This window comes from Anticarsia gemmatalis, chromosome Z (genome assembly GCF_050436995.1).
Source record: "Anticarsia gemmatalis isolate Benzon Research Colony breed Stoneville strain chromosome Z, ilAntGemm2 primary, whole genome shotgun sequence".
In the NCBI taxonomy this organism is placed as follows: Eukaryota; Metazoa; Arthropoda; class Insecta; order Lepidoptera; family Erebidae; genus Anticarsia; species Anticarsia gemmatalis.
This window is the reverse complement of record NC_134776.1, coordinates 19,212,066-19,356,244: the sequence shown is the minus strand read 5'-3', so window position 1 is coordinate 19,356,244 and position 144,179 is coordinate 19,212,066. Positions and strand designations below refer to the sequence as shown.

Below are 144,179 nucleotides of genomic sequence, written 5' to 3'. Positions count from 1 at the left end.
TGTTTGAATTTTGCAAAAGATGTTAGATGTGGGTCCATTTTTCTCTCATTGTAGTAGGAAACATTATACTTACAAATATTACATTGAGAAATATAATAGGCCACTCATTTCTTTCTTGATAAAACTGTTTTTTAAACAATAACTCAATAATTAGATATTTTCTACATAAAATGTACCAAGCAACCCTATAATATGAGAAGTTAGTCTTAACAATTTCTCTACGAATTCCTTGAAGTTATTGTTCCATATTTTAATATCTGATTAAAATTTGTCTTTCATTTACAAAATAGTTGAACCAGATTTAGACTAGAATGACGGGAGAACTGATCACGGGGAAGAATATAATCTAAATAAATATAAAAAAGACACGAAAAGAGTTGCAGTAAAAGTAATATTAAAAAAAGCGTATCAAAGAGAAAATAAAATTAAAAATGAATGTATGTCGAAGTTTATGTTAAACCGTTTAAAAAGTAATGTAACATTTTATTTGTGACCGTTTCCCGTACATTTTACTAACATTTATTATAAAGTTACACTAAATGGTTTATTGTTAAATCCATTGCTATTCACACGTTGTTTGATTTAGTTTAATTCGTTGAATTTGTTATTCCAATTTTATGTTTAGAATATCAAGTGCCATACAAGGTTTTTAGTAATAGTGTACTTGCAAAAAAGTTTTTATGTCACTATTAATTTAGATTCAATAAAGATTTTTGGACAAATATATTATATTCTCCCTTTTTTATTTAATTTATATTCATCAAAATTTATACTCATAAAAAGATTCAATTTAATAATAGATTAAAGTAGAAATAAATGACTGATAAAAGAGGCTGTTTAAGTAAAACTTGCAAACACTGGTAGAAAGATGTCGAAAAAATGATTAGCAGCCATTATCTATTAAAAAATATAAAATAAAAAACAAATATTTAATGGCGATTCTTCAATTTTTTTGACAACTAATGGCCAGTATTTTCATTTTTTTGTTATTGAACCTCATAAAAGAAGAAATATAAGATTTCTTTAGTTATTATTATTTGAATCAATTGTAGCTAGCCGGCATTCGGTGATGGGAGTATTACGCAAAACTTAAAACTAACTGTTTAATAAATCATTTATTAAATAGTTAGTTTTAAGTTTAAAAATAAAGCTATAGACAGATTACATTACATTTGAACAGTTTATTATATGAGCATTATTTATCCTAAAATTTAATATTTTTATCCAGTCTCTATGGTAATTTTATTTTAAAAATTACAACGATAATAATATGCTAAGATATAATTTTGTTTTTTTCCTATTGTAATTTTTCTGCCAATCCTATTTTAAGAGCATGTGTTAGAAAATATTTTATTTATCTGTGTGACATATTTTATTTTAGTCTATGATTTGTTGACCGAATAGAAACACGCACGGAGGGGTCCAGTCGTAAAAATCCCGTAAAACTTAGGGTCGATGATGATTTTAAATATAGAATAATTCATACAGATTCTCGAGCCAGCCGCATATTAGCGTATCTACATATTTTTTATGTACAAATTTATGAGTTATCATTTTTACGAGTCTCCGACCTCCCGGTGAAGGCCGAAGAAGGGTTTTTGACCAATTTCTTTACATAATTCCATGGGATTTTATGTTCCAATATGATTTTGCCTTTTCGATGTTATTACGTCAGTGTGAAATATGAAGCGGTGTTTTATTTTTTAGTTGCTTTTTTAAAAAGTTTGCGGACGGAATGTAGTTAGGTTATATGAAGTTGTTCTGCATGTGTATTACTATAGTACAGAATTGTTCAGTTTTTTATTAATATGGGTGGTAATAAACAAATTAAGAACTTAATAATTAATTTTAAAAGCATCTAAATCGAAGTTTTCTTAACATTTGCTTCCTATGTAATTAATATAAGTTTTCACGATGAAACTTAATGAAAAAATTTCACACGCTTGATTGTTTTTTAAAACAGTTTTTGATAGGATGCAAAGTCTCTGTCCCATACTTAATTACAAGTTAAAATCCTGTGTTATTTTGAGTTATGTTCGGGATAGGAGTCATTTCTCCAGAAGTGGGACAGAAATGGCTTAAAATCCTGACTTTTTATCCATTTCATATCGATTAACATCGAATGCATTAAAAATGGAAGCGTAAAAGCTGTCTTTTCAAAAAAACCTGTTTTAATATCCTTGTTGAAATATAGCATAGACAATGTATAAAAATCGTGACAATTATTAGATCTGTGCAAACGATTGTCGATGAAAATATGTCATGTTGATATTTAATTAATAGTTAGCACCTAGTTGGAGCACTGACGTCAAACAAATCACTTTGGGAAATTAAATGACTGTGACTGTAGTTTCATGGTTAATAAACAATTTTATTATTGCCCGTTTGGTTTATTTATATGTTATTTACAATGCATTCAAAGATAAAAGTAACGCCATTCATGTTCATATGTTTTAAATTATTAATTATTTAAAGAGTAGTCATAGCCGAGTGGTATAGGGTACCTCCCACGCAAGTGTTTGACGTTGAAAATAAAAAGTAACAATTTCCGACTAGATACTCTAACCTTAGGAATTAGAATAGATATCGTCAAACTTACTTAAGGCTAATTTTAATAAATACGGAGCGTGTTTATACTCTTCTACAACAATAACTTGAGGTCTTAATTTTAATTAACACGGGGCAAATTTAGGCTCTTTGCCCCACAATAAGTTTGCTTAAGAAAATTTAACGCCATCTTATTTCTAACCTGTCAAAAATATTGCACAATATAAACACTAAAGGCCAATTATATTGTGCAAACCTCATATTACCTTAGTGCAATCTGCGCCTGAGAAAAATATTCATTATTGGTTTTATTTACCCTTTAATAAACAAAATGGAAATAGAATATTTTCGTAATGCACCATACTGGTATGATAACACAAGCGTCGCCTGTTGAGGTAAATTATAGGAGCGCTGATTACACTGGTTTGGTTACATGGGGCCATACTGCGGGTCCCACGGTCGGTCACGCACGGACACTATTACTGTACAGACAGACACACAAGTCGTATATATTCAATCTTTCGAAAATATCCTGCAGCATATATTTATATTACTTAGGTGCATAAAGAATCATGCCTTCTTCACATAGGGGTGGAGAGAAAACTGTAAATACTGCTTGCATTGCACATACGTACCCCTCGGGACTAGTAAATACCAAGTTATAAGATTTTATTCAATGACTATGTATTATTCAAAACATGAATTTCAATATGTTTTCCATAAAAACATGCTTTTTCCTAGGTAGGTAGAGACCAGAAAACGCCGCTTGGTACGATTACAAACTTCCCTTGCTTCATTCACATCCATACATCTTGTCATACAGGACCGCCGGTTACGACTACTACGCACCTGACTTTTTCACAAGACACCACCAATATGATCTGTGCATGTCTTTTTAGTGCGTTCCTTCCAGCGTTACCATTTACGTCCGTATAGTCAATTTTATTCATCATTCTACATTCATTCACGCTGCTTATATTCACGTTCAAAAAAATTGACATTCTTTGAAATGTTTAATTCAAACCACCCAATTTCACCTGAAATTGATCGAAATACTTACTTACTTAGCGTAATACACAGGTATTGAAAATAAAAAGATGTTAAACGAGTTTTGTATCCGACTGTATTTCTACAAAACGTAAAGGGTTCCTCCATGGGGTCATCTTTTGTAGGTTACTGGGCAGGGTTTAGGTTTTTGGTAGTTGGTTAGATATGGTGTTAGTAGCTTGGTTTAAATAGAGGGCTAACTTTGTATGATAATTTAGAAATCTGGAACGATATTGACTTAAAATGTTGTGTCAAAATTATTTTCCTTTTCTTACTAGTTGTCCTTTAACGGTTTGTCAGACTCATTTCACGTTGTCACTTCGTCCAACAGACTCGATGCAAAACCCAGAAAAAAATATCGCAGTTTTCTTTAAGAACACTCCATATACATTAATTTTCGAAAAGCTTCATACACTGGCCTAAAATTTCGCAAATTTTTCTTCGACCACTGTAAATCTCTACAACAATTATACCAAGATACGTTTCCTACAAATTAATACACGAACGCTTCGCCTTCGCCACGCCTCCGCTTCGTCCACGTGGCTTTAAGCCTCCAATAGGTCACAGTTCAAATTAATAGTCTTGTTGATAAGACTGCTTTATACCACGTGTTACCGATTAGAAAACAACTTATAATACAACTCATTGACAATCCAAAATCAACTTTATTCTTATAACCGTAAGGTTCCTATTCCAACGTTGAGTTGATGGTTAGTTATGCTTTATGTATTTAACGATTTACTGGTCATTGCTTCTTGTGGCATTTGAGAATGCGAAGTGAAAATTAATTGAAATAAAAGGCTTTGATTTTAGGCGATCAATTTTAAAGTTATTATTTGGTTATTAAATATGTATGGCAAATGGGTTTTAATGATAACGTCACGTGGAAAATTGAGAACGTTTTGAAATGGCAGTTATTTGAAGATTTTTTTTTCACTCTTTACTGTTCCACTGCTGGGCAAGGGCCTGCTGAGTAAGAGGTTCTTGAGTATACCACGCTGGCCAAGAGCGGGCTGGGAACTTTGCATGCTCTTAATAAATATTTGATTCATGTATTGAGGGAATGCAAATTGCATCCAAAAAAGAAAGAAAAAAAATAAAGTACATATTTTTGTAACATCGTGTTCCTTACACTCAAAGTATAGGCAGAGGTGTATGGTGTAGATAGCCACACGTAACAACCTTAGTCCTATAGTCAGGCACAAGGCACTTAACCAAAGTATTATACATAACCAAGATTATACAGCCCAATAACACTTTGAACAACCCGGGAATCAAAACAAAACCCTCGTGTTCAGTAACCGCTAACCGTTAGTTTACCGAGTGTTACTAATAAACTTCCATATTTATAATATCTGAGTAAAACTTAATCCTGAGTGCTCACTCTATTTTGCAGCTGTTAATGTGCGCTGTCGTTTTTAAAGCTTATGTTTTAAGCTTAGCGCTCGATCGAGCATTTTAAATAAGTTTTCCGTTTATTAAAACTAAATGGATAATTAATTAAGCTTTCCATAGTAATGTGGTTACAAAATTAAGGACCATTTTTTAGCTTTAAAATAAGTGACAGATAATTTATCTGCTAGTTAAAGTAACAGCTCGTGGCTAAGTAACAATAGCCGCAAGGATCGATCTCTGAGGCTTTGTTTGCCGAGGCTGTTTTGTATGTGGGTGACCAATGACCATCTTGTACACATATCGGGTTCCGCTGTGTTCTCAAAACAATTCTCGCATTAAGAATTGCTCTAGTGTCGCGGGGACTTTAACAACCGTACAAACAACGGACTCTGCCAGACCCGAGACAACTATTTTTGGATCGCTAAAATAACTGCTCCGTATGGGAATCGAACCTACGAACTCCCAACGTGTGGAAGCGGCGTTGCGATCTTAACCACTGCACCACGAATAATGTTTGCCCAGCTTTATACTTACTTGAAATCAGGTTGAAAATATAAAGTTAAACTCCAACCTCGCTCAATTACCTTTAAATCAAAACTATTCAACTTAAACTGCGATAGAATGTCTTCAATCGTTGCCATTACACTGTCGGTCCAACTACTGAACGATTTGAATCGTTTATTGGACGTTTATCTATGAGTCAAGGGCGGAATCATCATGCCTTCTAAAAGTTGCAGTAAATGCTCGTGAAGTAGCTACTTTGACTCTTCAATGTCTACTGTGACATAAACAATAGAACGAATATTGAAGGAATAAAAAGAGAAAATTAAAGCGGGCAAAACAGTAGCACGATATATACTCTGTCACTATCGACAAATATTGTAGACCAAGAGAAAATTTAAGCAAACAAAATAGTAACTCGAGCACTACTATCAACTACCGACAATCGGCTAGTTATCGAGAAATCTTGTAAAACTCTGATCCAGCGCTTGTAGCGGGTATCGTAGGAACTATTTTGGTAGTACATTTTAAATGTCAAACTTTCAATACTCGACAGGACGGACTGTAGAGAATCGCAGTACAGTTCTAAGACAATGTTCGATGATTTTTGGTTTAAGAAATAAATAATATCTGCCAACAACAATGTAAATAGTCAACATCCCAGACTGTCTTTTACACTGATGGCTAAGAGAGTTATCAGTGAGGTAGATAAATAGCCGTTTTATAGTACAGAAGTTGAATAACTGTCGTCTAAAAATACATCATATAATATTAAAAGTTTGAAAAGACAGTTACAAAAGAGATAGAATAAAAGTCTCCACGCAGCAAGTTTCAGTAAAATATCGGCACAATCGAACACTAAACAGAGGACAAAAAAAGATATCGTTATTAATCCAAGCTTACAGCATTCCCTTAATTCTAGCTTCAGGGTTGGAAAATACCGGCTGCATTTGTCCGAAATATCAGTTCGTAACAGCAATATTCCAAGATTAGACACATACGAATAATCCTCAATAATCTGTCAAAATATCGCCAAAAACTGAACTGAAATCTGTCCATTGTTTTCAGAGAATATCGCTCACAGAAAGACAAACGATGACATATCGGTGGCAGCCGGCTTCCTTTCTTTTTTTATTGTTGCGTACTTTTTAAACTGTAATCCAAAAGCGAGCGGCTTTTGACGAAAATAAAATGTTTTTGATGCTTCTGGCAATATCGGTTTGAATGGCTATTGATTCTTTGCTAAGCCGTTTTTAAATTAACTTTTTTAGTCTTTAAAAACCGGCTTACCAATTATTCACATACAATAAAAAAATACGGGAATTAACACGAACACACATTTTATCTTAGAATGCTTGACGTTTCGGCGCAGGTTGGACTCGTAGTATCGCAGACTAATCTTTGAAGAATACAACCTAAACTTAAAATTCGAAACTCATGTTGCCAACTTTCCTATCACAAACATTTCACGTAAATTACATTCTACACTAAGCAGTACAAAACCGCTGCACTAAAATTGTAAATGAACTCGCAAGCTATCAATACACAAGGAAACTTGGGAAGCTTTAGCCACACAACACAAGTTGCTGCCACCTGAACGACCACTGCTAACTGGCATTTGGCGTAAACCATCTCCACTTGATTGGACAAACTTTTATTGGCCACACTTTCCAACTTCCTTGCCGGCCGCCTACTCTATCACACCATTACTCTAAAACCAACTTTTTTACATAGTTCTAAGGTTCATTTTCCAATGGCTGATAGTTTTGTTTTATTGCGCTGGGAGTCGATACGCTTAGATTTCGCTTGAGATTGTAATGACATGGATTTGTGAGGATTAGCGGCTTTAGTGCTGAGCCCGGCTATGTATTAATGCAGGCTTATGTCTCAACTGTTAGATAAAGATATAGTTATTAAGGCGTCTTAGAAGGTACGTCTTAGAAATATAATTATTTTTCTTTGGAAAATATACGCTATATATCATAAGTTTTGTGTGTATTAGAAACAATTATGATCTGTTCTAACGATGAAAGAAAGCATCGTAATGTATACCTGAGAGCTGTTTAACAAGTCTTTGATGGTATGCAAAATCTCAAACAAGCATTGGCCAGCGTGGACTAAAGATCTGACCCCTCCCTTATTATTTTAAATTATTATTATCTTTCTTGCAGTAAATCTAGCAAAGGTCATTCAAACTGTCTGATGATCTTAATTGGCTTCCATCTTGAAATAGGCTGCGGAAAGATAGCTTGATTGGTAATTTATTTATGAGCAGATATATTTTGGAGCTTCTTAAGGCCATCTTAATGCATTCCTTACCAAGGTCATCTATACTTCAAACGTCATACATTTGTAGCGAAGTATTTCCTCTATTTATGGAAGAAATCATTCACATTCATATAGACCTATTAGTTTTTGTCCACGCCTTGGTCCACGTGGTTTAGTGACTTAGGAAAGAATTAATCTATCTACCCCTTTTGTCGCGATGAAATGTATGTCTCGTAAAATCAGCTCTATCTCTGTACCAAATTTGATTCAAATCGGTTCAATATTTAAGACGAGAAAGCGTAACCGACAGACAAATAGACAGACGGGCAGACAGATTTACTATCACATTTATAATATATAGTTGGGATGTAGGGATATGTTTTACTTCACATTTTGTAACCTCGTACTTGATCGAGAGTCTCCGTCGTCCTTACTCGCGGCCTCTGTGTCGTTAGCTTATAAATAGCTGACTGTTTGCGTCTGTATCGATACTACTTACCTCCTGCATTACGTCCACACTGTTTGTTCTTTCACACGAACGACAAAATCACCCCCCCTTTTCTTTGTTTTAGTCCACAGCATTACTTTATTTTATTGTATTGTTATAGAAAACTACAGCTAAACATTGAACATAAAACATAGCCAAAATAAGGCCAACTACAAGTTTTCACAGTTGAAATACTGTATGTAGTTACTTGTTAAACCAGTGCCCAGTTTACCCAAGCTATCAAAGCTATTAAAATAGGTTACGACAGTTATCTTAATTTTGAATTGCATAAATATACTTTGTGAGGCACAGAATCAATCAACTAAAATGTCCCTAAACGGTTACCCATGTATGAAATACTCGCACCAAATGCTCAACCCACTCATAGAATATCAACCATTAAAAGCAACTGGTTACCATAAACTTATAACCCCAAACTTCTGCTCCACAAGTATCTAAATCTGTCATAAATAAAATCAAGAACTAACCAAACCTCAAACAGGTATATTTCTAAATTGGCTCACTCTAATCAAATATGAAAGCTACTTCTATTCGGCGAGATAATAATTAATATTTTGCCACTCCGACATTTGCCAATATACGTGTGGAGTCGACCTGAAACAAATTGGGCGGCCTAATTTTAAGGCTAAAAGCAGAGGTGGACTAATTTGGGCGGATTCGGACAAAGTGGTTTCAATAAGACGATATTTTGGTTGGTTTTTGATGACACTATTAACAGTTATAGTTGAATGCTTGTTTTAAAATTAATATTTGATATTTAAGATAAAGATTTGTTGTAATATGATGTACATATATAATAGAGTTAGCGGTTTTTTAAACATAGCTTATTTATTATTATCGGCTATCACAATAAAGAAAATTAAAAAAAATCTTACCCTCGAATTCTCAGTACATTTAGCGGTAGTTTATCTATTCAATAGTGTTTTTTTGTATGAATTTTATGCTATTGAATAGATAAACTACCGCTAAATGTACCTCAGAAACCAGGGGTTAGTATAAAATTAAATTTTACAATTGATTGCCAGTTCTTCTCATTGGTTCTACAACCTATGTGGTTTATTACCCATGACTTTGACATAGTCAGTACTCAACCTATATGAATAAATGATTTGAAAGTGACCTTTACTGTTGCACTCGGTTACAATGTAATTTGAAACAAACCTAGTACCTTTACACGCTATGCTTATTTCAATCATTCAATTTATGAATTACCGGTGCAGGTAGCAGTTTTTGAGAAATATACTGCTAAATTATGACCTATAACAAAAATTACTTAATGCCAAATTATTGAGTCATAATAAGACAATAAAAAAAATGGTTGCCAAAGTTCAAGTTTATTAGGACCATACCAATTGATATTCATTAGTCTATGCCTATAGGAAAAAGGCGTGATTTAAATACTATTGCCAAAGTAGAAGTTTTTTGGTTTTTTGTTAGTTTAATTGGTGTTTTTTAGTCTCAGTCTATCCCTAAATGAAAATAGCGTGATTTTATGTGATTATGTACGATAGTGATACCACCAATTACCCATCAACGTCTTTACAAACACGATAAGCTTATATGATTATGTCAAGCATCAACCACGAGCAAAAGAGTTCTAAATCAGTTTCTTCTTTTTAAATATTAAACCTACAAATGGCAATCAAGTAGGCAGTTACAGCGATAATAATGTTCTGTACATTTCTGCGGCCAGTGTCTTCTATTTAAACGCTACTAGAAATAGTGCAGTAGAAATACACCGGCCGTCGTGTTGACAGTCACTAGTACTCAGGTGTCCGCTGCTCCTGTTATATTTTAAGTTTACTAGTACTTTAATATGTTTTACGAGATTTTGATCGCGAAATATTTGTGGAAGGTTATTAAAATAGATGTCATTATGAGAGGTTTTTGTTCTCAATGTTTAATGAGAATTATCACAGTAGTAAATAAATAAAATATAAGTATGATTGGAAAACTCACACACGGTCATTTGATTCCAAACTGAGCAGAGCTTGTAGTATGGTAACCAAATAACTGATAAACATACTTATATATTTCTAAATACATACTTATATAGATAAATTGACATCCATGCTCAGAAGTAAGTAAGTAAGTTACTAACTACATGACAATGTTGCAAAAGGAATTGAAATTTTACCGTCTTGCTTTTACGATTAGTGAAGGAAAGACGGACAGACGAATCCTTGTAATAGTGCTTCAATTCTCCTCTTCGCATATAAAACTCTAAAAACAATAATCATGCAATGGAATTGCATATACACAAAAAACTCGTAACTTAAACTATATTATGTGTGCGGAAAAGCATCTAGTAATTGAATTTCATGATAAAATATTATAACAATAAATCGATTTATTCAAATCGCTTCTAGAAATAGAATCTTGTGCAATAAGTCTGAATATCACACACATCGTTTAATCACCTAAAACTTATTTCTCCACTACACTTCAAACAAAATCCACTACACCTTCAAAATATCCACACGTCCCTCTAAAACAACATGCATAACATATTGTGAAACGACCGCGACGTCCTCGAGGGACGGCTCGCGATTAAAAATCGTACGATAATTAGTCGCACGTGTGCGCCCGCCGCGAGGGGAATACTTCCGGTGGTAGACACGCGACTCTACCACTGATGAGTAGCCTTCCTTCCTACTCTCGACTTTTTGATTGTTGTTTAATATTTTTATTGAGCTCGTGGCTTGGTTTACCACAGCCGTACGGATCGATCTCTGAGGTTAAGCTACGCTTGCCGAGGTTGTTCCGTGGATGGGTGTCCATCTTATACATATCGAGTTCCTCCGTGTTTCGGAAGGCACGTTAAATTGTGGATCCCGGCTGTCATTTTCGAAGATCTTTGACAGTCGTTAACAGCTAGTAGTCAGAAGCTTGTAAGTCTGACAACCAGTCTTACCGAAGGGTATCGTGTTAATACCCAAGTAACTGGGTTGTGGAGGTCAGATAGGCAGTCGCTCCATGTAAAACACTGGTATCCAGCTGCATCCGGTGAGACTGGAAGCCGACTCCAACATAGTTTGGAACAAAGGCTAAGCTGATATATATATATATTAATATTTTTATTGATATATTTCAAGAGTGATTTATATCGATACATCTTGTCATAAAGGACCGTCGTAAAGGAAGTGTAAGCCTGGTACTAGGTCGCGTCTCTGCCTACCGCTATGTATATATGTATGTGAGTATACATATATACATAAGTGACAGTGGTCGGTAGGTCTGTAGTTTGATTCCATGTTTAAAGTTGATTTGTAAGCATGATTTTGATACCTCTCTTCAAAGTTAAGTGTTAATCAATGTTAAGCTTTTTTTCCATCCATTTCAATCCATTTGGTCAATCGTTCAGATCTAGAAACTTAATGAAAAAAGGATATTTAGAACTGAATTAATCAACTTGCATGGAGAAGGATATTCTAACCTGAATTACAGCAGACACTAAATATACATTTTTACGCGAGTAGACAGTCGGTCAACGCCCTCCTTCATAAATTTTGATATTGTTCAATTGTTTATAATTTTCGGAATAAGTCTAACTCATTACAAAAATTTAAAAGCTTTAGTCATGTAAAATATTCGCAATAACGAGAGATGTCGTTGATGTCTTTTATACTGAATTTTGTAAAAACCTCCACAGGGAATAATTTACAATTTATTTTTACGTATCTGGATATTCCAAACATTTTCAAGCTATTTAAATTGGATGTTGGTGTAATCAGACAATGTTTAGAATATATTCTGGACACGGAACCTCCTAAACAGCCTTCCAGAAACGAAAACGTACTCAAGCCTTATTTTATTTCTTTTTTTAATACTATTAAAATTAAATACAAAAGTTTGAATGGATAGATGTACACTTGTTATTCTTTCATCAAAAAAATATGAATTTAATTTTGATTTAAGCACTCCTTACGTAGCCCAGCGTATAGCTTGGTTACCCATAAGTTTATCTTCATCTCGGAAATGATTTTTCTATTTAATTTCAGATGAGGACTAATCTTTACATAATTTTAATACTACAAAAAAATAGGAAAGTTTGGATGTCTGTATAAATATTTGCCACTCAATTTCTTCAAAACGACTGAACAGATTTTTATGAAAATGTCAGTGTCATAATGTATTTACCAGACTAACACATAGACTACGATAATGAGGCCTATGCAAACAAAGTCATGGGTCAAAGCTACCAATAATTCCATAATTAATTTCTTTACATTCGTCAATAACCACAAATATCGTAGTCTGCTAGAATATTAGCGCGAAACCACTGTGACGTCACTACCGGCCGGCACCGGATCTCGCGTATCGACATATTAATTAGCTGGTCACATTGAACATTCAGTTACATTAACTACTGTTTATGTAAAACTATGTATTGTATATAATGCTCCGATAATGTCCACTTGGGAATTATACAACTGTTTCCTGTGTTTCTATACTAGTAATACTCCTTGGTTGTCTGTTCTCGTTTAACTAAAATTAAATGGCTGTCTCATATAGTGTTAGTTAGGACACCAGACTTTTGACACGTGGCCGGAACAGTGACAGTTTTCATAAGGATTCTTTATTTTATTTAACTAATATTAAGTGTAAAAGGTTTTTTTAAAGATACTTTATTTTCAAGACCATCGTTTGATTAGTTTAAGGTTTTCAAGTATTCATAGATTTAAATAGGTAGTGAGCAATTCAGCCTTTAAAGGTTTCTTATATCATCATGATATGAGTTTTGATTTTTAATTGTACCATTTTAGTGTTCTTTTTCCTTTTATCCATTGTGTTATTCAACAAAGACGATTAAAAAAAACATTTAAAAGACAAGTTCTAGAGCGTTTACGAACTATTTTAAAATTAAAGATTATTTAAAGTTACAAACAGTCACTAAAAAACTTATCAAACAATTTCTTTACAAATCATCTGAGCTATTAAAAAGTAAAGCCAATTCACAATAACACTTAACTTGGTCGACGGGACGTCAATAATACCAATAAACTTGTCGAAACTTTCTTAAGTAACTGTTCAACGAATTTTATCGATTTAATGCCTTTCCCACCCCATACGTCAGAGGGTTGATATTGATAGTCGTCGACAGAAACACCGTTGACATCCCCTACGACACAAGACACAAATAACCCTCACACAAGACAGAGAACATTCAACCTTAACTGTAAAGGAATAAGGTTCATAATAACTGTAAATATAACTTTGTTTTGTATCTAAGAAAATATTTTTCCTCGCAAGTGTTCTGAGGTTTCCCGTAGGTCGGGCTTAGGGTGACTTTTTTTTCTAACTCTCGCCTTTTCATAACTGTCGGGATCGAACCGGTCGCGGGATTCCCTCCAAATCCTTTCTCATCCCATTCTTGGGTTATAACTTTGTTTTAAGTTCGTTTTGCTAAGGGTCTTTGGGTGTCCGTTCCTTTTAGATAAACAATGGATGATTTGCAGCGGCTTCCACTGCGATTTATAAGATCAATTTGGCGGGAACTTTTTAGAAGAAAAGTTTTTCTAGCTTGTTACGATGTCCCACTGCTGGGCAACGGCTTCCCTCGTTTCACCAAATCGCCCTTTTCGTTAGTAAAACAGGTAACGCTACTTGATTTACTTCAATATTCATCACAATCGAAACGTCCCAACAAACACGCAACAAAGCACACATTCCAAACAAATTCAAAAACGGAATCAATAAACGATTGTCCACTTGCAACCGGTGCGCCCGCACCGGAAGTGCGTAGTTAAACAAGATGGCCGCCGGCCGGTACGGTCACGTGACCGCTGGCCGGATTCACCCCGGCTTCCGGCACTCGCAACACTGTCAAGTGCACAGGTAGTTTCGATAATGATCATGAGCCCCAATATTTTACACGCATATGTTATGATTTTAGTGGTTTTTTCTTTACGGTGTACCATCAGGTGTTTTTATTAATTAATGGAGGGTATTTGTGGCTAATTTTGTGAAGAGTGTTGGTTTAGGGTGGCCACGTGCGTGGTGTGATCGTATCTCACCGTATGACAACACGAGTGCTGTTTATTAGTACTAGTGCTTATTGCATTAGAATTGCACTTGAATTGCGTTTTAGTATGATTGGTGTTTGATTGGTTGCTGTATTAATTTTATACTATGTATTATAATTATTTACGTTTTAAAGGGTATAGCAGTTTAGTATACCTAAATTTCGAGTTAAGGGATGAGTTTTTTTTAAGTTAGCGCCAATCGAAATTCCATTAAATCCTAATATCATTTGATCGACATGAAAACCAATTAGAAAAAAAAAATCAAAAAATTTTTGAAAGTGTTCACGACTTTGAAAATAACACTTCCTTATTTCTTAATAATTATTTTAAAGTAGAGACCTTAAATCTCTGTAGTACACACACTTAATGAAGTCATCATTTTAATTCAGCATATAAAAGTACTGATTTAAATTTGCACGTCCTAATAGCGTAAATAACTTCACGTGAAAGAATCATAAATAAGTAATACGCTCAAGCTCTAATATAAATATAAGACAGACACATGACTGACTGACTGACTGACTAAACGACTGACTGACGCCTTGAATATTTGTATAAGGAAACTTGAATACGACTTAAAGGTTAACTAGAATAAAATGAGGAAAACAGATCAAAGAATTATCATTATTCTTTAATATTATTCATGCGGAAATTTAGATAAATAAATAAATAAATAAATATTGTTGGACAACTCACACACGGTCATTTGATTCCAAACTAAGCAGAGCTTGTACTATGGTAACCAAATAACTGATAAACATACTTATATACTTCTAAATACATACTTAAATAGATACATATTATCCAGGCTCAGAACAAATATTCGTGCTCATCACAGAAAGATTTGTCCCGGGTGGGATTCGACCCCACCACTAAGTCAAAACTAACGATCAAATTTTAATGAAATTTGGTACACAGATAGTTTATAACCAGAATAAATCCATAATACTTTTTACCCCGGGAAATGCTATCGCGCGTATGAAGATGCATGCAAAATGTAGTACACATAGAAGTTTATTTCTCTGTCAGGCTGATCAGATTTATCCTGTTATCCGCATTCATCAACTCCTTACTCATGAACATGGACATAATAATATACAAAATTTCCATAAATACGTATATTTTCTAAAAATGTTTCTTTAAAGGAAAGAACGATGAAAAAGTTAAAGAAAGTAAAAGACAAAACCCCTATTTACTAGTTTTAATGAATAAAGGTGAAATCATAAAATTGAAGTTAAAGCTCAAACAAACCGAGAATATTAGATTTTCCGGTAAAACGGTAACATGCAGGTTACGACGAAGCAATTATATTGAATACAGGCTAAATTCCGTAATCATTTTAATTACAGCGATGTCATTTTACGTTGGACGTCGATATTATGCATGGCAGGACTATAAGGCGGCGTTAAAATATAATATTTAGAACATATGTATCTGTCTGAATTAAAATAACTTGATTTATTCTCAAAAAAGAATCCTGACTCTTCAAAAAGTAGGTCTCTATTTTCCTTTGTTTATGGTTAGCAGTTTCTTCACTTGTCTATGGTCACAATCATTCCCGCCAATTTAGTAAAAAGTTTATGTCTTGTCTGTGATTGCGAAAAATAAAATGGAGAATTATTTATATTATCTTTCAAACCAATATATTATGAATTAAATTTTTAATTACATATATATTCCACTAAACAACTAAAAATAGAAATAGCAAACTAAACATAAATTTATCGAAAGCTTACCGCATTTAGACCACAGATAACACACAACTATAACGAAATTAAATATCTATAAATTAGCGAATACAGTGTTACATGAAAAGCTATACATTTGGTATTTAATTCCAATTATTTCACGTTTCAAATATAACAAGAACTGACGTTGGCTTCGCTCGTAATCGTTCGTTATAAGTAACTTTTAATAAATCCGCTCGAATATTTCTAATTATAGTGAATCGGAACAACGTTCGTAGAGTAAGTACGTTCCGATGTTAAAAGTGGTTATATGTGTTTTAGGTTTCCAAAATTAGAATAATACAATTTAAAATGGTAGCTGTTTTATTTATACTAAGTATTCATACAAATAATCACTAATGGGGAAGTGTTTTTGTTTGTTTCTTCTTTCAAGTTTAACCAGACGAATTGATTTGGATATAATTTGGCGGGATCATAGATAATAGTAATAGTTTTGTTTTTGAGTAATTTGTCAGGAAGTCATTTCTGTACAAGTGCATTGTAAGGTAGGATTAATAAAAATGATATATGTCAAACATACTGACACTTTGAACAAACTTGATAAAGAACTATGTGTTCTTGTAACAAAGTTTGATATTGACTTTGTGGAAGAATAGTCATAGATACGTACATAATATCACGTCTGTTATGCCCGAAGGTGGATGAAATACACCCGCGTTACGCCGTTACCAATGTTAGTCCCATGTTATGAGTTATTATCATATACCGGCAACTAACCAAACTACGGAAATATTATCATAAAAATTGTATAGACCAATTCGCCCGACCCGGGTATCGAGCCCAGGACTCGGTACCTAGCTGTCGGATACACTATCAACTGCGCCACAGAGGCACACTAAATAGTCGCTGGGCACGGAACTTCTTCCGCCATGAGAGGAAGAGGTTTTGAGTCCACCACGCTGAATGAGTGCGGGTTGGGGATTCAGCATTTCTTCAGGAACTTTGAAAATAATTCTCAGGTAGTCAAGAAATTGTCATAGTTGTTGAAATAAAATCAGACAGTTAATTAAGGACTCTGAGAAATTAACGGTGTCTTCAGAACAGTTTCAAAAAGATCAGGAATGTCATTGTGCTTATTTTTGAATTATACTCTCTAAATGTTCCATTACATTTACTGTTTAGTGTATGTAACTATACGATATCAATTATTGACACCAACTAAAAATAATAAGTAACGTAGTTTCCACGTGAAATATAAAAACAAGCTGAAAATAATATAAAGCGGCCATGGCAACACTGCGTGCCACTACTATGTATATATGTTTATATACTGGTCGTACTACGGCCTATAAGTTGCGTGGGACGGCTGACAGCTGCCGCCAACTTGTTTTATTTCTTTCTACAAGTTTAAGGTTGTCATTAAGGATTAAATTATCGCGAGACGGGAACGTTTCCACTCAATTTGTTTCGACAAATACCTTCCTATGTTATTTAAGCATTTACATCTATATTTTACCTCGACTTACGCTAAAAAAGGATTGTCTTTTCATAGGTTTTTATTTTTGGCATCCAGTTTAACAACATGACCTTTTAGTCCAAAATAAAAAAATATATTCTCAGAAAAACTTTTCATTATTGAAACATCGAATTGGAAATTCTAAAATTGAAAATGGAATTCCGTGAATCGGCTCGGTGTTGGAATAGCACGCGCCTGTCTAGGCATTAACCCTAAAAAGTGTGCGTGGAATTAAATCCAGTTGCCTCCCCAGCAATAAAAAGGCGAACGCTGCGTCTGCTTGTCAGTTCGTTTCTGTCAATCAATTATAGCTGGTGGCGCAGATCACGCAGCGTCCCCGGCCACGCCCACTATCGATCGTGCCCGCCCAAATGCGCTGAAATGCTTCGTGCGCCAAACTTACTCTTGTTTCTATCCGCTCCGTTTGGGAGACGTGATTTTTACGCTTTTTTTTAGTCGACGCAGTCGGTGTAGTCGGTTTTTAACCGACGATAACGACTTCAATGGCTTTGAATATTTAATTTGTTTAATCAATTTTGTCTGTCAAAATTTTTCGGCAGCCTAAAAATAAGGTTGATATCAAAGTGAAATAAAGTAATAGGTACGAGACTATTGTAGAAGAGTATTTTAACTATGACAATGTATAGAATAAAATGTATGAAATTCTGGGTATCAATATAGTACTGGTTACGTGTGTAAATAGTAGTACTATGAGAACGTGAACGTGAGGGCGACGTAACTACGTTTGGAAAACAGTGGCGTCGCGCGCGTACCTCGCCGCTCCACACAACGTAAATACACGGAGATCGTTCAATGGATTATAGCATCACTGTATATTATAAAACGTACGTCTGTCGGACGATATCGACGAGTGTGATACTGATATTGATGGAGGCATTACACTCGTACTGTTCGCTCACTAAGTAGACTAAATACATAGGTTACTTTGTTAGAGCATTGTGCTGTATACTTAGCGTGTATAACTGTCGCAGTATAGAAGTATGTACACAACACTGTGGCGTACAGTTTCTGCCTATCCCCGCGGGGAAACTAGTCATGTTAGAATGTATTTATGAGTTCAGAGCACGCTATAAACCTCTTTTATCCTCACAATTTCCTGGTCTTACTTTTAATAATACACCTGTTTCGTAGCATACGTTTAGAAGTTATATTTTTCCCATAGTTTGAACAGTTTTTCCGCTTATAACAGGCGTTAGAGACACTAAGAACATGCATTGAATTGCTGTGCCGTTTTAACCCGCGAGCACACGCGCTATGAGCATTTCCCTCACGGTGAATTTAAAATTTTCGCAATTTATTGATTTATTTGTCTACGGGTGTCATTTGCCCAATAGCTGAGTTTTATACTTCCCCTGTCCCGTGCATAACGGTTTTTTTATGTTAGTGTGCATCCATCGCTCAGGGGAGGTGGTTTGTTTCGGCGAGTCTCGTCGCGCGGCATTTTGCTCATCGCGCGACTAACAGCGTAAGTATTATTTTTTATTGCTATTTTTTTTTCTTACAGTATTATACCTTATTTAAAGTCTTTATATTTATTTTATTGTTGAATACTGGTGCAATATGAGTTTATTAAGCAGTTTACATACAAATATAATAGTTTTTTTTACAGATGGATAGACAAAAACAACAAATTTATTGAAAGTGATGGAGAGAGTGAGCAGAGCGACCACAACACTTATACTGAGCAGTTATCTTTCTCATCCTCTTCAACAAATTATCAAAAGATTCACAAATGAACCTGGTTTTTCAGAGGATGTGAAACCTGGCGGTGTGCGATCTGCGCGATCTGTCCAAGGCGTAAAAATAGCAAGACAAAAAAGACATGTATTACATGTAAAAAAAAAATATTCACTGAACATGCTTTTACTTTGTGTGTAAAGCTCGTGCATTTGATGAAAATTAATGATTTGTTTTTAACACCTTAATTTTTTTGATAAAAGTTTATTTTTTTTAGTTTATACCAAAAGTGCATTTAAGAAATGCCAATTTAGTTCCTGTTCTTGTAATTCAAATATTATAGTATAACGAATGTTAAATATTAAAAATAAATATTTGATTTGATTTATCACTTTCTTTTTATTATAATTAAGCAGTAAAATATACAAAAATACTATAAATTGTGTAATTTTTGGTTATTTGTAAAACGTGAGCAAAATGCTCTATACGCGAGTGGTCGTGTAAGTTTTAAAGGCGCGTGTGCTCCCGGGTTAATAATGCGGTGTGGTGTGAATAATGATAGATCGCGAGTTGTACGTCCCCGTGTTCGTGTAAAATGTACCGGCGACTGTATTTTTAAATACTTTATTGTTGTAAACGATATACGATATGTATATTTTATGCGATGTTTTATTCGATTATTATAATTCTCGGTAGCTTGTTTGTTTTTATATCAGCAACGTTTATTCCAATTGTATTTATTTTTAATCTGACGGTTGTTTGTTTCAAGGTCCGTTTTATAAAAGCTTTACGTTCTCATAGATACAAATCCGTAAATATATTTTACAAACAGTAGTCTAGGTGTCGGGCTTTATCAATATTAAATGACATTGAAATAAAATATAGCCAATTTTAAAATCATAACGCGGATGGCGGGCGGACTTAGAAATATGTTTTATAAAAATGTCCGCCATATTGACAAAATATTTTTTTTATAATCAAAGAAAGAGGGACTGTCACATGAGCTATTAACTAAAGGTTTTTAAAACAGTCATATTAAATGGTATTCTTTTTCATTGCTGCAATTATATCCAACCAGTAATTAAAGGGTTAAAATAATAGTTTTTTTTTGTCATGTGCAGGCTATTAGCTTATTATTTTTCAAATATGGAATCATATTTAATAATAGTTTTGGTTTAAAATACAGTTTCCGGGTATCGTAATATATTTTTGTAATGAGTTGTTACGAGTAATTATTTGAAGTAAAAATGTAATACTAAAAAGTCGGACACGTGTTTGGAATTGAAATGTCAAAAATAATTCGTTTGTGGTAACTGAATTCAATTAATTTTGGAAAGTGTATGTACCGGTTTCATCAGCTTTTGGGCTATTATTACATACAAGTGGACGATATTATTTTTTTCCGATCTAAATATCGGTGAATTATTTTAGAAATTTTATTCTATACCTAAATACAATTATTATATTCTGTTAGGCAGAGAGTAAAGAATGAAACCAGCTGCCGTTCTTTTATTATTTAATAATACATACATAACATCACGCCTTTTTACCTTAGAGGTAAGCAGAGACTTGCGAACGCCACTTGATACGATCCTTACAAACTTCCCTCGACTCTTCACATACATACATCTTCACGTCATGTAATTGATATTAAATTATACAATATTATTATAATTCTCTATATTAAAGAAAGAATGAATACATTATAAGCACTTTCAAACCGTCTTAACACATTTTCTAATCCCTGTAATTATAGGTACTTATGTAAAGTCGCCTATATACAAAAGTTCCCCTAATGTATATAGAGTCTGAGGCAAAGGCAAGCACTCAGTGAGCAATAGCAATAACAATTACTATAACATTAATGGTTACTGCTAACCGCTAATGTAACGTTATTTTGTAACGCAAGGCGGGACATTCAATGGACGATTACGAGAACTGTCTTGCGATTTTTATTGCTTAATGCCGTTGTATTGTGTGCTGCTTTATTATGGGATAAAATTGAGGTTAGGTTTAGTTTAAGACTAGCTTTTGTTCGTGACTTCGATTAAAAAGATATTTAAGGGTAAAATGTGTTATAGGTTATAAGCTATCAGTGAATCAAATATTATAAAAAATCGTTCTGTAGTTTTTTTGTGAAAGAGTAACAAACATGCATCCATACTTACGAACTTTCGGATTTATAATATTAGTACGATTACATAGGTACATAATAACGTCTCTTACCAAAAGAGACCAGGATACACACACACGTATCTAAAATCACGCCCTTTTCTCATATGGGGAGGCAAAGAACACCACTTGGTACCTGGAAATGAGCAAAAGTTAAAAAAGCTTCTTTATTCTGATTCAATAAACAATAATTAAAAAGGAAATATCACGTCGACATTCAAACGACCTCACAAGCCTGAAATACATACGTAAAACACATTTCACCTTATGTAATTAACTATTAAAACCTTGCATGGTGTCCGTCAAGAATTGTGACGTCACTGTACAGTTGCCAGCAAAAATATGTACACACTGACACATTTTCAACCCAATGTATCATCTATGATAATTTAAACTTTCGTTTTTGTTCAGCTAAATATATTTGTATATGTAAAGGGGTAAGATTCTTGCAACGCAAACATGATAACGAAGAGGTTTTAAAATAATATTGAATCACAAATTTGGTTTATTTTTCTTCCCTTGGACGACTCACACATCGTCATCTTCATCCAAAAATAGCAGCACTTTTGCTGCGGAAACCAGACAACTGATGATAACAGTTTGAATAATTGGAAGTTTTTTTACTTATTTGCGCTAAAAGTGAAACCAATGTTTAATATAAATATTTTTTGACTAAACCTTGTAAATAAATAGTTTTAAAACTAGTACCTATACTTTCCACTCTGGCAAAGCCTTTCACGCGGACGAAGTCGCAAGCGGAACCTGTACTTACACTTATTAGAATCATATAGAATAAAAATTTCATTGTTGTCAATGAGTTTAAAAATACGACAATGTGCAGATCCTCATGCTCGTGACTTCACAGTACTGGCGAAGGTTCCTAGTATTATCTAGGTTATATGTAAGTAGTAAGTAGTAATCAATAGCGGTTATTATGTACTCAACTGCAGGTCTCTGTCAAGGAGCGAACAATCAACACGTCACACTGAATGTGTGTTTTAAATACGTTTGATACAAATTACTATTGTTTCAAGGTTTGTTTTGTTGTATTTTGTTCAGGAAACTTAAAACTTTAGCTTCGTGAAAGACTGAAAAGTTAACGTTATAAAATGCATTTGAAGATACCAAATACCCCATGGTTGCACTATACTAGACCTATATATTTAGGATGGAAAAGAGACATACAATGAGAACACAATCCAAATAAAACAGCGCAACTGTAATACACCGAAGAGTTTTATGATAATAATGTCCTCCTAGCCGATATACGGCTACGGCGGTCAGTTTCATTGAAACTGGCCATCTGTGCAGGACTTTGTTTATAGTGTCCAAGTGTGTGCACAATACACAGGTACACTCTCTATTCCATCACTCTCATAGTTTGGTGGGACGGATAACCGACACGACCAGTGAGAGGTCAGGCGCAGGACCGACGGCTTTACGTGCTCTCCGAGGCACGGAGGTCTTCGACCTCAACTTCCTAACTCCGGGCAATCTCTAAGAAATTCTTAACAGAAAATCTCAGAAAAGACTTTTTGGCCCGACCCAGGATTCGAACCCGCGACCTCTCGCACCGCAGTCGCATATACTACCGACCGAGCCACAGAGGCAGTAAATGTTGTTTTATGATAAAAAACGTACTAAAATGTGTAGATCTGATATCTTTCTCCGCTTCATATGAAACTATCTACTGCAGGCCGACTATATATTCAAGCCATAGGACTTCATATAGGACATATGAAATAGAATTAGACAAAATTTAACACAACTGTTTATGCCTTCCTTCAATCTGTACAAATTTTTTTGTACATTACAATTTACCTACTTAAAACCGTAATGATTATGTTCAAAATCCCGCTCAAAGTACGAAACCATCTCTCCATTACACAACACGACCAGCAGAGTACGCCGGTAGTGTAGTCGCAGCGAGAATGCTCCTTAATGAGAGGCATTACCCGTTATTGTTATGGCATCCCTACTGATTACCCGTTCGCATTAACTGGGGTAAACCTGTGTGCATTCGATTCCGGTAAACTGGGTAAATGTTGGTAAATGTTGGTAAATGTCGGTAAATGCTTGGTAAATACAGGCTTATGTGTTTACTTTATGTATTATAGGGATGCTGAAATTATACGCTATTGGAGATTAGGTTGCATTTCCAGTGCATTCCACTGAATAGTATTGTTCTTAGATTACTATAAATGGGTATTGTAACGAATTATCATAATTTTGCTGTTGTATAGTCATTTTAAGTACAACATAATGCAAAAACATAAGCATCAAGTTAATCTAAAAAAAGTCTTCAATTTCATGTCAAGTCAGTTTTAAAAATCCTTACCATATTACCCAAGTTAGTTTAATGACATATGTTCCAAGATTTTCCTGTACTCTTGCCGATCAGTTTGATATATCATTAATATCATATTGGCATTTTAAAGTAGACATAAATAAGTGCAAAATCTCCAACACGCAATTCGCCAGCGTGGTGGACTCAATACCTAACCCTTCTACATTACGCGAGGAGACACTTGCCCAGCAGTGGCACATGATAAGTTAAATGTATTTTGTATTAAACAAGGTAAGAAAAGTAAATCTCCGTTTATCAAAATGTATTTACATCAAATATCGTAGTTATAATTCAATATGACGACATCTTAAGATCACGCGTTCTGACCTAACTGGCGGCAGACGACAAACTCCCTGCATAGTTAATAGGTATCAACGAGAAATACAAGATTCATATTCCACTGCAACATGTTTGAACATTTCTGATGATCTATGCAACAGGTACTCACGGCGGATTTACGCGTCACTTTTATTCCTATTTCAATTGAAATATATCGATATCTTTAAACCGTTAAGCTGGAAGGTGGAAATTCAGCGAAAACGGCATCCGCCTAGCTTTTGTTGTTTGTTTTTTGATCTTGTTTTCATTTCTGAGTCACTAAGTAATTGGTGTTTGTATGATGGATTAATACGACATTTTAAAGGATAAAACAGTGCTTTTATGTTGGTTTTAAGTTCTAAAAACATAGGTATTTAACCCAGTTTACATATCAACACATATCTCTTCTCGTTTACATACACTCGTCACCAAAAAGCACATACTGTTACACAGAGAGAATCGGGAAGCGTCAACCCTACGTAAAAGCCTAACTTAGTTGTCACTCGGCACTTCAATACGAAAATCCCTAAAAACCGAAACGATAGAGTGCACCCAATTATCAATTCAGATCCCTCTTGGTCCCCTCCCGACAACTCCGCTCCGAAACATTAAATACATATCTTCAAATTGCTTGTAAGCACTGCCACCCTTAACAGGCATTTTTATCATTATCATAATCTTATAGTCGTCTCGCTCTAACCTACTGCAACCGACCGGCTTAAATACCCCCGTCTCGCTCTCTCTTAAGTCCGACGAATTTAAGGCTCATTCTCTTACGTCAGATTGAATTCTCGAAGACTATTATGCTTCGGTAATTGTCGGATGAGATCGTTTTTTCGTTCGTGTGAAAAATTGCACGTGTTAATAGACGGTACGAATTAGGTACGGTTTTATTATGTCATTTAAATATTTATGTACTTGGTATTTAGAATTTTATACCGACATTTTGTTGCTCGTTTTCACGCTACGTTCTCCAGAAATATTTTGTCTAGATATTTCTAACTTTGGAGCTAAATGTGTGAGAAGTTGACATTGACAGACGCATAGTAGAAAAGAGTGACATGTGTGACAAATAGAAATTAGGTACACTCCTCCAAATGATACACGTCAGTAGTGTGCTGAAAATTCTTATATTTAGCTGAAACTTCAAGTAAATAACTGTGTAGATAAATATATCTTGGCTGTGCTGTAGTAATATTCGCGAAGTTGTCCGACAAGTCAAAACTGTGAAGTTTGTTAATGCACAAGGCGGTGTTTCGCGTCTACCTATTTAGCTGCACTCAACGATTATCCGTTAATCTTCAACGCAGTACATTTTCTCCTTTTTAGCATAATATTAAGCCTGAACTACGTAACGTCTTTTCCCGTAATTAAATTACGGTTGCGGGCACTATTTTCTTAAATATTGACTGCCTTTCGTGTAAGCTCTGGTTAATAATATAGTGTTTTGTCACTTAAAATCACTGTAAAACTAATCGGGGCTCACACAAAATTTAATAGTTAGGCAGCGAGTCTCCTTTTTTTAGGAATTTATTTGAGTTTTTCATTAGTTCTTAAAGCCTAATTAGCTTCCTAGCTAAAAGGTACTTCTATGTACAAATAAATAGCCTACATAGATAAATAATATGCCTCCCTATACTATCTAGAGGAAGCCTTTGCTAAAAAGCACACTGACTTACATGATATACTGTAAAACTACACCAACACTCATTGTAAAATTCAGAATAAAAGGCATTATTATACTTCATTATACACTCAACACAAAAACAAACTGAACAATCAAAAAACCGCATTTCACTCAGCAAGCACGAAACCCGGAAACGGATTACCGAAAAATTTAGTCAAAAATCATTAACTCAGACCTGCACTCTTTGAACAAACGTTTGGTATTAAAAGTTTTGGAAGGGGGGTGTGGGGCCTCCCCCCTTATTTAGTCACGCCATTAAGCAGCCGGCCCAAAGGGCTGGGTGTAAATAATTAATGAGTTTTGTTCGAGGAAGATGTCACTTAGAGCGCCCTCATATTTGTAGCTGTGTTGCTCGCGATGCTACAGTTTGGATCTCTTAAAGGGTAATACCTACTGGTTTTTAATTAGGTGTATAATTATTTTGGAATAGAAAATTATTATTTAGACGACTTAAAAATGTTAAGTCACTATAATTGCGATGGTATAGAGTGGCGGTCATTAAAACAAATAGGTGATTTAACAAAATGTCTGTTTTTAAACGAATAAAATCTATAAAATTGAGTTTAAAAATGAAACGATGTCAAAACAATCTATTTTAGAAGATAAGCGACAGATAGAGAGTAATCTTTTAATTACCTATAAGGTTGTCATATTTTGAGTAGTAGTCGTGTCCTGTCTTTACGTTTGATAAATATTTAAGCAAATTCTTGTTATCAATTTAGTAGGAATTCCTGGAGAAACCTGTTAAATTAATAAAATATTATGTGTTAATTTGAAAGCAATTATTATTCAGTTTACTTGGAATCGTTGACTTAGGTACTTCTTTTTCGCCTCTTTCTAATCTACTAGTACTGCGGTAATAAAATATCATATTTCCAAATCGATGACACATACCAAGCACTTTTGTGCCACCAAATATGATCATGAAGGAATCTAAAAATGTTGCTTTTTAATTGTGGATCGCACAAATATTTATTCTGTGTAGAAATCGAACCCACAACCTCTCGACGCTATGGCAGTGAACCAAACACTAACTTAAAAATATTAAAACTTAAAAACAGTAATTTAATAAGTCTAAGTTTAATATTTATTTTAGTTTTTTTTTAATAGCTTAGCTTGGTATAATACTTTTTTAATGTTAAAATGATGTAAAAAGCTTTAAATGAAAAAAAAAACTGTACAAAACAATGTATTTACAAATAAAAGCACAAGTATTTTACAAACGGTCAGTCTAGGTGAAGGGGGAGGTAAGACGATGTTTAATGTAATTGGTTTGTTTGTCGACTTGCCTTTGACGACCACAATCAATCATTGAACACTATTACATATTTATCGTTACAAATTTCTTACAAACGAATCATTATGTCGCGTAAAAACTTTCAAATAAGCATTTTCAGGAAAACGCTAAAGAGCTTACATTAATCTTTTACTATCGAGTACTTTTTCTAAGAATTTATACTCAATTAGTACCACTTTTTACGTTTCACTGAATAATTGTACAAATATCTGTAAAAGGAACACAAATAAATTGACATTACATTTACTTATACAACAAATAAGGACGTAACACTGTATTTAAAACACTTATAACGACTTACTTGCACAATACACAACATGAAACTAAAACTCAATACCTACATCTAAAGCACTAATAAGAATGCAAAGAAAATGCCTTACGAAACGAACTTACGAATGCATAAACAACGACCATTACCTTGTCGCAACTAATAATCGAACCCATTTCAAGTACGGCCTCAAGACGGGGCGTTTCGTCTTCCATCAACGCGGCACGTGGCCATCTACAAACTCTTTAAAAAACACTCAGTATCATTAACACAGTGAAACACTACAAAATAATTGGCGGGCACCAATAAGCAAATACAATCAACCAGCAAAACAAACATTAGAACGGCTAGGTACTATTAAATGAGCATCGAATGCAACCACGCCTCTTGTACATGAAATTTTAAACAGTACTTAGTGGTCAATTACCGTTCTGTCTTATTTTTTATTCGTATGCAACACAGCCCTGAACATAGGGAGGTATTTTACTGTACACATATTTAAGAGGTTGCTGCGATCAATTCTATGCACTTTGCGTTCAGTTGCTTTCATCGTCGGACCGATAACGACCCGTGACTAACTTACATATAAGTTTACAATACTAACTTTATAATAACAACTAACATTAACTTTAAACCTGTGGCACCCGTATTTCGGGTTAAAATAACAATTAACCAAGAACAAACAAAATACCTTCAAATATGTTTCGTTTCTTTTTAAACGTAAATAAATATTTTTTGTATGCAAAACTTTATCAAAATTATTTGTACTACTACTACTTTTTCTGGTTTTATTGGTATTTAGAATTAAACTGTGCATGCAAGAAACGTGTGAAGGTAAAAAACGGAGGTTTCTCTTTCCAGAGTCGAATACTGGAAGACGCATCGTTGATGTGCAACTCATGGTCACCAAGACACAACGTAAGTCAACATTATAATATCTTTTGAAATTAGACATTTTAGATTTTTCCTTATTTCACATTTTGATGGTAACATAGCCTCGCGAATGCGCTTGCGTTCATCTTTGGCCAAAGATGTTCTTTTTTATTTTTACTAATTTTATATTTTTAGCAATGCGATAAACTTTTACAGAGATTTGTTTCTTTTGTAGGACATTTTCTATTTGCCTTTTAGAGTATAGTTTTGGTAGAGATAGAAAAATTTAATTACTTATTTTTATTGATAGTTTGTAGACATTGGCGTCATTTGGGTGTGACGCGTTTTATTTATTAGGTAAGTTTATGAACGGGCTTGAGTCGTGCTGAATATGAAACAAAAGCATGATTTAAAATTTGTAATATGTTTGATATAACAATATTTTTGTTTAACCGTTCATGTTATCAATATAAAGGTTTTTGAGAGATTGAAATTTTATAGAGTAGGTATTTTACAGTGGCAGCAATAGTATATCTCTTGGATTTCTTAGCCGTCTTAGGACATTTTTGCGATCATTCTAGGGGTCTCCTAATACAGGCATAATAATATGTTTGCTGAGGATAAACACTTTTGATTTTTTGAATTAGGTATTCCTCATGTTAATTATCTTAATTTTGTATTTATCGTCTTCACACTAATTGTTAGTTAGTTCTTTTGGTTTTTCAGAGTAAGTTCAGTTATTTTTCTAGTGGTGTAATTATTTTTCACTCTAATTAAGTTTGTTATATTATTGTAATAATTGTTACTTCAGTATTTTGCCTATAGCATTTAAGTAAAACATTAAATTAATCTCATTATAATAAGTTCATTCAATAACAAAAACAAAATGTATCAAAACAAACATTCTTTTAAAGTCGTATTTCAAAGTTTACTCGTGACATGATCGATTATTCATGTGGCTGAACTTCGCTTGATATCAAACTGACGCGGTCAATGAAATAAGTGGGTGGTACTAACAACCCATTTATTTAAAACAAATGTACATTTTTACCTAAGGTTTGTAGCTTGTAGTCTTTCAGGCTTGACTAAATGACTAACTGTAGGTCGAATAGTAAAAAAAAGCTTAGATCTATCAATAATATTGTGCAATACGTTTGCACAGTAAAAAAGCAGTTAAGTTTGCACAATAAAATGAATTCAATGACAGTTTAATACTGTCAAAAATATCTCAGAAAAAAATCCGTCTATAATGTTGAAGACAATAAATTATAAAATTTCTTAATTTCAAGATAAAATATTTATAATAATATAAATATTTTCGAATGAATAAAGTTATCAAAATCTTCTTCGAATTGTATCACAAGAACTAGGTACTTTTTTAATGCAAGCAATACTTTATTGGAGACTAAAACTTTTAATTAATAAGATAATTGCACATGAACCTTGTACAGTAAAGCGAAGACAATCGAGCTTGTAATTAGTTTAACCATTAGACATCTAACCCTGTAACTTTATAACTATTAACTATCACGCATTATAATTAACTCGTATTTCAAATCGATTTTCCGATTATTTCTCAAGAAAACTCGTCTTTGTTCTAGTTGTACTAAGATAACGTTCAAATAAAAAAAAATATTTTATCGTTCCAAAAATTTGGAATTAAATAGATATCTTTTTCAATTCACACACGGTTATTTAATTCCAAACTAATTTACTGCCAAACACTTACATCCAAACCAAGTTAAAAAAATATTTTTCTTTGCTTACTCTTCTCAATAGTAGTTCGCAGTTTGATAAGTTTAAATTTCTAACGTAATACGTATACCAATATATTTAGACGAACAACCATGTCATGGTAGTCTAACTAGATTTGACCTCCAAATGACCGAGAGCACGTGTAAATACGATATAATATAAAAATAAATTCTGACATTTTCCTCTGTGATTGAGTTTTCGTCGAAATACTGAAAATTAATTACCGATACTGAATTTCGTGATATGTCAGGTCATGGGCCATGGTTGCATGAAACCATTTTTATTCGATAATCTTAGTGATGTATCCGAATCGATTATATTCGTGTAACATGATACAGGTGCGTATCCGAACGTGTAGAACATTTTTTACGTTTAAAAAATGACGGGAGTTTTGCGTTCGAAGTTTAAATCTCGCGCTTTTTCTTATTTGTTTGGCGTCTGTGGTTTATTGTTAGTTAGTTAGTACAATTAAATTTGAACTAAACCTTTGATTTGAACAAGTGAAAGTTTAGTTAATAAATAGGTTTAAAATATATTTTAAAGTTAAAGCCCACTTTTTTGATCTTTAACAAGAAAAGTACGGTTATGTATTATAATCCAGAAACAATCTTTTCTCGAATCCAAAGACGATACAAGAGGTTATACGGATGTTCAGAAACCGTGAGTTATTTTCTTATCTTTTTATCGTAAAGTTAGTGGTCAACCTAGTGTTAAAGTTGTTCAAGCCGCCCGAAGGTCTTTGACATGGCGTGAGTCTTTTTAATCAAAATAAATAAATTAATTTAACCCGTTACTGTCCTACTGCTGGGCAAGGATAATGAAGAAAGGGTTAGACCTTGAGTCTACCAATTGTGGGTCTTCGCATACCTTCAAGAACTGTTCTAAAGAACTCTCAGGCATGCAAGGTGGCATCACGATGTTTTCCTTCACCGTTGGAACAAGTGATAATTATTTCTAATACACACGTAACTTCGAAAAGTCATTGCCTCGGGTTTGAACATGGAAGGTACCAACTTATACCACTCGGCTATCACTGCTCTCATCAAAATATTATATTTAAAAATCCATAATAATTATTTCTAGTACACACGTAACTTCGAAAAGTCACTAGAGTGTTGCCTCGGGTTCGAACCTGTGAGGTACAAACTTATACCACTCGGCTATCACTGCTCTCATCACATTATCCAAATATGAATAAATATTATTGTACAACTCACACACGGTCATTTGATTCCAAACTAAGCGGAGCTTGTACTATGGTACCAAATAACTGTTAAACATACTTATATACTTCTTAATATATACTTATATAGATATATATCACACTTAAAAATCCATAGTAATTAAATTACCATCTGTAATGTACAAACAGTCCCTCAAAGTACACAAGTCGAGTACGAGGCATGAATAATTCGTAATTATCAAAATAATTTGTATATTTTGGCTCAGGACGAGAGATAACCCTCGTCGGTCCCCCACGTAATCGCTGATACTAAGTGCACAGCGCATAATCCGGCGCGCAATGAGCCGTACACTCGAACACACAAGTGTTAAGATCGTGATCATATTATGTGTTAGATATTTTATTTATTGAGAGTTGATTGACAACATTTTTGTTAAGTTTGTGTTACAGTAATTACATGCATGCATTATGATATTTTTTGAGTTGATCCACATTTTATTAAGTTAAAATTTTATAAAAAAGTAGATGTTAATATTATATTAGTGGTATAAAGTTCATAACTATAAATATTACTTCATAACTTTGTTACGTAATGGCCACGTAAAAATCTAAATTGTACAAAAAAAATCCAACTTAAATCGCGGTTTTACGGTAGATTTCTTGAAATGCTTGTAAGTTTGTTTATCATCAAGAATGCCGCAAAAATACAAATTATTTATTTTATTACACAAATAACTTAAACATTTACCTAAATTTAATATACAATACTACGAACTAACAATAACACTAAAAAAAATAACAACTAGCAATTACTTAATCCGTTTACAAAACACTAACTAAACACAATTTAACAATATTTTTACAAAAAAAAAATACACCAACATTTTTACTGACGCAAATCTAAATATGTACGATTAACCGAAAATTAACCTTGTTTATGCAAAAAGGAACCACACAGCAAATACATTACTTTTGAGATATCAAAGGTTTTACAAAAACATATATCTACTATTTATTAGTTGCAGTTGGTTCTGCTTTTTGTAAACCCTATTTCTGAGGGAAAAACCGTGTCTTTTTTCTATAAGGTAGACCACTTTTATTCCGTTAAACGTAAAACAAAAAAAACGTGTGGTTCAATTTTGCATAAATACGGAAAATTTGAAGCTAACCTAACTATTAACCCTGTAACGCTCGTGTGTTCGTCTGTACATCAGAGGCAGCGGTCTAATCGACCCTATCCGTAGTGACATTTGATACACTAGTCGGGATCATGGCGTGCTTTAACCCTACAACGCGAGCTTGATGAGTAATAATAGACTTGGATTAGCGCAGAGACTAATGCTCAAAGCTTTTACTAATAAGTTTTAGACAATGTTTGATGAGGGAGAGAGATGGCACTATATATTTCTCTCCCTCAATACGGGAGACTGTTGCCCAGCAGTGGGACAATAATGGGTTAAAAAAGTCTTCTGTCTCTTTGTTTGCAATAAACTTGAAATCTAGTGAATGGGTTTTCGTACGGATTTTAATTGTTGTTAATAGAATTGTTGTATATTTAAAGTACTTAGCGACAATATTAAGTAAAATCATAAAGAACATAATAAACATTTTTCAAAAAAACTATTTTGTGTCGTCAAAAATTTTCATACAGAAAGGATTTTTAGCATTCTGCCAGTAGCTTAATTGACAAATAACCAAATAAAATATTTTCAAAACATCATCTTCAAGGCAAAAAAAGGATCTGTTATCTAATAGTCTAATATCTATTTGATGACAGTTCAAAACGTCAAGATAAATAATAGTACGACAGAAGCAATAACAAGAAGCCTGTAAGTTATCAGAAACAATAAATATTTTCCTTAGAAAACGTTGATCGGTGATCATTTCAAGTGTTTCAAAGAATAACTTCGACGCATATCATTTCCATGGAATATGATAAGAATAAGGCTTTTCTAGTGACAAACCAGTAGAAGGATACATTTTATCTTAAGTAGTTTTATCTAAATTAATAACTAGCTTCTGATAAGATTATATCTGAAAAGTTTTCTCGGGATGAAAAGGTTCTTATTAGTGTATTTAGTGTAGAGTTTCAAATTTGAATAAAATTCTTGCATTGGTGTTTTCGTGATAGAGTAACAAACATATGTACATACACTACCATCCACACTTACAAACTTTTGCATTAATTATATTAGTGGGATTATATTTTATACTACGCAATTAATCAAATCCAAGCACAATGTCATATTTTTTAAATTTAAAACAACTTACTTACTTTTAAATATAGTACAAATAAGGTTTTATAATTCGTGGTAACACACCCTTCGGTAAGACTGGTTGTCAGACTTTCAAGTTTCTAACTAATGGCAACGACTGTCAAAGATCATTTTTGAAAATAACGTGCCTTCCGAAACACGAAAGAACTCGATACGTTTAATATGGTCACCCATCTTCAGAACAACCTCGGCTAACCTAACCACAAGCTCGTCACTTAAAATATAAAACAAAATAATACTTTATCCCACTGATCTACTCCATACCATTAAACTTATAACACGATATGAAAAAGAGTAGTAACAATATCATTTGCTACATGACATTGCAAATTGTAACTCTGACAATAATTGCTTGACAGGGGACGTGACGTCACAATTAAATTAGTACCCCAAGTGGGGACCAACCAGAGGGAATGTTATATTAAATTGATTAACTTATGCTAGTTTGTTTTCATGGTGATTTTAATGAGAATGTTATTGTAAGGGGCTAATCGAATGTCGATTGTGTTGAGCCTTGAGGCATGAGACCGGTCTTATTGTTTGAAGGGGGTTTTATTTCATATTTCGTGTTCTTTCTGTGTGAATTTTACGTCTTTTGATCCCAGCTACAATAGTTTACATGTTTGTTTGTTACAAAAGTTAATTGAATTGATAACTATATTGATATAATGAATGTTAAGTTAGGTTTCCAATTGTCCAATACATACTTACGTACTAATGCAGAAAACGTAATAAAATTTAAAGAAAAAAAATATTTTATTTATTCTGAGTCTTGAGGTATGGAGCTGGTCTTAATCCTTCAGTGTGTGATCATGAGTGTATTTTACGCATTGTGAATAATGACGTTACGTATGTATATGTTATTTTTCCTTTGTTTGATAAGTAGTTAGAAACGCACTTTACGTTAGTCTATCTGTAGGTACCATTATAATTATTAGTGGTATAGTCAAAATCCATGAGTCGAATGGTTACTCAGTTTGGGCCTCATCGTATGAATTAAAAACGTAATTAACACGTTTTAAGGACATTTTTTGTTATTTGCCTCCTTCATGAATTATACAAATAAAAATAATTTTACATATTAACAAAATAACATATAATCACTGATAACAAACGAGCCCTTAAGAATATTATATTACACAAGTTCATATAAAAAAAAAATTTTGCATGTTTTTTTTTAGTAACAGTTTTTTTATACACTCGTTCCTGTTGATGCTGTTCAGTTATCTTTGATGGATGCGCTCTCAGCTATTAGTTGTACATTAAATATAACTCATCTCTGCTCACCCCTCGCGGAACATCTGTCGCGTAGATTCCTATCGGCGATAACTTAATAGAAAACATATCAATGAGTTTATCATACACTGTATATTAGGACCAGTTATCGTAAAAAAGAATCTTTTGAAATCTGGGACTTTGATATATGCAAGTATCATAGTTTTTTTTAAATGATTATATTATCCACGATTCATGGCAATATTTCTAGCAATATCCCAATTGTTCACAGACTTAAGTTGCATTTGTAAATATCTATTAAAGATAAAATAGTTTACCTTGCAAAAAAAACAAACTATACCTTTGTACTATGCCTACAATACAGATGTCGAAAAAAAGAGTTACAAAACTAAAACAATTTAACCTCATTAATCCGTGAACAAATAACAAAGCCCCTCACATACCCTTAGAGCAAACAGCCCTAATCCTCGACAATGACAATAACAATATTCGGCCCATAAAAATTACTCGCATCACTAAATAGAATTTTGACAAGTAACCCTCAAACGCGCGCGGCTGGCAAACGTAGCGAATTAGTCGGCGCGAGCGGACACTTGTTAACAATTACAAGAGGGTTAGTGAGGACTCCGAGGGCAAGAACTCATTCCCACGATCTAACAGGGTTAAGTGGACACTTGATATTTTATTGTTTGTTATATTTGTATCATGATCAGACATCAAAAATGCTCTCTTAATCATATTTTTAAGAAAAAATATACATAAATTTCATGAGAATGAATGTTATCGACAATCATTTATTTAATTGGAAATTGAAAAATACAGTGTTCCGATTCTGCTTTATAATAGCATTAATTAAAATCAAATTACCTAGTGATCTTCTCAAAATTATAGTTTAACATTTCAAATGACGTAGAAAAACACACATTCCGTATTATTTTGGAAAGATTTGAGCATTAAAAACATACACAAAAAATGCACACATTGTTCAAAGTTTACCCAAAACAACTTAAAAGTTGGTATAACACAAATCCATCCCCCTTACACCCAAACATCCCTTTACAAGTTAACCAAAACTAGGTTTCCATCAGCCCTTCCCAACAAAAACCAAGAATCGATTTAAACAGAATTCGAATGCAAACAGATACGCCGGGGGCCTGGCAAATAAAACTGGCAAACGTGCCAACCGCTGCCAAACGTGCCAGTGGCAAGCTAGTGGCATTTTAAAAGTGGTTCGTTGCCATAAAACTACCTGCTTAGAAGTCGGCTCGCGCAGAGACATACGGACGCTTTTACACTCCACCCGGCTATTTAATTTACTAGTGGATGGATGAATTAATTGTTTTAACAGTTTAGGGTTAAAAGATTGTTGTTCTGCGGATTTTTGTGGGTTTAGATTTGTATGGCGTTTAGTTAGATATTGATTTTCGTGTTATATGGGTAGGAGTTCGCATGCATTTGTAGAAGAATGACTTGATCGTTTTGTATTGGTTTTGAAATGATGAAATCTAAAATTTATTTTATTTGACTATATTTTACGTTTCGGAGCATCTTTCAATCTACAATGTGCAACACTGTTTTTTCAGAACCCAATTTATATTTCGCCAAATAGATTTTCTTCACTTACATTATACCAGAACCCTAACTTCACAAATCTTGCAATTTTAATCACATATTTCATTTCAACACTACACAATCGCATAAATCATGATAATAACATTCACCCATTCAAATGGCACACCCAACAAATTTCGTCGGCCAATTGACTATCTGTCCAGTGTGAACCACCCTTAATACAGAGTAACTCACGGGTCAGATGCTCTCATAAATAATTGAATATAATTCGTGAAAAACCCCTGTCCACGTTTATATTTTATTTATTTTAACGTACAGCCCCAAATTAGTGGATGTCTCCATCGTCGGTCAGGTTAATTTTTATCCAGTGATGCTGAGATCATTTTGGTCGCTAATTTCATTAGAAGGTGTGTTTGTTGCTTTATGTTAAATATAAACGTGCAGTTCTCGCTTCGTCGTTGTGGTTAAGTGAAGGTTGTATAGGTTTGTATTCGGATGGGTAGCCGTGTTGATGTAAATTTTAGATTATCCTTTTGTATAATTGTCCTTAGATGTGAGTATGTCTTTTGGTTGGATTATTTCTCTCAGGTGTTGTTATATAATAGGAAATATTTTCTTGCAAGGTATTTTATTTGAAAGAAAATGGTTTCCCAGTTTCTACGGGTGCAGTTTGTCGACAGTAAATAAAGTTGTTTATGTAAATATGTATCACCATGCATGTTTAGCTGCAGTTAATATTAAAATGTAGATTCTGTACATAAGGGAATGTATTTTTGTTGAAAGTTTCTATTAATCAAAGTAAAATGTACTTTAGCGGTCACTGAGTTAACTAATGATTTTTGAGTGTTTAATCTTAATGGTATAACTACTACGAACTTAAATTTTGGAGTGTTTTATTATATTCTTAAGTCAGTGATTGCTTCCTAATGTAAGACTCTATTAAATATATTTTAATAAACATATTTCTATACGTTTTGGTTTTATTCTAATATTATAATCCTTAGTAATTATCTAGCTTAAGTGCATGCCATTGCATAATAAATTATCAGCATGCGTTAAAACTAATGTAAGAATGCTGGAGTGGCTTTCAATTATCATTACCCATCTAATATTATTTACTTTAACAAAACAAATACAACATTAAATTTACTTTCTTAACGAAATGGCTAGAAATCTTAAAACACACTGAGAGATGATCTCGCATGGTATCTAAATATCGACAGCGTATTTAAAAATGTTGTGTGAATCTGATCAGCATCTTTAGCCTAATTCAACATTTTTTGGTCATTTTACATGTCAATCGCTCACTAGTCGAAAATCACGTTTCTGAAGACCTTCTGTACTGGACATACCCTACATAATACTTCCCCTATGTCGACGTAACAGAAACCTTAGCCACAGTAGTGCACATCGACGAACAAAAGCCATCTACGGTTGTTCATAGGCTTAATTCATGCAATTCTACAACGCCCGGGCATTGGACAACCGATCTAACAAATTCTAGCAACCCTTACCAAATGCAGTCCACCGTTCTAAAAGTGTTTGTTTGTTGCACAGGGTGACCAAGGCCTCTAGCAACCCTTACCAAACCCAGTCTACCGTTGTAGAAACTGTTAAACTGGTGGTAACTTTACCAGTTGTTTACCGTTGCTTACGTCGTTGTTTGTTGCACAGGGTGACCTGTTCAGCGGGTTGAACGATGGGTTGCTGAGCCGGGCGGAGGCGCTGGCGGCGGTGGACATCAGCAAGCACCAGTCGGGCCCGCAACCTGGCCCGCCGCTGCCTCAGCTCAAACACGACATGGTGTACCACCACGGCGTGGGGGGACCATCGCCGCATAATGCCAGACCACATCAGGTAACGTTTCTTTGTATGATCCATTATGTGTACGTAACTTGATGATTGGTAAAACTTCGCAATTTTTAATAGTTTCGAAAATTATTAATAACTAGCGGACCCGCGCAACTTCGCTTGCGTCCAATAAGAGAGAATGGGTGAAATTTTTCCCCGTTTTTGTAACATTAATTACTGGTACTCTGCTCCTTACGGTCGTAGCGTGATGACATATAGCCTATGTCCTTTCTCGGGTATCAAAATATCTCCATACCAAACACAACATATATTTCATGCAAATTGGTTCAGTAGTTTAGGCGTGATTGAGTAGCAGACAGACAGACAGACAGAGTTACTTTCGCATTTATAATATTAGTATGGATAATGGCTACATCAGTTTCATTGATACTGGCCAACGTTGCAGGACTTTGTTTATAGTGTCCAAGTGTGTGCACAATACATCACAGATTTACAGTAAATATGATCACGTAAGATCTCCATAACTTGTTGAAATATGAACTTTTAACGTTGCTCAGTTGAAGAAATAAATAAACCAAGATGTTCGATAGTCGTAACTCCATTCAACCTTAATATATCACAAAATTATCACCTAAGCGTACCAGAGTCTATAGAAAAACTCAGTCAAGCCTCTCTATCTATTTATCTATTAAAACAATGTATACAAGACACTTTCATAGAAACAACAGGCGTGTTTAAAGGTCTAAGTTTGTCCTCACTAGTTCTAAAGAGTAAGGTCTAAGTCTAGACCTACAGTTAGTTCCACGTGCATACACTTCTAGGAATAATACGTAGTGACAAGTTAATTAACTATCTACCGTTCCGAGGAACAAACAGAACGTCGATAGTTTGACAGCCCGTTCAAGACACCTTCGTCTGTGTAATGTATTCCAAGTTGCTTGTTAGAATTACTAGGTTGAACGTTTTCTTGATTTATTTTTAAATGAGTGTTGTTTGATTTTGATAGCTTTTATTATTTACGATTTTACGACGACTTGTACACGTAATATTATTTATTATAATGCAACGGGTCTTAAGTGTGATTTAAAATTGAATGTTACAATCTATTATTGGTTTACCGGACGTTTCGATTGAGTAACACTTATATTAGTCAGGGGCTGACTGATATAGCTGCTAATTACAGTGACGAATAAATAATTACTTTTAGATGACTACAGTCCTAAACATCACTGTAAAATAGTTGAACTTTTATGTTTAGTAGTGAGTCTTATTTCTAAATTACATTAAACATAAGTCACCCGCAACTTTAACGCTACGTTTTAGCTTTTGTATAACCACAAAAGTGTATCACAACTATTACTATATTGTATCAAATATTACGTTTCATACTTTATCACCCTGCCTATTCCCAAGTACTTGAAACTTCATCATCAAATGAACCATCTAATGTATTCAAATATGATTTTTACGACAGCCAATAGCCGACTCACCCTTCAGTATTTCATACTTCGAAACATACAAACACCCTACAGTTATTATTAAAACGCGAGATCCCGCCCCATACATCCAATCCATGGGAATCATAGAAAATCGAATTTTCCATCAATAAAACTAAGGTTGTATCGTAAAAATTTTTGCAAATTCGACCGCTCTGCGCCTGGATACCCCTCGTAAAGTAACCCCGCGATATGGCTGAGTGTTCGCTGATTTTTTGAATATGACTTACATATGTAGTGCGAGGGGCCTACGGATCAATGTTTGTATGATAGAGTACAAGAGTGGAGTATGTTATGAGTATTGCTTGTTTAGTGGTGTTCCGTATTGTTTTTGAATGTAAAGTATGCTACAATATATACGATGGGATACTTTCATGTGTACTTCCATTGAAACATAGATCATTGAAAAATTTTATATAGCTTTTAGTACAGTTTGTGTTTGTTGGTTTTTAATAGTTGGTGATTTAATTCAGAATGTAACATATGCAAGCCTTTTCAAAAATAATGCAGAAATTCTTTGAAAATCAGTATCAGTAACTTTCAAAGAGATGATGGTAAAGCATCGATAATTTGATTGAATATTAAAATATCTTTCGCAAAATGATCAGTATTTATACAAATATGACGGAATACTGCAACGACAGAGATACGGACAGACAGAATAAATAATTATAATTAAGGAACAGGCGAAGTAGAAATGTGAAAATACAGTTGAAAGTACAAAGGTTAATTCTGCAAATCCGTTTTCTGCAATCGCCATAGTTTTTCTTTGAGATAATTTCTTAGGAGTGCACTGAATGTCGTCTTCTTTTATTGTTAGTTATAAAATTATTTTTACTGACTGCCTCTATGGCGTGGCTGATAGGATATCCGACTGTTGATTATGCGGTCTCGGGTTAAATTCTCGATTTAAGCAAATAATGCATATTAGAATATTTTCATTAGTAACTCGGGGTTTTCAGGCTTGATCTCTTTTACATATGACTAACATTGTTAACAGCAAAATGTTAGTGTTTTTCATACACCTCTGCTTAAACCTTTGGGTATAACAGGCGTAATACAATGTATGAAATTATTTAATTAACAAATATAGTTTAGGCCAAAATAGACAATAAGGGAAACAACACGATCCCATCGCCATACTAATTAATAACTGTACCAATAACCCAACCACAGGAGCATTGTACTCACATTTACGGTACTAGATACAAGTACATAAATAATAATAAGGGATGCATCTATAGCTTGACTGGGGAGCGGCCCTTAGGGACCGGCCCATAAGATATATGCCGCCGGAGGTATAAAAATGACTCAGAAATATGCACTGCGAAGAGTATTCTATTGTTGGGCTCTATGAGTGAAATATCTTAGAGAAGAAACAAGAAATGGTGTTCGTTTTCTATAGCTAATAAACCATTGAGAGGCCTCTCTACAGGGCCAAGGCATGGCTTACTTTTGCCAAGCTTAGAGTGCAGTTTTCCTAGGCGCGGGTTAGAGACTTTCAAAAACTATTTTGAAAATCTGTCAGTCATGTAAACACTCCTCACATGGTTATTGTTTATCCCCACAGTTAAATACATTTCATTTTCCGCCTCGATGTTTTTCTTAATCGTTTAAGCAGCAAATGAAAATTATTTCAAATACTCACAGCTGTTCACCGTTTATTTACGTAGGAGGTGAATACTAAAATAGCTCGTTTATCAATGCTCCAACCTTAAATATTTTCTAAAAAAATGTTTTTATTATTGAAAATGTACACTCGTTGTCTAAAAATAGTCATCATTTTTTAAACTTCATTTTTAACACATCGTATGACAATATAGCCTGAAATGTTTTATCTATACTTAAATGTATGAATTGACTTATCTATAGCGTTCAAAAAACATGCTCATAATCTAAAAAAATCTGTAGCACGATTCTGTACAATCGGAACCATCGAGATTCGAGAGCTTGACATTTTTAATGTACTGCCAAAATAGTTTCTATGACGTCCGCTAGAGGCGCTGATCAGATTTTCATACAAATTTTTTCGATGGCTAGCCGGTTGCCGATACTCGATAGTAGTAGAGAATTGTGCTACGGATATCTACACATAAAATACAAGCAAATTTAAACCCTGAGGTGGCATTTTAAGATCGTGAATATTGGAAATATGTAACGTAGAATCTAGATTACTAGACTATTGACCCAGTCTGGTTGGCAGTCGCCAGTTCGCCTGTCCGTCTGCATGTCAATCGTACTCTTGCACACAATACTAGTGTACGTCGCAAGCGTGTAGCCTACGATTATCTAAGCTTACTATTACACTACTACTAATCCTACTAATATTATAAATACGAAAGAATATGAAGATGCAAAGAATCTACTGAATCGATTTCGATAATAAATTTAATAGTTTAGGACTAAGATAATTTTACCCCGAGAGGTTTTTCTACGCAAATGACATCGTGGGAAGAAGCTAGTATAGATACGAAGGATTATGGGGATATTTGTTAATATTTAACTTAAAAACAGCTCGATTGATTTTTTTTATGTTTATATTATTTCGTTAATAAATCTTAGAAAATATTTTTGCGCGAACGGTACCTATCGCTTGCAGCAGATTCAGTTTTACGTTAAGACATAGATAAGTTTTGCAGCTTTATAAATATCCTGTGAAAACATCAATTTCATTTCAAGTGCACTGATTTTCTCTGCCACACTACTTTAACAGACAGTAAATTAAACCCACAAAATAATTATCTCAAAATTATACCTACGAAACAGCAAAATCCATCCAAATCGGTCAAGCAGTTCCCCCTAAAACTACAATACAAGGAAAACTATAAATAATACCTTTAACATGATAAACTCAGAGTCGAAATGTGCCGGCAATTTTTTAACTCACCCCTTAGCTGTTCTGAGGGTACCCGCGTAATGCTTTCTTTATTACCCTTGGAACCCAAGCTAGCAGTTTGGGGGTCGAACCCACGTACCCCCAACCTGTTAGGGGTCTATATGTCTGTAATCTGTAAATGTAGTTGGTAGTATTGTGTTGTAGTCACATTTAGAATTGCTCGTTTGTTGGGCTCAATGAGTTTTGGTTACGGAAGCGGGGGTGATAAAATTATTGTATTGCTTCCCCGGTTGGTGGGATAGTTCGTGGCTGTAATAGTGTGTTCGTCTTTTTATTGTGTATTTGTTGACTGGAGATGATAAAATAAAATAAAAAATACGTTCAATTATGTTTTTTTAAGCATTTTACTGATAGAGTCTTAACTTTAGTGTCCTATAGTATCAATAAAAGAAAAAAAAAATATTAAGGCGTATACACATGTTAATAAATAGATTGCTCAAAAATGACTGGTCGTATCTTACCGCCGATGGGGTGATTTGGAAGAAAAGGGGGAGGTCTTTGCCCAGCAGAGGCACAATCAATTGGGCTTAAGTAAAAAAATATACATAATAATATAATATTAATTAGAAATGTTTTTTTTTTTTATTTATTAAAGTTTTAATAGGTACAAGAGGTTTTAGAAACTGTACAGAACTTATATTATTATTAGAAATGTTAATACATAATATCATTAATGTATGTGCACTCTAAATTACGAACTAAACTATTCTCCGCCGTACTTATATGAGACTACCCACAAAACTGCAAAATTCAAAGTTTCTAAGCTTTGTACAACACAAAAGCGAAGTTAGTTAATACAGACTGCTAGTGAAATGTTCTGAAACTCGTATAATACCTTGCTCTTACACTTGCCAACTTTACAGCGTTTCATATTACATACTAGTTTCTAAAATATTATATATTAAATTACATGACTTATACTTTTGAAAGACTTCAACGCTGACTTGAAACGAAACTGTGTTAAGTTTTGCAGTCACTATAGTTTCGTATTCCGCTTGTAATTATACAACATACATAGAGAATATCATGCTTGTTTTACCCAAAGGTAAAAAGGTAAGGTAGGTACAGAGGTGTATGAAAATACACTCATGTTTCGTCATGAACAATGTTAGTCCAATGCAATAGGAGGTGAGTCTATTGCTATTTACCAGGCATATTACCAAACACAGGGCTATTGGAATGTATGCAAACGGCTGATAAAGTATGTACTCTATTCTGAATGAAAAAGATGACTTAAAACAGTGCCAACTAGTTGTAGGCTCTATCTATTTAGGTAAAAGAAAGTTAAAATACCCTAGTACTTCGAGATATTGCACAAAAATAATATTCCATAATATGCAATTTTAAGATTCTAACATAATTTTGAAACTTTCACTTTATACGAGAATTAACGCGATGAACCATATTTTATCCACATGTTATATTAGTTTTAGAGTTCTTGAAACTTGCTAATACAGTTTTAATCTTATTCAAAATATTAAATATATTACATACATAGCATCACGCCTGTTTTACTTGAAGGTGTAATAAGTGTATGAAATCACCCACGTTTCGCCACTAACAATAGTCCCATGTAATAGACTATTAATTGCCACATAATAATATGATACTAAACTCCAGACAACTGTTAAAAATAATGTAAATGAGTAAATATTTTTTTTGTAACGAACTATAATATATGAATATTATTTAATAATACCCATATTTTCGTATTCAAACTCAACACAAAAATATTTTTTCAATTGCCAACTCAACATTTTCATTTACATTTTATTTGACAATTGCGTTTCACCCTTTAAGATTATTTCAAGATAACCCTACACCCGTGTGACAAACGTTGGAACTTAAACAAAAAAGTGTACAAAGGGTAAATATGGCCCTTGGGGGGTTGCCAGTATTTTTAGTGCCCAATTGTCGGGGTACCCTCAAGGGAACGCCGTGACAGTTTTTGTGTAGCGCTGTTTAAAATTGACTGGTGTAGCATGACGCTCGTGTGTTATGTACTATGCTTTTTAATTTTGATAATATATTGTTTTACTTGCATTGTAAGTAAAGTACAGGGTTTTTATGCTGCAATAAGTATATATCTTATCTAAGTCTATGTATTCTGCAATGTAGAGATGGTTGTAGGTTTGTTTTGCAGGTATCTTTATACGTTTATGCGGAGGTGATAATTTTAGGTTTATATTTTTGTAAAGCTCATCAAGAAATAAAGAAAGGTTTTGGCGAAATTAATTTATCCTTATGATTTATATCAACGATTATATTCCAAGGTTCAATTCGTTTTAGTAGTTTCATCGAACACTTAAACATGATAATTGCTGATATTACAAATTGGACCAAATTTACTGCAATATTAATTAACTTTTAACTATATCAATACAATTTATACCATTCAAAATTATTTAATCAATTTAGAATAATAAAGGTTTATCCCATTAATAGATATCGAGTCTTATTTTTAAATATGATTAATTGTTCGAATTTCAATTTTCTTTGTCAACCTGTATTAAAAAACAGGTATAACATCCCTGATCGAAACCTTCATGGACAAGTACCTCGCCCTCCAGAGCCACAAATAGAAACTACAACCAAACAACCATAGAGGAACAGTCAAAACAATTCACTACTAATCATAGCGAATCCACTTACACACATGACACGAGAATATCAACCTTATTACTATAAACATACGAGCTATAAAGAGCACAGATTGACATTGGTGCTAAGACAATATGAGCTTTATTACAACGGCGTAAGGACCTTGTGCGTAACGTATGGAAGTATGGCAGTGTTGAAATTGATGGGAGGGCACAGGTCTTGGCGTGGCTATGAAATCAGCGGGTTTATTATATATATTATAGGATTCAACTGCGATTGCGCCAGTGTGGCATCTATACTGAAATAAATCTTCAAAAACATTTGTTATATTTTTGATTTTATTTTGCATTTAATGCGTTGAATTAGCTGTCAGATATGATCGTTTTTGCATTTTTATTCTAAAAATAATAAGCACGATGGTTTACATACAATGTATCTTGTCGGAAAACATTCATATTGGTAGGAAACCAACTCTTGTTTTCGTGCAGAAAATATCAATGGTTAGCAAAGCTACATTTAGGAACTAGGAGAGTTACTCTACATGTATAGAGAATGTTTAAATCCACGAATTGATTGAAAGTTTATGATTATGGACAATCTGTGGTTGTGGTTGTGCATTTTCTTGCCATTGCCATCTCTATCACACGTTACCAAAATTACTAAAATTCTCCCAGATGCTAACACACCTAGCGCTTCCTTCAATACCATAGTTCTCCACAAAACTACTTCGTCAAACCTCTCTACCTGATAGAGTTCAAAACCGTATGTTCGATACACACCACAAACAACCACTTGGCCGTCCGGCCGTCAGTTACACCCTGCCATAGACTTGTAGAACTTCCAATTGTGACGTAAGAAATAGCTGTAGATGTAAATGTTGTGTATGCATCGGCTACAGGTAATTACAAGCGGCTCAGTTAGCGTCGCGTTACCGGCACGTCCAAACGTGCACCTTACAAATGACTGACTTATATTCTTGCACACGGGAATTTACGTATGTTGACGTCTCACAACTACTACTAGACAATGACGTCACTGATATTGATGTACGTATCAATCAGCCTTGCTTTTCTTCCAAAATATGTTGGAGTCAGCTTCCAGTCTTGCCGGATGCAGCTGGATATCAGTATTTTATATGGAGCGACTATTTATCTGACTTCAACAACCCAGTTACCTAGGTACACGACATCCTTCGGTAAGACTGGTTGTCAGACTTTCAAGCTTCTGACTACTGTTATCAACTGTCAAAGATCTTTGAAAATGTCAGCCGGGACCTACAATTTAACGTGCCTTTCGAAACACGGAGGAACTGGATACGTATAAGATGGTCACCCATCCACAGAACAACCCCCCAAACGTAACTTAACCTCAAAGATCTATCCTCGAGGCTATTATTAACTAAGCCACGAGCTCTTTATTCATATTTCCGCTCGTTTCATGGCCACCCCAAACAACAAATTCGGCCACTTGTCCGAATCATAATGTAGCGACACAAATCACTATTATAGGAATATAATTTATTTAATATCCACTTGCAATTGTAACCGAGGGAGGGGACGCTGTCGATAAAATATAATTAAATTATTATCTAGTCGATAATTTGTAATTGAAATAGGGCGTTGTGAGAGATTGATATCGATTATAATTAGTGGTGCATGTTTATATTGTATTTATTTCATATTATATTCGAAGTGTTTATTTATAAATGTATTTGTATTCTACGAATTCTGTTTTGAATAAAATTATAGAGAACCGATCGAATCAAACTACGTCTTACAGTGATATTGATTTCCACGTGTCGTGTTCAAATTGGTAGCTATTGTGTCCTCTAAACTGTCTCACGCCACTGATTTACAAAAACTTTTGTTTATTTTAAACTCACAGGTAACTTTTAGTATCGGTGCAAGATTTAGCTACGTTTGCAAATGTATGTATCTACTAATCTAAGTTTATCAATCAAAGATAATGGAGGAGTACTTAAAACTTTTAAAAAATATAAGTGATAAAAATAGGACAGTCCAGATGCACTTTCGTCGTATTTTGGATGTGTTGTAAAAGTGACAAAAATGTACGAATCTTCAGATTCGAACACCTCCAATTTCAATAGCTTAAACACTTACTAATCTTAAATATTGTCTCATTTATGGCTATCTCCACTCTCCAGTAGTCACCTACCTTTTAATCTTCTATACCTACTGTTATTCACGACAGTACAAAAATAGATTTAAATACTTGATACTTAGTTACAGAAATTGTTTACAAAACTTCTGATTAAAGAAACATAATAGACTTTACTGATTCCTTTGACTCCACTATCAACCTGTCTTACTTCAGAAATTCTAAAATAGCATTTCCTGGCGCCTTTTTAAAATATTTACCGCGACTCCTTTAATCTATCGATACTAATAAACTATTCTAATTGCACCTCTTATGTAAGCCGGGTCAACGGCCGAATGGAAGCCGAACGCCTTGTAATTGGCATAGAAACAGTCTTGTACAGGTTTAAATTTTAAACTTAACGACCACGATCGGCTTACGGCTTAGACTCGAAGTTCTAGGCAATGCAACAGTGTCACCTAACGTAATTGATGTATCAAACGATCGGTACATATTTTATGAAGATGGCGAACGACTTTTGACATGAACTGTTGTTTTTTCATGATATCGTATGCGTTTGAGTTTTATGCTCGTGTGATACGCTTGTATTGTTTAATTCTATTATGATAATTATGCAGACTTTTTCGGACGTGATAATTGTAGGTTTGTCTAAAAATAACATTATAGAAGGGTTGACATTGATAAAAGATTTTTGGACTTTAAAATTCTCATTGTGACCCGTTTAGTCCCGTTAAGACCCCTTTAGTATTAAAAAAAATAGGAGCTTAGGAGCAAAAATTACTAAAACTAATCAATTAATTTGTAAACAAATACATTCGAAATATTTTAAATTGTAATCATCGAGAAACTTGATCAGACTTATAAAACGAGACTTACTAGACAAGCAATTTACTGGACATCAATAAACATAAAAAAACAACCAGGTCATCGAATTCATACCCCAACTCAATGCACGTCACCAATTTGATCTCAATAAATAATTCATTATATCGACAAGTATAAAAGTAAAGCCGTGTCGCATCACTAGCCGATGACACGGTCCCCTCGCGATGCACCGCGTGTATTGCGCGTATTGTTCGTGCATTCGTCCTGAGTCGCGTACTCGTAGCGCATTGTTAATACACTGCACCTGCGATGCGGTTATACACCTAATTACGTCAATAAAATTACTTTTTGGTAAAAAAATAACTTTTACAACGTGATTGGGGCAACCCTTTGATTTATTGTTACCAAAAAATATGTTAGTATATATTTTATGCGTTTTCGTTTTCGTAATATTCTCAAGAAATTTATCAAAGTAGTAAGATTTAATAAACTCAATTTTTATTGAACGCATCTATCGGTCATGCGGCAAGGCATTATAATAAAAAGAAACGAAATCTTAGTAAACTTACCTTAATCATTGAATATAATATTTTTGTAATGACGTCACCGTAGTTTACTTTTAATATAGAAAGAAAAGCTCTATACAATACCAGTAACAATATTTATTTCTACCAAAATTGGTAACGGAAACCCAACTACTATATCTTCAACGACACAAGCCCACCTTCCAAAAATGTAGTCAGGTTATGTTAGGTCGAGTAACGAAATATATCGTAGTTGTACATTGCAGGGGTACGTGCGGATCCCTAATTGTGACGTAGAGCACCCCCGGGACGCCGGACACGAACCCAGGACTGCATGTAATAGATAGTGCACTTTTTTATTTTTTTCCAACCTACTATTTTATTCAACGTGGTTCTCGAGGAAGAAATATATTGTCGTAATGATCTGTGGCGGAAATTCAAAGGAATTTAACTTGCATTTCTGATTGTGTTACGCTGTTGAATTATTCTGATGATAGAGGAGTTGACGATTAGGTTTCTTTTTCGTGTTTGGGTTTAGATGTTAATTGTTTTTTCAACTGATAGAAATTATAGTTTCTACTATTTTGAGTGGTCCATTATTTATTCACATTAGTAGCAAGTAATCTTCAAATTAAAATAATTGCTTCTATAATGAGCTGAACTGTTAACGTATTTAACAAATAAAACATCATTAATTAGTCAAGATCAGACATGTGTACGCCAGGTCGGAGCTCGTTACAAGCGGCGTAGATCAATGACATTTAATGACATTTCCCAGAGGAAGGTCGAACATAAAATTTATTTTAAATCAAAGCTCTCTCTCGGTCGGGATGCAGCGCAATATTTATGGCAGCGCATATGCGCCTCGCCTCAACAACAAACATTCATTTTCGCAACAATGCCGGTCAACAACTTAAGCATATTGGCGGAACACTCGCTCCCAATCAACGTGACAACACCGCCCCCCGCGCCCCCCAGCGCCCCCGTGGCCCCCGTCACCCCTCTATGAAAAAACACAAGTGTTTGCTCTCATAGAGAATGAGTGCAAATCTGCACAATGATTGTTTATGTTTCCATATCGAGCCGAGTGCCATTGTCGTCGCGAGCACCCTCGCTTTATTTACAATAAAACGTACGATTTAACATGAATGCAAAAGTTAATACGACGGACGAGTATAATGGCGACGGCGCCCCTCATAATCCTCTTAATAACTGGAATATCGACAGGGAACTCAAGTGTTTGTCTGTCCGCAGATGGGGCACCACGGCATGGAGGGGCTCGACATGCTGGACCCGCTCACCTCCTCCTCCATGACGACGCTGGCGCCGATGGGCGAGGCGGCGCCGCCGCACCACCAGCTGCACGGCTACGGCGCCATGAACCACGTCATGAACCACCACCACCACGCCGGCGGACTCGCGCACGCTCCCCCCGCACATCTCGGACACCCCGGCGCCGCCTTGCACCCCGACACTGACACGGACCCTCGCGAACTCGAAGCCTTCGCCGAACGATTCAAACAACGAAGAATCAAACTCGGTGTGACTCAAGCGGACGTCGGGAAAGCCCTCGCTAATCTCAAACTGCCCGGAGTGGGCGCCCTCTCCCAGAGTACCATCTGTCGCTTCGAGAGTCTCACGCTAAGTCACAACAACATGATAGCGCTCAAGCCCATACTGCAGGCGTGGCTCGAGGAGGCGGAGGCGCAGGCGAAGAACAAGCGACGAGACCCCGACGCACCCAGTGTACTACCGGCCGGGGAAAAGAAGCGCAAGAGAACGTCAATCGCGGCGCCGGAGAAGCGAAGCCTCGAAGCATACTTCGCTGTACAGCCGCGCCCCTCCGGGGAGAAGATCACAGCCATCGCTGAGAAGCTAGATCTCAAGAAGAACGTGGTGCGAGTGTGGTTCTGCAATCAGCGACAGAAACAGAAGCGTATGAAGTTCGCGGCGCAGCACTGACCGGCGGGCGGCGGCGCGGCGCTGCTGTACCCGGGCGCCGGGTACGGCTACTGAGCCGCGCCCGCCCCCGCCGCACCACACCTCGCGCCATGCACACACACACAACACACACACATACATACACACACACACCCGCCACACATATAAAACAAGATCTCATCCCGATCTCATTTCTTCACTCCCTCGAGTCGAGCAACTTAGTCGTTAGTGTAGATATTGTATATCCGTTTTTATGTTTGTTTATCGGACTCTTTATATATGTTTCGAGACACAGGGTATATAATAATCGATTATATACATATCATGACAGTGAGTAGTGGTCGCTTCATACATCGTTCAGTTCGTGCGCGCCGTCTTTCAATGTTTTCGGAGCATCGAATATGTACATGATAAAAATTGAAATTCAGGATTTTTAAGAGAATGTGCCTTGCAAATAATCAATATTCTGTGTTTTAATGTTAGTAACTTGATTGCTGCGAGTGGCAGGCGTCGTACGGACACTCGTGCACGCGGTGCGAGCTGCGAGCGCGGTCACACGGCCCCCGAGCCACCGACGAGAGGACTCACTCTCATCCTACAACACGTACAATACGTACATGTTGTACAACATGACTATCATCACATTATCATTCTGTCGACTTTGCTCACTACTTGGATGTGGCCGGCAGGCTCGCGGGGAGGCCGTGTGACTCGCGCGCTCTGTAATGTTTAAATTATATTTAATAAAACATTTGTTAGGCGTTTTGTTCTCATTATATAGATACTGTACAAAATAATTGTAAGATTTTATAGTTTCATGTTTAAGTTGTAGATAGTATTCAGTAGGTTCGTACTATAATTTGTTTTATTTAAGTTACTTCGTTTATTTCAATGATTATTAACATTTCACGAAATGGCACAATTTCTAGTCTAAGAGGTTATTAGTGACATTTAGCCAAAATAGTATTAAAATACATTTGTACATATTCACATTTCGATTAACAAGTAGGCATTAGTTTAAATACACATAGTTACTAAAACGAAAGAAATTAGTACAACGCGGTTGGATTCATGCACTTCTTATAACTAGGACGTCATGTTACTGTTTGTTTGTTTGTACAAATGTTTAGATGAATTATAATTAGGAGCGACAAAGTATGATCGAAGGATGCCAAAACTTTTGTTTGATATCAAAATTCTAAATTCGTGTGCGGCCAAAGTATTGAATGAAAGTAAAATATAATAAATAAAAACGCTTTAGTTACTTACTGCATGAATCCAAAATGGTGAGAGCACCACGGCTTACGTAATAGAAAACAGAAAAAAAAAACATAAAAAATTTGCGAATTATAAATAATATTTTTAAAAGATATTTTGTAAATATAGATTTAAAAAAAAGACTTAAGTAATGAGACGTGCAATCTAGACCTCGGTAATTATAAAAATAACTGCTAGGAATTTATGGGATCTACCACAGACAATGAAAATTACACGTTATTCTTTATAAATGATCTAGTCTTTAGATTAATTTAACATCGATTTAAATTATTATTTATTTTTTAATTTACGAAAAAAAGTTGTTTTTAGTTTTTACAAAATTGAGTATGATATGTAATTTGTCAATTAATTAGAAGAATGGCCAGTGATGCATTTGTTTTTATTTATTTGTTATTAAAGTTTGTGTGATTGTGTGATAGTTGTGGTCGCCACTAATATGTACAAGTTGCATTTAATTATATAAGATAACTACATATAATTTAAACGCGGGAAAATGTCATTACCTTCTGTGTAGGTGATTAAGATTAATATTAAGCGACTGAATTAACGAAGTGTAAGGATTTTGGTGAGAATATATTTCCTACGTCAGTTTCACATGAAATGTATAACAATGATCTCAATAATAATAAAAATAAGCTTAAATATAAGACGTATTATTATAATAATTTAATTTAGTATAATTTAAAACGCGACCTTAACTATTGCACAGTAAAATTTATCTATCATTTTAATTTGTAAATAATAATTGAAAATAATTAATAATAGACCGAATGTAACTATTATTACTATTAGTTCTGAAACTAAGTGAGTAATAATTTTAAGTAGACATTAGAAAACGTTTCTCTTGCAATTATTAATTCTTAATTAATTATTATTATTAATAATAAAAACGAGACAATCTTATTTCGAAAACCAATAAACAATAAATTGAAAATAGAAATATTAGTAAAATGTGGTGTTTTATTACAAACTTATCCTAACACACAGTTCAAACTATGAATGTATACTTATTTCCCAAAAATATAATCATTTTTTATCGACTAGATTATAATACTACAGAAAGTAATATAAACTCATAAACCTCTAAGTAAGATAATAAATTTATTTTTGGGATAACTAACACACGGTCATCTGATTCCAAACTGAGGAGGGCTTATACTACGGTAACCAGATTACCGATAAACATACTTATTTACTTCTAAATACATACTTACATAGATTAATTTACAACGAGCTCAGAACAAATACTGGTGCTCATCTGACAAATATTTGTCCCGGGTGGGATTCGAACCACACGCGGCGCTACGGTTATAGCGGCGAGTTGACCACGTTAACCACTTTTCTCACAACACCTTTCTCGATTATTTTTATTTACTTTTCTATAAACACATACAAACATTTCAAATACATCTCACCAATCGTAAGAAAACCATAGCCGAGACAGAGAAAGCCTCGGGCATAGACTAGAGAGATATAAAAGTCAGTTTTACGATCAGAACGAATGCACTGAGTAATAAAATAGTTGTAGTTTTAAAAGTTATGGCGCGTTATCTAGACTTTTCTAAAGCACTAGACTACCAATCTAGTGCTATGATTGGTTTATACACTTCAAATAAGATTAAAAAGGTTTAAGTGTAAGTACCTATAATTTTTTTTTTCGAAATATCTGTACTATAATATTATAAAGCTGAAGAGTTTGTTTGTTTGTTTGATTGTTTGTTTGTTTGAACGCGCCAATCTCAGGAACTACTGGTCCGATTTTAAATTCTTTCAGTGTTAGATAGCCTATTTATCAAGAAAGGCTATAATAGGCTATATATTATCACGCTACGACCAATAGGAGCAGAGTAACAGTAAAAAAAGTAACAAAAACGGAGAAAATTATGACGCATTCTCTCTTATGTGACACAAGCGAAGTTGCGCGGGTCAGCTAGTAATTTATATAGATCGTGTAGGACAAGATTCCTAATTTTATGCTAAAGGGTGGTATCTTATTTAAAAAAATAATTCAGAGATGAAATTTCTTTTTGCAATCATAACAATCTACAGCCAAGTTACAAATGCGAAAATTTGCCAAGTTGAATGCTAACGCCAAAATGACCGGACATCATTGGATGGAATGAAGCCTACAGATAGTTTACAACTGGGACTAAGACAAAGAGTATTTATTACGATCGAAGTCACAGGCACAAGCCAGTTAGAAATAGAAGTTAAATGGCAGTACAGTAGCGCGATTCTCTACAGTCGGTACTGTCGAGTATCGAAAGCTTGACATTTAAAATGTACTGCCAAAATAATCGCTACGACGCATACAAAATTTTCAACAGCTAGCCGGTTGCCGAAAGTCGATAGTGGTAGAGAATCGAGCAACTGTAACATAGAAACACAGTACCTCGACTCTCTACCACTATCGACTACCGACAACCGGCTAGCTACCGACATTTGACATTTAGAATGTACTGCCAAAATGTTTCCCACGACACCCGTCAGAGGCGCTGATCAGATTTTCATACAAAATTTCTCGATGACAGTTCGGTTGTCGGTAGTCGATAGTAGTAGAGAATCGAGGCACAGAACACTAGTCTTCATTCTAACAATCCATACTAATATTATAAATGCGAAAGTAACTCTGTCTGTCTGTCTGTCTGTCTGTCTGTCTGTCTGTCTGCTACTCAATCACGCCCAAACTACCGAACCAATTTGCATGAAATTTGCTATGGAGATAGTTTGATACCCGAGAAAGGACATAGGCTACTTTTTACTCCGGGAAAATGACGCATTTCCCGGGAAAATTCAGGTTTCGCCACCGAAGTCGCGAATTATCAATATTATAATGACATTGAATTAACAAAATTCCGTTGTCATGGCAACAGTTTTAATGGCGGATATGCTTTAGCGCGAGTTATATGAGATATAAATAATTTTGAGAATATTTTTCGTGAAAAAAAGCATATTTCGTTGTTAAGAAATAATTAAGCTTTGTATTAGTAAAAAAAAAATCATTCACGCGAGCGGAGCTGCACGGGTCAGCATAGTACCAGTAATTAATGTCACAAAATTCTCTCACATTCTCTCATTGGACGCAAGCGAAGTTGCGCGGGTCAGCTAGTATAGTATAAAATGTAGTTCTGACATTAACGGTGGCACTGACAGGTCTTTACAGCAAAGGTCAGAACAGATGGACAGCGTGATGTGAACTACGTCGCAGGCTTGAAGAACGATCGTTCAGAGATCACGGACTATTGTGCAGGCACTCATAACGTAAGGATACGGTCTACAGAGTATTATATAGAATTTTACTTGTAATTTTACTAAAAAAATATTTACAATATAATATTAGGTCGGGGAAAAAGTCTTTTCGCATTATAGTATGTATGAACTTAATATTATAATAAAATCTCTTTGGATTCAAGACTCAAAAATGAGTACACGGTCCATTAGATTTCTATCAGTGAGCTCGTGAGGTACCCAAATATCGGGCTTTTTTGCATAGAGAAAAGATTTTGTTACAAATTCATACATACTATAATGTGAAAAGACTTTTTCCCCGACCTTATATTATTTACAACATTTCTTAAAGTATGTTAAAACTAATATAGATACAAATAAAAAAAACAGTGGTTAATGTAGTCCGTACATTCAAAATTGCCTAGCGAAAAAACTTATTATCGATATGACTGCCTCCGTGGCGCAGTGGTTAAGGTCGCCACGCCGATACCATTGCGTCGGGATGTCGAAGGTTTGATTCCCACACGCAAGAATTTATAAGTCTCCAAGTAGCTAAGATCCACAAATAGTTGTTTCGGGTCTGCATGTACTTTGTGTTCGTTGTTAGTATGTTTGTAAAAGTCCCCGTGACAGAAGAGCAATTCATAAAGCGGGAATTGACTTCAAAAATACGGTTCCAACAAAATATCTAGCGGTCTCTTTAATGTATACCTTGTTAGCCAATAGTATTTATTTATTTACTAAAAGTAGGTACTGCTTTGATACTATTTTATGCTACATTTCACTAATATATACTTATGAAAAGCAAATTGTTTTGTCCCACTTTTTATTTTAACTGAAATACTGGCGAAATGACTCGTAATAACTACTGCAGAAATAGACTAACTAAATAATATAGCTAGCTATAACATCAGTGTCTTTTACAAACACCCGTATTTACCTTAAATAGATGTTTGAAACATCGCATTTTTCTTCAAGGCCGACAATGTTATTTGTATCATAATTTTATTTATACCATTGTATAGACGAAGGTCTATAATATAACTTAATTGGAGAGAACATTTTTAAAGACTGAAGATTTGTCCAGAAGTAGAATAAATCGAATAAACCAGAATATTTTGACGTTGACCAAATCAGAACCATGGACAAATACTTATGTAAATAAATTACCCACTGCTATTGGTCAAATACTAATTAATATTTTTAACACTTCTGTAGCTCGATTCTCTACTATCGACTACCGACAACCAGCTAGCTATCGAGAAATTTTACACCTAAATCTTTTCCACGCCTCTACCGGGCTCCGCAAAAACTATTTTGGCACTACATATTAAATGTCTAACTCTCCATACTCGACAGTACAGATTATATAGAATTGTGGTACAGCTACGAATTTCTATAGATCGCGGTTTTACTATCAACAAACAAGAAACGGGGTCCATATTCTCGTGTTAAGAAAACAAAAATGTATATTTCGTTATTTCGTACAAATTTTACAATAAATCTTACATAGAGACCTCCTTTCAAGTGAAAAATACCTGTGCTAGGAAGAACACCTGACGCAATAAGGCTCATAGCACAAAGTGAACTAACAACACTTTTGTTCTTTGTACATATAAATATCAAGATATTACTAAAGAAAATGAGTAAAACAGGATGATTACTCGTTCTTCTCAAAGGCTACGTTTCTACAAAGACGCTTGAGGAGCTACGGGCTACGACGTAGAAGAGCTACGAAGCTTGTAGCATATAACAGCATAAAAAAAATGATTTATATATTGTAGTACGTAATTGTTTTATAATTTTACGAGTATTCCTTCCGTTCCTTGATTCAGCATAAAATGTAACATTAAATTTCAGAAATAGCAATGAAAATACTTCAATTACTTTAATATAGCGGCTCCTAGACCAAGTTCTGTGTAGCATGGCTGAAATGTAAGAAATTAAAACAGGTATTGTAACATTTTGGTTATAATAATTGATACCTGTAGTAGCAGTAAGTACATTAATTTGTTACCCTCTTATTCATAAAAATATATGAAGTTATGGAAGGCTTATAAAGAGTTTTGTTTCTTTCACTCCTTAACGAAATGAAAAAGAGATAGCATATTTTAGTAGTTTTTTTAACTAGAATAGGTTTATAGTGTGTTTATGAATGAGAGGGTTAATATTTACAAGTTATTTAAAATCTTTAGATTTCTATCCTATTTTTAAGTTGAACATTTGTGCAACTCCTTTGAGATTGTAACATAAAATGTAACAATTATGATTTAACTAATTTCTTCAACGAATTCTATCAACAACTAAATAATCTAATTTCAAATAAATTCGAACAAAGCCACGGGAAAGAATTAAATAACATTTGTAATCCAAAACGTCAAGAAGGAGTAGGTAAAAGAAATCACTTGTTACGTGCCCCCGAGGGACGGACAGACAGACAGATACATCGTATTATTTCATATAACTCCGAGTAAATTGTGTTCATTGTTTTAAGTGTGCTGTCAGCCGATCTGTGGCCGAGTGGCGCCCTCTAGCGGTGAACATTTGGATTAACTTAGTTATATTTGTGCGTATAGATGCTGCCAAACAGCAGTTATATAACATTATACAACATTGATAACACGATAACAAAACAATTTTAGTAAAATTATAAAAACAAATGTTATAAATCAGTTTCTAAGGTTATATAACTGCTGTGTGGGAGCACTGAAAATGTTTGAAAAACTGTCATGTCTACCTGATAAGCTAACGAAAAGCTAATACTTATTTAAAGTTGGCAGAGCCTAGACTTAACAACGTAAAAATATAGTTCTATTGATAGATTTACTATACTTCTACTTTTATATACTTCTAAATACATACCTACTTATGTAGATACATTTAAAGATGCTCGTACTCATCACACAATAATATTTGTGCTGATTGGGATTCGAACCCACCACACGCGGCGCTATGGGTAAATGCATTAACCACTGCGATGAAAATAATTAATTATAATATATTATCAATCACTACCTTGAAACCCTGACATTGATGACATGATATTATATAATGATATGTCATAACCCTACTTCCTACTAATATTATAAATGCGTAAGTTTGTAAGTATGGATGGATGTTTGTTTGTTACTCTTTCAAGAAAAAACTACTGCACAAATTTCAATGAAATTTGGTGAGGCGCCCATAGCCAGTTGTGCTCACCGGTCGGTAAACGATCTGTGGGTTTTGCAACTTTTAGCGCGGTCATTTCGAGATGGGTAACTGCATAGTGGTATTTGAACTAGGCGTCTCCGTGCTTCGGAGGGCACGTAAAAAGTCGGTCCAATTAAGGTAACAGTCGTTGAGCCACGTCAAAGGCCTTCAAGCGGCTTGAACAACTTTGACACTAGGTTGAATACTAACCATACGATAAGAAGAATAATTATTATTGTGGTACACTGATAGTTTATTACCTGGATTAATACTTACGATAGGACTTTTACTACAAGAAATCTATTTACGTGGACGAAGTCGCAGGCAGAAGTTAGTGTTACTAGTATTTATATATTTTTGCTTAGCAATAAGGTCTTTGTTTTAGCACGTGAATGATATAACCTTCCCATGAGAATTTCTTATGAGAAAGCTGTGCCTTATTGCAATTTCACATTAATTACTTATAATTAAATAACTATTCCTTTGTTTGTGTTGTTTTTTAATATTAATATATTATTATTCATTCTTGATTATTTATAACTAGCTGACCCGCGCAACTTCGCTTGCGTCACATAAAAGAAAATGGGTCAAAATTTTCCACGTTTTTGTAACATTTTTCACTGCTGCTCTGCTCCTATTGGTCGTAGCGTGATGATATATAGCCTTTAGCCTTCCTCAATACATGGGCTATCAAACACTGAAAGAAATCGGACCTGTAATTCCTGAGATTAGCGCGTTCAAACAAACAAACAAACAAACTCTTCAGCTTTATAATATTAGTATAGATTTATATCTATCATTTGCTGGAAGAGTATTAAAAAGCAACGCAATTGATTATGTTTCCTGGAAGAGTATAAAAAGAAAAAGCCACATAATTTATTAAATATATAACGTCTTGTTAGGTCTCATGTAATGGTTAATTATATCAAAGGATTCGTTAACATATTCATGAGGAATTTACTTAAAAATGCCGGATATCTTTTGGACATCCAGGAATATTTTACATGACTCAGGTATCAAATCAATTACCAAACGGTAGCTTATGATACCTTTCTCGAACCTAAAGCCCTGAGTCTGTCAATGTTTGCAAACATGCGTGGTATTGTTGTAGTGTCATTATACGGTAACGAGTTGAAAATAAAAATAATCAAGTAATTAAACAGCGTTAACATTAATCTTTATCATTTAAAAAAAAAACATGAAAAAGTAACGTATGGATTGCTATAGGTACTCATAACTTGGAGATACCCAATGTTTTCTTCCGTCCATCAAAAACGTAGAGTTATAATAATCACTGCTCAATCGAGCAAAACTGCATACGTTCAAAAACTTAATAAAATCCTTCGATAGCTCTATCTATGTGCAAGACGTTATATCCAGTGTGACTTCAGCTACGCACGTAGCAAGTGCTACACAAGTGCTACGGTCCCGCGAGACGTAAGACGTATGGCGTAGCGCGGCTGTAATGCTGCTTTTACTGCCTAGACACACCATAGCACTAAATATGTATAGCCTTACGAGGTTCTAACGCTATTGACACCTAAGAACCGAAGAAATTCCATCATAGTTTGTTTTACAGAATCGTTGATGCAGGGCGAAAAAATGTTGGCGCGACGACTTGGAGGCCTACTTGTGTAGGCAGGAAATGGCCAAAGATAGAGACCGATGCAGGTGGTAATTAACAGTAATTTCACAGGAACTTACATAAGTACGTTTCAGAAATCACGTATTCTTCGACACTGGACAGTTATGTTTGATATTCGTCTCGTTTTCATGTGATACTCACACATTATTACACTAGTAGAAGCAAATCTCAAATTGATTCTGTTTAACGCTGTGTTAATTTGCATTCAAAATGCAGTACTAAAGTCATTTGGTCACCCATCCATTCCCCGCGCGCAACATCAAATCACCCCAATACAAACACGGTGCAGCCAATCATTGCGTCAGAACACATCGTTCTCGGCACAATGCGTGATTGTTTGTTCGCCTGAAGCGATTCGATCCCCTAATATACCATGTATGGAGCTGCATTGTGTTATACAAACATTATTTGGTTAATCTCCAGATGTTTGTTCTGCCTTCTAATTGGATGAATCATGTTTATTCTCCTTTGTTGTGGTATCGGGGGAGGCGGCCCGGCGGCTACTGATTACTGCCGCTCTGAATTAAAGAAGTACCTTTTGTCTTGGACGCTTCACTTGTCAAATGTATGCAGTTTGCTTAAGTTATGAACGGTGCGACAAACACTGATTGTTCGATTGTTCTAGTACAATTAGTAAGCGATACGGTTGGATAATTACTGACGTTTACTGTGCGGTTTCGTGAATGGCTAGATCGATTTCGATATCATATCTTCAGCAAGCTATAATCCAAGGTTTCCTAGAAAACCTTATTAATTAGTTGCATTTAACAGATGTTGTTTGGAATCCTATTTTGGTATCTATTTCAAGATATGATACTGTACCGACCAAAAACCTAATAATTATGTACAAACCGCGAAAGTCTATCAAGCAAGTTCATATGAAAAACATACTTTCACTCACTCCTAAAAGGCACTTCAATTATAAAGATAATGCAAATAAGAACAACAAAATACAAACTATCCTTTATTCAGCCTTCGAATAGCTATAATTACCAACAAGTTTGACTTAGTTTCTAACAAGCGATGCAGTTTGATTGAAACATTTTGTGCATAGAAACCAGGTTGTGAACTTTATTTAATCGTTTGGCGTTTAATAATTACAAAGTGTGTCATTTGTTTCGTTTCTAATTGGTTCTTTAATAATTACAAGCTGTGACATTGAATTAGCAGCTGGCAGTATTCCATACAAGTGATATCGATGTAACAATGGAAATTATTATTGTAGTGATAAAATGCACATTTGGGCAAACTTACTGAGAAGTTTTGCATCTTTCTGTCAAAATCCTGAACTTAAACTAACCAATAGTTATCAGAAGTTAGTGAAAACTGATCGGTGCAATCGACGTAACTTTATAAACAGTTTTTAGGAACGATTGAAATCTATACTAATATTATAAAGCTGAAGAGTTTGTTTGTTTGTTTGTTTGAACGCGCTAATCTCAGGAACTACTGGTACGATTTGAAAAATTATTTCAGTGTTAGATAGTTCATTTATCGAGGAAGGTTATAGACTATATATCATCACGCTACTACCAATAGGAGCAGAGTACCAGTGAAAAATGTTACAAAAACGGGGGAAAATGTCGCCCATTCTCTAATGTGACGCAAGCGAAGTTGCGCGGGTCAGCTAGTACCAAATAAAGCCTCCGACCTTGGGTTCACCCAGTTAATGAACATAAACGTTTCTTATTCTTTAAAATATATTAAAATAAACATTTGTCTTTGGACAAGTCACGCACGGCCATCGAATACCAAAATGCAGAACTAGTAATGATAAACAGACAATTATTAGAAAACATTTTGTTCTTCTAATATTGGCAGACGTTATCCTGCCCAGAATAACAGCTTATTTGGTGGCTTACCATCAGCTGCATCGCCTAATGGGTACAACAAAAACAAAATTATTCAACAACCCATTGTAACCTACAAACAAATTTCTTCCAAATCTGTCCAGAGGTTTAGGAGAAGAGTGGGATTCGAAACCACTACATTCTACAACTGTGCCAAATATCCAGTCAAATATCTATATCGATCTCAGATTGATAGGTCAATAGGTTTCAAACATATCATATGACAAAGGGGTGACGGCACTGACGGCCAATGATTGCCTTCATGATTAGATCGCTTTGAAATCTGTAATTAGCTTTTACCGGGAAGCAAAGACAATTAGGGGTTAATTCGAGATCTTAATGATAGGGATACCGTATCTAGTTATGCGTGTGTTGGTATCGGACACCGGACACTGTGTGTGATTGACATCTTTCTGCTTTTGATGTGCCCGCTGTACGCGAGTAATGTTATTGTATGATTTTATCTCGGATATATTAGTAAACATTTAAGTTTGCTTGGTCCGGAATTTGAAATTAAAAACACAAAGTTATTGTTAATTCCTTTAAAAAATATTTAAATACTAGCAGACTTGCGTGGTTCCGCTCACTTGTAAGTAGATATCTTTTTTTAGACCTTTCGTCGTTTTTGTCGTCTTATAGATAATAATGGCAAAAAGTATTGGTCAAGCTGGTTTCGTGCTTTCCGTTTGTCATCGCATTTGGTGATTAATTTTTATTAATTCGTCTAGATTATTTGTTTACGAATCAGACGACTTTTAAGCTAAAATTATTTGATGCAAAAAAAAGACCTATGGGATGCTGGTCAGGGTACACCTGTCTAAATAAATCAAATTAAAACAGGTGTATTTATCTTATGATCTATTTGACAGTCTTAGATAAATTATATCAAGCACATGGGCGTATTATAATATACATGATCAAGCGTGAGTTTTACACTTACTACTTATCTATACTAATATTATAAAGCTGAAGAGTTTGTTTGTTTGATTGTTTGTTTGTTTGAACGCGCTAATCTCAGGAACTACTGGTCCGATTTGAAAAATACTTTCAGTGTTGGATAGTCCATTTATTGAGGAAGGCTTTAGGCTACATATCATCACGCTATGACCAATAAAAGCAGAGTACCAGTGAAAAATGTTACAAAAACGGGGAAAATTTTAACCCATTCTCTCTTATGTGGCGCAAGCGAAGTTGCGCGGGTCAGCTAGTTTTTTATAAAATAGCAGATTTTAGAGATTTTGGACATCATACTTTCTAAACAAAATTTCGAAAGTCGTGAATATAATTCAGAATAACTGCACTAATTAAATTAATTTCCACCCTCACTTTAAGTCCGATAAATGAGTAGAGAACACTCCGAGTGTTGACTTAACGTTAGTTAAAATCAGTAAGTAAGTGCCGCGAGCGCTTTACATATGCAACTTTAATCCAGGGGACTGATTCATTTTACATTTCATTTGTAAACAAATGTAAACAAATGTAAACAACTGTAAACATTCAGTTTTTATTCGTAGTTTGTCGATACTGTTTAGTAGTTAGTGTTTATTAAAGGAAAAACTGTAATACGGTGCAGTAATTGATTTAAAAGTTTGAATTACGATTGTTAATTACTTATAGTTTTAGTAGATTTTGTTTGTTAGTGTGTATGGTTTAGTTTTCATAGGCTAGGGATACGGGGTACGTATGAGTTTCATACAGGGTTTCTAAGAGATAGGGTAAGGTTGCCTATTATGAGATAGGCGCCAAATATGAGATAGCTAGGTATTGGCCAAACTATGCATGTCAGCCATTTCGCGCTAGTGTCACGCGAATCAACATAGCAACAATACTAAACGTCTGCTAGGTCGCACCGGCCACCGGCGATCTAAGGACCTGTGCGTGCAGGTTAATACATTGTCGAAAAACCAAATAATTTTCGTCACATGTTTACAGAGTATGTAACCACTTTATTATTACGTTAAAAGCTTGAAAAAATTATTTAATTTATAACTAATATAATCAAGTTTAAAATGTAAATGCAGTTTTATTGTGTTTTCACTGTGAAACTAAAACAAGGAATCCATTTCGTTAAACTGTTGTTTTTCCTAATATGAGATATGCTGGGTTTCCTAAAATGGGATACACAAAAATAACTATTTTTATGTGTTGTACTGAGATTAATATTTTTAGGCATAAACCGTGATAGCTAGAAAGCAGAAATTTTCACAAATTATGTATTTCCTTTGCTGCTATAACAGCAAATACTAAAAATTAAAAAAGTAAAATATTAAGGAGGGTCCCCATACAATAAACGTGATTTTTTCGTATTTTTTGCGCAATATTAATTTTCTATTATAGATGATGGTATTTCTTATGTTTGTTTACTCAAAATTTTAAAGACCCTAATATTGGATACTATCTTATATTAAGAACCCCTCATATCTCATAATAGGAGACCCTTTGCCGTGGACTTCTTTTCTGTCATTTTTCACTTTTGACAACCCAGACAGAAAAATATTTTACTTAGCAGTAAATAGCTACTATACATTTATAGTATATTAAATTTCCTATCTAAAACTATATCTTTGGAAGCTTCAAATTAAACAGTTTTATTTTTATAAACAAAAATATAAATGGTATCTCATAATAGGCATCCTTACCCTAATATGACATTAAACTGTATGTAAATAATTGTTGTCTTCTTTGATTACTTCTAATATGTATTCGGTACCAGAACCAAGCTCCATCTAATTTATTGATTTGTTTTTTATATTATTTTGCAACTATAACATTTTCTATGCATAGAAACGTTCCTTGTGCTCTAAAAAATGAAAGTAGGAATTGTCAGATTGGTCGACCCTTTTCCAATCTTTGCCTGATTTATTGGATCTTTCTTTTATCGATATTTTGGTACCCTTATCGCTCATCTCATTGACAACTATTTATTAGTCAGCCATTTACGATTAATTTACATGCAGTAATCATCAAGCCCTCAAAGCTACTCATTGACTTTTCCTCATGCAACTGGGTACAAACACCTTCCAAGTTGTACCACTGTAAGGCCAGTCCATACGTCACCAGGGCAACAATAATTCACCGGCGGGGTATACCCGGGGTATAGCGGGGTATAGCGAGGGTATAGCGGGGTATGTAAACCGGCCGAGTAATTCGCTTCTGTCCGTAACCACTTTAATGCTTCATGAATATTTGAGGGCGAACAGACTTTAGCATCTGATTTATTACATATCTTCACTCTAGGTATGGACCATAAAGGTAAAACGCTAATGTAAGCTAATAATAAGTATTTAAATATTGTTGGTGACTGCTTTACGCCTCTTAATTAAATTATATTTTTCCTCAGAAACTTACTTTTTTCCAAAGATTATAGAGTAGCAACCAACAATGATTTATTAATATACGCTGTCTTTTATTGAAGCCAGATTAAATTATATTTTCCCTGCAATAAATGCTCAAAATATTTATTTGTTGCTTACGCCCGGCGTGGGCGAACTAAGAAAAAATAATTTTATTAAATTTCAGCTTGATATATTATGTATCCCAACAGTTCAAAGCTTGGTGTCGTCACGTTATTCCCGTTTAACTTATTGCTAACTAGCTGACCCGCGCAACTTCGCTTGCGTCACATAAGAGAGAAAGGGTCAGAATTTTCCATGTTTTTGTAACACTTTTTACTGTTACCTACTCTGCTCCTATTGGTCGTAGCGTGATGATATAAAATATCTTTTTTTTCACGAAAAATATTCTCAAAATTATTTATATCTCTTAGTATAACGAAATCGCGCTAAGGCATGTCCGCCATTAAAACAGTTGCCATGGCAACGGAATTTTGTTAATTCAATGTCATTATAATATTGATTTTTCGCGACTTCGTTGAATTTTTTGAATTTTCCCAGTAAATGCGTCATTTTCCCGGGGTAGAAAGTAGCCTATGTCCTTCCTTGGGTATCAAAATATCTCTATACCAAATTTCATGCAAATTGGTTCAGTAGTTTAGACGTGATTGAGTAGCAGACAGACAGACAGACAGACAGACAGACAGAGTTACTTTCGCATTTATAATATTAGTATGGATTTAAAAATTATTACTGCTGTTCGATTTCAGATGATTTTCTTCTATGAATAGTTTCTAGTTTTTGTCTTATTTTATACGCATTATTCAGTTGGAACATCTGTTGTTCATCAAAACAAAGTGACGTGAAGTCAATATCATGTTACCCAAATAAAATGTTGTGAAATTAATTGGCCGGAGCAGTGTTAAACATTGCACATTTGATGCGGTCAGTGCACATTCTATTTACGTCAAAAATAACCATAAAACTTTTGCTGAAAATATCTGTACTCGGCCACTATTCTTCATACACACATACGAACATACTTAATATCACGCCTATCATATCCAAAGGTGTACGCAGAGATAATGTATGAAACACACAGGCGTTTCGCTATTGAAAATGTTAGTCTCTTGTTATGATTGGCGAGCCTATTGCCATATATCGGGCACGGTACGTTACCAAACTTCGGACTACTATTGTGAATAATACAACATTTAAATTCCGTTATTGAACCTTACTAACTTACTTTTTGATGGACCACGCACAGCCGAAACTACTATGCGTAGAAAGTTGAAATTTGGTATGAAGACTTCTTAGAAAGTGTAGGGGGACTACTAACAGAAAATTTCTTGGCAGAAGGGAGTGAAATTCAGGCGGAAAGCTAGTCTTATATTAGTTTTAAAAAAGTACAATAGCACTTTGTAAAACTTTCCACCCAGGGAAACGAACCCGGGACCTCGTATTTAGCAAATACACTACCGACCGCGACAATAGCAGTCACCATTATTTCATATATCATAATAAAGTGAAACTAATAAGGTAAATCCAAGTATATCAATTCACCTTGGAAAGTAAAGCAATGTACACGGAACCCGTACTGCTATAAATAAATCAAGTGAAAACCGCTTGGGGTGTCCACAGGGCCAGGGGAACCCTAAATCGCGGTACGATGTCACTTAATCATTGTTATTGTGCTATGTTCCCGGCACTGGTCAAAGGTACCTTCTAATATTATCAAGTGAATGGTTGAATGTTGCCAAGATTTCACTGAATTAAATTATGTTTTATTGTTTTTGATTAGTGAATTAGATACTTGTTTGTTAAACAGGTATATTAATATTTGTTGTTACGGTAGGTATGACAAGATGTGTGGATGTGAATGAAGTGTAATAAAGTTAGGTCGTTGTAAATGGCTTCCTTTGGTATTTTCTTTCTCACGTGAATATAAAAGAGAGTAAAATATGAATGATTTCGGTGATTTTATGTTCTGGAAGTTTTTTATTTTGGTTTTACTTAGTTCGGGAATAGAATTTGCCCGACAGTCGATAAATAACAACGTTGACGATTGAGCTGTAGTTTCAACCATCAAACGATTAATAAATACTTATTGTTAGCATGTATCACTGCTTTTTTAACATAAATGTATGTTATACTTATTGTGGTACCTTCTGAGAAAAAATGAGAATTTTTTTTATTGTCTAATATTTTCGATGCATTTGAAAAAAACCTTGAGTATTCTATGTATGTATCTGCACGCCTATTGTTTCCAAATACTCTTGAAATTAAACAAATATATACCTACAATGAAATTAAACTTAAGCAAGATATACCCTAGTACAATAAAACTCACAACTCAAACTGCAGCGAACCAACAAAAATACTTGGCAAGTATTCTCGTTATTTCAATAGATATGAAATCAAAGGCTTTGAGGCAAGAAGTCTTGCTCAAACAGCTGCAGCGGGAGCGGCTCCAGACATCTGGATAAATAGCGAGCTAATCCAGAAGTATGCATGTAACTGCACAATGAGAAGCGCGGGGCGATGAACAATACCTGCCGAGATGGATAGAGGAGGAAGCCATCTTTTTTGGCTTTATAAATTTTGTATCCTAGTATTGAGGTTGACGATTAATCTTACTAATTTAAACAGTGAATTAAAATTTTCCTAGTAGATCATCTAAGGATCTACTAGGAATTTCCTGATTTGATGAATTTTCCTGAGTTGAGTGAAATTTAGTGTAACATATAATGCGATTGATGGTGCCTGAGGCAGCCATAGAACGTGATTTTATCACACATTTTTGATACGTAAAAATATTACCAACGTCGTTTATCCCGACTATTTGTTAAATGCATTACTAATGTTGTAGAGGGAAACATTAAAGTACATTTATACATTTAAAAATAAATTCATTGACGTTGTACTTTTTGTTTAAGTACCTATACATATTATTACTACCTTTAAGATTCTCATACTTAGCAATACATTACTAATTGCTAAACAAAATAAACGTACACATTTTCCTTCTTGATACAGATAACTAATATTCAAATAAGGTATTACTCTACATTTGCTAATAGAAATGAATCAATAGTAGTGAAGAAAGTTACGCCTGTATGCGGTTGGAGCGAGGCACAACTTCAGCCAAGGTGCAAGCGCTTTTCAAGCTTTGCTGACGGGACTAGTGATGTGCATCTGTCGATATATGCCGAGCTTTTATATCGATGTTGTGTTCGTGAACACTTTTCTTATTTTATGAGTGCGTAGAGTATTTTATGTCGATATTTGTCTCGACTAGACTACTACTGTTGTTTCAATTTTGGTAGATCTATGTAGTTGGGTTTGGTAAAAGTTACGTAGGTTTCGTAATAAATTATGTTAACATAATGTAGCTACTTTTAGACTTAACTTAGAGGGAAGGGAAAATTAGATCAAGGATTATAACTTTACGTTTATCTAATTTACATTTACTGATGGTGTAATTTTGGAACATAATTATAAATATGTTTTAGATTTTCAAATCTATAACTACACTTTTATTACGAAAATTGTTATTTTTTATGGATATACAAACTACTTGACATGAGGTAGATTTTAGAAAAATGATCTAACACTACAATTATAACCTTAAATTAGGCTTAAATATTTTGATATCGACATCAACCCGTAATTGAGCTACATCCTTACCCGTGTGAAACTTTGATCAGGCCCCCTCATTACCAGTTTTTTTCATGTGAATTCTTTAGTAGACAGCCAGTGATTTTACCGAACTTAGGCCGCCAACTGACAGAAAACATACTTATTTATTGACCATCGTATCACCTTTATTTTAATAGTGATAAGGTGCGAATTCCTATAGCATAAATTCCAGTTAACATTGTAAATCCATGTCAGTAATGATAGACAAGTGGCTATATCTAATAACGGAACTATCAATTTATTTTTTTATATTTTTCTTTTTGTATCGGGTTATTTGATTGTGTTAGAATGTTGCAAAAAGAATTTTAGAACACGTACGGTCTTTAATTTTACGGTTTATTTTCCTAGTAGACCTTGTTATTGTATGGGTAAATTGATACGTCTGGAATTGGAGTGTTTGTACATATCAAAACAATTTTCACGCCAATAGATGTTGGTGAGTAAAATATAGCTAGGTACTTAAAAAAAACTTTGAATAGCTGCAAAAATTGGATTTTATTAATACCTACTATTCATCAAATATGTTCGTGCAGTTTTTGATTAAAGCGTGTTTTTTTATTTCAATCAATGTTAAAATTAATTGTAACTGCGTATCGTGGAATTGAAACCTTAATTTGGTTAACTACACGCTTCAATAAAAACCAACAGAATGCTCTATAACGAGGGTTTCAGGGCAAATATTTTGACGCCGGCGCCGCCCGCCGCGGGCCAATAAAAAAATAGTTACCGCTGTCTATAATAAAAAAAAGTAACTACCACAGATTAAAAAGTTCCCCACGACTGTAAGATCCAATTAGAAAAGCCAGAGTGAAAATAATTCCACACGGAGACACAACGAATTTATATTTCTCAAGCATGGAGTGGAGAAAAATTTCTAATTTCTTTTTTACGACATTAAGTTGTTTAGAAAGTCGGGGGTGAGCGGAGCGTGATGGACTAATTAATTTTTTTTCCAGTGGCCTCCCGAATAACGCCACAGAAGTTAGTTGGCGCCATAATTGGAAAATTTACGCGCCATTTCATTACTCCGGGCTGTTTTTTAATCACCGTTTTTTTCATTTCATTTTTGCCGAAATTTTTGGAATTGAGTTCGGACTTTGAGAGTTTTGTGGTATTGGACTGATTCATTCATTTATATAAGTGTTTAACTGAGTTTGAGTTTCTAATCGTTACTGTTGTATGGAGGGAAGGGCAATTTAGGTTTAGGTTATACCTAAAATCGTAATGTAGATAATTAGTATTAAATAAAAGCATTGAAGTTAGATAACGTTTAAACATAAAGGCATCTACGTTATTTCGTTAGACACATTTAAGATATTTTTAAATACCATAAAAAATATGACTCACACCTTTTTCATTTATTATACAGCCGCCACGACATAAGTAGCCGTTAACCTTTTTAATCTACTGGAAATCAACTCCCTATGACAATAGCGATATTAAACAAGTTTAGACGCACGGCGAACCTATCAACCTTGCTGTATACTTACATAGCATAAGATACCTGCCTGCCTGCCTGTGACAGTTCGACTCCCAGCCGAGACATATTGCGATCTATAAATGGATACCTCACTGTTTCGAACCCGATAGTCATTGCGTCTGTGACTTGTGCATTTGTAGTCCCCTGCGACACGCGACTTATTCCTAGAGCAATACTTAACTTTGTTACACAATTTAACATTAAAATAGAACACAAAGAAGCCATAACTAAACCGCTGTAGTAAACAACGTGAATAAAACAAATAACATAATAACGGCAAAGCTTAAAAATAATATATGCTCTAAGTAGTGCGCTGGCAACACGTTTAAAATGTTGTACAATGTACATAACGAGTAACATGGCTCACTGGCTTCACCTTCCTATGTATTCACGTATTTTTACGAACACTCCCTGTGCAGTTTTAAAATAAAAGTGGACGGCTCTCGCGCGGGACCTACATTCATAATCTGATCCAGGATTTCACCCAAATTCAGCTCTCACTTAATTCGTTCAGGGAATTAGTTTCGTACGAACGTAATTAAGGAAACTTTTCGGATTAACCACCTTGTTTTTCCACTTGTAATGACCAGTTTCACTTGAGCCCTCGCCCTCGTGGTGCCTGGGTGGTAAGTTACGTTTGTTTTAGGGCCCGGGGTCTCTGTAAAACGGTTGTTGTGACTACATTTTTCGGCCACTTATTTAGTTTTAGTTTAGATGTGGTGTTTCGGAACTCTCGCCCCTAGACAGTGAGATATTTGCTAATTTGCTTGTTGCAAATTTGTTTTGTTCCCGGTTGTTTTCGCCAGTTACTGGTGACAACCGCTGTTAGCGTGTTGCTGATACTTTTTTAGCTGTTACACTGAATTTTAAGCGCTTTTTATTACATAGTACAAACTTATTGAGTCTTGCTTTTAAACTTAAGTATTATAAAGCTTACTGTCGCTCCCTTTGAAAAAATAAAGATAAGTAAGTAACTTATCAATTTGTAACGATAAAAGTGATACATAGGTTAGTTTGCTATTCGAAATATGTATATGTAATAATATGTATGTATACTAAATCAAGTAATTTGTATATTTTATAATGATTAACTTTTATTTGTTTAATGCTAATAACTGTTTAGTGATCCTTTCTTAGAATACTGTCCCGTAACTTTATAACTCCCAGATTATAATAATATTTGTAACGTTTTCTCGTATGCTACAAGCAAGCTAAGCTCTATTGGGTAACATTTGAAACTATCTTCTGAAAAATTTAATTAAAGAAGCACTTGTATAGGAACTTTTAATACTGCAAACACTTTTTAATACGTAACTTGAAGATAGCAATTGCTCGACAGGTTTACTCATAGACCGGTTGTATAGCAAAAGCGCTACTCACAAAACGTATACCGATTTCACATTTTTAAGCATGTTAGTTGTCTCTTATTTCATTGATTTTATGTGACGTACACTCATTTTATCGTCCTAAAATATAGAGATGCGGGTTCGAATACTACACGATTATACAAAGCATCTCATGTCTACCTATCCCTATGGAAAAAATCGAGATTAACTATTCGTATTTGCCAAATAAAACTATAACAATAACATAACACAAGCTGCCATTTAAAACCCACTATAACAAAGAAACAAACACTCTAACTATATAATATGAAATCTCCAACAGGCGCATATCTCCCAAATATAATTCCGCGATTCGTGTTCGCCCAGATATTGTTCCAATCATCTGTACATAACTATCACCCGGAGGCACTCGGCTACACGGCGAAGGAGCCGGGTACTTTTGAGAAAAAAAAACAAAAGAAAATTCAACGGAATGGTGGATATAAATTGTGCCTCTGCTAGCTAGTACAGAGTTTGCATACTCGCCGAGTAGGGACGCCATGATTTCAGTTTTTGGATTCAGGATTACGTGTTTTTATTTTTGTTTTATTAATACTTTTGATTTCGTATTGTTTTTGTAAAATTGGGTAAGGTAATGTTTTAAATAGTTATTTGCCTATTGCAGGATAACGTAACGTGCTAGACGTAAGTTAGCGAAAATCTTAGTCAACTTCAGTATTCAACAAGCAAAATCAAAGTATTATATAAATACGACCGCAAAGACGAAGCTGTTTAACAAATTAACGAAAAGTTCGTTTTCTTAATCAGCTTCAGTTAGGCTTCTGATGACCTTATGATGATCTTAATGACCAAAAATAAGTGCGTCAAATTTTTACTCCACCATTTACCGTTCAGGGAGTATTTGAACAAAACACAGAAGCTTATGCAAAAACCACTTTCCTATTTAAATAGATTGAACCTAGACTTACAATTTAAACTCACTAGTTTTAAATTAATGACTAAACGTAACCTTGTATTTGAACACAGATAGCTATAAATAATAGTGTTCCTATGTTTTCTACTGCAAGGCTTAGTAAAATATGTTTACATTGTAACGAATGAGTCGGGAACGGAATCAATTGATGTCGTAATTACAAAGAGTGTATATTTAGCCTTATTCCGCTTTGTACTAAAACTATGTAAGCAATACTCATGTAAATACTCAAATACAGGAGTAGCCAACCTGTGATACTCGGCCAGATAGTTGCAAGCCGTTGAAAAAATTACGACTTTTCACATTATAGTCTGAATATTTTTTTCGTTTTTCTCAGTCTCACAGCTGGCTAAGGGTCTCCTCCCAAATTGAGGGTGGTAAGACCTATACCTCTAGTCCATCGCCTGTTGTCCAATACTCAGTTATATTTTTCTGTCTCAACGACACTCAAGTTAGATATTATTTATGTAAGTATAGGGCAAAATTAACCAAAGTCAGAAACACAGCACTTACATAGTGTATTTTTAAATATATAAATATAGCGGATAGCGTGTGTTAAAATGTTTTTTACCCCTGTCATAAAACAATGGCGGCGTAGCTACAAAATTATCTAGTATTGAACACGACTGACTAGACAACTAATTAAAAGCCACGCTGTTTCTATTTCCAGATAATTTGAGAGAGTCTTTTCCTAATGCATAATTGTAGACTAATCATTATAAAGAAAAATACACACTTTACGCTCACATTCTATAATCTTCTTGTATTTTTACTAAACGTAAATCGTATATCAAATGAGTTCCTAATAAAATATTTTAGTCTGCAATATAATTACAATTTGAACATTATTTACGAAAAACAATTGCACAGCATGAGTATTTTGGATAAGCCTTTTAAGAGTAGAAGTTTAATATTTATTCGTATACCCAGTCAACTACTCAATTCTTTTTTAATTTCGATTTTACGTATATTAGATAATATAATGTAGTTTGAATATATTTATAACTTGTAACTATTTTTGTGTAAATCTATACTAATATTATAAAGCTGAAGAGTTTGTTTATTTGATTGTTAGTTTGTTTGAACGCGCTATTCTCAGGAACTCAGGTCCGATTTGGAAAATTCTTTTAGTATTAGATAGCCCATCTATAGAGGAAGGCTATATATATCATCACGCCACGACCAATATGAGCAAAGTAACAATAAAAAATGTTACAAAAACGGGGAACATTTCGACCCATTCTCCCTCACGCAAGCGAAGTTGCGCGAGTCAGCTAGTAATAAGATATTTAGAAATAAACTACTCAATTGTGCTGTAGTGGTCACCCTACAGCGCACGCACACACATACAATATCCACGCCACACACGCACGCACACACGCACACGAGCGTTTAGGGCTCGCACCGAGAGCTCCCTGCCGGGCAGGAATGATTTCCCGTGGCTCAGCCCTGGATACACCGGGTACTTAAGTTTTTATCTCGAATATATCTTTTTGAATGTGCTCTCTTAACACAAGTTTTGCTATTGTGTTATTGGATGAGTTCAATGCTCTTTTATATATGTATCTTAGGAAAAGTAGAGGTAAAACGACTAATATGAAAGCTAAAGATTGTAAGAATGGATGTAGGTTTGATAATCTTTTGCGCAATCAAAAAAATGCTGCAAAAATCTGCTGAATTGATTAGTTTAAAATCTAAATTGGATGGTTGACTAGGTTCACGTCTCTGCGGCATGTAAATATCCAGCTTGAGTAATAGGTCTACTAATAATTGGTATTTTTCAGCCAATGGCACAAGCAATCCTAACTTAAGAATCAAATAATATAATTTGGCTATTTCATACACAATTTACAAAATCTTCACTTGTAATTGTAGGTACTAAACTATCTCCAAAAAACAACATACCACCGGAACATGCTATTTGAAGTCGCTTAAATAACAGTTAAGGATTAGTGAACACTGTAAATATGAACTTTCCTTACAGTCTAAAACTATTTATCAGTTAGAAAGACATAACTATCCCTTTTCCTTAAGCAGGAAACATTTAAAAATGATACATATTGTGTCATTTAATTTAGGTCCTCGTAAATCTCGTTTACAATGCGCTGTTACCGCCTATTAAATCATCACCAGGTAACAGTTACCCTTACCTTACAGTCCTTATTCCCATTTTCCCGGCCTATCTATGCCAGCATATAACTAAACAGTCAATCAGCGATATAAGCGTGCTATGTCCACAACGGCTAATGCATGTAGGTCTGAGTAACAATCCGGTGTATTGTCACGTTAGAATACCTAATAACATTGCATTATTCCAGCGCACATAGATACCTAAGCTAGGTACACTATAGGCTCTGTTTAACTGACGGTGAGATTACCTCGAGATGAGGTTGTGACAATGTTAGACTGTAACAAATTATATGGCACTAATAACACAATTGTGTAGTAACTCAAAATACATCGTCACATCTACAACTAGATTTATCACTTTATTCATACCGCATTTTTTTATTTATTAGTATCAAAATTATCTCTTCTATTTTATTTTTAAAATAAAGAGCATTTAGTTTCTTTGTGCCCATAATAGGGAGTAATGAACAAGTTACTCGTCGATTCTGATAGAAGTTGGTTAGGTATAAGTGTGATATGTAAGTATAAGTTTGTCTGTTACTGTTATGTCTATACTTATGTATAATGTCTATACTTATAATAAATCTATAGAGAGGTCAATTCTGTACATTGAATATATTTAAAAAAAACCAATGGGAGATGTTTAGTAACGGATACTGATACCGAATCTGCAATTTATAATTTTCTTTTCTGTCTGTCTGTCTGTCTGTCTGTCCTCCGTCCGTATGTGTCGCTATCACGTAAAACTACCGGATATAATACACTGAAATTTGGTATATGCATAGAATAAGTAGTGGAGCAACTTTTAGGATACTTTTTATCGCATAAAATTTCATAGATTTTTAGAAAATTGAAAAAAATACGAAGAAATCGTTTGAACCTGCGTTTTCTCTAAAGAGACCATAGATGGCGTTGCAATCCATTTCACAACATTCGCATAGTGACCACGGCCCCGGCCGTATCCGATACCTGTTGTCACACCAACCAATAGATGGCGTTATAGTCTGCGACAAAGCATGTTTTTCCTTATTAATTTATTTTGATTGCTTTATTGTAAAAACAATACCTTTGAAACAGGCTATACATTTATAAGATTTTCAAACATAAATGTTGTATGATATATTACACAAAAATGTTGGTTTACGAGGTTCTGGTGCGGTCGAGATAGCCTAGATGGCAAACCGAGTAATTTCGTTTGTTGTCGTTGTTCGCCGCAACTAACAGATGGCGTTGTAGTTCGTAACACATAAGGTCCAAATTAATTCGCTGCATTAAAGAAATAAATTGGATGGCTATGAAACAGACTATGTGGTAAGTTTTAAAAAATAAACAACGGATGATATATAAAAAATAATTACGGGTTACGCGGTTTCGGACATATCATCGCAAGTATATCTACATTATTACGCGTGTGAAGAGCTCCGGCGCAGATACCTATAATAATATTCTGAATCCAGACGGGTAAGCAATGGTTAGTCTATAATAAGGTATTATATTTTATACTGTAAACTGGTACGGATACAGACGGGAGCGGAAAAGAAGGTAACCACAGGATATCAGACCTGTCTGAGCCTGTGTCACATTATGTGCTCTTCGGGTCCCTTTCGTAAATAACCATAGATGACAAAAGAGTTGTTAGCATTATTTTATGTGTAGGTGTATGGAGTGCTTCGCAATTCGCGTGCTCAAACGAATAAGCAACAGTACGAAATTCACGCGAGCAGTGCCGCACGGGTCAGCTAGTTTCTCAATAAATCGTCTTATTAAAATTACTGTAGACACTTTTATGACCCTTAACACTTTTCGGTCTTCTAAGTTTTGGTCAATTTTATTAAAGTCTACTTATTGCTTTCGCTTTACCTTTCCGAGTCTATCCATTTGTTCTAAAAGCGTTATAAGGACACAGTGGTCGCAGGCACTTAAACTAATACCTTAAAATAATTTATTAATTGTAATTTTTTACCAAATCGGAAGATGAGTCAATGAAACGAACTGAAAAGACATCATGGCACTCTTGTAAGGCGATAAAAATCTTCAGTATAATAAAAATATGACTGAAATAAGAATAATAATATGACTTTCTATATAATTCTTGCGAACAATTTAATGAGAACTAGATTTGTTATCTGAATGATGAAACACAGCGATCTCTTTCCAGAAAAGTCCCAACATTCGTATTCTATGACAGTACCGCGTCCGGCAGAATTTTTCATCTTTATACAAACCATATGCAGTTTAAACCATGCTTTTTTTCTCGAGGGGAAAAATCTTTTCGGTTACCCGAATTTTCTGGGGGTAAAACCGGGTTATGTGATGCTGCCACTAAAACACCCGGTAACTTTCTTTGATGTGTGGATGATGCATTGCAGTCTGAACTCCTTACTTAATCCAGTCTTTGGCTACGAAGAACAAAAAAGCTTGTTCCAGCCATCGGTTATCAAGAAAAGACTTAATTCCTCCGCAAAAATACATAAAGAAACAAGGCAGCTAAAAATAAAACGGTAATTTCATAGTAGCCTCTAAAAGAATCAATGTAGAACGTTGGCATTAGATGTGTATGTATGACGGGTCGAGCAGGCCTTGGCGACATCCATGACACCGATCACGATGACGACATGGGCCCTGACTGACAGTGGACTGACTGGCCATCAATTACGTCACGACAAGGTAAATGTAATACAATCGATATCGTCGACACTAATTGGATATCGTTTCGATTGTAGTTCTTATTAGTTATGTATTTGCTGTCCTGATACTTATGTCGCGTAGGTTAATGAAGCTACACTGGTTATGAAATTGCAACTTTTGTTTTAAGATTGAGATTTATCACTTAATGTTTACAATTTTTTAAGGATTTTGCATGAGTCTACCACAGCCGCAAGGATCGATTCTTGAAGTTAAGCTACGCTTGTAGAGGTTGTGCTTTGGATGGGTGACCATATTATACATACCGAGTTATTTGGATGGCACGTTAAGTTGTGGGTGCCGGCTGTCATTCTCAAAGATTTTTGACAGTCGTTAAGAGCAGTCAGAAACTTGAAAGTCTGACGACCAGTCTTATCGAGAGGTATAGTGTGATCCCGGTAACTGGATTGTGGAGGTAGGAAGTTGCACCATGTAAAATACTGGTATCCAGCTGGATTTGGTAGGCTGGAAGACGATTCATTATAGTGAAAGGCTAGGCTGACGACGATGTTTACTAATTTATTATCTAAACATACTCTCAATTGATTTGTGACCGCTCCGCTCTTAAGAATGAAATCTTGATTATCATTAAATATTAGTGTTGAATGATAAAGAGACTTACGCTGTGTTATTTTTTTAACAAAGCTTGTACTGAAATTCACAGATACGAAATTCTCACAAATAATTGCACTAAAATTATCATAACACGATCATCAAACATACTGTTGTGCAACGTTATCAATGCTTTCAGTTTATATATTATGTGACAATTTGTAATGATAATCTACGTACGTGATTAATTTTTAAGCTAATTGTTAGTTTCCTATGCCGGGATCGAACCTTTTACGGTGGACGGATAGCGTAACAAACGTACAAAACATACCTGCCAATCACAAAAGGATATAAATAAATAAATATTATTGGACAACTCACACACTAAGCAGAGATTTCTAGCTTTGATTCCAAACTAAGCAGAGCTTGTACTATGGTAATCAAATAACTGATAAACATACTTATATACTTCTAAATATATACTTATATGTATAGATACATTTTATATAGTATTTTATTTGATAGGTCTCATGGATTCTCAGCCTTCAATCAAAAATAAAATATAACTTGAGTCCATGTTTTATTACAAATAAATAAGCTACAATACAAATTATATAACTCACAAAAATATTCTTTCAGTAAAAGAAATATAAAAATATGTAAAATAACATACATAATAGTCAATTCTTCGGCGAAAATCATGGACCTAACAGTTAAATAAAACAAAGGAGCTTCCCTTAACTTAGAATTCGTAGGTGTCTTTATAAATAAATAAATAAATATTATTGGACAACTCACACACGGTCATTTGATTCCAAACTAAGCAGAGCTTGTGCTATGGTAACCAAATAACTGATAAACATACTTATATACTTCTAAATACAAACTTATATAGATACATTAACATCCAGGCTCAGAACAAATACTCGTGCTCATCACACAAAGATTTGTCTAACATTATACTCTTTAATTCACAACTATACTACACATAACCAGAATTAATGTAACAATATTATACCAATGATAATTATTCTGGATTATTCGTCTAAGTCCACCACTTTGAGTTCTTCTTGAGATCTTCCTTTGAAACTTTCCTCTGTAAAAATAAACACAATTTAAATCAAAGTAAAGAAAATAATATTTATTCAAAATAGGTCTACAGCGCCATCTATCGAACACATAAGTAACCTAAAGCCATTTTCTGTTAAGCGCTATCTACACAACATTCCCAAAACTAAGATGTAATCTAGTATTGTTGAACCTATCTTTAACCAAAACATAAATAGCTTAAAAGTTATAAACTTAAATTGCAGATGTCGCTTTTGTTAACATTGTGTTATTGTTGACCAAATAAAATATTTCCTAATAATTGCATTTTTTTTAAATTTAAGCCCGTATCATTCGATACCGGTTTAGGGAAACCACCGTCCATGTTGCCACTTTCAATGTTTTATTTTGAGACATGACTTTTTTTAAAATTTTAGGTACATGTTCAGAAACATTGGTGCAGTAGAGTGTGCATAAGAGCGTGTCTAAAAATGTTAAAAGGGAAGGGAAAGTTGCATAATTCTAGAATAACCAACGTGACTACTTGAACGAGGGAAGAGTTGTCTTATTGGGTATTGGGGACCCTAACATTGTCTTGGAGTTATGAAGTAGAATATCTTACCTTGCCTGTCAAGAGCTTGTGCGTCCAACGTGGGCAAGTTCTCCAGTTCCTCCATGATGACCTTCAGACAGTCCAGACCCTTGCTCACCTGCTTCTCAGCCTCCCTGGCGTCTGTGTTCGCTTGACCAACCTGGAACATGAATTTACTTAATGTTAGAAACGAAGGAAACTTCTGACTGAATGGTCTTTGTTAGTGCCTCTGTCGAAATGTTTGGATACGCGAAAGTCTAGATACAATATCACACGTTGTAGTTGAATTCGTTGTTAGCTGGTGTTTATTTACTAACTTTTGGCTATTTATGTTCGTTGAGTCTCTATGTATAGTGGAGCAGTCTGGATGTATAGTGGAGCAGATTCTCGAATTCATCTTTTTACAATGTTTAGAATGCGTCCTGGCTCGTCCAGGCTCCGAATCTCAGCGTGTGGGCAGAGCTGAGTGCTCGGTGGTGACTCAATGTACGTGGTTCACGTCGTCGTTACTTTCAGCTGCACTGCAGTTTAGCGGTCGTTTATGCTGCTATTTAGGTCTTGAAGTGCAGTGTCGTGTTTTTAGCTCTGTCTACGCGTCTTACACCCAGTTTGCTGAGCATATTGTACAACATACTTTAGTTTGAACTAATTTAAATGCCTTCCTAAGGCTTAGTACCTGTCTGTGGTTTGTCAGTGTCTACAACTGGAGCCCAACACGGGCTCCTCGCCTCGGTCGGTTCCAGCACGATGCGCTTGAAGCACCCGTCCGGCAGATGGTTCAATATGTCCTTGATGTTGTCCACCTCCAAGCGTAAGTGATCGTGCTCGTCCTCGTACTGTTTCATCCATCTGTTGGAGTACTTATCACTTATTAGTAACAGCTTTCAGTGTTTCTGAGTCAAACGAAGGCATATTTGTGAAGGTTTTGGACTTATGATCAGTAAAATTTATAACCCTACTTTTGGTATGCAATAAATGTGGAAAGAAAAGATAAAATGGGACATAATGGGGTTGGAAACCGTGAAAACATACGCAGTGCAAGAACCCTTACATAACTATTAAATAAGACAAGGGAGCTTATTCAAACTTAGTGATCGTATGTGGCTATCAATATACTTTGTCTTTCTTAACTAAACTACACATTCTTAGCAGTGAATGATTGAAAATATTGTACCTTTGATGATTATTCTTGGCGTTAGTCAGACTCTTGATATTTCTGTCAAAGTCGACCGCTCTGAGATCTTTCTCTGTTTTGTCCAAGCTTTCCTCTGTGAAAGAACGAAAAACAGAGCTGTTAAAATTAAAGCTTCAGAAGAAAAAACAGTTTTTCAAAAAACTACTACAGCGCCATCGGTCGGCCGGAAAATAAACTACAGCATGTTTGTACAGCACCATCTATTAAACAGATAAGTAAACTACAATATTTTTTGTTTAGCGCCATCTACAACATACTTACAAAACTAAGATGTGATCTAGTTACTGCTGTACTTACTTTTATCCGAACCACAAACTAAAGTAGGCGCTTATGGTACTGAATGGCTGAAAGGTTATAAACCTTAATAACAGATGTCGCTTTGATAGACTTGTGTTCCTGATGACCAAACGAAAAATACCTTAATTTCCTGATTTTATCACTTTTAAGCACTGTTCACTAGTTGTCGGGTCAGGAACATTATAGAACCTGTGTGCCCAAGAGCATCTGTGTAAATACATACTCGTATGTTGAAACGGAAGAGAAAGATGCGCAATTCTAGACCGAACAACAAAATGACTGCTTCAACATTAGTTGTCGAAGCTGCAATTTCTACTGCTCACCTCATCTGTCAAGAGCTTGTGCGTCCAACGTGGGCAAGTTCTCCAGTTCCTCCATGATGACCCTCAAAGTCGTCCAGACCCTTGGTCACCTGCTTCTCAGCTTCCCTGGCGTCTGTGTTCGCTTGACCAACCTGGAACACGAATTTACTTAATTAAATAATCGAATGACGCACCGGACTGAATTATCTTCGTTAGTATCGGCTACCATGTAATGATTCAGAACGTGACACTTCTATAAAGTTTGTCATTTTGTCTAAATGTTACCAAAACCCAAATAGGAATGTTAAAAATTCGTCTTTGTAAGCAATGGCCGCTACCAATTCTATTTCCTTCAACGATCAGAAAATGTTACAATAACTAAATAATAAAGTAATGTGATCAAAACAGACTACAATTTATTACTGACGCGTACCAAAGTACGTCGGAGCGTCAACGTCACACCGACTGCACGCGAGATCGGCGCCGGCGCGTCTCGATCCTGTGACGTCACTCACATCTCGTGCAGCGAATGCATTACCTACCTACTGCCTACTTACCACTAAGATATTGTTACTTATTAATCAACACTAATCACTTATCACTACGAGCACAGCTTATCTTGGAAACCGATGCACAATGTTTACATTTGTTCGTGTTGAATGTGATCGCCAGCTTGACGGATACAAAGTTCTAAGCGCGCACCCTTGCTGATAACAAATCTCCCGTCGAATCCAGGGAACATAATATACCTATATGATGGGTATTAGGCACCGCGGAAACAACACAAACTCTCACTAGGTACCTAATAATGATAAACCATCAACAACACTATGGCGGGTGGGTATCGCAGTAGGTAAACACTTATCATTGAAATGTATGAAATACACAAAACAGTAGGCTACTATTACTATTTAATTATACTAAAAACTCAAATAACAACGATAAATAAGCGTCCTTTATGCGCAATGGCTAATGGTTACTTAAATTATTAGTTTTTAGTGCGCGGAATGCACCGATATGTGTGTCCAGTCACAAGTTCGGGGGGCACTGGCGGGATAGATCAAATGATCGAAGTATGAAGTACATCAAACGGTGCGGCAACGACGCGTGCGCCGTCCGCCCAGTAGCAGAGATGCTAGGTAGGATCATCTTTGGTACAAAAGATGGCACTAGTGCTACAAACTAGTAAAATTAAAAGGCGGTGTTAAGATTCTCCGCAGCAGAATGACTACCCGAGCGTGTCCTTGTTGCGGTATGGTGGGAGAGGTGGAACATTCCGACATTCTTTAATACTTTTCTTGTATTTCAGGTTCCTAATGTTCTTTCCAGGTTGAAGAGTTTTGCATCTTTATTCTATATTTTTGTAAGGCTCATCATGTCAACACGTGATGAGCCAATAATACTGTAGTAACATGGTCCTGCTGTACAATAATATGAAGCACTTAAAGCAGAAATTCCGATGATAAGGTGGGTAGAGATATGAAAGAGCGTAGAAAATGATTGGATACCGGCGTATTGACGGGAATAACTGCCTCTGTGGCGCGGTCGGTAGTGTATGCGACTGCCGCGCCAGGTTCAGTTTGTTCGTCAGGTTTGAATCCTGGGTCAGGTCAAAAAGTCTTTTCTGAGATTTTCTGTTTAAAAAATTCTCAAAAATTGCCCGGAGTTAGGAAGTTGAGGTCTTAGACCTCCGTGCCTCGGAGAGCACGTAAAGCCGTCGGTCCTACGCCTGACCTCTCTCTAGTCGTGTCGGTTTAGCCGTCCCACCAGACTATGACAGTAAAGGAACTTCTTCTAACTATAAACAAAGTCCTGCACAGTCGCCTGGTTTCAATGAAACTGGCCGCCGTAGCCGAAATCGGCCAGGACGACATCATTGACGTGAACTAGGTACTCAGTTAGTACACGGCAGCGGCCGCGCCTAGCGACGACGAATACTATAATAATATGGCGACGAAGCGAAGGGCGTGACGGCCGACATACATACATACATACGTCTTAAATATCGCTAATTGTATAAAAATATATTTAACATGTCATTATCCAAATTCACATCAGTTTTCGAGCATCGCGCTCCGAAATAGTTAAAATGAATGTTTTTCAGATCATGAATGAGTGTCATGAATGCGAAACTTTGCTTTCGCTTAACTTCGGAAATAAATGACCTACAGACTTGAAATTATGTATTTTAATTATGTGGTTGTTGCTTACTAGATAACTAAAATTCAACAGCGTTCTAGTCTTATCCAGAGGTTCTCAAATAGAGGCCACGCTGAAGAACATTTCGCCGAATTTTCAGGCCCATATGCCAACATTCAGGCGCTGAAAATCATCTTTCAATTTTCTCTACGATGAACCGCTTTGAAGACATTAGTGAAAAACGAAAAATGGGACCTTTAACCCCCTCCCCCCACGCCGGCGCCCCCCCTAGAGGCGGAGATTTTTAGTATGTTTATCTTCTAAGCATCCTGAACCAATTTCTGAAGTAATTGCTCAGGATCCCATCTCACGCACTCTACACTTGCTTTTTTGAGTGGACTATAGCTATTTAAATTATATAAAAGGTACTTATGGTCTAAAATAAAATAAAGCCCCGACAACAGCGTTGCAGCGGATCGATAACAGACGAATGCTAACAAGTAATTCGAGGCTCCTGGTACAGTTTCCGTAGTGTAGTGGATAGCACATCTGCCTATCAGGCGGAAGGTCCCCGGTTCGATCCCGGGCGGAAACAGTGTCTTCTGCGCTTTCCTTTTTGTTGTGTATATTCATTATTTAATTTCTAATATGTTTTTTTTGGAATATTTTGATCTAGATTTCGTTTTCAGAATTTATATGGAACAAAATAGAGTATTTCAAAATAATAAGGAACACAATATAGTTTTGGGAGTCATTTGTATGGAAATGCTTCGATTTATTTTTTGGTTTTAATATTGGAACACTTAATACCTATGTTGTTTTTGAAAAAAAGACTACTTGTTCATTGGTCAAGTGCTATGCAATTTTGTTTAGAATAAGGGTATTTTCGTAAGTAGGTTATCTATTTGATTTTTCACACCTAAAAATAAGAAAGCGAAGTTAGTAGCCCTACAACATGTAGTGTCGGGCTCTACCTAAAGTTGGCTCTGCTGGGCGGCGCCTCGGTCGGTTCCAGCACGATGCGCTTGAAGCACCCGTCCGGCAGCTGGTTCAATATGTCCTTGATGTTGTCCACCTCCAAGCGTAAGTGATCGTGCTCGTCCTCGTACTGTTTCATCCATCTGTTGGAGTATCACTTATTAGTAACAGCTTTCAGTGTTTCTCAGTCAAACGAAGGCGTATTTGTGTAAGTTTTGGACTTATGGTCATTAAAATTTGTAATGCTAATCTTGGTATGCAGTAAATGTAGAAAGAAAAAATAAAATGGGACATAAGCGGTTAGGAACCGTGACGACATATGCAACGCAAGAACCCTTACATAACCATTAAATAAGACAAGGGAGCTTATTTAAACTCAGTGGTCGTATGTGACTATTAATATACTTTGTCTTTCTTAACTGCACTGCACATTCATAGCAGTAAATGATTGAAAATATTGTACCTTTGATGATTATTCTTGGCCTTAGTCAAACTCTTGATATTTCTGTCAAAGTCGACCGCTCTGAGATCTTTCTCTGTTTTGTCCAAGCTTTCCTCTGTGAAAGAACGAAAAACAGAGCTGTTAAAATTAAAGCTTCAGAAGAAAAAACAGTTTTTCAAAAAACTACTACAGCGCCATCGGTCGGCCGGAAAATAAACTACAGCATGTTTGTACAGCACCATCTATTAAACAGATAAGTAAACTACAATATTTTTTGTTTAGCGCCATCTACAACATACTTACAAAACTAAGATGTGATCTAGTTACTGCTGTACTTACTTTTATCCGAACCACAAACTAAAGTAGGCGCTTATGGTACTGAATGGCTGAAAGGTTATAAACCTTAATAACAGATGTCGCTTTGATAGACTTGTGTTCCTGATGACCAAACGAAAAATACCTTAATTTCCTGATTTTATCACTTTTAAGCACTGTTCACTAGTTGTCGGGTCAGGAACATTATAGAACCTGTGTGCCCAAGAGCATCTGTGTAAATACATACTCGTATGTTGAAACGGAAGAGAAAGATGCGCAATTCTAGACCGAACAACAAAATGACTGCTTCAACATTAGTTGTCGAAGCTGCAATTTCTACTGCTCACCTCATCTGTCAAGAGCTTGTGCGTCCAACGTGGGCAAGTTCTCCAGTTCCTCCATGATGACCCTCAAAGTCGTCCAGACCCTTGGTCACCTGCTTCTCAGCTTCCCTGGCGTCTGTGTTCGCTTGACCAACCTGGAACACGAATTTACTTAATTAAATAATCGAATGACGCACCGGACTGAATTATCTTCGTTAGTATCGGCTACCATGTAATGATTCAGAACGTGACACTTCTATAAAGTTTGTCATTTTGTCTAAATGTTACCAAAACCCAAATAGGAATGTTAAAAATTCGTCTTTGTAAGCAATGGCCGCTACCAATTCTATTTCCTTCAACGATCAGAAAATGTTACAATAACTAAATAATAAAGTAATGTGATCAAAACAGACTACAATTTATTACTGACGCGTACCAAAGTACGTCGGAGCGTCAACGTCACACCGACTGCACGCGAGATCGGCGCCGGCGCGTCTCGATCCTGTGACGTCACTCACATCTCGTGCAGCGAATGCATTACCTACCTACTGCCTACTTACCACTAAGATATTGTTACTTATTAATCAACACTAATCACTTATCACTACGAGCACAGTTTATCTTGGAAACCGATGCACAATGTTTACATTTGTTCGTGTTGAATGTGATCGCCAGCTTGACGGATACAAAGTTCTGAGCGCGCACCCTTGCTGATAACAAATCTCCCGTCGAATCCAGGGAACATAATATACCTATATGATGGGTATTAGGCACCGCGGAAACAACACAAACTCTCACTGCCTAATAATGATAAACCATCAATAACACTACGGCGGGTGGGTATCGCAGTAGGTAAACACTTATCATTGAAATGTCTATAATACACAAAACAGTAGGCTATTATTACTATTTAATTATACTAAAAACTCAAATAACAAAGATAAATAAGCGTCCTTTATGCGCAATGGCTAATGGTAACTTAAATTATTAGTTTTTAGTGCGCGGAATGCACCGATATGTGTGTCCAGTCACAAGTTCGGGGGGCACTGGCGGGATAGATCAAATGATCGAAGTATGAAGTACATCAAACGGTGCGGCAACGACGCGTGCGCCGTCCGCCCAGTAGCAGAGATGCTAGGTAGGATCATCTTTGGTACAAAAGATGGCACTAGTGCTACAAACTAGTAAAATTAAAAGGCGGTGTTAAGATTCTCCGCAGCAGAATGACTACCCGAGCGTGTCCTTGTTGCGGTATGGTGGGAGAGGTGGAACATTCCGACATTCTTTAATACTTTTCTTGTATTTCAGGTTCCTAATGTTCTTTCCAGGTTGAAGAGTTTTGCATCTTTATTCTATATTTTTGTAAGGCTCATCATGTCAACACGTGATGAGCCAATAATACTGTAGTAACATGGTCCTGCTGTACAATAATATGAAGCACTTAAAGCAGAAATTCCGATGGTAAGGTGGGTAGAGATATGAAAGAGCGTAGAAAATGATTGGATACCGGCGTATTGACGGGAATAACTGCCTCTGTGGCGCGGTCGGTAGTGTATGCGACTGCCGCGCCAGGTTCAGTTTGTTCGTCAGGTTTGAATCCTGGGTCAGGTCAAAAAGTCTTTTCTGAGATTTTCTGTTTAAAAAATTCTCAAAAATTGCCCGGAGTTAGGAAGTTGAGGTCTTAGACCTCCGTGCCTCGGAGAGCACGTAAAGCCGTCGGTCCTACGCCTGACCTCTCTCTAGTCGTGTCGGTTTAGCCGTCCCACCAGACTATGACAGTAAAGGAACTTCTTCTAACTATAAACAAAGTCCTGCACAGTCGCCTGGTTTCAATGAAACTGGCCGCCGTAGCCGAAATCGGCCAGGACGACATCATTGACGTGAACTAGGTACTCAGTTAGTACACGGCAGCGGCCGCGCCTAGCGACGACGAATACTATAATAATATGGCGACGAAGCGAAGGGCGTGACGGCCGACATACATACATACATACGTCTTAAATATCGCTAATTGTATAAAAATATATTTAACATGTCATTATCCAAATTCACATCAGTTTTCGAGCATCGCGCTCCGAAATAGTTAAAATGAATGTTTTTCAGATCATGAATGAGTGTCATGAATGCGAAACTTTGCTTTCGCTTAACTTCGGAAATAAATGACCTACAGACTTGAAATTATGTATTTTAATTATGTGGTTGTTGCTTACTAGATAACTAAAATTCAACAGCGTTCTAGTCTTATCCAGAGGTTCTCAAATAGAGGCCACGCTGAAGAACATTTCGCCGAATTTTCAGGCCCATATGCCAACATTCAGGCGCTGAAAATCATCTTTCAATTTTCTCTACGATGAACCGCTTTGAAGACATTAGTGAAAAACGAAAAATGGGACCTTTAACCCCCTCCCCCCACGCCGGCGCCCCCCCTAGAGGCGGAGATTTTTAGTATGTTTATCTTCTAAGCATCCTGAACCAATTTCTGAAGTAATTGCTCAGGATCCCATCTCACGCACTCTACACTTGCTTTTTTGAGTGGACTATAGCTATTTAAATTATATAAAAGGTACTTATGGTCTAAAATAAAATAAAGCCCCGACAACAGCGTTGCAGCGGATCGATAACAGACGAATGCTAACAAGTAATTCGAGGCTCCTTGTGCAGTTTCCGTAGTGTAGTGGATAGCACATCTGCCTATCAGGCGGAAGGTCCCCGGTTCGATCCCGGGCGGAAACAGTGTCTTCTGCGCTTTCCTTTTTGTTGTGTATATTCATTATTTAATTTCTAATATGTTTGTTTTGGAATATTTTGATCTAGATTTAGTTTTTAGAATTTATATGGAACAAAATAGAGTATTTCAAAATAATAAGGAACACAATATAGTTTTGGGAGTCATTTGTATGGAAATGCTTCGATTTATTTTTTGGTTTTAATATTGGAACACTTAATACCTTTGTTGTTTTTGAAAAAAAGACTACTTGTTCGTTGGTCAAGTGCTATGCAATTTTGTTTAGAATAAGGGTATCTTAGTAAGAAGGTTATCTATTTGATTTTTTATACCTGAAAATAAGATAGCGTAAATAAGAAAAAGCGTAGTTCATAGCGCCTAGCAGAGTTTTTGCGCTTTAATCTCGTAGGCGTGCAAACCGTGGAATTAACTGGCTAGTCGGCCGCACGGAAAGAGTTTAAGAGATTGAATAGATTTTGAAGCTCAAGCCAATATGACGAATAGCAAAAAGTCCGTAGTACACAATAAGCACATCAGGAGTGTAGAACATTTAGAAATTTCTTCAAATTACAATAAATTTTCAACAAATAGATGAGATTTTATTTTTTGAAGGATGGTAAGGTTATGCATACTTAATAATATTATGAAAAATCTCTCTCTAACACAGACAGTGATCTGACGAACAAAATCTTCCTAATATAATGTTTTCCTGCGAAAAGAAGATTATAAGAAATCATCAACGACAACGAACTCGCTGGTACAAGATAGTAATGAAGAAATAAGGTCCTTAAGGTAAAGCTCAAGAGCTAAGCTGTCGGTACCGGTTGATTTGAACATCAACGACAAACGATAAGTGGTTAAGGAATACTTAGAACATGGAACATTGATAAACTCTTTGAGTTAAGAAGGAAATTCTGAAGAAGGAATGCTTAGTGAAAAAAATACATTTTTGAAAGATAATGGCTCCATATAGTTTAGTTTAACGTCCAAAGAAAATAATGTAACAACGTTGAACAAGTGCGAGTCGGAGACTTTGCATTCATTTGAGGAGCTGTAAACAACTCTTGTTGAGATGTTTTCCTTTACCATTAAAACAAGTGTTATTTCTAATACTCAGTCATTGGTGTATCGCTTTTGGGCACGAGCCCTCAACCACTCGGTTGAAAGGCGATACATAAAATGAATGCCGATTGTGTTGCTTAGTTATTATTATTATAATCACGGACTTAATATCGTCTGCAAAGTCTCCGATTAGTGATCTTGAATAAATTTGATTGGTATCTAGAAAAACCTGGCTATAAAATGGTTGTCCTTTTATAAATAATGCACTATATAAAAATATTCCTTATAGCCGTCATTCGTCTTGTTAACTTTTTAGCATTTACTCACGCGACTGACTGAGAATAGAATTTACCTAATATTAAACTAATTACAACTATAAGTTCACGTTATATGAGTTATGTGTTCTTAGCACGTCTACTTATTATTTTTACATCAGTATTTTTCAAATTACTGTATGCTATATATGAAGATAATAATAATCAAAATATTTTTAATATTCTTATTTGTAATTATAATGTCCATAATTATTTAAAAAAGTTGTACGCTCTTGGCATTATATTTGAAAACATAACCACACTTTAATTTGAAATGATTATAGATACTTCAAGTTAAAGGTGATTTATTTGTCAAAACTCCTTACATATTTCATTATTATAAAAAAAAAACTTCATGAAGCATTATTAGTAGCAACTTGTTTCATTACTTTCCGTTTTTATATGGCCTATAAGAAATAAGTTGATGGATTCGTAGTTGTAAAAACCAGCGTGAAAATGACCCAGCTTCCCTAAGTCATCAGAAAGTTTTATATATTTTACCTGACGGTAAGTAAAATTAATCAAAATATTCAAAAACTGTGTTTAATCTTGAGAATAAATGGAAAAAACATTAAATCGAAAAATCAAATAACTTGATTAAAATTAGTTAAGTATAACTTCCACTTTTAGCGTGGACATTCTCTAGATAGGTAGCCGGAAATCTTTGCTTTTGCTTTGAACGGCACTTAAGCAGCCAGTCCTGATAGTTGCCAATTGAGATTACAGTCCATGAGCCATGTCAAATGCCTTCGGGCGTTTAAAAATCTTCGACACTAGGCTGACCATTAACCAAATGGTGGAAGAACGAACTTCAATGACTGGATAGAGTTACAAAATGTTTACAAGAAAGGTCCAAAATATTATCTCCGTTAATGAAAACTCGTTTAGAAAGTCTGTAGTCATTGGAAATAACAACGTAGCCATGAAAACTTAAGAACGGCCGCTGCAGCTGCCAATCATGTCTACCTTGTCATTATGGAGGTGGTAGCTTTGTCTGTTTTACACTTACTTTTTAAATTACTAGTAGTCCGCTCAAAGAATACTCCAAAAGCGGGTGTAGAGTGCGTGAGAGGGATCCTAAGCAATTTCTTTAGAAATTGGTTCAGGATGCTTAGAGGACAAACATACTAAAAATCCCCGTCTCTAGGGGGGGCGCCGGAGTGGGGGGAGGGGGTTAAAGTTCCCATTTTTTAGTTTTTGACTAATATCTTCAAAACGGTTCGTCATAGAGAAAAAGTGTCTTCTACATAATGAAAGATGATCAAATTGTCTACAACTTTTGTTCTACACACACATGTATAGGCAAAACAATTTGCTAAAAATTATGTCCCCCCCATTTTTTTTTCAAGATGCATAGTTTCCGAAATATCGCGAAAACAGCGTTTACACCCCTTTTTTGGAGATGGCGGCGTTACGCTTCTATTGACTTCTCACACAGTTCCCAAACATAAAATTCCGTAATCTAAAATATACTAAGCTCATGTAACATTTCAACGGACTACAATAGTTCTCGACCCTGCCACTTGTCTTGGAATTATGAACTAAAATATCTTTCCTAACCTGTCAAGAGCTTTTACGTCCAGCGTCGGCAAGTTCTCAAGTTCCTCCATGATGACCTTCAGACAGTCCAGACCCTTGATCACCTGCTTCACGGCCTCTGTAGCATCCGTTTTCACTTGACCAACCTGGAACATTAATTTACTTATTGTAAGAAAGGCATGAATGACCAGAAGGACTATTTCTTACAGATATTACTAACATGTAACGTGTCTTAAGCATCACGTCTTCAGAACGTTTATGTTTTGCTCTTCGACTTTTCGCAACGTCCATGTTTGAGATATGGAATGGCCTCAGTCAAACTCTTGATTTTTTTATTCAAGCCCACCTCTTTGAGATCATTTTCTGCTTTGTACAAACGTTTCTCTGTAATAAACAAAAGCCACGTTAAGATTAGTTTTAGTCGAATATATTTGTTTTTCAAAAAACGACTGCAACGTCATCCATTCGTCAAATTGATCAACTACCACATTTGTGTACAGTTCCACCTATTGGACACATTAGTGACTATCGGCATTTGTTGTATAGCGCCATCTACAGCACTTTCATAAAAGTATGATGAGTAAATGTGGCTTTGAATGCCAAATCAGGATCTATAGATGAAATGATCGAAGCACATCAAACGGTGCGGCGACGTCGCGTCGACCACCCAGTAGCAGAGACGCTAGGTAGGATCATCTTTGGTACAAAAGATGGCACTAGTGCTACAAAATAGTAAAATTAAAAGGCGGTGTTAAGATTCTCCGCAGCAGAATGACTACCCGAGCGTGTCCTTGTTACGGTATGGTGGTAGAGGTAGAACATTCCGACATTCTTTAATACTTTTCTTGTATTTCAGGTTCCTAATGTTCTTTCCAAGTTGAAGAGGTTTGCCTTCCTTATTCTAAATTTTTGTAAGGCTCATCATATGATGAGCTAATAATAATATAGTTACATGGTCCTGCTATACATAAAATGATACGCTTTAACCAGAAATTTCGATGGTAAGGTGGGTAGAGATATGGAAGAGCGTAGGAAATGATTGGATACCGGCGTGTTGACGTGAACTAGGTACTTAGTTAGTACACGGCAGCGGCCGCGCCTAGCGACGACGAACTCTCTTTGGCGGCGACGAAGGGCGTGACGTCCGACATACAATCATGCGTCTTAGATATCGCTAATTGTATAAAAATATATCAAACATATGTATAAGCGAAACAATTTGCTACAAATTATGTTTTTTTTTAATTTTCTGTAATTTTTTTTCCAAGACGCATACTTAGTTTCCGAAATATCCAAAAAAGCGTATTCACACATATTTTGGAGACGGCGGCGTTAAACTTTTATTGACCTCTCACACAGTTCCCAAACACAAAATTGCGTAGGTAGTCTAAAATATACTAAGCTCATGTAACATTCTAACGGACTACATTAATTCTCGACCCTGCGACTTGACTTGGAGTTCTGAACTAAAACATCCTACCTGATCTGTCAAGAGCTTGTACGTCCAACGTGGGAAAGTTCTCCAGTTCCTCCGTGATGACCTTCAAGTCGTCCAGAAAACGTCAAAAACGTCTTCAACGCCATCTATTGGTTAAATTGATAAACTACCACATTTGTGTGCAGTGTCATCAATCGGTCACATTAGTGGACCATCGGCATTTATTTATATTAAGCATTATCTACAGGATACTCATAAAACTGTGATGTGCTAATGTCGTTTTGACAGCCGTGTGGTTCCGATAGATTATTATTAGTATTGATCGATTCAGGAAGGTAAATCCTAAAATATCTTTATTTTAGGATTATATTAACTCTCAAATGCGGTTCGGAGCGAGTTTGTGTTGCGCGAGGTCCCAGGTTTCAATAGCGCTGTCGCTGGCTGAGAGTGATGCTCTGCATCCCTCAGTTATTTTAATTATACGAACCGTCATGGTATGACAAGAAATATTGTTTTAATAATATAGTAAAAATAAAACAAGCCCTACCTATGACATGAAACTGCTGCGTCAATCAATGCGTTAGGGGTTGTTTTAGTGTGAACAAAAATGTATCTAGCTCGCACTGTAAAAAATTGTACCTAGTCAGATGTCATGTTAAGCCGAGTTCCCTACTCTACATGTCTAACCCTAAATGTATAGGGTCTAGATTTACACTTAAATGGTGACGAAATACTTGATGCATTTTGACTAGGATTTCTCATCGAGAAGTCTCGATCCGGGAATTCCCGGGAAATATGGTCCATGTCGAGACGGGAAAATAATTGTCGAGTACCCGGGAAGTCGAGAAAAATAAAACAGGGCCATGAAATTGGTAGTGTCGAGCTGATTCCTGGTTTTATTATTACTAAAATTATTTTTTCGTCAACAACGAAGATAATTAGTATGTTAATAAAACAATTTGACTGTTATATCCAGTGGATCTGAATAATACACTACCCAAAAAGCCCTAGGTATATTTACCTCAAATACAAAAAAAATGTACTACGACTTTTGACAATTCGGTTCTTCAAATTTACCCGGTATCGTATTAAAGTAATTATATTTAAATTGCAAATTTTAAATAATAATGTCCTCCTAGCCGATATACGGCTACGGCGGTCAGTTTCATTGAAATTGGCCATCTGTGCAGGACTTTATTTTATAGTGTCCAAGTGTGTGCACAATACACAGGTACACTCTCTATTCCATCACTCTCATAGTTTTGGTGGGAGGGATAACCGACACGACCAGTGAGAGGTCAGGCGCAGGACCGACGGCTTTACGTGCTCTCCGAGGCTCGGAGGTCTTCGACCTCAACTTCCTAACTCCGGGCAATCTCTGAGAAATTCTTAACAGAAAATCTCAGAAAAGACTTTTTGGCCCGACCCAGGATTCGAACCCGAGACCTCTCGCACCGCAGTCGCATATACTACCGACCGCGCCACAGAGGCAGTTAAAAGTGAATTTTTGATTATAATGATAATTAGCAAATTTTAAAAGTGAATGTTTGACGGTTTGCTAATTTAAATTTTGTTTTTATATTTTATTCTAGTTTCCGAACTCCTAAAAAATTTAAACTCTGTGTGAGTGTGATTCTTTTATCTTTAACTTGTGTACGTCATGAAATGTAGGTTACCCCTTGTCCAAATTTCATGTTTCTAACTTTTATGGTTTAGGCTGTGCGATGCTTATTATCAGTCATTCAATCAGTCAGCCAATACAAATAATTTCATATGTGGATAGTACTGGATAGACATTAAAAATAATAATTTTAGAGCTGTTTGACTAAGACTCATTTACATTCACAAATTGTTGTTTGCGAAAATGTGAATTAATCAATTTTATAATCTTTCCAATCTGTTTTTTTGAATTCTCGACTTCCCGGGAATTCCCGGGAATAGGGACTTGAGAAGTCTCGGTATCCGGGAACGAAAATTAGTCGAGAATTGAGAAACCCTAATTTTGACGAAAGTAAAGAATTTGTAACTCCTTATGTGCGGCTGACACATTATAAATCACGTATTTCGAAAATACGACTCTTCAATACAATATAGGTGCCCTTGCGCTTCGCTTGGCTCGTCGTGGCGAGGACACTCCGGTGCCTCCAGATGTTGACATGAATTCTAAATTTGTGCTGAACCCAGTGTTCAACAAGGAAATACAAAAGCAAAAACCTATAATCTATGTACAGATCTAACACACAACATAGAACTAAGGTAAGCAGAGAGAATAACGTGTCTTCTATGTCACTAGAACATGCGCGCTCTTTACACTACTTATATAAATCATACTTACTTCCAATGACAACTTAATAAAACAAATAAAATACATAACTCGTGTCCATGTTTTATTACAAATAAATAAGCTACAATACAAATTATATTACTCACAAAATTATTCTTTCAGTAAAAGAAATATAAAAATTATAGTAAAAAATATCTAAGATAACACACATAATCGTCAATTCTTTGGCGAACATCAAAAGGGAATATAAAAAGCAGAATTTCATGAAACTTATGAAACACACGTATATTTACAATGTACCGAATATAATGTGTTATGGCACAACATTTATTTGAAAAGCCTCATGATCGTATTTTGAATAAATCTAAGTTGGGAAATGCTCGTCGTAAATGCAGTTTGTAGATATCTAGTAGATAACAACATCGCATCAAACAATGTACACTTTACTTGTGTATATTATAATAATATAATGTACTTCAATATTGTTGATTCATGGTACATTCGACTCATTCATTCATGCTCAATGCTCATACGAGATAGACATACTTGTTTTATATTTAACATTTATTATATAACTATAGTAACATAAGGCACTTATTTATTCCGTCGTTGCAGGGCACTACGTCTCAACACAACATACTATAATATGACACTATCAGATCTGAGTTTATTCTTTCAACAACATGATCGTAATTTGAAGATAGAGGCTGGATCGAGCATAACTCTATGACGTCAGTCCAGGGCATTACACTGCCGTGCCAGTACAACAGACTGTCGACATACAGTGCTTTTGCTTAACAGAATGCCCAATCTATTCCTTGTATTTGTGATCAACTTTTAATTATTTCAACACTTATTTAACAAAGCAAATAAAAGAATACAGTACAAGGTGTACAATAAGGTAACAAACAAACATTTTTGTCGACAGTGTTTTAGATTGACGTAATTATTATACAATTATACACACATAACACCAAGCCTCTATGTACTGCACACACACAAAGGAAAGCCGCTAAACTTATAGTTCTTGAAGCGATCTAGCAATAGTTTCATCAAACACTTACACACCGACATACTACTGACTACCAGACAGATCTACTCTTTATGAAGATTCAAAAACGGTGAAACATTTGAACATTATCAGAAACATAAAATTGCATAGTTGGAGCATGTTGAGTGGCTGGCTCAGTAGGTGTTTGTAGTTAGTGAGTGCCCTACAACATGTAGTGTCGGGCTCTACCTAAAGTTGGCTCTGCTGGGCGGCGCCTCGGTCGGTTCCAGCACGATGCGCTTGAAGCACCCGTCCGGCAGCTGGTTCAATATGTCCTTGATGTTGTCCACCTCCAAGCGTAAGTGATAGTGCTCGTCCTCGTACTGTTTCATCCATCTGTTGGAGTATCACTTATTAGTTACAGCTTCCAGTGTTTCTCAGTCAAACGAAGGCGTATTTCTGTAAGTTTTGGACTTATGATCATTAAAATTTGTAATGCTAATCTTGGTATGCAGTAAATGTAGAAAGAAAAATTAAAATGGGACATAAGCGGTTAGGAACCGTGACGACATATGCAACGCCCTTACATAACCATTAAATAAGACAAGGGAGCTTATTTATACTTAGTGGTCGTATGTGACTAACAATATACTTTGCCTTTCTTAACTAAACTACACATTCTTAGCAGTGAATCAATGAAAATACCTTTGATGATTACTCTTGGCGTCAGTCAGACTCTTGATATTTCTGTCAAAGTCGACCGCTCTGAGATCTTTCTCTGTTTTGTCCAAGCTTTCCTCTGTGAAAGAACGAAAAACAGAGCTGTTAAAATTAAAGCTTCAGAAGAAAAAACAGTTTTTCAAAAAACTACTACAGCGCCATCGGTCGGCCGGAAAATAAACTACAGCATGTTTGTACAGCACCATCTATTAAACAGATAAGTAAACTACAATATTTTTTGTTTAGTGCCATCTACAACATACTTACAAAACTAAGATGTGATCTAGTTACTGCTGTACTTACTTTTATCCGAACCACAAACTAAAGTAGGCGCTTATGGTACTGAATGGCTGAAAGGTTATAAACCTTAATAACAGATGTCGCTTTGATAGACTTGTGTTCCTGATGACCAAACGAAAAATACCTTAATTTCCTGATTTTATCACTTTTAAGCACTGTTCACTAGTTGTCGGGTCAGGAACATTATAGAACCTGTGTGCCCAAGAGCATCTGTGTAAATACATATGTTGAAACGGAAGGGAAAGATGCGCAATTCTAGACCGAACAACAAAATGACTGCTTCAACATTAGTTGTCGAAGCTGCAATTTCTACTGCTCACCTCATCTGTCAAGAGCTTGTGCGTCCAACGTGGGCCAGTTCTCCAGTTCCTCCATGATGACCCTCAAAGTCGTCCAGACCCTTGGTCACCTGCTTCTCAGCTTCCCTGGCGTCTGTGTTCGCTTGACCAACCTGGAACACGAATTTACTTAATTAAATAATCGAATGACGCACCGGACTGAATTATCTTCGTTAGTATCGGCTACCATGTAATGATTCAGAACGTGACACTTCTATAAAGTTTGTCATAACTAACTAATTAATATTATAATATTTGTGAAAGTTTTGGACTTATGATAATTGATCAGTCAAATTTATTAACGCTACTTTTGGTATGCATTAAATGTGGACAGAAAAGATAAAATTGGACATAAGCGGTAAGGAACCGTGACAACATAATAATATGCAGCGCAAGAACCCTTACATAACTATTAAATAAAACAAGAGAGTTTATTTAAACTCAGTGATCGTATGTGACTATCAATATACTTTGTCTTTCTTAACTAAACTACACATTCTTAGCAGTAAATGATTGAAAATATTGTACCTTTGATGATTATTCTTGGCGTCAGTCACTCTTGATATTTCTGTCAAAGTCGACCGCTCTGAGATCTTTCTCTGCTATGTCCAAGCTTTTTTCTGTAAAAGAACGAACAACAGAGCTGTTAAAATTAAAGCTTCAGAAGAAAAAACAGTTTTTCAAAAAACTACTACAGTGCCATCGGTCGGCCGAAAAACCAACTACAACATGTTTGTACAGCACCATCTATTAAACAGATAAGTAAACTACAATATTTTTTGTTTAGCGCCATCTACAACATACTTACAAAACTAAGATGTGATCTAGTTACTGCTGTACTTACTTTTATCCGAACCACAAACTAAAGTAGGCGCTTATGGTACTGAATGGCTGAAAGGTTATAAACCTTAATAACAGATGTCGCTTTGATAGACTTGTGTTCCTGATGACCAAACGAAAAATACCTTAATTTCCTGATTTTATCACTTTTAAGCACTGTTCACTAGTTGTCGGGTCAGGAACATTATAGAACCTGTGTGCCCAAGAGCATCTGTGTAAATACATATGTTGAAACGGAAGAGAAAGATGCGCAATTCTAGACCGAACAACAAAATGACTGCTTCAACATTAGTTGTCGAAGCTGCAATTTCTACTGCTCCCCTTATCTGTCAAGAGCTTGTGCGTCCAACGTGGGCCAGTTCTCCAGTTCCTCCATGATGACCCTCAAAGTCGTCCAGACCCTTGGTCACCTGCTTCTCAGCTTCCCTGGCGTCTGTGTTCGCTTGACCAACCTGGAACACGAATTTACTTAATTAAATAATCGAATGACGCACCGGACTGAATTATCTTCGTTAGTATCGGCTACCATGTAATGATTCAGAACGTGACACTTCTATAAAGTTTGTCATTTTGTCTAAATGTTACCAAAACCCAAATAGGAATGTTAAAAATTCGTCTTTGTAAGCAATGGCCGCTACCAATTTTATTTCCTTCAACGATCAGAAAATGTAACACATACTAAATAATAAAGCAATCTGATCAAAACAGACTACAATTTATTACTGACGCGTACCAAAGTACGTCGGAGCGTCAACGTCACACCGACTGCACGCGAGATCGGCGCCGGCGCGTCTCGATCCTGTGACGTCACTCACATCTCGTGCAGCGAATGCATTACCTACCTACTGCCTACTTACCACTAAGATATTGTTACTTATTAATCAACACTAATCACTTATCACTACGAGCACAGTTTATCTTGGAAACCGATGCACAATGTTTACATTTGTTCGTGTTGAATGTGATCGCCAGCTTGACGGATACAAAGTTCTAAGCGCGCACCCTCGCTAATAACAAATCTCCCGCCGAATCCAGGGAACATAATATACCTATATGATGGGTATTAGGCACCGCAGAAACAACACAAACTCTCACTAGGTACCTAATAATGATAAACCATCAATAACACTATGGCGGGTGGGTATCGCAGTAGGTAAACACTTATTATTGAAATGTCTATAATACTAAAAACTCAAATAACAACGATAAATAAGCGTCCTTTATGCGCAATGGCTAATGGTTACTTAAATTATTAGTTTTTAGTGCGCGGAATGCACCGATATGTGTGTCCAGTCACAAGTTCGGGGGGCACTGGCGGGATAGATCAAATGATCGAAGTATGAAGTACATCAAACGGTGCGGCAACGACGCGTGCGCCGTCCGCCCAGTAGCAGAGATGCTAGGTAGGATCATCTTTGGTACAAAAGATGGCACTAGTGCTACAAAATGGTAAAATTAAAAGGCGGTGTTAAGATTCTCCGCAGCAGAATGACTACCCGAGCGTGTCCTTGTTGCGGTATGGTGGTAGAGGTAGAACATTCCGACATTCTTTAATACTTTTCTTGTATTTCAGGTTCCTAATGTTCTTTCCAGGTTGAAGAGGTTTTCCGTCTTTATTCTATATTTTTGTAAGGCTCATCATGTCAACACGTGATGAGCCAATACTATAGTAACATGGTCCTGCTGTACAATAATATGATGCACTTAAAGCAGAAATTCGGATGGTAAGGTGGGTGGAGATATGAAAGAGCGTAGAAAATGATTGGATACCGGCGTATTGACGGGAATAACTGCCTCTGTGGCGCGGTCGGTAGTGTATGCGACTGCCGCGCAAGAGGTCTCAGGTTTGAATCCTGGGTCAGGTCAAAAAGTCTTTTCTGAGATTTTCTGTTTAAAAAATTCTCAGAAATTGCCCGGAGTTAGGAAGTTGAGGTCTTAGACCTCCGTGCCTCGGAGAGCACGTAAAGCCGTCGGTCCTGCGCCTGACCTCTCTCTAGTCGTGTCGGTTTAGCCGTCCCACCAGACTATGACAGTAAAGGAACTTCTTCTAACTATAAACAAAGTCCTGCACAGTCGCCTGGTTTCAATGAAACTGGCCGCCGCAGCCGAAATCAGCCAGGACGACATCATTGACGTGAACTAGGTACTCAGTTAGTACACGGCAGCGGCCGCGCCTAGCGACGACGAATACTATAATAATATGGCGACGAAGCGAAGGGCGTGACGTCCGACATACATACATACATACGTCTTAAATATCGCTAATTGTATAAAAATATATTTAACATGTCATTATCCAAATTCACATCAGTTTTCGAGCATCGCGCTCCGAAATAGTTAAAATGAATGTTTTTCAGATCATGAATGAGTGTCATGAATGCGAAACTTTGCTTTCGCTTAACTTCGGAAATAAATGACCTACAGACTTGAAATTATGTATTTTAATTATGTGGTTGTTGCTTACTAGATAACTAAAATTCAACAGCGTTCTAGTCTTATCCAGAGGTTCTCAAATAGAGGCCACGCTGAAGAACATTTCGCCGAATTTTCAGGCCCATATGCCAACATTCAGGCGCTGAAAATCATCTTTCAATTTTCTCTACGATGAACCGCTTTGAAGACATTAGTGAAAAACGAAAAATGGGACCTTTAACCCCCTCCCCCCACGCCGGCGCCCCCCCTAGAGGCGGAGATTTTTAGTATGTTTATCTTCTAAGCATCCTGAACCAATTTCTGAAGTAATTGCTCAGGATCCCTCTCACGCACTCTACACTTGCTTTTTTGAGTGGACTATAGCTATTTAAATTATATAAAAGGTACTTATGGTCTAAAATAAAATAAAGCCCCGCCAACAGCGTTGCAGCGGATCGATAACAGACGAATGCTAACAAGTAATTCGAGGCTCCTTGTGCAGTTTACGTAGTGTAGTGGATAGCACATCTGCCTATCAGGCGGAAGGTCCCCGGTTCGATCCCGGGCGGAAACAGTGTCTTCTGCGCTTTCCTTTTTGTTGTGTATATTCATTATTTAATTTCTAATATGTTTGTTTTGGAATATTTTGATATAGATTTAGTTTTTAGAATTTATATGGAACAAAATAGAGTATTTCAAAATAATAAGGAACACAATATAGTTTTGGGAGTCATTTGTATGGAAATGCTTCGATTTATTTTTGGTTTTAATATTGGAACACTTAATACCTTTGTTGTTTTTGAAAAAAAGACTACTTGTTCATTGGTCAAGTGCTATGCAATTTTGTTTAGAATAAGGGTATCTTTGTAAGAAGGTTATCTATTTGATTTTTTATACCTGAAAATAAGATAGCGTAAATAAGAAAAAGCGTAGTTCATAGCGCCTAGCAGAGTTTTTTCGCTATAATCTCGTAGGCGTGCAAACCGTGGAATTAACTGGCTAGTCGGCCGCACGGAAAGAGTTTAAGAGATTGAATAGATTTTGAAGCTCAAGCCAATATGACGAATAGCAAAAAGTCCGAAGTACACAATAAGCACATCAGGAATACTTAATAATATTATGAAAAATCTCTCTCTAACACAGACAGTGATCTGACGAACAAAATCTTCCTAATATAATGTTTTCCTGCGAAAAGAAGATTATAAGAAATCATCAACGACAACGAACTCGCTGGTACAAGATAGTAATGAAGAAATAAGGTCCTTAAGGTAAAGCTCAAGAGCTAAGCTGTCGGTACTGGTTGATTTGAACATCAACGACAAACGATAAGTGGTTAAGGAATACTTGGAACATGGAATATTGATAAACTCTTTGAGTTAAGAAGGAAATTCTGAAGAAGGAATGCTTAGTATATAGTTTAGTTTAACGTCCAAAGAAAATAATGTAACAACGTTGAACAAGTGCGAGTCGGAGACTTTGCATTCATTTGAGGAGCTGTAAACAACTCTTGTTGAGATGTTTTCCTTTACCATTAAAACAAGTGTTATTTCTAATACTCAGTCATTGGTGTATCGCTTTTGGGCACGAGCCCTCAACCACTCGGTTGAAAGGCGATACATAAAATGAATGCCGATTGTGTTGCTTAGTTATTATTATTATAATCACGGACTTAATATCGTCTGCAAAGTCTCCGATTAGTGATCTTGAATAAATTTGATTGGTATCTAGAAAAACCTGGCTATAAAATGGTTGTCCTTTTATAAATAATGCACTATATAAAAATATTCCTTATAGCCGTCATTCGTCTTGTTAACTTTTTAGCATTTACTCACGCGACTGACTGAGAATAGAATTTACCTAATATTAAACTAATTACAACTATAAGTTCACGTTATATGAGTTATGTGTTCTTAGCACGTCTACTTATTATTTTTACATCAGTATTTTTCAAATTACTGTATCCTATATATGAAGATAATAATAATCAAAATATTTTTAATATTCTTATTTGTAATTATAATGTCCATAATTATTTAAAAAAGTTGTACGCTCTTGGCATTATATTTGAAAACATAACCACACTTTAATTTGAAATGATTATAGATACTTCAAGTTAAAGGTGATTTATTTGTCAAAACTCATTACATATTTCATTATTATAAAAAAATAAAAACTTCATGAAGCATTATTAGTAGCAACTTGTTTCAATACTTTCCGTTTTTATATGGCCTATAAGAAATAAGTTGATGGATTCGTAGTTGTAAAAACCAGCGTGAAAATGACCCAGCTTCCCTAAGTCATCAGAAAGTTTTATATATTTTACCTGACGGTAAGTAAAATTAATCAAAATATTCAAAAACTGTGTTTAATCTTGAGAATAAATGGAAAAAACATTAAATCGAAAAACCAAATAACTTGATTAGAATTAGTTAAGTATAACTTACACTTTTAGCGTGGACATTCTCTAGATAGGTAGCCGGAAATCTTTGCTTTTGCTTTGAACGGCACTTAAGCAGCCAGTCCTGATAGTTGCCAATTGAGATTACAGTCCATGAGCCATGTCAAATGCCTTCGGGCGTTTAAAAATCTTCGACACTAGGCTGACCACTAACCTAATGGTGAAAGAACGAACTTCAATGACTGGATAGAGTTACAAAATGTTTACAAGAATGGTCCAAAATATTATCTCCGTTAATGAAAACTCGTTTAGAAAGTCTGTAGTCATTGGAAATAACAATGTAGCCATGAAAACTTAAGAACGGCCGCTGCAGCTGCCAATCATGTCTACCTTGTCATTATGGAGGTGGTAGCTTTGTCTGTTTTACACATACTTTTTAAATTACTAGTAGTCCGCTCAAAGAATACTCCAAAAGCGGGTGTAGACTGTAGAGTGCGTGAGAGGGATCCTAAGCAATTTCTTCAGAAATTGGTTCAGGATGCTTAGAGGACAAACATACTAAAAATCCCCGTCTCTAGGGGGGCGCCGGAGTGGGGGGAGAGGGTTAAAGTTCCCATTTTTTAGTTTTTCACTAATATCTTCAAAACGGTTCGTCATAGAGAAAAAGTGTCTTCTACATAATGAAAGATGATCAAATCGTCTACAATTTTTGTTCTACACAGTACACACACATGTATAGGCAAAACAATTTGCTACAAATTATGTCCTCACAATTTTTTTCCAAGATGCATTCCAGTTTCCGAAATATCACAGCCTGCCACTTGTCTTGGAATTATGAACTAAAATATCTTTCCTAACCTGTCAAGAGCTTTTACGTCCAGCGTCGGCAATTACGTCCAGCGTCGGCAAGTTCTCAAGTTCCTCCATGATGACCTTCAGACAGTCCAGACCCTTGGTCACCTGCTTCACGGCCTCTGTAGCATCCGTTTTCACTTGACCAACCTGGAACATTAATTTACTCATTGTAAGAAAGGCATGAATGACCATAAGCACTATTTCTTACAGATATTACTAACATGTATCGTGTCTCAAGCATCACATCTCCAGAGCGTCTATGTTTTGCTCTTCGACTTTTCGCATCGTCCATGTTTGAGATACAGAATGGCCTCAGTCAAACTCTTGATTTTTCTATACAAGTCCACCTCTTTGAGATCATTTTCTGCTTTGTACAAACGTTTCTCTGTAATAAACAAAAGCCATGTTAAGATCAGTTTTAGATTTTTTTTTTAAATACTCTTTATGTGCGGCTGACACATTATAAATCACGTATTTCGAAAATACGACTCTTCAATACAATATAGGTGCCCTTGCGCTTCGCTTGGCTCGTCGTGGCGAGGACACTCCGGTGCCTCCAGATCTTGACATGAATTCTAAATTTGTGCTGAACCCAGTGTTCAACAAGGAAATACAAAAGCAAAAACCTATAATCTATGTACAGATCTAACACACAACATAGAACTAAGGTAAGCAGAGAGAATAACGTGTCTTCTATGTCACTAGAACATGCGCGCTCTTTACACTATTTATATAAATCATACTTACTTCCAATGACAACTTAATAAAACAAATAAAATACATAACTCGTGTCCATGTTTTATTACAAATAAATAAGCTACAATACAAATTATATTACTCACAAAATTATTCTTTCAGTAAAAGAAATATAAAAATTATAGTAAAAAATATCTAAGACAACACACATAATCGTCAATGAGTCACACCAGCACATTAAAATATGACTATTAAACATACTGCATTTAATTTGTGTACTTATGCTGATAATAATAGTTTTTGTTTTATCAAAATCGGATCAAAATTACCGAAGTTACAGCGTTATAAAGTTTCACTGCTTTTTTAAATTTGCGTTGCTTCGCGCGCTATCCGCTGACGTCACGACGCAACAGACACGCTCGTTCGACTGCGGGTGATGCGGAGTTTTGATTTGAAAAGTGATTTGCATTTAATATTTAAAGAGTCTGAGTATGTGTATGTGTTATAAATTTAATCATCGTGTTTTTTGTAAAATAAGATATCCTCGATCTCGATCGCCACGCACACAATCATCAACTAGACCCAGGTAAAGAAAGTTGAACTCGTATACTACTAATAATATTTTTGTGTGTAGTTAACAATAAAATTGAAAGTTTGTTAGAACTGGCATTACAAATAATGAGTGTTACGTACCTACCAAGTGTAAATTTGGAAAACATAGTTTTAAAATAATATTATAAAAAAAAAGTTGTCACCCCTGCCTCTGACTTTAGTCAGGTTGATGGCTATCATATGAACGCATGAATCTACTCTGTAGGTAGGTAGTCTTATATGATTGGGTGTGTAATGAGAATTTTTAAACTAACATTTTAATTTTGATATTATTAGATTTAATAAACATGGGTTCTTTTTTCAAAACAAAAAACCAACGCCAACTCAACCGCCGCGCTCGGCTCGCCGCCGCCTGTGAGGTCATTGAACTGCTTATTAAATAGTATCAACTGTTAGGTAGAAGTTCATTGCTAGGTATGTATGAACATGATATGGCATCTTGATCTTGAGGAAGTGTTCAAAAGGCAATAAACTTCTATTTAACATTTGCGCTTGACAGTATCAGAACCGGGCTTTAAGTTTTAGATTAGGTGTCTTTTGCAAAAAATATAAAACAGTTTAAATGGTACAGAAAAAAACAATTTTTGGGGTGTTTTTTCACTGGAGTTAGTACACATAGGAACAATACAATATTTTCTAACCATTTTGTTTGTCCACTATAAGCAAAACAAATTATTTAAAGCGAAACCGCGAGAGCGCAACGAGACTATGTAGGTATCGGCAAGTACTGACGAAATAGCAGTGTCACAAGATGACGTCACACGTCCGTGCGGCCGCTTCGCCGGAGTTTGGCGCGAAGGCCATACTTTGACGTTTAATATCTCGGTCATTTTTGAAGATACGAAAAAAATAAAAACAGATTTTTTATCCTTGAAGTACCTAGTTTTTAAATATGCCCATAACAAAAATCATTGGTGTGACTCATTCTTTGGCGAACATCAAAAGGGAATATAAAAAGCAGAATTTCATGAAACTTATGAAACACACGTATATTTACAATGTACCGAATATAATGTGTTATGGCACAACATTTATTTGAAAAGCCTCATTATCGTATTTTGAATAAATCTAAGTTGGGAAATGCTCGTCGTAAATGCAGTTTGTAGATATCTAGTAGATAACAACATCGCATCAAACAATGTACACTTTACTTGTGTATATTATAATAATATAATGTACTTCAATATTGTTGATTCATGGTACATTCGACTCATTCATGCATGCTCAATGCTCATACGAGATAGACATACTTGTTTTATATTTAACATCTATATCTATACTTATAATAAATCTGTAGAGAGGTCAATTCTGTACATTGAATATATTTAAAAAAAAACCAATGGGGGATGTTTAGTAACGGATACTGATACCGAATCTGCAATTTATAATTTTCTTTTCTGTCTGTCTGTCTGTCTGTCTGTCCTCCGTCTGTATGTGTCACTATCACGTAAAAACTACCGGATAGAATGCACTGAAATTTGGTATATGCATAGAATAAGTAGTGGAGCAGTTTCTAGGATACTTTTTATCGCATACAATTTCATAGATTTTTAGAAAATTGAAAAAAATACGTAGAAATCCTTTGAACCTGCGTTTCCCTAAAGAGACCATAGATGGCGTGCAATCCATCTCACAGCATTCGCATATAATATATATATTGTTAACGCGGTGCCGTCCGTATCGATACCTGTTGTTCTCACCAACCAATAGATGGCGCTATAGTCCCCAACACAGCATGTTTTTCCTAATTAATTTATTTTGATTGCTTTATTGCAAAAAAAACCCTTTGAAACAGGCTATAAATTGATAAGATTTTCAAACATACATTTTGTATGATATATTACACAAAAATGTTGGTTTACGTGGGTCCGGTGCGCTCGGGATAACCTAGATGGCAAACCGAGTAATTTCGTTTGTTGTCGTCGTTCGCCGCAACTAACAGATGGCGTTGTAGTTCGTAACACATAACCAAATTAATTGGTTGCATTAAGGAAATAAATTGGATAGATAAAAATAAACAACGGATGATATATAAAAAATAATAACGGGTTTCGGACGTATCATCGCAAGTATACATTATTACACGTGTGAAGAGCTCCGGCGCAGATAGGTCTGTCTGTACCAATAATAATATTCTGAATCCAGGCGGGTAAGCAATGGTCAGTCTATAATAAGGTACCTACCTATTATATTTTACAGTGTAAACTGGTACGGATACAGACGAGAGCGGGAAAGAAGGTAACCACAGAAAATCAGGCCTGCCTGAGCCTGTGTCAAACAAATAAGCAACAGTACGAAATTCACGCGAGCGGAGCCGCACGGGTCCGCTAGTTTATTATATAACTATAGTAACATAAGGCACTTATTTATTCCGTCGTTGCAGGGCACTACGTCTCAACACAACATACTATAATATGACACTATCAGATCTGAGTTTATTCTTTCAACAACATGATCGTAATTTGAAGATAGAGGCTGGATCGAGCATAACTCTATGACGTCAGTCCAGGGCATTACACTGCCGTGCCAGTACAACAGACTGTCGACATACAGTGCTTTTGCTTAACAGAATGCCCAATCTATTCCTTGTATTTGTGATCAACTTTTAATTATTTCAACACTTATTTAACAAAGCAAATAAAAGAATACAGTACAAAGTGTACAATAAGGTAACAAACAAACATTTTTGTCGACAGTGTTTTAGATTGACGTAATTATTATACAAGTATACACACATAACACCAAGCCTCTATGTACTGCACACACACAAAGGAAAGCCGCTAAACTTATAGTTCTTGAAGCGATCTAGCAATAGTTTCATCAAACACTTACACACCGACATACTACTGACTACCAGACAGATCTACTCTTTATGAAGATTCAAAAACGGTGAAACATTTGAACATTATCAGAAACATAAAATTGCATAGTTGGAGCATGTCGAGTGGCTGGCTCAGTAGGTGTTTGTAGTTAGTGAGTGCCCTACAACATGTAGTGTCGGGCTCTACCTAAAGTTGGCTCTGCTGGGCGGCGCCTCGGTCGGTTCCAGCACGATGCGCTTGAAGCACCCGTCCGGCAGCTGGTTCAATATGTCCTTGATGTTGTCCACCTCCAAGCGTAAGTGATCGTGCTCGTCCTCGTACTGTTTCATCCATCTGTTGGAGTATCACTTATTAGTAACAGCTTTCTGTGTTTCTCAGTCAAACGAAGGCGTATTTGTGTAAGTTTTGGACTTATGATCATTAAAATTTGTAATGCTAATCTTGGTATGCAGTAAATGTAGAAAGAAAAAATAAAATGGGACATAAGCGGTTAGGAACCGTGACGACATATGCAACGCAAGAACCCTTACATAACCATTAAATAAGACAAGGGAGCTTATTTATACTTAGTGGTCGTATGTGACTATCAATATACTTTGCCTTTCTTAACTAAACTACACATTCTTAGCAGTAAATCAATGAAAATACCTTTGATGATTATTCTTGGCGTCAGTCAGACTCTTGATATTTCTGTCAAAGTCGACCGCTCTGAGATCTTTCTCTGTTTTGTCCAAGCTTTCCTCTGTGAAAGAACGAAAAACAGAGCTGTTAAAATTAAAGCTTCAGAAGAAAAAACAGTTTTTCAAAAAACTACTACAGCGCCATCGGTCGGCCGGAAAATAAACTACAGCATGTTTGTACAGCACCATCTATTAAACAGATAAGTAAACTACAATATTTTTTGTTTAGCGCCATCTACAACATACTTACAAAACTAAGATGTGATCTAGTTACTGCTGTACTTACTTTTATCCGAACCACAAACGAAAGTAGGCACTTATGGTACTGAATGGCTGAAAGGTTATAAACCTTAATAACAGATGTCGCTTTGATAGACTTTTAGTGTACGTGGTAGGAAGTGAGGAATAATGATTTCACTCGGAAGTAAAAGTTTTTATAAAGTTTATTGATGGCATGTACACAACATAATAGTCTCAGCACAGAAGGATGATAGCATTAGATTTACGTTAGGCCGGAACATACAACATAGAACATATAGTCGCGGTTATTAAAGCGGCATGCGTCTCGCGTCAAACAGTATTCAGAGCGGACTGGTGAGGTCAACGAACGATTGCGCGGCGCATGGGCATTGGCCGGCGCTCGGGATAGTTCGGGTAAGTTCGGCTGCGTTGACTCCGCCCACTAGCGATCTCGCTAACTAATAACAGAATAGGTATGTTTGTCGACATGTAATATTTAATGTTACAATAATTTTGATTTTATTTTTTTATGTAATTTAGTTATACAATAGGTTAAGTTAGAATAATTTTATCTGTAATTAATTTTTAATAGTTTTAAGTTTTAGTTTTAAGTTCTATAAATATACATTTTAATATACAATAATAAATCCTTCTGATTTGAGAAGTTACACTACATCACCCCCCTCCAGAGACCGTCCTACGGGCGATAATAGTCAGGAAACCTAACTTTGCGTCCCGACCTGGTTCTTTTACTGGCATTATCATGTGAAAGTGTAGGTGTGTTTGATGAGTTTGGAGCTTGTGTATTATGTGTGATTGATTGACGAGGTATATTTGAAGTTTGTTGTGTGAGAGGTGTATGAGTTGCGTTTGGGTCATGAAGTATGTAGGCAGGTTTTAATCGGTCTATCGATACTGTTACCTCATTTCCTTTATAAAGGATCTTATAAACCTTTTCACCTCGCTTCAACACCTCATGGGGACCAGAATACGCTGGTCTAAGTGACCCTACCGTAGTGTCGTCCCGAAGAAATACGTGAGAAGATGTGGCAAGCTGTTTAAAAATAAATGCTGCACGACGTCCAGAGTGCTGATTGGTGGGTAACGGCTGGAGGTTCTTAACAAAACTACGTAGCCGCGACACATAATCGCATATATCAGGGATCTGCTCTTCTGCTTGCTCAAAAATGTCGCATGGAAGACGAAGAGGTTCTCCGTATAGCAGCTCAGCTGATGACGCTTTGAGGTCCTCTTTAATTGCACTACGGATACCCAACAAAACGAGTGGTAATGCATCCACCCAAGATGTACTGCCATGACAAACAATTGCTGCTTTTAGCTGCCTGTGAAACCTTTCAACTAAACCATTGCATTGTGGATGATACGCTGTGGTTCTACGATGCTGAAACCCGATTAAATGAGACAAATTTCTAAACAAAGCTGATTCGAATTGTCTCCCACGGTCGGTTATTATGTCCGTTGGACAACCGAAGCGTGCGATCCAACCATGGAGAAGTGCCTTAGATACTGTCTCTGCGGTAATGTCTGTTAACGGTACTACCTCTGGCCATCGCGTAAAGCGATCTACAGCTGTGAGACAATACCGGTAGTTTTGACATTCTGGAAGAGGTCCAATAAGATCAATATGGACAAAAGAAAATCTTGCCTTTGGAAGTTTAAAGGAACCTAAAGGAGTGGCAGCGTGCCTGGTTACCTTCGACCGCTGACATTCAAGACAACTGCGTACCCATAATCGACAATCTCGCTTAACGCCTGGCCACACGTAGCGATCGGACACTAGCGTGGCTGTAGCATTAGCGCCAGGATGACTAAATGAATGGACGCTGCTTATGACTTGATGTCTAAGGTGAGAAGGAACAAATGGTCGCAACTTGTCATCTCTGTCGTCACAACATAACTTTCCTTCAAGACCGGGGAAACTCACCATTCTAAGGCGTAGCGATGTGGTACCATCTAAAAGGGTCATCATTTCACTGTCCGCGTTCTGAGCTTCGAGCAACGTCTGCAGGTCAATAGCTTTCTCAACAGCTTCTATACGAGAAAGAGTATCAGCTACGACATTATCCTTACCTGAGATATGTTTAATGTCAGTGGTGAACTGGGAAATGTAGTCTAGGTGACGGAACTGCCTAGGAGAACAGTTATTCTTATGAGCATTGAAGGCAAAGGTTAAGGGCTTGTGGTCTGTGTAGATTGTAAACGCCCTAGCCTCAAGCATGTGACGGAAGTGCTTCACACTTTCATAAATAGCGAGAAGTTCCCTGTCGTAAGGGGAATACTTCTGCTGAGAAGGACATAACTTCCGAGAGAAGAACGCAAGAGGCTCCCAAGAATTTTCTTTCAGCTGCTGAAGGACGGCGCCGATCGCCTTGTCTGAAGCATCTGTTACTAAGGCTAACTGTGCGTCGCAAAAGGGGTGCGATAGCAATGTTGCCTTACAAAGACTATCTTTACAGGCGTCGAAAGCTTCCAGCTGTTCAGCTGTTAAATTGATTGGACATGAGCCCTTCACAGAACCTGTGAGAAGAGCATTAAGTTTGGTCTGATGAACCGCTGCGCTTGGAATGAATCGACGATAGAAATTTATCATTCCGAGGAATCGACGCAGTTCCTTGACTGTCCTGGGGATGGGAAATTTTTTAATGGCTTCAACTTTGGCTGGTAGTGGTTTAGTGCCCTGAGCAGAGATGCTGTAGCCAAGAAATGCTACCTCGTTAACACCAAAAACACACTTATTGACATTGATAACCATGCCATATTCCTGCAACCTGGTGAACAGCTGGTGCAGGTGCTGCCGATGAAGGGTCTCATTTGGAGAATGCACCAAAAAATCGTCGATATATGGGTAAACGAAATCCAGCCCCCGAAGCATTTCGTCCACGAAACGCTGAAAAGTTTGTCCGGCATTACGAAGACCAAACGTCATATAAGGAAATTCGTATAGACCGAACGGCGTAGTGATTGCGGTCTTCGGAATGTCATCCTCATGCACTGGAATTTGGTTAAAACTTTTAACCAGGTCTATTGTGGAGAACACCTTGGATCCAGCTAAATTGTGGGCAACATCATGAATATGCCTGATTGGATATTTATCAGGGACGGTGCGGGCATTTAACATACGGTAGTCTCCGCACGGACGCCAGCTGTTGTCCTTTTTTGGTGCGAGGTGAAGAGGTGATGACCACGGAGACTCAGAAGGCCGACAGGTACCTACCTTTAACATACCTTCAAACTCAGCTTTGGCTATTTTTAACTTGTCCGGTGCCAATCTACGTGGAGTCGATGATACTGGTGGCCCAGGTGTGGTGCGTATATGATGTTGTGTGTTATGTCTGGTGTTGCGATGTATGCCAGATGGATTAACAATTTCAGGATATTTTAAAAGAACATCATGATATACTGAGTTACCTACAATAGTTTTTATTGATAAAATATTTCCAGTAGCTAATGCAGGCAAACCCGGGGCGCAAAGTGTAGTGCTGGCGTCAATAAGGCGTTTATTGCGTATGTCCACAGTAAGATTAAAGTGAGATAAAAAATCAACGCCAATAATCGCCTTAGTGACGTCAGCCACAATAAATTGCCAGGTGAAATCGCGACGCAAACCTAGGTTTAAGTTTAAGTGTATAAAACCGTATGTACTAATTGTCGACCCGTTTGCTGCAGTTAACTCATAATCCGTTTTATGCCGATGTTCAAATAATGCAGATTTTGGATAGACACATACATCGCTACCTGTATCTATTAAAAAATTAACTTGCGAACGTTTGTCGGTAACGAATAAGCGACCCACATCTGGACAGCCGTCGGCCGCCATTACCGACTGCCCGCGTCGTTTCCCGAAAAGTCACACGGTTTTAAACACTTACTGGCCCTATTACCGAACCTGTAATGGTACCAACACAATGGGTACTTTTTATGCTCTGAAGCCGATCTTGACCTCGTGCGGTAAGGAGAGTGGTGACGTGCAGAACCATGCGGTTGTCGCCTCGACCTACTGCGGGATGATGCACGATGTGGTGAATGTGCTCGTTGCTCGTCGACCTTGAGAGCCAGGCGTTCCACTGTCTTCCTCAATGCAGCTATTTCAGAGCTGATGTCGCTGTTGCCGCTCGTCGACATTGCTGCCACGTTGCACGGCGTAACGATGTCATGCACATGGTCAGCTAGGTCAGCCAATTGCTCCAATGAAAGTGTTGGCTGTGAGGCAACCAGCGTCTGGATGTTGCTGGGTAGGCGCTGGCTCCAGATCGTCTTCACAAAGTCTGCCGGGACAGATGGTCCTGCCAAATCCTGCAAATGGCGCAGGAACTGTGATGGCTTCCGGTCTCCGAGCTCCTCGTGGGTTAGGAGTTGCCTCACTTTCTTCTCGTGAGAGGCCGAAAGTCTGCGTACGAGTTCCGCCTTTATTTTTGCATACTTGTGCCGCTCAGGGGGGAAGACGATGAGGTCCTTGACAGCTTTTGCGTGCACTATATCAAGGTTGTTGAGGACCTGGGTGAATTTCGCTGAGTCATCTTTAATGCCATATGTCTCGAACTGGCCCTCGAGTAGTGCGAACCATAGTTCCGGTTCCTCTGGAGAAAATGGTGGCACTTTAATCCTAAACCGCCGTATGTCCGATGTTGGAGGTACCGCGACATCACTTTTCATAGGAGATGGACGCGTCTTCTTGATCGGCCGCATAGTCACATGACTGCTGTGATGGGATTCACCAGTATGTACCGATTCACTGCTATCACTCATGTTCAAAACGGGGTCACCAATTTAGTGTACGTGGTAGGAAGTGAGGAATAATGATTTCACTCGGAAGTAAAAGTTTTTATAAAGTTTATTGATGGCATGTACACAACATAATAGTCTCAGCACAGAAGGATGATAGCATTAGATTTACGTTAGGCCGGAACATACAACATAGAACATATAGTCGCGGTTATTAAAGCGGCATGCGTCTCGCGTCAAACAGTATTCAGAGCGGACTGGTGAGGTCAACGAACGATTGCGCGGCGCATGGGCATTGGCCGGCGCTCGGGATAGTTCGGGTAAGTTCGGCTGCGTTGACTCCGCCCACTAGCGATCTCGCTAACTAATAACAGAATAGGTATGTTTGTCGACATGTAATATTTAATGTTACAATAATTTTGATTTTATTTTTTTATGTAATTTAGTTATACAATAGGTTAAGTTAGAATAATTTTATCTGTAATTAATTTTTAATAGTTTTAAGTTTTAGTTTTAAGTTCTATAAATATACATTTTAATATACAATAATAAATCCTTCTGATTTGAGAAGTTACACTACAGACTTGTGTTCCTGATGACCAAACGAAAAATATTTCCTGATTTTATCACTTTTAAGCACTGTTCACTAGTTGTCGGGTCAGGAACATCGTAGAACATGTGTGCCCAAGAGCATGTGTGTAAATATGTTGAAACGGAAGAGAAAGATGCGCAATTCTAGACCGAACAACAAAATGACTGCTTCAACATTAGTTGTCGAAGCTGCAATTTCTACTGCTCACCTCTTCTGTCAAGAGCTTGTGCGTCCAACGTGGGCAAGTTCTCCAGTTCCTCCATGATGACCCTCAAAGTCGTCCAGACCCTTGGTCACCTGCTTCTCAGCTTCCCTGGCGTCTGTGTTCGCTTGACCAACCTGGAACACGAATTTACTTAATTAAATAATCGAATGACGCACCGGACTGAATTATCTTCGTTAGTATCGGCTACCATGTAATGATTCAGAACGTGACACTTCTATAAAGTTTGTCATTTTGTCTAAATGTTACCAAAACTCAAATAGGAATGTTAAAAATTCGTCTTTGTAAGCAATGGCCGCTACCAATTTTATTTCCTTCAACGATCAGAAAATGTAACACATACTAAATAATAAAGCAATCTGATCAAAACAGACTACAATTGATTACTGACGCGTACCAAAGTACGTCGGAGCGTCAACGTCACACCGACTGCACGCGAGATCGGCGCCGGCGCGTCTCGATCCTGTGACGTCACTCACATCTCGTGCAGCGAATGCATTACCTACCTACTGCCTACTTACCACTAAGATATTGTTACTTATTAATCAACACTAATCACTTATCACTACGAGCACAGTTTAGGTATCTTGGAAACCGATGCACAATGTTTGCATTTGTTCGTGTTGAATGTGATCGCCAGCTTGACGGATACAAAGTTCTAAGCGCGCACCCTCGCTAATAACAAATCTCCCGCCGAATCCAGGGAACATAATATACCTATATGATGGGTATTAGGCACCGCGGAAACAACACAAACTCTCACTAGGTACCTAATAATGATAAACCATCAATAACACTATGGCGGGTGGGTATCGCAGTAGGTAAACACTTATCATTGAAATGTCTATAATACACAAAACAGTAGGCTACTATTACTATTTAATTATACTAAAAACTCAAATAACAACGATAAATAAGCGTCCTTTATGCGCAATGGCTAATGGTAACTTAAATTATTAGTTTTTAGTGCGCGGAATGCACCGATATGTGTGTCCAGTCACAAGTTCGGGGGGCACTGGCGGGATAGATCAAATGATCGAAGTATGAAGTACATCAAACGGTGCGGCAACGACGCGTGCGCCGTCCGCCCAGTAGCAGAGACGCTAGGTAGGATCATCTTTGGTACAAAAGATGGCACTAGTGCTACAAACTAGTAAAATTAAAAGGCGGTGTTAAGATTCTCCGCAGCAGAATGACTACCCGAGCGTGTCCTTGTTACGGTATGGTGGTAGAGGTAGAACATTCCGACATTCTTTAATACTTTTCTTGTATTTCAGGTTCCTAATGTTCTTTCCAGGTTGAAGAGGTTTAGCATCTTTATTCTATATTTTTGTAAGGCTCATCATGTCAACACGTGATGAGCCAATAATACTATAGTAACATGGTCCTGCTGTACAATAATATGATGCACTTAAAGCAAAAATTCCGATGGTAAGGTGGGTGGAGATATGAAAGAGCGTAGAAAATGATTGGATACCGGCGTATTGACGGGAATAACTGCCTCTGTGGCGCGGTCGGTAGTGTCTCAGGTTTGAATCCTAGGTCAGGTCAAAAAGTCTTTTCTGAGATTTTCTGTTTGAAAAATTCTCAGAAATTGCCCGGAGTTAGGAAGTTGAGGTCTTAGACCTCCGTGCCTCGGAGAGCACGTAAAGCCGTCGGTCCTGCGCCTGACCTCTCTCTAGTCGTGTCGGTTTAGCCGTCCCACCAGACTATGACAGTAAAGGAACTTCTTCTAACTATAAACAAAGTCCTGCACAGTCGCCTGGTTTCAATGAAACTGGCCGCCGTAGCCGAAATCGGCCAGGACGACATCATTGACGTGAACTAGGGACTCAGTTAGTACACGGCAGCGGCCGCGCCTAGCGACGACGAACACTATATTATGGCGGCGACGAAGCGAAGGGCGTGCCGTCCGACATGCATACATACGTCTTAAATATCGCTAATTGTATAAAAATATATTTAACATGTCATTATCCAAATTCTCATCAGTTTTCGAGCATCGCGCTCCGAAATAGTTAAAATGAATGTTTTTCAGATCATGAATGAGTGTCATAAATGCGAAACTTTGCTTTTGCTTAACTTCGGAAATAAATGACCTAGACTTGAAATTTTGTATTTTAATTATGTGGTTGTTGCTTACTGGATAACTAAAATTCAACAGCGTTCTAGTCTTATCCAGAGGTTCTCAAATAGAGGCCACGCTGAAGAACATTTCGCCGAATTTTCAGGCCCATGTGCGGGCCATATGCTAACATTGAGGCGCTGAAAACCATCTTTCATTTTTCTCTACGATGAACCGAATTGAAGATATTTGTGAAAAACGAAAAATGGGACCTTTAACCCCCTCCCCCCACGCCGGCGCCCCCCCTAGAGGCGGAGATTTTTAGTATGTTTATCTTCTAAGCATCCTGAACCAATTTCTGAAGTAATTGCTCAGGATCCCTCTCACGCACTCTACACTTGCTTTCTTGAGTGGACTATAGCTATTTATATTATATAAAAGGTACTTATAGACCATAAAGCCCCGACAACAGCGTTGCAGCGGATCGATAACAGACGAATGCTAACAAGTAATTCGAGGCTCCTTGTACAGTTTCCGTAGTGTAGTGGATAGCACATCTGCCTATCAGGCGGAAGGTCCCCGGTTCGATCCCGGGCGGAAACAGTGTCTTCTGCGCTTTCCTTTTTGTTGTGTATATTCATTATTTAATTTCTAATATGTTTGTTTTGGAATATTTTGATCTAGATTTAGCTTTTAGAATTTATATGGAACAAAATAGAGTATTTCAAAATAATAAGGAACACAATATAGTTTTGGGAGTCATTTGTATGGAAATGCTTCGACTTATTTTTTGGTTTTAATATTGGAACACTTAATACCTTTGTTGTTTTTGAAAAAAAGACTACCTACTTGTTCGTTGGTCAAATGCTATGCAATTTTGTTTAGAATAAGGGTATCTTTGTAAGAAGGTTATCTATTTGATTTTTTATACCTGAAAATAAGATAGCGTAAATAAGAAAAAGCGTAGTTCATAGCGCCTAGCAGAGTTTTTTCGCTTTAATCTCGTAGGCGTGCAAACCGTGGAATTAACTGGCTAGTCGGCCGCACGGAAAGAGTTTAACAGATTGAATAGATTTTGAAGCTCAAGCCAATATGACGAATAGCAAAAAGTCCGTAGTACACAATAAGCACATCAGGAGTGTAGAACATTTAGAAATTTCTTCAAATTACAATAAATTTTTAATAAATAGATCAGATTTTATTTTTTGTAGGATGGTAAGGTTATGCATACTTAATAATATTATGAAAAATCTCTCTCTAACACAGACAGTGATCTGACGAAAAAAATCTTCCTAATATAATGTTTTCCTGCGAAACGAAGATTATAAGAAATCATCAACGACAACGAACTCGCTGGTACAAGATAGTAATGAAGAAATAAGGTCCTTAAGGTAAAGCTCAAGAGCTAAGCTGTCGGTACTGGTTGTTTGAACATCAACGACAAACGTTAAGTGGTTAAGGAATACTTGGAACATGGAATATTGATAAACTCTTTGAGTTAAGAAGGAAATTCTGAAGAAGGAATGCTTAGTGAAAAAATACATTTTTGAAAGATAATGACTCCATATAGTTTAGTTTAACGTCCAAAGAAAATAATGTAACAACGTTGAACAAGTGCGAGTCGGAGACTTTGCATTCATTTGAGGAGTTGTAAACAACTCTTGTTGAGATGTTTTCCTTTACCATTAAAACAAGTGTTATTTCTAATACTCAGTCATTGGTGTATCGCTTTTGGGCACGAGCCCTCAACCACTCGGTTGAAAGGCGATACATAAAATGAATGCCGATTGTGTTGCTTAGTTATTATTATTATAATCACGGACTTAATATCGTCTGCAAAGTCTCCGATAGAAGCTGACTCACTTAAAAAACACTATATTAGTGATCTTGAATAAATTTGATTGGTATCTAGAAAAACCTGGCTATAAAATTGTTGCCCTTTTATAAATAATGCACTATATAAAAATATTCCTTATAGCCGTCATTCGTCTTGTTAACTTTTAAGCATTTACTCACGCGACTGACTGAGAATAGAATTTAATATTAAACTAATTACAACTATAAGTTCACGTTATTATGAGTTACTATCTGACCCGCGCAACTTCACTTGCGTCACATATGACAGAATGGGTCAAAATTTTCCCCGTTTTTGTAACATTTTTCGTTGCTTCTCCGCTCCTATTGGTCGTAGCGTAATGATATATAGCCCATAGCCTTCCTCAATAAATGGGCTATCTAACACTGAAAGAATTTTTCAAATCGGAGCAGTAGTTCCTGAGATTAGCGCGTTCAAACAAACAAACAAACTCTTCAGCTTTATAATATTAGTATAGATTAGTATTAGTATATATTAGTATATTAGTATAGATGTGTTCTTAGCACGTCTAATTTAATCAGTATTTTTCAAATTGCTGCATGCTATATATGAAGATAATAATAATCAAAATATTTTTAATATTCTTATTTGTAATTATAATGTCCATAATTATTTAAAAAAGTTGTACGCTCTTGGCATTATATTTGAAAACATAACCACACTTTAACTTGAAATGATTATAGATAATTCAAGTTAAAGGTGATTTATTTGTCAAAACTCATTACATATTTCATTATTATAAAAAAAAACTTCATGAAGCATTATTAGTAGCAACTTGTTTCAATACTTTCCGTTTTTATATGGCCTATAAGAAATAAGTTGATGGATTCGTAGTTGTAAAAACCAGCGTGAAAATGACCCAGCTTCTCTAAGTCATCAGAAAGTTTTATATATTTTACCTGACGGTAAGTAAAATTAATCAAAATATTCAAAAACTGTGTTTAATCTTGAGAATAAATGGAAAAAACATTAAATCGAAAAACCAAATAACTTGATTAAAATTAGTTAAGTATAACTTACACTTTTAGCGTGGACATTCTCTAGATAGGTAGCCGGAAATCTTTGCTTTTGCTTTGAACGGCACTTAAGCAGCCAGTCCTGATAGTTGCCAATTGAGATTACAGTCCATGAGCCATGTCAAATGCCTTCGGGCGTTTAAAAATCTTCGACACTAGGCTGACCATTAACCAAATGGAGAAAGAACGAACTTCAATGACTGGATAGAGTTACAAAATGTTTACAAGAAAGGTCCAAAATATTATCTCCGTTAATGAAAACTCGTTTAGAAAGTCTGTAGTCATTGGAAATAACAATGTAGCCATGAAAACTTAAGAACGGCCGCTGCAGCTGCCAATCATGTGTACCTTGTCATTATGGAGGTGGTAGCTTTGTCTGTTTTACACATACTTTTTAAATTACTAGTAGTCCGCTCAAAGAATACTCCAAAAGCGGGTGTATAGTGCGTGAGAGGGATCCTAAGCAATTTCTTCAGAAATTGGTTCAGGATGCTTAGAGGACAAACATTGGGGGGGCGCAGGAGTGGGGGGAGGGGGTTAAAGTTCCCATATTTTAGTTTTTCACTAATATCTTCAAAACGGTTCGTCATAGAGAAAAAGTGTCTTCTACATAATGAAAGATGATCAAATTGTCTACAATTTTTGTTCTACACACACATGTATAGGCAAAACAATTTGCTACAAATGATGTCCTCACAATTTTTTTTTAAGATGCATTCCAGTTTCCGAAATATCGCGAAAACAGCGTTTACACCCCTTTTTTGGAGATGGCGGCGTTACGCTTCTATTGACTTCTCACACAGTTCCCAAACATAAAATTCCGTAATCTAAAATATACTAAGCTCATGTAACATTTCAACGGACTACAATAGTTGTCGACCCTGCCACTTGTCTTGGAATTATGAACTAAAATATCTTTCCTAACCTGTCAAGAGCTTTTACGTCCAGCGTCGGCAAGTTCTCAAGTTCCTCCATGATGACCTTCAGACAGTCCAGACCCTTGATCACCTGCTTCACGGCCTCTGTAGCATCCGTTTTCACTTGACCAACCTGGAACATTAATTTACTCATTGTAAGAAAGGCATGAATGAGCAGAAGGACTATTTCTTACAGATATTACTAACATGTATTGTGTCTCAAGCATCACGTCTTCAGAACGTTTATGTTTTGCTCTTCGACTTTTCGCAACGTCCATGTTTGAGATATGGAATGGCCTCAGTCAAACTCTTGATTTTTTTATTCAAGCCCACCTCTTTGAGATCATTTTCTGCTTTGTACAAACGTTTCTCTGTAATAAACAAAAGCCACGTTAAGATTAGTTTTAGGTTTTTTTTTAAAATACGACTGCAACGTCATCTATTCGTCAAATTGATCAACTACCACATTTGTGTACAGTGCCACCTAATGGACACATTAGTGACTATCGGCATTTTTTGTATAGCGCCATCTACAGCACTTTCATAAAAGTATGATGTGTAAATGAAGCTTTGATAGCCAAATCAGGATCTATAGATCAAATGATCGAAGCACATCAAACGGTGCGGCGACGTCGCGTGAGCCGTCCACCCAGTAGCAGAGACGCTAGGTAGGATCATCTTTGGTATAAAAGATGGCACTAGTACTACAAAATAGTAAAATTAAAAGGCGGTGTTAAGATTCTCCGCAGCAGAATGACTACCCGAGCGTGTCCTTGTTGCGGTATGGTGGGAGAGGTGGAACATTCCGACATTCTTTAATACTTTTCTTGTATTTCAGGTTCCTAATGTTCTTTCCAGGTTGAAGAGGTTTGCCTTCCTTATTCTATATTTTTGTAAGGCTCATCATGTGATGAGCTAATAATACTATAGTTACATTACATGGTCCTGCTATACATAAAATGATACGCTTTAACCAGAAATTTCGATGGTAAGGTGGGTAGAGATATGGAAGAGCGTAGGAAATGATTGGATACCGGCGTGTTGACGTGAACTAGGTACTCAGTTAGTACACGGCAGCGGCCGCGCCTAGCGACGACGAACACTCTTTGGCGGCGACGAAGGGCGTGACGTCCGACATACAATGATGCGTCTTAGATATCGCTAATTGTATAAAAATATATCAAACATATGTATAAGCGAAACAATTTGCTACAAATTATGTTTTTTTTTAATTTTCTGTAATTTTTTTTCCAAGACGCATACTTAGTTTCCGAAATATCGAACAAAGCGTATTCACGCCTTTTTTGGAAATGGCGGCGTTAAACTTTTATTCACCTCTCACACAGGCCCCAAACATAAAATTGCGTTGTCTTAAATATTCTAAGCTCATGTAACATTTCAACGGACTACATTCGTTCTCGACCTTGCCACTTGACTTGGAGACTTGAACTAAAATATGTTTCCTAACCTGTCAAGAGCTTGTGCGTCGAACGTTAGCAAGTCCTCCAGGTCCTCCATGACGACCTTCAAGTCGTCCAGACTCTTGGTAACCTGCTACTCAGCCTCCGTAGCATCCGTCCCTGTTCACTTGACCAAACTGGAACATCCATTTACTCATTGTAAGAAAGGCATGAATGAGCAGAAGGACTATTTCTTACAGATGTATTGTGTCTCAAGCATCACATCTCCAGAGCGTCTATGTTTTGCTCTTTGACTTTCCGCATCGTCTTTGTTTAAGATATAGAATGGTCTCAGTCAAACTCTTGATTTTTCTATCCAAGTCCACCTCTATGAGATAATATTCCGCTTTGACCAAACGTTTTTCTGTAATAAAACAAGCAAAAGCCATGTTTTGTACAAAGTTTTATCCGAATGTAATTCTTTTCAAAATCATCTGCAACACCATGTATTGGTCAAATTGATAAACATTTATGTACAATGCAATCTATCGGACACATTAAGTAGAGTATGGCCCAGCGCAGACAGAGCGGAATAAGGCCCAGCGCAGACAGACCGGAATAATCCTCGTGCGGTCTCGAGCATTTTCTTTACGGCTCGCGGATGCTCGAGCATGCTCGCGACTGCTCGAGCCTGCGCGAGGAGAGCGTTCTAGGTTACCATTCTACATAAACAGGCCAGTTTATCGTGAAAATTCATCAACGATGGTGGACTGGGCCATGATTATAATTGCTCTTTTGGCTGAAGAAGAATAAAAATGACGTTCTCCCACTTTAAACTCAGTAACAACATTGAAATTTTTCGTACGATGCCGGCGTCGACGCGATGCCGCGCGGAGATACCCGCGCATCCTCGAGGACGCGCGAGCATTTTTGTCAGGTTTAAGCACTTTTGCACTTTATTTTAATAATTTTTAAAGTTCATTTTCAAGTGGGTTAAAATAATCCTCTCCGCTGCGCTCCTCTCGGTCTGCGCTGACCCTATCGCCGTTCTCTATTTAGCGCCAACTACATCACATTCATAAAACTGTTATGTGCAAATGTAGCCTTGATAGCCTTGTGGTTTCGATGTAAAAAATATCTTTATTTTAGGACTATAATATATTAACTGTAAACACGGTTTGGAGTCTCTGTCCCTGGCTTCATTAGCGCGATCGCTGGCGGAGTGTGATGCTCTGCAACCTTCACAATAAAATTATACAAACCGTTATGTTATGACAAGAAATGTTGTTTTAATAATAAAATAACACTTACCTATGACATGAAACTGCTGCGTCAGACATAGGTACTTTTAGTTAGGCTTTATTTTAGTGTAAACTGTAATGTAGCTCGTACTGTAAAAAAATGTAGTCAGATCACATGTTAAGCTAAGCTCCCTACTATACATATCTAACCTTAAACGCATAGGGCCTAGATACTATACTTAAATGGTGACTAAATACTTGTTGCATTTTGACGAAAGTCTAGAATTTGTAAACTCTTTATGTGCGGCTGACACATTATAAATCACGTATTTCGAAAATACGACTCTTCAATACAATATAGGTGCCCTTGCGCTTCGCTTGGCTCGTCGTGGCGAGGACACTCCGGTGCCTCCAGATGTTGACATGAATTCTAAATTTGTGCTGAACCCAGTGTTCAACAAGGAAATACAAAAGCAAAAACCTATAATCTATGTACAGATCTAACACACAACATAGAACTAAGGTAAGCAGAGAGAATAACGTGTCTTCTATGTCACTAGAACATGCGCGCTCTTTACACTATTTATATAAATCATACTTACTTCCAATGACAACGTAATAAAACAAATAAAATACATAACTCGTGTCCATGTTTTATTACAAATAAATAAGCTACAATACAAATTATATTACTCACAAAATTATTCTTTCAGTAAAAGAAATATAAAAATTATAGTAAAAAATATCTAAGATAACACACATAATCGTCAATTCTTTGGCGAACATCAAAAGGGAATATAAAAAGCAGAATTTCATGAAACTTATGAAACACACGTATATTTACAATGTACCGAATATAATGTGTTATGGCATACGCATTTATGGCATACGCAATACGCATTTCCCGGGAAAATTCAAGTGGCGAACTAAGTCGCGAATAGTCAATATTATAATGACATTGAAATAACTAAATTCCGTTGTCATGGCAACTGTTTTAATGGCGGATATGCCTTAGCGCGACTTCGTTATATTAAGAGATATAAATAATTTTGAGAATATTTTTCGTGAAAAAAAAACATATTTTATATCATCACGCTACGACCAATTGGAGCAGAGTAACAGTAAAAAGTGTTACAAAAACGAGGAAAATTCTGACCCATTCTCTCTTATGTGACGCAAGCGAAGTTACCCGGGTCAGCTAGTAGTAACATAAGGCACTTATTTATTCCGTCGTTGCAGGGCACTACGTCTCAACACAACATACTATAATATGACACTATCAGATCTGAGTTTATTCCTTCGACAACATGATCGTAATTTGAAGATAGAGGCTGGATCGAGCATACCTCTATGACGTCAGTCCAGGGCATTACACTGCCGTGTCAGTACAACAGACTGTCGATATACAGTGCTTTTGCTTAACAGAGTGCCCAATCTATTCCTTGTATTTGTGATCAACTTTTAATTATTTCAACACTTATTTAACAAAGCAAATAAAAGAATACAGTACAAGGTGTACAATAAGGTAACAAACAAACATTTTTGTCGACAGTGTTTTAGATTGACGTAATTATTATACAAGTATACACACATAACACCAAGCCTCTATGTACTGCACACACACAAAGGAAAGCCGCTAAACTTATAGTTCTTGAAGCGATCTAGCAATAGTTTCATCAAACACTTACACACCGACATACTACTGACTACCAGACAGATCTACTCTTTATGAAGATTCAAAAACGGTGAAACATTTGAACATTATCAGAAACATAAAATTGCATAGTTGAAGCATGTCGAGTGGCTGGCTCAGTAGGTGTTTGTAGTTAGTGAGTGCCCTACAACATGTAGTGTCGGGCTCTACCTAAAGTTGGCTCTGCTGGGCGGCGCCTCGGTCGGTTCCAGCACGATGCGCTTGAAGCACCCGTCCGGCAGCTGGTTCAATATGTCCTTGATGTTGTCCACCTCCAAGCGTAAATGATCGTGCTCGTCCTCGTACTGTTTCATCCATCTGTTGGAGTATCACTTATTAGTAACAGCTTTCAGTGTTTCTCAGTCAAACGAAGGCATATTTGTGTAAGTTTTGGACTTATGATCATTAAAATTTGTAATGCTAATCTTGGTATGCAGTAAATGTAGAAAGAAAAAATAAAATGGGACATAAGCGGTTAGGAACCGTGACAACATAATATATGCAGCGCAAGAACTCTTACATAACTATTAAATAAAACAAGGGAGCTTATTTAAATTTAGTGATTGTATGTGACTATCAATATACTTTGTCTTTCTTAACTAAACTACACATTCTTAGCAGTGAATGATTGAAAATATTGTACCTTTGATGATTATTCTTGGCGTCAGTCAGACTCTTGATATTTCTGTCAAAGTCGACCGCTCTGAGATCTTTCTCTGTTTTGTCCAAGCTTTCCTCTGTGAAAGAACGAAAAACAGAGCTGTTAAAATTAAAGCTTCAGAAGAAAAAACAGTTTTTCAAAAAACTACTACAGCGCCATCGGTCGGCCGGAAAATAAACTACAGCATGTTTGTACAGCACCATCTATTAAACAGATAAGTAAACTACAATATTTTTTGTTTAGCGCCATCTACAACATACTTACAAAACTAAGATGTGATCTAGTTACTGCTGTACTTACTTTTATCCGAACCACAAACTAAAGTAGGCGCTTATGGTACTGAATGGCTGAAAGGTTATAAACCTTAATAACAGATGTCGCTTTGATAGACTTGTGTTCCTGATGACCAAACGAAAAATACCTTAATTTCCTGATTTTATCACTTTTAAGCACTGTTCACTAGTTGTCGGGTCAGGAACATTATAGAACCTGTGTGCCCAAGAGCATCTGTGTAAATACATATATTATGTTGAAACGGAAGAGAAAGATGCGCAATTCTAGACCGAACAACAAAATGACTGCTTCAACATTAGTTGTCGAAGCTGCAATTTCTACTGCTCACCTCATCTGTCAAGAGCTTGTGCGTCCAACGTGGGCAAGTTCTCCAGTTCCTCCATGATGACCCTCAAAGTCGTCCAGACCCTTGGTCACCTGCTTCTCAGCTTCCCTGGCGTCTGTGTTCGCTTGACCAACCTGGAACACGAATTTACTTAATTAAATAATCGAATGACGCACCGGACTGAATTATCTTCGTTAGTATCGGCTACCATGTAATGATTCAGAACGTGACACTTCTATAAAGTTTGTCATTTTGTCTAAATGTTACCAAAACCCAAATAGGAATGTTAAAAATTCGTCTTTGTAAGCAATGGCCGCTACCAATTCTATTTCCTTCAACGATCAGAAAATGTTACAATAACCAAATAATAAAGTAATCTGATGAAAACAGACTACAATTGATTACTGACGCGTACCAAAGTACGTCGGAGCGTCAACGTCACACCGACTGCACGCGAGATCGGCGCCGGCGCGTCTCGATCCTGTGACGTCACTCACATCTCGTGCAGCGAATGCATTACCTACCTACTGCCTACTTACCACTAAGATATTGTTACTTATTAATCAACACTAATCACTTATCACTACGAGCACAGTTTATCTTGGAAACCGATGCACAATGTTTACATTTGTTCGTGTTGAATGTGATCGCCAGCTTGACGGATACAAAGTTCTAAGCGCGCACCCTTGCTGATAACAAATCTCCCGTCGAATCCAGGGAACATAATATACCTATATGATGGGTATTAGGCACCGCGGAAACAACACAAACTCTCACTAGGTACCTAATAATGATAAACCATCAATAACACTATGGCGGGTGGGTATCGCAGTAGGTAAACACTTATCATTGAAATGTATGAAATACACAAAACAGTAGGCTACTATTCTGCCGTCGTAAATGTAAACACAGTAACTTAAGTTACTGTGTTTATAGTTTGTTTAGTTCTTTGGAATCAGGAGACCGCGGGCTATTTGAGAAAGTTTTCGGTTTGTTTGTACGATGGATAGTTACCGAAATACATTAAATAAAAACACAGTATTTTTACAAAAAAAACATTTTTTTTAATAAAAAATACAGTATCTGTGTTTTTTTAAATTAAATAACAGTATCTCACTACTAACTGTGTTTTTTTAACGTGAATAGATTTAAATTTTATTTTTTTTGCTTGATTATAACACGGCTTCTTCAGTTACTGTGATTGCGTATAAAATATTGTTCAAAGATAAACAACAAATACTTGAATAAATCACAGTATCTCATTTACTGTATTACTGATTTTATACGTATTTCTAAGAAACATAGTTATAACACAGTATGTACATACTTACTGTGTCGTAATTCCCCTAATGTTAATATCTTTACAAAGTTACAACACAGTAATAGGTAAAACTTGGTTACAACACAGTAACCGTTGAGTTACCGTGTTGTAACTTAAAAAAGAAAAAAATATAATATTATTACCCTAGCTTAAAACACATTATCTAATTTTATTATTTATACAATAATAATATACTAGATATATATATACAGAATCAAAGATTTAACTATATACTAACATTAAAAGTTGCATGAAATAATATACAATAATTAGTATCTTCATGAGAGCAAAAATTAACCATTAAACTTCAACCGCGTTTTTCTCAAAACGCATATTTTGAAGTTACTGTGTTTAGATTTACGACGGCAGTATTACTATTTAATTATACTAAAAACTCAAATAACAACGATAAATAAGCGTCCTTTATGCGCAATGGCTAATGGTAACTTAAATTATTAGTTTTTAGTGCGCGGAATGCACCGATATGTGTGTCCAGTCACAAGTTCGGGGGGCACTGGCGGGATAGATCAAATGATCGAAGTATGAAGTACATCAAACGGTGCGGCAACGACGCGTGCGCCGTCCGCCCAGTAGCAGAGACGCTAGGTAGGATCATCTTTGGTACAAAAGATGGCACTAGTGCTACAAAATAGTAAAATTAAAAGGCGGTGTTAAGATTCTCCGCAGCAGAATGACTACCCGAGCGTGTCCTTGCTACGGTATGGTGGTAGAGGTAGAACATTCCGACATTCTTTAATACTTTTCTTGTATTTCAGGTTCCTAATGTTCTTTCCAGGTTGAAGAAGTTTTCCGTCTTTATTCTATATTTTTGTAAGGCTCATCATGTCAACACGTGATGAGCCAATAATACTATAGTAACATGGTCCTGCTGTACAATAATATGAAGCACTTAAAGCAGAAATTCCGATGGTAAGGTGGGTGGAGATATGAAAGAGCGTAGAAATGATTGGATACCGGCGTATTGACGGGAATAACTGCCTCTGTGGCGCGGTCGGTAGTGTATGCGACTGCCGCGCAATAGGTCTCAGGTTTGAATCCTGGGTCAGGTCAAAAAGTATTTTCTGAGATTTTCTGTTTAAAAAATTCTCAGAAATTGCCCAGAGTTAGGAAGTTGAGGTCTTAGACCTCCGTGCCTCGGAGAGCACGTAAAGCCGTCGGTCCTGCGCCTGACATCTCTCTAGTCGTGTCGGTTTAGCCGTCCCACCAGACTATGACAGTAAAGGAACTTCTTCTAACTATAAACAAAGTCCTGCACAGTCGCCTGGTTTCAATGAAACTGGCCGCCGTAGCCGAAATCGGCCAGGACGACATCATTGACGTGAACTAGGTACTTAGTTAGTACACGGCAGCGGCCGCGCCTAGCGACGACGAACACTATAATATTATGGCGGCGACGAAGCGAAGGGCGTGACGTCCGACATGCATACATACGTCTTAAATATCGCTAATTGTATAAAAATATATTTAACATGTCATTATCCAAATTCTCATCAGTTTTCGAGCATCGCGCTCCGAAATAGTTAAAATGAATGTTTTTCAGATCATGAATGAGTGTCATGAATGCGAAACTTTGCTTTCGCTTAACTTCGGAAATAAATGACCTACAGACTTGAAATTTTGTATTTTAATTATGTGGTTGTTGCTTACTGGATAACTAAATTTTCAGCTTTCTAGTCTTATCCAGAGGTTCTCAAATAGAGGCAACACCATTTTGAAGATATTAGTGAAAAACGAAAAATGGGACCTTTTGAGTGGACTATAGCTATTTAAATTATATAAAAGGTACTTATCCATACTAATATTATAAATGCGAAAGTAACTCTGTCTGTCTGTCTGTCTGTCTGTCTGTCTGTCTGCTACTCAATCACGTCTAAACTACTGAACCAATTTGCATGAAATTTGGTATGGAGATATTTTGATACCCGAGAAAGGACATAGGCTACTTTTTACCCCGGGAAAATGACGCATTTCCCGGGAAAATTCAGAAAATTCAACGAAGTCGCGAAAAATCAATATTATAATGACATTGAAATAACTAAATTCCGTTGCCATGGCAACTGTTTTAATGGCGGATATGCCTTAGCGCGACTTCGTTATACTAAGAGATATAAATAATTTTGAGAATATTTTTCGTGAAAAAAAGCATATTTTATATCATCACGCTGCGACCAATAGGAGCAGAGTAGGTAACAGTAAAAAGTGTTACAAAAACATGGAAAATTCTGACCCATTCTCTCTTATGTGACGCAAGCGAAGTTGCGCGGGTCAGCTAGTAGACCATAAAGCCCCGACAACAGCGTTGCAGCGGATCGATAACAGACGAATACTAACAAGTAATTCGAGGCTCCTTGTACAGTTTCCGTAGTGTAGTGGATAGCACATCTGCCTATCAGGCGGAAGGTCCCCGGTTCGATCCCGGGCGGAAACAGTGTCTTCTGCGCTTTCCTTTTTGTTGTGTATATTCATTATTTAATTTCTAATATGTTTGTTTTGGAATATTTTGATCTAGATTTAGTTTTTAGAATTTATATGGAACAAAATAGAGTATTTCAAAATAATAAGGAACACAATATAGTTTTGGGAGTTATTTGTATGAGAATGCTTCGATTTATTTTTTGGTTTTAATATTGGAACACTTAATACCTTTGTTGTTTTTGAAAAAAGACTACTTGTTCGTTGGTCAAGTGCTATGCAATTTTGTTTAGAATAAGGGTATCTTTGTAAGAAGGTTATCTATTTGATTTTTCACACCTAAAAATAAGAAAGCAAAGTTAGTATTTCCTGAAAGTATTTTTGGAGAAGTTGACTTTTAAGTTTTAAATAATTTGGTATCTTTTTAGAATCTACAATATGATGTTCATAGTTGATAATCCTGATAGTTGCCAATTGAGATTACAGTCCATGAGCCATGTCAAATGCCTTCGGGCGTTTAAAAATCTTCGACACTAGGCTGACCACTAACCAAATGGAGAAAGAACGAACTTCAATGACTGGATAGAGTTACAAAATGTTTACAAGAAAGGTCCAAAATATTATCTCCGTTAATGAAAACTCGTTTAGAAAGTCTGTAGTCATTGGAAATAACAATGTAGCCATGAAAACTTAAGAACGGCCGCTGCAGCTGCCAATCATGTGTACCTTGTCATTATGGAGGTGGTAGCTTTGTCTGTTTTACACATACTTTTTAAATTACTAGTAGTCCGCTCAAAGAATACTCCAAAAGCGGGTGTAGAGTGCGTGAGAGGGATCCTAAGCAATTTCTTCAGAAATTGGTTCAGGATGCTTAGAGGACAAACATACTAAAAATCCCCGTCTCTAGGGGGGGCGCCGGAGTGGGGGGAGGGGGTTAAAGTTCCAATTTTTTAGTTTTTCACTAATATCTTCAAAACGGTTCGTCACAGAGAAAAAGTGTCTTCTACATAATGAAAGATGATCAAATTGTCTACAACTTTTGTTCTACACACACATGTATAGGCAAAACAATTTGCTACAAATGATGTCCTCACAATTTTTTTCCAAGATGCATAGTTTCCGAAATATCGCGAAAACAGCGTTTACACCCCTTTTTTGGAGATGGCGGCGTTACGCTTCTATTGACTTCTCACACAGTTCCCAAACATAAAATTCCGTAATCTAAAATATACTAAGCTCATGTAACATTTCAACGGACTACAATAGTTCTCGACCCTGCCACTTGTCTTGGAATTATGAACTAACTAGCTGACCCGCGCAACTTCGCTTGCGTCCAATAAGAGAGAATGGGTGAAATTTTTCCCCGTTTTTGGAACATTAATTACTGGTACTCTGCTCCTTTTGGTCGTAACGTGATGATATATAGCCTATGTCCTTTCTCGGTTATCAAAATATCTCCATACCAAATTTCATGCAAATTGGTTTAGTAGTTTAGGCATGATTGAGTAGCAGACAGACAGACAGACAGAGTTACTTTCGCATTTATAATATTAGTATGGAAATATCTTTCCTAACCTGTCAAGAGCTTTTACGTCCAGCGTCGGCAAGTTCTCAAGTTCCTCCATGATGACCTTCAGACAGTCCAGACCCTTGATCACCTGCTTCACGGCCTCTGTAGCATCCGTGTTCACTTGACCAAACTGGAACATCCATTTACTCATTGTAAGAAAGGCATGAATGAGCAGAAGGACTACTTTTTTCTTACAGATATTACTAACATGTATTGTGTCTCAAGCATCACATCTCCAGAGCGTCTATGTTTTGCTCTTTGACTTTCCGCATCGTCTATGTTTAAGATATAGAATGGTCTCAGTCAAACTCTTGATTTTTCTATCCAAGTCCACCTCTATGAAATAATATTCCGCTTTGACCAAACGTTTTTCTGTAATAAAACAAGCAAAAGCCATGTTTTGTACAAAGTTTTATCCGAATGTAATTATTTTCAAAATCATCTGCAACACCATGTATTGGTCAAATTGATAAACATTTATGTACAATGCAATCTATCGGACACATTAAGTAGAGTATGGCCCAGCGCAGACAGAGCGGAATAATCCTCGTGCGGTCTCGAGCATTTTCTTTACGGCTCGCGGATGCTCGAGCATGCTCGCGACTGCTCGTGCCTGCGCGAGGAGAGCGTTCTAGGTTACCATTCTACATAAACAGGCCAGTTTATCGTGAAAATTCATCAACGATGGTGGACTGGGCCATGATTATAATTGCTCTTTTGGCTGAAGAAGAATAAAAATGACGTTCTCCCACTTTAAACTCAGTAACAACATTGAAATTTTTCGTACGATGCCGGCGGCGACGCGATGCCGCGCGGTGATACCCGCGCATCCTCGAGGACGCGCGAGCATTTTTTGTCAGGTTCAAGCACTTATGCACTTTATTTTAATAATTTTTAAAGTTCATTTTCAAGTGGGTTAAAATAATCCTCTCCGCTGCGCTCCTCTCGGTCTGCGCTGACCCTATCGCCGTTCTCTATTTAGCGCCAACTACATCACATTCATAAAACTGTTATGTGCAAATGTAGCCTTGATAGCCTTGTGGTTTCGATGTAAAAAATATCTTTATTTTAGGACTATAATATATTAACTGTAAACACGGTTTGGAGTCTCTGTCCCTGGCTTCATTAGCGCGATCGCTGGCGGAGTGTGATACTCTGCAACCTTCACAATTCTGCCGTCCAAACAAAGAGTGCAGTAAGGAACTTCGCAATGATTTCGAATAATCGGCGCCTAAAGTTTATTTTTTTGTGTCTTCACTTTCTGCATGATCTTAATCAAAAATGTTTGTGAAACAAATTTCAGTAAATATTTCGGTTTGGTCCATTTTCATAACTGTTTTTCATAACTAGCCATGAACAAGGAAATTTCCTTCACTGTTTCAAAACTAGTTATGAAAATGTACCTTTTTTCCTTTTAAATAACCGTTTTCATAACTAGCTATGAAAAAGGCAATTTTCCTTCACTGTTTCATAACCAGTTATGAAAATGGACTCTTTATCTGTATTATCCCTATGTGCCTGTTTTGATAACTACCTACAAATAAATACATGAAAAAGTTTTTAATTTTTTTGCTTTGTGAACCTTTTATTCAAACACTGGCTGTAAGTACATAATGTCACTATTTGTCAAGTTATGTAGATTATCAGAGATTTGAGTGGCTTTTGAAAGATTATCACAAGAGCTTATATAAATATATTATGTCGAGATCACCAAAGAGTGAGAATATTAAAAAATTTAATGTGTACCTGAACAAAACATGGTTTAATGACTACGATTTCATTAAGAGGTGGTGCTGCCATGGGGAAGAAATTAGAACAACTAATCATGTTGAAGGATGGCATTCTCGACTCAATAAATTTGTGGCTTGCAAAAATCCTTCACTAGCGAAAGTGCTGGACATTTTAATTAAAGAAACTAAAATAACCTGCCACAAACAACAAACTAAACAAAACTTGTCTTTTTTTTAATGAGTTGTCTTTTTTTAATGAACATTAAAAAAAGCAACATCTATAAAGAAATTGACCACGAAATCGCTTCCGCGATCGAAGATCTAACAAACAAAGAAATTTCAGTTGGCCATTGTTTAGAAATAATAAGTCCTTTTTATTTTAATTAAATGTTCTAAATAAAGTTACTTTACGTTTTATTTTACAACAAAACACATTTTCACTCATTTCTACGAGAAGAAAATCAACCATTTTCGTAGGTAGTTATCAAAACAGGCACATAGGGATAATACAATTAAGAGTCCATTTTCATAACTGGTTATGAAACAGTGAAGGAAAATTGCCTTTTTCATAGCTAGTTATGAAAACGGTTATTTAAAAGGAAAAAAGGTACATTTTCATAACTAGTTTTGAAACAGTGAAGGAAATTTCCTTGTTCATGGCTAGTTATGAAAAACAGTTATGAAAATGGACCAAACCAATATTTCTAGTTTTATTTGAACTAACCCTTTTCATTCTAAGTTTGTTAGAATATATACAATTAAAGAAAAACACTTTATGTTTAGTAAAACTAAACTCTGAATACAATAATTTACAGGAATAAATGCAGCAAGTGCGTGCGATACTGCGCTAATCACTAGCAAAAATAGGATACTGCAAAATAAATGCAATTATTTGTATTCTACACAATATCGACAGAATGGCGATACTAAGTAAAAATGCAGTAAGTAAAAATGTTACTACATTTAAAACTAGTGTAAACTATACACAAACTGCAGTCGGATTGCTAATGACGAATGCAGTATGCAACATTACTGCATTTTGATGTAGGACACTGTTACAATTACAACCAATTACTCAGCAATACTATATTTTAAAAAAGCAAGTTATCTTACTGCATTACTGATTGACACTAATTGTTTGAAGTCAAAGAAAATAACGTAGGTCAAGATGCAGTATAGTCTCTAACTGCATTTATTACTAACTATTTTGTACTCTTCAGAATACTTACTGCAGTCTGCCTTATCAAAACTACACGTTGCCATGCAGTTATCTTTACGAGGATTAAACCATCGTATAGAGCTCATTTTGGCGAATCCGAATATATAATTAAGTCATTTTACGAAAAAATGTTCCTTATCTACTGCATTTTTTGTTTGGACGGCAGAATTATACAAACCGTTATGTTATGACAAGAAATGTTGTTTTAATAATAAAATAACACTTACCTATGACATGAAACTGCTGCGTCAGACATAGGTACTTTTAGTTAGGCTTTATTTTAGTGTAAACTATAATGTAGCTCGTACTGTAAAAAAATGTAGTCAGATCACATGTTAAGCTAAGCTCCCTACTATACATATCTAACCTTAAACGCATAGGGCCTAGATACTATACTTAAATGGTGACTAAATACTTGTTGCATTTTGACGAAAGTATAGAATTTGTAAACTCTTTATGTGCGGCTGACACATTATAAATCACGTATTTCGAAAATACGACTCTTCAATACAATATAGGTGCCCTTGCGCTTCGCTTGGCTCGTCGTGGCGAGGACACTCCGGTGCCTCCAGATCTTGACATGAATTCTAAATTTGTGCTGAACCCAGTGTTCAACAAGGAAATACAAAAGCAAAAACCTATAATCTATGTACAGATCTAACACACAACATAGAACTAAGGTAAGCAGAGAGAATAACGTGTCTTCTATGTCACTAGAACATGCGCGCTCTTTACACTATTTATATAAATCATACTTACTTCCAATGACAACTTAATAAAACAAATAAAATACATAACTCGTGTCCATGTTTTATTACAAATAAATAAGCTACAATACAAATTATATTACTCACAAAATTATTCTTTCAGTAAAAGAAATATAAAAATTATAGTAAAAAATATCTAAGATAACACACATAATCGTCAATTCTTTGGCGAACATCAAAAGGGAATATAAAAAGCAGAATTTCATGAAACTTATGAAACACACGTATATTTACAATGTACCGAATATAATGTGTTATGGCACAACATTTATTTGAAAAGCCTCATTATCGTATTTTGAATAAATCTAAGTTGGGAAATGCTCGTCGTAAATGCAGTTTGTAGATATCTAGTAGATAACAACATCGCATCAAACAATGTACACTTTACTTGTGTATATTATAATAATATAATGTACTTCAATATTGTTGATTCATGGTACATTCGACTCATTCATTCATGCTCAATGCTCATACGAGATAGACATACTTGTTTTATATTTAACATTTATTATATAACTATAGTAACATAAGGCACTTATTTATTCCGTCGTTGCAGGGCACTACGTCTCAACACAACATACTATAATATGACACTATCAGATCTGAGTTTATTCTTTCAACAACATGATCGTAATTTGAAGATAGAGGCTGGATCGAGCATAACTCTATGACGTCAGTCCAGGGCATTACACTGCCGTGCCAGTACAACAGACTGTCGACATACAGTGCTTTTGCTTAACAGAATGCCCAATCTATTCCTTGTATTTGTGATCAACTTTTAATTATTTCAACACTTATTTAACAAAGCAAATAAAAGAATACAGTACAAGGTGTACAATAAGGTAACAAACAAACATTTTTGTCGACAGTGTTTTAGATTGACGTAATTATTATACAAGTATACACACATAACACCAAGCCTCTATGTACTGCACACACACAAAGGAAAGCCGCTAAACTTATAGTTCTTGAAGCGATCTAGCAATAGTTTCATCAAACACTTACACACCGACATACTACTGACTACCAGACAGATCTACTCTTTATGAAGATTCAAAAACGGTGAAACATTTGAACATTATCAGAAACATAAAAATGCATAGTTGAAGCATGTCGAGTGGCTGGCTCAGTAGGAGTTTGTAGTTAGTGAGTGCCCTACAACATGTAGTGTCGGGCTCTACCTAAAGTTGGCTCTGCTGGGCGGCGCCTCGGTCGGTTCCAGCACGATGCGCTTGAAGCACCCGTCCGGCAGCTGGTTCAATATGTCCTTGATGTTGTCCACCTCCAAGCGTAAGTGATCGTGCTCGTACTGTTTCATCCATCTGTTGGAGTATCACTTATTAGTTACAGCTTTCAGTGTTTCTCAGTTAAACGAAGGCGTATTTGTGAAATTAAAATTTGTAATGCTACTTTTGGTGTGCAGTAAATGTAGAAAGAAAAAATAAAATGGGACTTAAACGGTTAGGAACCGTGACAACATATGCAGCGCAAGAACCCTTTAATAACTATTGAATAAAACACGGGAGCTTATTTAAACTCAGTGGTCGTATGTGACTATTAATATACTTTGTCTTTCTTAACTGCACTGCACATTCATAGCAGTAAATGATTGAAAATATTGTACCTTTGATGATTATTCTTGGCCTCAGTCAAACTCTTGATCTTTCCGTCCAAGTCCACCGCCTTGAGATCTTTCTCTGCTTTGTCTAAACTTTCCTCTGTAATAGAGCAAACAATAGCACTGTTGAAATCAAAGTTTTAGAAGAAAAAGCGGTTTTTCAAAAAACGACTTCTTCGCCATCTGTCGGTCAAATAAATAAACTACACCCTTTTGTACAGCGTCATCTGTCAAACAGATAAGTAAACGACGGACATTTTTTGTTTAGCGCCATCTACAGCATAGTAACAAAACTAGTATATTCACTAGTAATTGTTCTTCCTACTTTTATCCGAACCACAAGCAGTAATAGGCGCTTATGATGCTGAAAGGCTACAAGGTTATAAATCTTAATAACAGATGTCGCTTTGATAGACTTGTACTCCTGATGACCAAACGAAGAATATCTTAATTTCTGGATTTTATCACTTTCAAGCACTGTTCACTAGTTTTTTAATACGAGTATGTTGAAACGGAAGGGAAAGATGCGCAATTCTAGACCGAGCAACAAAATGACTGCTTCGACATTAGTTGTCGACGCTGCAATTTCTACTGCTCACCTCATCTATGTCAAGAGCTTGTGCGCCCAACGTGGGCAAGTTCTCCAGTTCCGCCATGATGACCTTCAAGTCGTTCAGACCCTTGGTCACCTGCTTCTCAGCTTCCCTGGCGTCTGTGTTCGCTTGACCAACCTGGAACACGAATTTACTTAATTAAATAATCAAATGACGCACCGGACTGAATTATCTTCGTTAGTATCGGCTATCATGTAATGATTCAGAACGTGACACTTCTATAAAGTTTGTTATAACTAACTGATTAATATTATTATATTTGTGAAAGTTTTGGACTTATGATCATTGATCAGTCAAATTTATAACGCTACTTTTGGTATGCATTAAATGTGGACAGAAAAGATAAAATTGGACATAAGCGGTTAGGAACCGTGACAACATAATAATATGCAGCGCAAGAACCCTTACATAACTATTAAATAAAACAAGAGAGTTTATTTAAACTCAGTGATCGTATGTGACTATCAATATACTTTGTCTTTCTTAACTAAACTACACATTCTTAGCAGTAAGTGATTGAAAATATTGTACCTTTGATGATTATTCTTGGCGTCAGTCACTCTTGATATTTCCGTCAAAGACGACCGCTCTGAGATCTTTCTCTGCTATGTCCAAGCTTTTTTCTGTGAAAGAACGAACAACACAGCTGTTAAAACTAAAGCTTTAGAAGAAACAGTTTTTCAAAAAACTACTACAGCGCCATCGGTCGGCCGAAAAACCAACTACAACATGTTTGTACAGCACCATCTATTAAACAGATAAGTAAACTACAATATTTTTTGTTTAGCGCCATCTACAACATACTTACAAAACTAAGATGTGATCTAGTTACTGCTGTACTTACTTTTATCCGAACCACAAACTAAAGTAGGCGCTTATGGTACTGAATGGCTGAAAGGTTATAAACCTTAATAACAGATGTCGCTTTGATAGACTTGTGTTCCTGATGACCAAACGAATAATACCTTAATTTCCTGATTTTATCACTTTTAAGCACTGTTCACTAGTTGTCGGGTCAGGAACATCGTAGAACTTGTGTGCCCAAGAGCATGTGTGTAAATAATATATGTTGAAACGGAAGAGAAAGATGCGCAATTCTAGACCGAACAACAAAATGACTGCTTCAACATTAGTTATCGAAGCTGCAATATCTACTGCTCACCTCATCTGTCAAGAGCTTGTACGTCCAACGTGGGCAAGTTCTCCAGTTCCTCCATGATGACCCTCAAGGTCGTCCAGACCCTTGGTCACCTGCTTCTCAGCTTCCCTGGCGTCTGTGTTCGCTTGACCAACCTGGAACACGAATTTACTTAATTAAATAATCGAATGACGCACCGGACTGAATTATCTTCGTTAGTATCGGCTACCATGTAATGATTCAGAACGTGACACTTCTATAAAGTTTGTCATTTTGTCTAAATGTTACCAAAACCCAAATAGGAATGTTAAAAATTCGTCTTTGTAAGCAATGGCCGCTACCGATTCTATTTCCTTCAACGATCAGAAAATGTAACACATACTAAATAATAAAGCAATCTGATCAAAACAGACTACAATTTATTACTGACGCGTACCAAAGTACGTCGGAGCGTCAACGTCACACCGACTGCACGCGAGATCGGCGCCGGCGCGTCTCGATCCTGTGACGTCACTCACATCTCGTGCAGCGAATGCATTACCTACCTACTGCCTACTTACCACTAAGATATTGTTACTTATTAATGTACACTAATCACTTATCACTACGAGCACAGTTTATCTTGGAAACCGATGCACAATGTTTACATTTGTTCGTGTTGAATGTGATCGCCAGCTTGACGGATACAAAGTTGTAAGCGCGCACCCTCGCTGATAACAAATCTCCCGTCGAATCCAGGGAACATAATATACCTATATGATGGGTATTAGGCACCGCGGAAACAACACAAACTCTCACTAGGTACCTAATAATGATAAACCATCAATAACACTATGGCGGGTGGGTATCGCAGTAGGTAAACACTTATCATTGAAATGTCTATAATACACAAAACAGTAGGCTACTATTACTATTTAATTATACTAAAAACTCAAATAACAACGATAAATAAGCGTCCTTTATGCGCAATGGCTAATGGTAACTTAAATTATTAGTTTTTAGTGCGCGGAATGCACCGATATGTGTGTCCAGTCTCAAGTTCGGGGGGCACTGGCGGGATAGATCAAATGATCGAAGTATGAAGTACATCAAACGGTGCGGCAACGACGCGTGCGTCGTCCGCCCAGTAGCAGAGATGCTAGGTAGGATCATCTTTGGTACAAAAGATGGCACTAGTGCTACAAAATGGTAAAATTAAAAGGCGGTGTTAAGATTCTCCGCAGCAGAATGACTACCCGAGCGTGTCCTTGTTACGGTATGGTGGGAGAGGTAGAACATTCCGACATTCTTTAATACTTTTCTTGTATTTCAGGTTCCTAATGTTCTTTCCAGGTTGAAGAGGTTTAGCATCTTTATTCTATATTTTTGTAAGGCTCATCATGTCAACACGTGATGAGCCAATAATACTATAGTAACATGGTTTTGCCGTATAATAATATGATGCACTTAAAGCAGAAATTCCGATGGTAAGGTGGGTGGAGATATGAAAGAGCGTAGAAAATGATTGGATACCGGCGTATTGACGGGAATAACTGCCTCTGTGGCGCGGTCGGTAGTGTATGCGACTGCCGTGCAATAGGTCTCAGGTTTGAATCCTGGGTCAGGTCAAAAAATCTTTTCTGAGATTTTCTGTTTAAAAAATTCACAGAAATTGCCCGGAGTTAGGAAGTTGAGGTCTTAGACCTCCGTGCCTCGGAGAGCACGTAAAGCCGTCGGTCCTGCGCCTGACCTCTCTCTAGTCGTGTCGGTTTAGCCGTCCCACCAGACTATGACAGTAAAGGAACTTCTTCTTACTATAAACAAAGTCCTGCACAGTCGCCTGGTTTCAATGAAACTGGCCGCCGTAGCCAAAATCGGCCAAGACTTGTTCATTGACGTGAACTAGGTACTTAGTTAGTACACGGCAGCGGCCGCGCCTAGCGACGACGAATACTATAATAATATGGTGACGAAGCGAAGGGCGTGACGTCCGACATACATACATACATACGTCTTAAATATCGCTAATTGTATAAAAATATATTTAACATGTCATTATCCAAATTATCATCAGTTTTCGAGCATCGCGCTCCGAAATAGTTAAAATGAATGTTTTTCAGATCATGAATGAGTGTCATAAATGCGAAACTTTGCTTTCGCTTAACTTCGGAAATAAATGACCTAGACTTGAAATTTTGTATTTTAATTATGTGGTTGTTGCTTACTGGATAACTAAAATTCAACAGCGTTCTAGTCTTATCCAGAGGTTCTCAAATAGAGGCCACGCTGAAGAACATTTCGCCGAATTTTCAGGCCCATATGCGGGCCATATGCCAACATTCAGGCGCTGAAAATCATCTTTCATTTTTCTCTACGATGAACCGCTTTGAAGACATTAGTGAAAAACGAAAAATGGGACCTTTAACCCCCTACCCCCACGCCGGCGCCCCCCCTAGAGGCGGAGATTTTTAGTATGTTTATCTTCTAAGCATCCTGAACCAATTTCTGAAGTAATTGCTCAGGATCCCTCTCACGCACTCTACACTTGCTTTCTTGAGTGGACTTTAGCTATTTAAATTATATAAAAGGTACTTATGGTCTAAAATAAAATAAAACCCCGACAACAGCGTTGCAGCGGATCGATAACAGACGAATGCTAACAAGTAATTCGAGGCTCCTTGTACAGTTTCCGTAGTGTAGTGGATAGCACATCTGCCTATCAGGCGGAAGGTCCCCGGTTCGATCCCGGGCGGAAACAGTGTCTTCTGCGCTTTCCTTTTTGTTGTGTATATTCATTATTTAATTTCTAATATGTTTGTTTTGGAATATTTTGATCTAGATTTAGCTTTTAGAATTTATATGGAACAAAATAGAGTATTTCAAAATAATAAGGAACACAATATAGTTTTGGGAGTAATTTGTATGGAAATGCTTCGATTTATTTTTTGGTTTTAATATTGGAACACTTAATACCTTTGTTGTTTTTGAAAAAAAGACTACTTGTTCGTTGGTCAAGTGCTATGCAATTTTGTTTAGAATAAGGGTATCTTTGTAAGAAGGTTATCTATTTGATTTTTTATACCTGAAAATAAGATAGCGTAAATAAGAAAAAGCGTAGTTCATAGCGCCTAGCAGAGTTTTTTCGCTTTAATCTCGTAGGCGTGCAAACCGTGGAATTAACTGGCTAGTCGGCCGCACGGAAACAGTTTAACAGATTGAATAGATTTTGAAGCTCAAGCCAATATGACGAATAGCAAAAAGTCCGTAGTACACAATAAGCACATCAGGAGTGTAGAACATTTAGAAATTTCTTCAAATTACAATAAATTTTCAACAAATAGATGAGATTTTATTTTTTGAAGGATGGTAAGGTTATGCATACTTAATAATATTATGAAAAATCTCTCTCTAACACAGACAGTGATCTGACGAACAAAATCTTCCTAATATAATGTTTTCCTGCGAAAAGAAGATTATAAGAAATCATCAACGACAACGAACTCGCTGGTACAAGATAGTAATGAAGAAATAAGGTCCTTAAGGTAAAGCTCAAGAGCTAAGCTGTCGGTACCGGTTGTTTTGAACATCAACGACAAACGATAAGTGGTTAAGGAATACTTGGAACATGGAATATTGATAAACTCTTTGAGTTAAGAAGGAAATTCTGAAGAAGGAATGCTTAGTGAAAAAATACATTTGTGAAAGATAATGACTCCATATAGTTTAGTTTAACGTCCAAAGAAAATAATGTAATAACGTTGAACAAGTGCGAGTCGGAGACTTTGCATTCATTTGAGGAGTTGTAAACAACTCTTGTTGAGATGTTTTCCTTTACCATTAAAACAAGTGTTATTTCTAATACTCAGTCATTGGTGTATCGCTTTAGGGCACGAGCCCTCAACCACTCGGTTGAAAGGCGATACATAAAATGAATGCCGATTGTGTTGCTTAGTTATTATTATTATAATCACGGACTTAATATCGTCTGCAAAGTCTCCGATAGAAGCTGACTCACTTAAAAAACACTATATTAATGATCTTGAATAAATTTGATTGGTATCTAGAAAAACCTGGCTATAAAATTGTTGCCCTTTTATAAATAATGCACTATATAAAAATATTCCTTATAGCCGTCATTCGTCTTGTTAACTTTTAAGCATTTACTCACGCGACTGACTGAGAATAGAATTTACCTAATATTAAACTAATTACAACTATAAGTTCACGTTATATGAGTTATGTGTTCTTAGCACGTCTACTTACTTATTATTTTTACATCAGTATTTTTCAAATTGCTGTATGCTATATATGAATATAATAATAATCAAAATATTTTTAATATTCTTATTTGTAATTATAATGTCCATAATTATTTAAAAAAGTTGTACGCTCTTGGCATTGTATTTGAAAACATAACCACACTTTAACTTGAAATGATTATAGATACTTCAAGTTAAAGGTGATTTATTTGTCAAAACTCATTACATATTTCATTATTATAAAAAAATAAAAACTTCATGAAGCATTATTAGTAGCAACTTGTTTCAATACTTTCCGTTTTTATATGGCCTATAAGAAATAAGTTGATGGATTCGTAGTTGTAAAAACCAGCGTGAAAATGACCCAGCTTCCCTAAGTCGTCAGAAAGTTTTATATATTTTACCTGACGGTAAGTAAAATTAATCAAAATATTCAAAAACTGTGTTTAATCTTGAGAATAAATGGAAAAAACATTAAATCGAAAAACCAAATAACTTGATTAGAATTAGATAAGTATAACTTACACTTTTAGCGTGGACATTCTCTAGATAGGTAGCCGGAAATCTTTGCTTTTGCTTTGAACGGCACTTAAGCAGCCAGTCCTGATAGTTGCCAATTGAGATTACAGTCCATGAGCCATGTCAAATGACTTCGGGCGTTTAAAAATCTTCGACACTAGGCTGACCACTAACCAAATGGAGAAAGAACGAACTTCAATGACTGGATAGAGTTACAAAATGTTTACAAGAAAGGTCCAAAATATTATCTCCGTTAATGAAAACTCGTTTAGTAAGTCTGTAGTCATTGGAAATAACAATGTAGCCATGAAAACTTAAGAACGGCCACTGCAGCTGCCAATCATGTCTACCTTATCATTATGGAGGTGGTAGCTTTGTCTGTTTTACACATACTTTTTAAATTACTAGTAGTCCGCTCAAAGAATACTCCAAAAGCAGGTGTAGACTGTAGAGTGCGTGAGAGGGATCCTAAGCAATTTCTTCAGAAATTGGTTCAGGATGCTTAGAGGACAAACATACTAAAAATCCCCGTCTCTAGGGGGGGGCGCCGGAGTGGGGGGAGGGGGTTAAAGTTCCCATTTTTTAGTTTTTCACTAATATCTTCAAAACGGTTCGTCATAGAGAAAAAGTGTCTTCTACATAATGAAAGATGATCAAATTGTCTACAACTTTTGTTCTACACACACATGTATAGGCAAAACAATTTGCTACAAATTATGTCCTCACAATTTTTTTCCAAGATGCATAGTTTCCGAAATATCGCGAAAACAGCGTTTACACCCCTTTTTTGGAGATGGCGGCGTTACGCTTACTAAGCTCATGTAACATTTCAACGGACTACAATAGTTCTCGACCCTGCCACTTGTCTTGGAATTATGAACTAAATTATCTTTCCTAACCTGTCAAGAGCTTTTACGTCCAGCCTCGGCAAGTTCTCAAGTTCCTCCATGATGACCTTCAGACAGTCCAGACCCTTGGTCACCTGCTTCACGGCCTCTGTAGCATCTGTTTTCACTTGACCAACCTGGAACATTAATTTACTCATTGTAAGAAAGGCATGAATGACCATAAGCACTATTTCTTACAGATATTACTAACATGTATCGTGTCTCAAGCATCACATCTCCAGAGCGTCTATGTTTTGCTCTTCGACTTTTCGCATCGTCCATGTTTGAGATACAGAATGGCCTCAGTCAAACTCTTGATTTTTCTATACAAGTCCACCTCTTTGAGATCATTTTCTGCTTTGTACAAACGTTTCTCTGTAATAAACACTGTGACTATCGGCA

At 36.2% G+C, this 144,179-nt stretch overlaps 2 protein-coding genes, 4 long non-coding RNA genes and 6 other non-coding genes across 19 annotated transcripts in view; 7 read left to right on the top strand and 5 right to left on the bottom strand.

The window, feature by feature from the left end:
* acj6 (abnormal chemosensory protein 6) overlaps positions 1-52,368 on the top strand; it is a 71,785-nt gene extending 19,417 nt beyond the window's left edge. Inside the window, exons 2-4 of the mRNA XM_076135245.1 lie at positions 28,145-28,201; positions 37,853-38,035; positions 49,705-52,368. Of these exons, the coding sequence (XP_075991360.1) occupies positions 28,145-28,201; positions 37,853-38,035; positions 49,705-50,412 (948 nt within the window). The 3' untranslated portion in view covers positions 50,413-52,368. The remainder of the gene's footprint in view (positions 1-28,144; positions 28,202-37,852; positions 38,036-49,704) is intronic.
* A 31,507-nt stretch (positions 52,369-83,875) lies between these two features.
* TRNAD-AUC (transfer RNA aspartic acid (anticodon AUC)) lies at positions 83,876-83,948 on the top strand. The gene has a single exon. It is a non-coding gene; the product is annotated as a tRNA-Asp (tRNA).
* Positions 83,949-84,307: 359 nt separating this feature from the next.
* On the bottom strand, positions 84,308-91,411 carry LOC142986497 (uncharacterized). 3 transcript variants are annotated; one of them, XR_012960383.1, is made up of 5 exons: positions 91,272-91,411; positions 91,073-91,197; positions 85,436-85,566; positions 84,795-84,888; positions 84,308-84,474 (listed from the first exon to the last, which is right to left on the bottom strand). It is a non-coding gene; the product is annotated as an uncharacterized LOC142986497 (long non-coding RNA). The 3 variants fall into 3 exon arrangements; XR_012960384.1 differs by lacking the exons at positions 91,073-91,197; positions 91,272-91,411 and adding an exon at positions 85,972-86,158; XR_012960385.1 differs by lacking the exons at positions 91,073-91,197; positions 91,272-91,411 and adding an exon at positions 85,848-85,952.
* TRNAD-AUC (transfer RNA aspartic acid (anticodon AUC)) lies at positions 88,072-88,144 on the top strand. The gene has a single exon. It is a non-coding gene; the product is annotated as a tRNA-Asp (tRNA).
* A 3,452-nt stretch (positions 91,412-94,863) lies between the features above and the next one.
* Positions 94,864-104,004, bottom strand: LOC142986648 (uncharacterized). The gene is made up of 6 exons (XR_012960416.1): positions 103,849-104,004; positions 103,631-103,774; positions 97,651-98,414; positions 97,105-97,235; positions 96,470-96,563; positions 94,864-96,160 (listed from the first exon to the last, which is right to left on the bottom strand). It is a non-coding gene; the product is annotated as an uncharacterized LOC142986648 (long non-coding RNA).
* Positions 100,876-100,948, top strand: TRNAD-AUC (transfer RNA aspartic acid (anticodon AUC)). The gene has a single exon. It is a non-coding gene; the product is annotated as a tRNA-Asp (tRNA).
* A 3,269-nt stretch (positions 104,005-107,273) lies between the features above and the next one.
* LOC142986569 (uncharacterized) lies at positions 107,274-115,237 on the bottom strand. Of its 2 annotated transcripts, XM_076135083.1 has the most exons (4): positions 114,757-115,237; positions 114,221-114,351; positions 108,406-108,499; positions 107,274-108,090 (listed from the first exon to the last, which is right to left on the bottom strand). In XM_076135083.1, exons 2-4 carry the CDS (start codon positions 114,273-114,275, stop codon positions 107,940-107,942), a joined length of 300 nt encoding a protein of 99 aa, XP_075991198.1. In that variant the 5' UTR covers positions 114,276-114,351; positions 114,757-115,237; the 3' UTR covers positions 107,274-107,939. The 2 variants fall into 2 exon arrangements, with proteins under 2 accessions (XP_075991198.1, XP_075991197.1); XM_076135082.1 differs by lacking the exons at positions 114,221-114,351; positions 114,757-115,237 and adding an exon at positions 112,639-113,926 and having other exon boundaries at positions 107,953-108,090.
* Positions 115,238-116,830: 1,593 nt separating this feature from the next.
* On the top strand, positions 116,831-116,903 carry TRNAD-AUC (transfer RNA aspartic acid (anticodon AUC)). The gene has a single exon. It is a non-coding gene; the product is annotated as a tRNA-Asp (tRNA).
* A 7,055-nt stretch (positions 116,904-123,958) lies between these two features.
* LOC142986572 (uncharacterized) lies at positions 123,959-131,141 on the bottom strand. 3 transcript variants are annotated; one of them, XR_012960402.1, is made up of 4 exons: positions 131,053-131,141; positions 125,727-125,857; positions 125,087-125,180; positions 123,959-124,761 (listed from the first exon to the last, which is right to left on the bottom strand). It is a non-coding gene; the product is annotated as an uncharacterized LOC142986572 (long non-coding RNA). The 3 variants fall into 3 exon arrangements; XR_012960401.1 differs by lacking the exon at positions 131,053-131,141 and adding an exon at positions 126,263-126,547; XR_012960403.1 differs by lacking the exon at positions 131,053-131,141 and adding an exon at positions 126,139-126,243.
* TRNAD-AUC (transfer RNA aspartic acid (anticodon AUC)) lies at positions 129,421-129,493 on the top strand. Its single transcript has one exon. It is a non-coding gene; the product is annotated as a tRNA-Asp (tRNA).
* A 3,653-nt stretch (positions 131,142-134,794) lies between the features above and the next one.
* On the bottom strand, positions 134,795-143,878 carry LOC142986571 (uncharacterized). 3 transcript variants are annotated; one of them, XR_012960399.1, is made up of 6 exons: positions 143,790-143,878; positions 138,158-138,288; positions 137,527-137,618; positions 136,981-137,112; positions 136,388-136,481; positions 134,795-136,085 (listed from the first exon to the last, which is right to left on the bottom strand). It is a non-coding gene; the product is annotated as an uncharacterized LOC142986571 (long non-coding RNA). The 3 variants fall into 3 exon arrangements; XR_012960400.1 differs by lacking the exon at positions 143,790-143,878 and adding an exon at positions 138,694-139,160; XR_012960398.1 differs by lacking the exon at positions 143,790-143,878 and having other exon boundaries at positions 138,158-138,538.
* On the top strand, positions 140,798-140,870 carry TRNAD-AUC (transfer RNA aspartic acid (anticodon AUC)). Its single transcript has one exon. It is a non-coding gene; the product is annotated as a tRNA-Asp (tRNA).
* Positions 143,879-144,179: the final 301 nt, after the last annotated feature.

Bases quoted from the DNA above. Each gene is read 5' to 3' on its own strand.
- LOC142986569 (XM_076135082.1), bottom strand. From the start codon at position 113,444: ATGAGTGATAGCAGTGAATCGGTACATACTGGTGAATCCCATCACAGC. The intron at 108,500-112,638 runs GTCAAGATCGGC...GTTCTTTCACAG, and splicing joins CACTCTCCTTACCGCACGAG to AGGAAAGCTTGGACAAAACA.